This window comes from Pipistrellus kuhlii, unplaced genomic scaffold (genome assembly GCF_014108245.1).
Source record: "Pipistrellus kuhlii isolate mPipKuh1 unplaced genomic scaffold, mPipKuh1.p scaffold_m20_p_3, whole genome shotgun sequence".
Taxonomy (NCBI): Eukaryota; Metazoa; Chordata; class Mammalia; order Chiroptera; family Vespertilionidae; genus Pipistrellus; species Pipistrellus kuhlii.
The window spans coordinates 110,404,179-110,548,357 of record NW_023425529.1 but is presented as its reverse complement, the minus strand read 5'-3'; the positions used below and the strand labels follow the sequence as shown (position 1 = coordinate 110,548,357).

The following is a 144,179-nucleotide window of genomic DNA, read 5'->3' as shown; positions in this document are numbered from 1 at the left end:
GGACAGTGAGCACAGAGCACTGAGTTTCTCCAGGAAAATCAGGATTTACCACCAGAGGGAGGAGGAAAAGGAAACAAGAGATGTTCCTTAGAACCATGGCCGGCAAACTGCAGCTCGAGAGCCACATGCAGCTCTTTGGCCCCCTGAGTGTGGCTCTTCCACAAAAAAATACCACGGCCTGGGCGAGTCTATTTTGAAGAAGTGGCATTAGAAGAAGTTTAAGTTTAAAATTTTTGGCTCTCAAAAGAAATTTCAACCATTGTACTGTTGATATTTGGCTCTGTTGACTAATGAGTTTACCAACCACTGACTTAGAGCATCACATTGGCAGTCTAGCCTAGAACCCCATTGATAGCAAAAGAGGCTTCATGAAAATTTACCAAGAAAATAAGAAGCCCCCAAATCAGACCTCTCTCTTGTGTTCTGTGAAGCTGAGTCTTATAGAGAACATATAGACCTGCACGTTCCTCTGAAAGGGTAAGGACAGCTCGATGTAGGAGAACATGGCTTCTCAACCACAGCACTTCTGACATCAGGGCTGGGTAATTCTTTGTTGTGGGGTCTGTCCTGGGCGCTGTCGGATGTTAGCAGCATCCCTGGTCTCTACCCACCAGATGCCAGTACCACCCTCACACCCATTCCCAGCTGTGAAACCAAAATGTCTCCAGACTTTGCCAACGTCCCGACCCCCAATTAAAAAAAAAAACACCACATAAGAAGGCATGATAAAAGAAAAGAAGGGCTCTAAATACTAACCGGGAAAGACAAACCCAAGTCACCTGGTCCAGCTGGCTGCCCCTGCAGTCTGGGGCCTGCAAGATGGGGTCCTGGGCAGAAGGATTGGGTTCCTGGACTCTAGGAACCAGAGCCAGAGGCTGTGCAGTCCTGCTCCCGCACCCTGGGGGCTGGCCTCAGAGGCCACAGGATGTCCCCTCTAAGTCAAGCTTAATGGAACACAGGTCTGACCACTACTGAGGAGCTGCTGTGTGCAAGGCACTGCTGGGTGCTCCATGCATTTCCTCACCTAATCACGTCAGCACTCCGAGAGAGATGTTAGCTTCCTTTTACAAAGGAGAAAACTGGAGCCCTGAGGACTTAACTGCCTCCAAATCACATTAGAAAATGCGAAAGCTGAGATTCAAATTCAGAGTCCTCACCTGAATTTCCACATCTAGTGGCTTTCCGCATCCAAGCTCCCATGACTTACAATTCATATTCCAGTTTCTTTTTGCTTTGAGATCTTCCTTTATCTTTTCTCTTGTTCTGCTCCCTACTTTTTTGTTTTTGTTTTTTTGTTTTGAGAGTTTAGTCTCTTTACAGGGCTAAAATAACAATGGAACCAATTAATAACTATGGCGCCATCAGATGAGTAGCCACAGGTCACCGTTTCTCTTGGAGAATTGGTCATTCTAGAGATTTGTTTCATGTATTCATTTAGAATTGGGGCGGAGGGCACTCTGTCTGGATCTAAACTGATTATTTTAAGACCTCATAGTATGCTGAGGGGACATGTGGTATCAGTTTTAATTTTGGCCCTGCTGTGCAACTTTTAAGAAAATGATTTACCATCCCTCAGTCTTCACTTTTTCAACTATAAGATTTGGGAGGCTTACATTTATTAGACTATAATACAACAACTCTTCTAGCAATTTGATGGCAGCACTAAAGCTAAAATCAGTTCCATAACCATTTAGAACGTCTGAAATATTTTGAATAAATTCCAAACCGCGTGCCGCTTCACAGGGAGGTGGCTCCTCAGTGTGGAGTCCCAGCTCGAAGCTGACTTCAGCTGTGCTCATGAGGAGAGGAGGGTGGGCAGGGCTGTGTCACCTGAGTCTGGATAGAAAGGGGAATTAAAAATGCATGCCAGGCCGCAGGAGGACACCTAGTGAATTAGTCATGGGCCTCGGACGTCTACATTGCAGCAGAGGCAGGGAGGAAGGAGGCGGCCCGGCGTGAGGCCCAGCTCCCGGACAGCCTGTAAACAGAGAGCTCAGCTCCGAAGTCCACCTCCCTGGGTTGGGGTGTAGCCACAGTGCAGAGGAGCCTGCCTCCGAGTATTAGGGTAGCATGGTTCCCTTAGCAGACGTGGGGCAAGCACTGCTCACGCCACCACGGCACACACGGGCCAGCCCTCTGGCTTCTGTCCCCGCAGCAGGAACAGGGACCCTGCAGAGATGACAGAGTGTCCCGACCCCGTGCCAGAGGACAGTGACCGCTGAAGGCGGGAGGGAGGCTGTAGAATGGGCGCCCCCTCCCCTTCTCCCTCTCCCATCCCCACCTCAGCTGCTGTCACCCTCTTTTCTGTCCTGAATCCTCCAAAGGGGATCTCTAAGGGACCCCCGCAGCCTAAGAATTGGAAACCCACCTGCGATGAGGGGAGCCCACCTGAGGGTCACAGTAAAGATGATCGGAGAGCCGGAGAGGAAAAGCCCTGGGGGGTGGCCATGGAAAGGAGCCTCTTCCTCTCTCTGCCCACACCACGTGCCAGGTGCTGGGTGCCAGGTTCCAGGATGGTGAGGGAAGGCCCAGAGGATGCTGGGAAACCCCCCAGCTCCTCCCCTGGCTCCTCAAGTCCTGGGCAACTACAAACCTGAGTAAGAAAGGACAGGCTTCTGCACTGGTCCTACGGGAAGTCAGTCCCAGGCAGCAAAGAGGAAGGAGACCGTGCAGAGAATGACAGCGTGAAGGGAGGGAGGCGAGAAATGTCAGATGGCTCCGTGCTGGGCAAGGTGCCTGGGAAGCGCCGGCATCCAGGTGGGCGGCAGACATATCAAACCAGCAGCAGAGAGAGGGCTTGGAGCTCAGGGGTCGTCAGTTGGCAGGCAGCAGTTCACACTTGGAGGGTGGACGGGTTTGCAGAGCAAAAGATGATAGACACCGAGAAGATGAATAACAAAAAGCCTCATCTTCAAATGTCCTTTGTTGAGATGCTGTGTTTCCTCCGCCAGGTCACTTTTGGTTAGTAGGAAGTCACACATCAACATCACAAAAATTGGAAAGTCACAGTTAAAAGACCAGTCAGGCCCTGGCTCAGTGCGTAGAGCGTCAGTCTGCAGACTATAGGGTCGCAGGTTTGATTCTGGTCAAGGGACTATGCCTGGGTTGTGGGCTCGATCCCCTGGGGAGGGGGGGGTGGTTGCAGGAGGCGGCCGATCGACGGTTCTCTTTCATCATTGATGTTTCTCTCCCTTCCTCTCTGAAATTAATAAAAATTAAAAAATAAAAATAAAAAGCCAGCCGAAACTGGTTTGGCTCAGTGGTAGAGCGTCGGTCTGCAGACTGAAAGGTCCCAAGTTCGATTATCTGTAAAAAATCAATAAAATATATTAAAAATAAATAAGTAAATAAATAAATAAAATAAAAAGCCAGTCAACAGTCACTCAGCGCTTTCTGAGGTTTTATAGCAAGATGGACTGAAAAGCTTGCCTAACAGGACCAGCATCTGCTCAGTTTACCCTTGTAGCTTAAGTGCTGGAACATGGAAGAGATTCAATAACTATCTGATGAATGAATGAATGAATGAATGATAATTTAACCATAGATCTTTCTACTAAACAGTACGCCCCTTTTAAATTTTTCTATATTCAACCTGGCAGGCGTGGTTCAGTAGTTTAATGGTTCAGGAGGTCACGGTCACATGCCTGGTACAGGAGGCAGCCAACCAATGATTCTCTTTCATCATTGATGTTTCTATCTCTCCCTCTCCATTCCTCTCTGAAATAAAAACATTTTTAAAATAAAAAATAAAAATAATTTTCTATATTTAAAGTCTCTATATCAGTTGCTGACATATAACAGGAGCTGGATACATGTTTTTGAAAGAAGCAAAAGTTTCAGGCACCAACAACAGGCAATGTGAGTTTCCTGGCTGATCAGGGAATCATTTACTCTCATCCAATACCCCAATCCCACCCCACCACCTCTTCCCCACCTAAAACTTAGGTTAATTTCTGAGTTGTTCTCTGGAGAAGAAAGACTTTCACTCCTTTATTGTCTAAAAACATGTATGCAGCCGGGACTGGTTTGGCTCAGTGGATAGATCGTCGGCCTGCGGACTGAAAGGTCCCGGGTTCGATTCCGGTCAAGGGCATGTACCTTGGTTGCAGGCACATCTCCAGTAAGGGGTGTGCAAGAGGCAACTGATCAGTGATTCTCTCTCATCGATGTTTCTAACTATCTATCCCATCGCTTCTCGGCCTTTTGGCTAAGATCAAGTGTAGTATCTAACTATCTATCCCTCTCTCTTCCTCTCTGTGAAAAATCAATAAAATATATTTTTAAAAAAACAAAAAGGATCCAAGGCTAGCTCACTCGGCCTCTCTTTAAAAAAATAAATAAATAAATAAATAAATAAATAAATAAATAAATAAAATAAAAACATGTATTCAAATCACTTGCTTTTGCTAAAGATCCAGCCAGGCTCTCCCCCTCTATCCGCAGAAAAATAAACAGGACATGGTAAGGACAGGGCTTAAGGGAATGTCTACCTACTTCAGTTAATTTGAAGAGTTTATTTTATAAGAAACTGTGTATTTGTCGGATTATAAATGAGAACTGCCAGGCCTCCCAGTCTCTGTTTGGTGACACTAAACCTCCTTCCCGCCACTCCCCATAGCCCAGGTTCACAGGACAGCACCTTCCCACCAAATCTTCAGGACAGACATAATTACTACCATCAGGGTGAGTGACAGGAACACTGTCATTAAAATGTTGTGTAATTTCCCTCTTGTGTTTGCCTGTAGTAAATTAAGATCATTTCCCTCTGCTCCTGAAAGGATTCAGCTGTCCCCCTTCTTTCTCTCCCAGTCCCTCCATCCCAGTCCCCGCCCCCTTCACCCTTTACTTCTCCCTCCCATTCCCTTATCCATCACCCACTGACTCACCTCCCAGTGTTTTCTCTAGGATCTGACCAGAAGCCTCCCCATTTTCCTTTTAATGTAGGGTTTCGATGTCTCTCTGGCGAGGTCACGAACCTTTTCCTTAGGAGAGTGGGAGCCATCACATCACCACCCGCCACAGGCAGCTGCCCAACGCTCTCGTCTTGGACTTTGGTCTGAAGGCAGCATTGCCGCCATGTGCAGGCTTTGGTGGGGAGCCTGTCTGTCACATGGATGGCTGCGGTGGTTCTTACTGGGGTGCAGTGGGAACTGAACTCTAAGTGGCCGTGTTCAAAGCCAGTCCAGCAGTGGGAAGCTCGGAGTCACGTCAGCTTTCTGCTGCAAGCTGCTGCGGCCCTGAGAAGCAGGGAGACTGAAGCGGGAACCAGCAAGACCAACTGTTAATAAAAAATAAATAAATGCAATTATGAAATTACCATTTGTATTCATTTCCTGGGGCTGCAACTATTACAAATTGGATGGCTTAAGAAAACAGAAATTTATTCCCTTGCAGTTCTGTAGGCTTGAAGTTCAAAACTAAGGTGTCACTAGGCCATACTCCCTCCGAAGCATATAGAGCAGGACACTTCTTGCCTCTAGAAGTAATCCTTGGTGTGTTCGCTGGCTTGCAGATATGTCACTCCAACTCTGCCTCCCTCTTCGTATGGCCTTCTTCTCAGTGTATCTGGGTTTCCTCCTCTTTTTTCCCCTTTAATCTTCACTGGAGGACATGTCTTTTATTGATTTTAGAGAAAAGGGGAGAGAGAAACATTGATGTGAGATTGAACCTGAAACTTAGGTATGTGCCTTGACCAAGAATCAAACCCAAAACCTCCTGGTATAAGGGATAAATGCTCCAACAACTGAGCCTCCCAGCCAGGGCCCCTCCTCTTTTAAGGACATCACCCATTGGGTTTAGGATCCACTTTAATCCAATATGTTTTCATCTTAATTAATGCTATCTGCAAAGACAATTTCCAAATCTGAGATTCCAAGTGGACATAAATTTTGGGGGGATATTATTCACCCAGTACACTATTTAAAAGATATAGGAAAATAGGTTTTTAAAATATTTTCTCTGAATTTCTTCATATTTTCTTGTATATCTTTCAAATATTCTCCAGAGGAAGGGAGAGATTAATCACAAAGAATTTTCACAAAGCTAATTTAAATTTAGGGGTTTTGAGAAAAAATTCAAAACAATCCTCATTCAGGTTTTTGGGTTTTTTGTTGTTGTTGTTATTGTTAGCTTTTTGTTTTGTTTTGTTTTGTTTTGTTTTTTTCAGCTTAATGTACACATACCATTGGAAAAGAGTCCTTTCCTTCTCAGCCCCACCTCTCCCCCCTCCCGGAGTCAGGGGCCGTCGCAGGTGCCCACTTACCTGAGAAAAAGGGACAGCCGGTAAGAACAGCAGAAACATCAAGGGGCTGAAGTGTGGAAGAAAGATCAGATCCTTTAGGACTTTCAAAGCCTTATTTAAGGGTGAATTAAAATGTATTTGTATAAACTTTATATGAACTTTTCTTAAAATGGAACCAAATAGTATTCAGTAACTGAACAAAGATTGCCTTCCCATTACTTAAATTTCCAGTTTCCATGTTCAAATAATTTTAGTAAAAGAGGGCAAGTCAATTATTCAGGTCCAAAACCTCATTTCAAAAAACAAAACAAAAAATAAACCAATATTTTTTATTTATTTATTTTAAAAATCACTGGTCTCACCCAACCAGCATGGCTCAGTGGTTGAGTGTGGACCTTTGAATTAGGAGATCACAGTTCAATTCCTGGTCAGGGCACATGCCTAGGTTTTGGGCTTGATCCCCAGTAGGTAGCATGCAGGAGGAAGCTGATCAATGAATCTCTCTCATCATTGATGTTCCTATCTCTCTCCCCCTCTCCCTTTCTCTCTGAAATCAATAAAAATATTTTTTTAAAAAAAAGAAAGCTATCAAGTTGTTTTAAAAAATAAAAATAAATAAAAAGCACTGGTCTCGACCAGAAGTGATTTGCTCCCTTTCCCCACCCAGGACATTTTGTAATATTTGGAAACATTTTTGGTTGTCATGACTAGGAGGGGTGCTGTTGGTGTCTAGAGAACAGGAATGCAGCTGAGTATCCTGCAATGCTCAGGAAGCCCTTCACAACAGAGAATGATCCAGCCCAAAACAGCAATAGTGCCAAGACTGAGCTCTGGTCTAGCTTGTACAATAGAAAATCTTCCTAAAACATACTCAGATCAAGTTTCTCTCCTGTTCAAATGACTGCTCCTTATCTTTGAGAATTCAAGCCCCTTGGCCTTAAGTTCTTCTAGAACTTTCCCAAGGTTGCCTTTCCAGCCTTATCTCTCACTACTTCCAATATGAACCCTTTTTACCCACCACCCTGGACCTACACATAACATTGCTCAAGCTCTTCACAGCTCACCTTACTTTGAAAGCATTTCCCATTCTCACACTCAAACCCTACCTCTCCTTCAAGAACCAGCTCGAGCTCCAACCCCTTCTAGAAACTCTCTGGGACCAACCCCGTCCTCTCAGTCTCATCTAGCATCCCTCTCCCCTCACTGTGTACGCTCCAGCCTCACCTGTCTCCTTGCTGTCCCACTAACACATCACACTCTTTTCCACCCCTCTTCTCCTGGCTCCCGTGTGACTGGCTTGTCATCCTTTGGGTTTCAGCTTAAACACCATTGCTTCAAAAAGACCCTCATTGAACCTCCATTCACTCCCCAAATTCTCTGTCATCACTCTATTTGGTTCCTTCCTAGTATTAACCACTGTGTATAAACTGTCTATTCACAGGCTTGCTTATTTCTTTCCTGCATTTTTTTTTTTCCTTCTCATAGAATATATAACACTCTGAGGGCAGGAGACTTGTCTACTTTGTGCATCACCATGTCCCCAGCCCCTTCACAGTACCATGAGTTTGACTCAAAATAGATGTCCAGTAAATAAATGAATGAATACTTCAACTTATATGCAGGTGTTTGGTTATTGAATTCTTTTATTTTATTTTATTTTATTTATTTTTTACAGAGAGGAAGGGAGAGGGATAGAGAGCTAGAAACATCGACCAGCTGCCTCCTGAACACCCCCTACTGGGGATGTGCCCACAACCAATGTACAAGCCCTTGACCGGAATCGAACCTGGGACCTTTCAGTCTGCAGACCGACGCTCTAGCCACTGAGCCAAACCAGTTTCAGCTGGTTATTGAATTCTTAAGGTATATCTCCCTTATGCTCAAGAGCAGAGCAGCCCTGCCCCCTCTGTACAGCATGATGCATTTGGTAACTAATAATTATGCATTGGATAAAGAAGTGCCTGTGACGAATTTAGTATCAATATAGAGCTTACATTCTAGTCTCCATAGCAGACTTCCTTTACAGTTCGTTCTAAATGATTGGTGGTGAAAGCAGAAAGCAGCCTTCTCATGGATGAGGTAGATAACTGGGTAGGTGCTACATTCTGATGCACATTTCAAAATTGCTACACTTCAGTTTTACCCCAAATATGCCTTGTTTGTTATCACTGGGCTTTATCTCTTTCTAGGGGTACAGTACAAAGCCTACGCAGAGACCTGGCAGAGAGCCTCTCAATTCCCCGCTTGATTTTCCTCCCCGGGGCAGTTACGAAGGACCATCACTGTGTTTACAAAGCGTTTTACCATAAATTCCTCCAGTCACGGGTGGTGAGATGCTCACTATCTCCCTTTGCCTCTTCTTTCACTGTTGTAGAATTTTCAGCTGGGACATGGCCACCCAGTTCAGACCACATTTCTCAGACTGCTTTGCACTGAGGTAGGCCATGGGACTAACTAAGTTCTGGCCAATGAGATACGAATGGAAGTATGTGTGCAGCTTCCAGATGATAAGTGCCTTGAAAAAGAAGTGCCTTCCCTTGCTTTTTCTTTTCTGGCTTAAATAGGGATGAGGTAGTGCCCACCGTGTAGATGAGGGCAATGTCCAGAAAGGGGAGAACCTGGAAAAGGTCATTGGGTCAAAGACATTATAATTGCTGTGCAGCCCTCAATTGCTTAAACTCAGAAGTTTCCATGAGCAAGGAAACTTTCTACCTTGCTCAATTAACTTTTATTTGGGGTCTTGTTCTAAAAGATGACCTGCTAGCCTCCTTCTTTCCTGCCTTTCCCATTAAGAGAGTCAGCAGTACCATCACCATTTTGCCAAACTAAAGAGCCCACTTTGTTCACTAAAATCAGCAGACATGCCAGAGTTGAGCTATTATAATACCGCCTGGGACATGTTTTCCTCGCCCTCCTCTGCCACCCAAGCTTCTCCTTTGCTTTCTATCCTTGGCCTTCTCTTAGCTCCTTCCAACCCATGGGTACTGATCAGGTGGTACAACATGATCTGAATAAGGGATATTTTGAGAGACCCTGAGCAGGCTTATCTTCTGCCAGCAAGCTTTTGCATTCCCAGATGGAACTTGCCCCATTCTCTTTTCTCAGCTTTCCCTGAGGTTTCGTTTACTGCACCAAGACAGAAGCACAGTTCCTTCTGCCCGAGATGCCTCCAGAACTTGTGATCTGAGCCTGTTGCTGTGGATTGTTTTCAGGTTATCAGAGACCCCTCACAAAGTAATACTCTGTATTTCCTGATATCAGAGTGCTTTCATAAATGATCTTCATTTACCTCCCATCATCCACCATTTGTTGAAAATAGATGATTATAGTGTCCCTAAGTGTTCTAAATGGAAGCAGCCAAGAAAGGTGGGGCAAGTCAGTTTATTTATACAACAAGTGTATTTGGAGCACCTGCTCAGATGCCATCCTAGGCACTGAGGATACATCAGTGAGCAAGAGATGAGATCCCTGCTTCATGGAGCTCCCATCTCAGTTGGAGACACAGACAAGGCAAAAGAAAAGGAGAAAAAGGAGAAAAAGAGAGAACAGGAAGAAGAGAATTTAAACAATTTCATATTGTGGTGAAAATACTATGTAAAATACATTGGAGGCCCTAGACGTTTGGCTCAGTGGATAGAAAGTCAGTCTGTGGAACAAAAGGTCCCCGGTTCAATTCCAGTCAAGGACACGTACCTTGGTTGAGGGTTCTTCCTTGGCCCTTTCCTGGTCAGGGCTTGTGCAGGAGGCAACCAATTGATATGTTTCTCTCACATCAATGTTTCTCTTTGTCCTTCCCTCCCTCTTCCACTCTTCCTAAAATATCAATGGAAAAATATCCTCCGGTGAGGATTAATAAGGGAAAGAAAGAAAATACATCCGGGAATGGGTCAGGCAGGCCCCTCCTAGGAAATGCTGACTGAGCTGACAGCTGAATGACACCACCCCAGGCGTGGGGATGATGACCTAGGGAAGAGTTCCAGAAGAAGGAAGAGCAAATGCAATGCCCTGGGAAGGGAATGCCTGGGTGTGTTGAGGGGCAAAGGGAAGACCCATGGTAATCATGATTATAATAGTAATAAGTATTGACAATTGGTAGCATTACTAAATTTTGGTATTACATGTATACTCTTCCATCTTCTCTGAGCTATGAACCTTCTAGCATAAGCAGAAAGTAAAACTTCTTTTTATACTAAGGCTCATACTTAGTGAAACAATTGGTTCCAAAAGCAAGGGTTAGACCTAAAAAAGAAGATTCTTGCCTTTAAACACCTTTTTTATCTGCTTTTATGACCTTGCAGCCCAAATGGCCCCATCTGTGACCTGTGGTTGCAGTAAAGTGAGTGAGAAGGAGGGAGATAGGGTAACCTCATGCTCCTTCCAGCCCCTCAAAAGTTCACACAGGGAGTTGCAAATGTCTGAAGGTCAGGAAAAGAGGAAATGAAAGCCTATTTTTAACTGTTCTTCCCAAGAAGAGAGGAGCTGAAGAAAACTCTGAAAACCTGGGTCAGTCGTGCCCAGTCCCTCATCATCTCAATATCCTTTAGAGAGCATTCTGCCTGTGTTTATGCTTCTATGTGTGGTAACCATGATAATGATAGTAATAAGTATTGACAATTGGTAGCATTACTAAATTTTGGTATTAAATGTATACTCTTCCATCTTCTCTAAACTATGAACCTTCTAGCATAAGCAGAAAGTAAAACTTCTTGTTTATACTAAGGCTCATACTTAGTGAAACAATTCATTCGAAAAGCAGGGGTTATTATCCAAGAGATGCAAATCAAAACAACAATGCAGTATCATCTCACACATGTCAGAATGGCCAACATCAACAAATCAACAAACGACAAGTGTTGGCGAGGTTGCGGAGAAAAAGGAACCCTCATGCACTGCTGGTGGGAATGCAGACTGGTGCAGCCATTGTGGATAACAGTATGGAGTTTCCTCAAAAAACTGAAAAATGGAACTCCCATTCGACCCAGTAATCGCACTCCTAGGAATATATCCTAAGAAATTAGAAACACTAATCAGAAAGGAAATATGCACCCCTATGTTCATAGCAGCACAATTTATAATAGCTAGGATTTGGAAACAGCCTAGGTGCCCATCAGCAGATGATTGGATCCAAAAACCATGGTACATCTACACAATGGAATACTATGCTGCCATAAAAAAGAAGGAATTCTTATCATTTGCAGCAACCTGGATGGAATTGGAGAACATCATGCTGAGTGAAATAAGCCAGTCAATGAAAGAGAAACACCACATGACCTCACTCATTTATGGATAATAAAGAATATTATAAACTGATGAACAAAAAGATAGATACAGAGACAGTAAAGCAACAAACAGACTGTCAAATTACAGCAGGGAGGATAGGGAGATATAGAGAAGATAAGAGATCAACCAAAGGATTTGTATGCATGCATATAAGCAAAACCAATGGACGGAAAACTCGGGGGGCGTGAGGGGGGCATGTATGGGCGAAGGGGGGAGGCAATGGAAAGATATGTAGACATATAATACCTTAATAAAAAAAAGAAAGAAAGAAAGAAAGAAAGAAAGAAAAGCAGGTGTTAGACCTAAAAAAAAAAAAAAATAGATTCTTGCCTTTAAACACCCTTTTTATCTGCTTTTATGACATTGCAGCCCAAATGGCCCCATCTGTGACCCAAGTGACCCAAGATTAAGGTTCAGGCCTCTGGGATGACTGAAAGTGGCTCATGAGATTCATTTTCCATGTTTGGGGCCTCCGTTTTATCTTCAAAATAAACATAAATATCTTAGAGACTAAAATCAGGTAAGTAGGCTCTAGGATCTACCTCTTTTCTTCCTTTGTAAATCACCATAACTTCTGTCTCTGTCTGTGGCATACTTCCCATTCTCCATAATTTCACAGTAATTCCCACTGAGAGATGTAATTGTTTATGTTCAGCTAATAATTTATTGCCTGGACAGTCAATGGGGATACCATGTTGGACAGATGGCCATGGTCTCTGCCTTCAAGAAACTAAGTCTAGTGGGGAACATAGATACTAGTTTTGAGCAAGAAGACATTTCTGGTGTTCATGCAGGAGAAATCCGGGTCCCTTTGGAAATGGCCATCTCAATACTATAGTAAGTTAGGGAAAGAAGAATACTAGGGACCAGCTACATTTATAAGAAACATTAATCATGCTCTGTTAACCATGATGATTTTGTTCTTTTTTTTTTTTTTTTTTTTTTTTGATGATTTTGTTCTGATTCTGTTTTGATTAGAGAAAGCACATTCTAACCTGGGGCGGGGGTGGGGGGGTGGGGAATAGACGCCCTGGGTTGTGGGAACTTACATTGGAATGCAGCACAACCTCCTTCCGAGAACTGCCTATCATTATGGAAAGATTTACAACCTCGTGGCATCTAGTCCTGGAGGCACCTGCTCTCTACAACCCTCACCCTGTTACCTGTAATCTGGTCCCGAGGCATGAGCTCTCTTTGACTTCCCCCCCAGCCCACATGACTTGTAACCTGCAATGATTATCCCATGTCCACTTCCCCATAACTGTAATTCCTGCTTTCCCAGGTAATCTTGTCCTTCTACCCAATATAAGCAGCTGGCTTATGGTCGGGTGCAGAGCAGATTATTGTGGATGACCTGCTGCTCTCCCATAATGCTGGCATTATTGGAATAAACGTTTATATATGATTCAACCCTGTCTCTGCTGAATTGGCTCAAGTAATGACAGGCAGCCAGGACTCCTTGGTTATCCAGTTACAAATGTCCAGGTCTGATCTTGGAGAACTCAGCTCTTCTTGATGAACTCTTCATTCATCTCATGATGTATTAAAGAATATATAGGAGTGTCCTAACCAGTTTGGCTCAGTGGATAGAGCATCAGACTGAAAGGTCTCAGGTTCAATTCTGGTCAAGGGCATGTACCTTGGTTGAGGGCTCATCCCCAGTGCGGGGGAATGTAGGAGACAGCTGATTAATGTTTCTGACTCTATCCCTCTCCCTTCCTCTCTGTAAAACCAATAAAATGTATTTTTTTAAAAAAGAAAGAAAATATAGGAGCAACTAGTTTGTTTGTTTTTCTCTCACCATCTCCCTAAGCATGGCCTGCCCCATCTCTCTTTAAATACACTTCTAAGGAGCGTAACAGAAAGTCATGTGGGTGTGGAGAGAGCATTTAGCCGGGGATGGTCTGCGCTCAGATCCCAGCTTTGCCATTAAGAAGCCCCCACACACTCTGGGGATAATAACTGTTCCCCCTCCCCCAGGATTATTGGGAGCATTCATATAATCATTTACATGAAAATGCTTTGCAAACTAAAGAGCATTATTCTCATGTCAGCTGCTATTTCACAAGTCTTTGCATATTCTGGACTTCAGCTTTTCCTGACACTAATATACAGATTCCTGCTATTCTTTTGTCATACCCTTCATTAGTGACCCTCCTTCCATCTTTTATTTGTGCTCATTTAAAATCAGAGCTCTAGCAGTTTCCCTCACCACCGTGTGGCTTCCCCTCGCTGCCTCTCTCTTTTCTTCCTTGTGACTTGGTACAGACAGGACAGCATTTAAAGCTTTGTAAGCTTTCCAGGTCCTTTCAGAGTCATCCTCGATCCAAACCGCAGGAAACTCCCTAGTCCATTTTACCAACTGGAAAATCAGAAAACTAGTTTTAGTCCAGATCCAAATTATGTCACTCAGCCTCATGTCAAGTAAGGGTCAGTGTAGCCTTAGCTTTTCCATAAAATCTATCCCACTTGGTGATGGCCCTGAAGGAACTATATGGAAGCCCTGGGGGTCAGACTGTCCTCGAGGGTCTGATATGGTAACTCAGAGAACCCAGAGACTCCTCCTCACACCCCAAAGCTTTCTTAAGCTTCCCAGACTCTCCCCATTCCAACAGGCCTTATCAAACCAAGAATCGGGGTCTCCGTTCGCTGCTGTGCTGCCACAGAACACCTCAGTCTCACCAGCAGTTCATGGCTGGATGGGGCAAGCTGGGCACTGCTCACACCTGGGGTGGGAGACAGGCCATTTTTCCAGGACCTTCCAGAGGCAACTGCAATGTGAGCTTGTCCTCTTCATCCAGGCAGGCCACCACAGACCCTGGTGGCAATTGGCCAGCAGCGCTGTCACCCTGTCTGTCCGTAACAATGGCAGAGTCTTTGCAAGAGTGCCATAGTCCTCCATTCAGAAAGTTCCAGCAGTTGACGTCATAGGCTGGGACCAGGGAGACGTCCTAAGGAAGGTGAGCAAGGAGAGGCTGTGGATTAATCAGGACAATGTGTACCAACAGGGGAAAGTGAGCACACGGATAGGAAATTGACATCCTTTTTCCCACTTCAGTGAAAGAGGTCACTGAGTGATTGCAGCACAGGTGCTCCTTCCTCATTGGAAGCATCTTGCTGCCCATGACAAGGAACAGGGAAGCAGGAGGGATGTCACCATGGGAGCTGGAGGCAGCATGGAGATGCCAGTGTGCACACTGCTATGGAAGCAGCTCGTTCCACCGCATGGGCTCCTCAGCCAGGATCCTCATCAGGGCAGTGTGATCCCTGGAAACACACAAAGAAATACACACAAAGGAACCCCATTAAGTATGCAGACCTTAAACAAAGCACCAAAGCATGGCGGGGCTGGGGGTGCCCCCACCCCTCCTCCCCCCACCCCCATCCCTCAGCCTCTGACACCTCTTTCCCAGGTGGCAGGACCTTTCTCCAGAGTAACTCATGAGGAGTCCCAGGAGCATGTGCATGTATTTCAAACAAGGACGCCAGAGCCCTTTGGTCACTACACAGGACCGAGTCTTCTTTCTCTTTTCAGCCTTCTTAAATCAATCTACCCATCTTCCATAGTCATTAGCAGATGTCACCGAATCCCCCATGTCAGGTAGAGACAAATACTGTTTGCTTGAAGCACAGGTTCATTTATATGCTGGAATATGACACATCTTAGGAATGGCAAATCAAGAAACATCCTGAAAACAGAAGCCGGTTTGGCTCAGTGGATAGAGTGTCTGTCTATGGACTGAAAGGTCCCAGGTTCAATTCTGATCAAGGGCATGTACAGCTGTGCAGGAGGCAGCTGTCGATGATTCTCTCTCATCGATGTTTCTAGCTATCTTTTCCTCTGTGAAAAATCAATAAAATATATTTAAAAAAAAAAAAAAGAAAAGAAAAGAAACACTCTGAAAAATAAGCACTGGCAAAACAACAACAACAACAAAAATGTAACTTTATATTGTCTAAAACACTCAACCGGAAATATCATAATTTTCTCCTCTACAGCCAGAGCCATTAATGGACTTCATCTTTCTAATCCTTAGTATTTTTTTTTTTTTAATGTGTATCCCTTTAGATTCTGGCAATGAAAGCCTGAAGTTTCTGTTGTTATTTTGGTGATGATTACAGAACGGTTTAAGGGTTTCTTGGAATTGCTTAAGAAAGTGTGCCCTTTCCACCCAACCCCCTTTCTTTCTTTTTGTTTTGTTTTGTTTTGTTTTGTTTTGGGGAAATACTGACCCATAAGGATTTACTTAAATCGTCCTTGGTTATAGACCTCCAAAGACAAAGCCATATATATCCATGGTAACCACAGGCTGCCCAGCAGAAGGGAGAACACATCAGACACAGAGCATAATAGCTCTGTTTACTGATGACTCAGAGCTGAAAGCACTACTGTACATTCCAGCTCCCAGCTCAGGGCAGGCATCCAGGCTGTCCCCCTCCTCGGACCCAGCAATCTAACCACACAAAGGGGAGAAGCCCTTTCCCAGCACTTGGAAGCTCCTTCTCCCCGGGGGAGGGGTGTGCCACTATGTTCAAGGTTCTGGAAGGTCCTGCAGGAAAGGCAATCATAGGGCAGCATGAGAAGGAGACAAGGATAGGGCTCTGGTGGGCTCGGAGTCTACATAAAAGCACTCTGGACCAGAGCCCAAACCGAGGGATAGGTCCGGTCATGTGGGGTGGGGTGGGGGTGCCCTGCAGGAGCCCTTGTGGCTCTGCGGAGTTCCCTGTCTGGCTGTGAAACACCCAAGGTGATCCCACAGGAACAGCCTCATGCTGAGGCCACCTCCACTGGGAAAGGTACACACAGTAAGGGCAGGCCCTAGTAGAGCCCAGTTCACAGCCAAGAGTTTTGTACTTTACCCTTTGACCCCTGCTTGCACCAGGATGTCTCATTCCATCAGTCTTTCCCATGTAGACAGCCCTGGCTGATGTTGGTTGGTTGGAGCATCATCCTGGTCATGGGTTCAACTCCCAGTCAGAGCACATACATAGGTTGTGGGTTTGATTCCCTGCTTGGGGCATGTACAGGAGACAACTGATCATTGTTTCTCTCTCTCCCTCTTTCTCTAAAATCAATTCCTTAAAAAAATCTGCTGAGCACACAAACCTGAGGAAAGGATTGCGAACAGCGAGCTCCTCCCCACTTTCTGACAAAACAAGAACTCACATAGTTTTCCTCAAACTGCTGACTGTGAACCATCAAGAGCTCTCAGCTCATCCCTCCAGAAAGTGAGGCCATCAGAGAACACACCAGAATCTAAAGAGCTCTGGCCCAAAGTGCTTTTATTTAACCCCAAGCCCACCAGAGTCTCCATGGGAACATTTCAGTTGTCTGGATACGGAAGGGGCCAGGGAAGCAGCTTGGGCGGGGGCACAAACCCAGTCGATGTGAGAATGTGCCCGTGTTCCCCAGGGTCTCCCGGCAAATGAACAAGGCCATCAGACAGCGCTCACATTGCAGGAAGCTCCTGTCTTCCAGAGAAAGGGGGAGCAAGCCCGGCATGTCCTTTCTGCCAGCTTTGGGTTTTTGTTTCCTATGTCTGGCTTCTGCATACACGTTTATTTGAAAAATTTTAAGTTCCAGCAATTAAGCTAGTTTGAAAATCACAGCTCCAGACATAGGAAAAGAGGATGGAGAGCAGAAGGAGGGGAAGGTCGGAATCTGGAAGGGCCCAGTGGGCACCTTGCTTGACAGTTCATTCAGTCATTCTCACACTGACCTTAAAATGTAGGCATTGCATTTCTATCGTTTGTTTGTTTTTTAGATGAAGAACTGGGATTTGAAGAAACTTCGGAATTTCCCCAAAGATCACACGTTGGCGGAATCAATCCCAGGTTGTGTGTCGAAGTTGAAGCCATGCCCCAGGCTCTATAGATTCTCCTTCAGTTTTATTTCGCTATAAAGTTAGTAGATGTTTGCATATGGTTAAAGATGACAAAACAAATAAAGATTACACAGTCTAGAAAAGCTTTGCCAAGAACTTCAAAATATCCGGGGACCACCCATGTCTCAGTGGGCCCCGCGTTGAAACAGTCACTGTAATCAAACCTTCCACGTCAGATTGGGTCTAAATTCTACAAGCTTCGGCTGAGAAGTGGGGCTCTGTTTCTTGTCACTGGTGCCCAGAGTGCTCTTTGTTTTAGATGCCTCGGAGAGGTTTAGGCTGCTCCAGTTTTACCGTCACAGAGAGAAAATTGCTAGGAAAGGGAGCCAGCTCTCTATGCTCAGGGAATTTTCCACAGTGTCCTTGCCAGAAAAGGAGCATGAGCTCAGCTTATGAGGCGAACTGAAAAGAATTTGCAAAGGGCTCCATTCAGAGCTGTGCACCGGGCAACCACTTACTACATGGAACCAGCTTTTGTGCTCAAAAAAGGCTCGTGAAAGTAGCCAAGGTTCTCTGAGACAGCCCTGCTGGTGGTTTAAAATTTTTGCTCCCTGGAAATCTCACTGGAAGGGTGTGGGTTGAGCTGCAGCATCCAGGAACGTACCCAGTGAAGTAATATTGCCCCACATGCCAGGCCTTCTGCTTGGAGCCTGGTCACTGAGATCATTTTGCTTGCCAGTGGCTTGTGGCCCAAGCAAAGTTGGAGAATGTATCTGTGCACGAACCTAAAAAAGAATCTTACATTGGCTGCACTCTTGATCCCTCAGAACATCCCTAAGATTTGTTGAACTTGCTTGACCCAAGTCAGCACTGGGTGGAACAGGCGAGCAGTCAGTGGTGAGGAAAGGAACCAAGGGCCTTTCCTGGATACAGTGGAATCCAGGTGCAATGCCAGGAGCACCCGTTTACACCTAGTCTAAACGACAGAAACGCCCACACAGCAAACCAGCACTGTCCGTCCCTCAAACCTTCCCCCAACATATTCAAGGAAATCCAACTGTTGCTTCTTTTCTCTGGAGGCAGAAGAGAAGACGCCTAGGTTTTCTCTTCTAGTCTCTCTACATCCTCTCTACTCCCTACCCCCAATCCAATCCCCTGCATTCACCAGCATCCAACTTTATCTTTATGCCAGTGACAGTGGCGAGAGCCTCTCCCACCTCTGAGACAGCACTTAGGACCTTTCAGGGGTTGTCTGACGGTCAGCACAGGCCCACTTAGGAAAGCAAGAGGGCACAGTCAGGCTGAGGGACCCACACACACACACCAAGTGCACAAATGTCGTGCACCAGGCCTCTAGGTGTTTGGTTTTTTTTAATAATATAGGTGTATGTATATAGATACATTTAAATCAAGTCCTCAGAAGATTGTGCTTAAAAAGTTAAGCTCTCTCTTTCTAAATATGTAAGGTTTTCGTTTTGTTTTTATTACTATTGAATCTAACATGGAATGAATTTTGTTTTTCCTTTTATTATTTTGTTGTATCTGATACTGGCCTCTTTCCAGGTTGTGAAAATACTAGTTGTTTCTGCTAACCTTCAAATAAGAACTTCAAATTATTGTGATTCTCTATATAGAAATTCATTTTTGACAAATCTCCCCAGGGCCTTTTACACCAGCTAAAGGTAGTGGATCAAAATTCCACTTGAAATATTTTTTAAAAAACAAAAGCACTTTGACTTTCATTTGCAAAAGAGCAGTAAGACAAGGCAATGCTCTGACAGATAAAGTTACCAGATGAGTAAGACCTAACAGGATCTCCGCTGTGCACTTAAACAGTCTCTAACCACTAGACATAAAGCTCTCGGTGTTGGGGGTTTTGTTTTGTTTTTCCTATATAGCTAAAATGGCATTTCTTATGCAAGGCCCAAAGCATTCGGGTTTTGTTTTCAGATAAGAACACAGACTGCCCACATCACCCTGGGTGAGAGCAGGAAGGCTGAGACAATGGGCCTGAAGCCTGTCTCTTCATTGCTCTCTCCCGTCCGAGTTTAAATGGTGACAGCAGCAAATAAAGGCCCACGGAAGGTTGGACAGCTCTGAAATACACTTGTACTAGAGGTGGGGGTTGGGGGAGGAGGAGCTGAGAGCCCACTATAGGACATTTCATATACACTTTCTCAACATACTCAACACAGACTCCCGAGTTAGTTATATGAATTTATTTCAGGGAAATAAGTTGTTACATGAAAGCAATGACATACTCATTTCAAAAAATATAGAAAATTGCAGTAAGTATAAGGGAAAAAATAAAATCTTTGTCTTTCTACCACCCAGATATAGCCACTATTAACTTATTGGTGTATTTCCTTCCTGTTTTTATGTATGTGTTTCCTTCTATAATACAAAGTTAGACTCAAACCATATTTAAAATTTTGAATGCTGCTTTTTTTTTTTCTGTGTCATTAAATAACCTTCGTTGTATATACCATGTGGATGTACCATTTGTTCAATCATTCTCCTATTGCAGGATCTTTTTTCCATTTCAATTATTTTTTAATGATAGATGATGCTGTAAGAAAAAACATACTTGTTCACAAATCTATATTTTTGCCTTTCTCTCTTTCCTTGATGTAGATTTCTAAAAGTATAATTACCAGATAAAAGAAACACATGTGTAGCTCTTGATATGCAATATACACTAAACGGTTTCCCATGAAATTTATACCAACTCACATTTCCAGTGTGTCCCACAATCACACACGAAAGCATATGCAAGAAGCTGGGTGCTGCCCTAGCTGGTTTCGCTCAGTGGATAGAGCTTCAGTTGGTGGACTGAAGGGCCCCGGGTTTGATTCTGGTCAAATGTACATACCTGAGTTGTGTGTTGAGTGCTTGATGCCGATCAATAATTCTCTCTCACCATTTATGTTTCTATTTTTCCCTTTTTCTCTGAAATCAACAAAAACATATTAAAAAAACAAAACAAAACAAAAAAAAACTAAGTGCCCACATTAAAATGCCTGATTCTTAACATAATATAGCAAGGTCAGAAGAGACTGGAAGATTTGCAGGCCTTATTAACTAAGACTCGCTTTAAAAATAGCCTAACAAGCACCCCAGAGCCTCTGCTAGCCTATATAGTAACTTTGCACGAATCAGAAAAAGTCACACCTGCCTCATGACACTTTGCTGCCATCTGCCAGGAAATTACCATAATAAATATCAAATCTATCATCACCTATGATGTTGCTGCTTTGGAGATGTCTGTCACTGCAGGTCTAGAGGTTTACATACAAAGTTTGCTTCTGTCACTGCGAGCCAGGTACATGACAGAACCTCTTACCTTCCTATCGCACGCTCATCGCTCTCCTTTCTGTCCCTCACCCGCTGTTTGACATAGTCACGCAGTGTTCAGTGACAAAACCCCTCAGCCTCCCATTTGCCTGAAAGTGACAATCGCCCTCATCGGTATCTGCTTTCACAGGTGCTGCAGCCTGGATTTCCTGTGCTCTCAGGCTGCTCCATTTAGATGTCCCAGCAGCGCCTCCAGTTTGTCAGAGGAGACACATCTCATTCTCTCTGTCCCACTTCCCTGTCTCTCCGGGGACACTTGTCATCTTGGGGTTGTCAACAAATCTTCCCTTCTCCAAACACCCCACCGCTGAGCTGTTGCCAAATTCTGATTATTCCTACTTCGCTTCCCTTAGTGCATTGTGCTCTTCGCCTCCTCTGATTCCATTAACTCCAATCAGGACGTTAATGAGCACAGGTTATGGAAAATTACTCCAGCTTCGGATACTGTCAGGTCCACTGTTTCCACCTTACTCAGTGAACACCCCTGATGCTTACAAAATCTTCCGCCTTCCTCTACCTGATCTCACCACCACCACCACCACCAATTCCTGTGTTAGAGCTTCGAATAGAATACAGCACGGGATAGCCAGGCAAGATATAAACGGTTCGGATTGCTGCCTCTGGCAAATGGACTTGCTCAGTGTATACAAAAAGAGTCAGGGTAAAAAGTGATGCAGCCGGACTGCTTCAGGTGTTAGGTCAAAGTAACTAAAACCCACTATGGGGAGGTGGGGTCCCTGATAAAATGCTGAATTCCCCAGACTCACTGTCAAATGCTGCAAGATCTGGACTAAATCCTGACAGGCATACATCGCCTGCCGTTCTGTGACTTTTGAGCTTCCAGTCCCTCAAACTAACCTGCTGTTCTGATGAGCAGAAATCCCCAGCATCAAGACATACCCCAAGGGCCCACTGGTTCCATTTTAAGACCAGAGGTTGGTGATGTGAGCAGACAGCCGGAGAGTGTGGGCCTCAGAGAGAACCCGCTGCTCCCTACAGCCTCTCTTCACCCTCTTTCTGGAACTTCGCTCAGAAAGCCTGGCGGGAGGGGGCAGAGAAGCCAGAGCCAGTACAAGCCGCTGCCCTGAACACTTACCTATGTTTTGGCAGACAGCTGGTGGCATAACCAATCCTGTCTCCTCCAAGTCATCTGAGAAGAAAACTAGGAAAAATAGCCCATATTCAAGATTATGAGCTTCCTAAAGAGAGATCTGGTTTTTGCTCTTTGATCCTGGCCAGTAAGCTATGTCTCATACCTGATAGGACTATATTTAGGGTAGGGGCTGGCCACACCTGATAGTTTTAAAGTGTTAGCAGGCCCTGCCAGAAAGATGAACCATATAACTTAGGATGGAGTTTCTGAGACTGAGTTCAACCACATGGGCAATCAATCCATCATTCCATCAACCATGCCTACATAATGAAGACCCAATAAAACCTAAAATGAGCTTCTCAGTTTGGCAATATTTCATGCATATTGTCACATATCACTACTGGGAGGGTAATGCAATATGACTCCCTGGGGAGAAAGGGCAATAGAAGTTTGGTATTTGGAACCCACCCAGTCTCTGCCTTATGTAGCTCTTCCTCTGGCTGGTTTTAATTTGTATTCTTTCAGTGAGTTCTGTTGGTCCTCCTAGCACACAGCATCCAATCCGAGGGTGAATGGAATACACCCCCTCCAAAAAAAACCCAAAAAACTTGCAGTTGGTGCAGAAGTGAGAGCAGTCTAAATGTGGCTAACTCTGGGCAAATGGACTGAAAGTAAAGTATAATGAAGTCTAGGTTAGTCCACAAGGAAACTTTATTTTAGGACAAAGTTTCCAAACTATGAAAATGAAGTTATGGAAGGCATCTCAAGGGATCTGCTAAAATATTGTCATCTTCCTAGCAAAGTGTGGTTGGTGCTGGCCACATGCTGAGGCCCCAATCCAGAGGCTCCTCATGGGGGTGGAATTCTCTCCGTGCTTAAATCTCCGCGGCTTTCTATCACATTTAGAATGAAATTCAAACTTCTTAACTTACCTATGTCTGTGTGTGTGTGTGTGTGCTTCCCCAACTAAAATGTAAATCTAGATCAGTGCTGGCACATTGGAAGCACACTATTCATGCTTGTGTAATAAAAGAATAACTCAAATAAAAGAAATATAAAAATGCTTATTTTCTCAGTAAGACTTTATCTCTTATTTAATTTTTTCATCATTTCTTTATTGAGATATAATTCATATACCATAAAATTTAGTCTTTTACAATTCGGGGGGGTTTAGTATATTCACAAAGTTGTGCAACTATCACTGCGATTTCATTTCTTGGGCCCAATTTTAATCCCTGTTCCTCCTTCCCTTCCACCATGTGGTTCTACCAAGGGCTGTCAATCATAATATCTTGTGTCCTAGAAAAATTAATTGTACTAGACAAAAAGCTGTTCCTAAAGTGTTTTGTTTTTTGTAAAATATATTTTATTGATTTTTCACAGAGAGGGATAGAGAGTTAGAAACATCGATGAGAGAGAATCATCAATCAGCTGCCTCTTGCACACACCCTACTGGGGATGTGCCCGCAACCAAGGTACATGCCCTTGACTGGAATCGAACCAGGGACCTTTCAGTCCACAGGCCGATGCTCTATCCACTGAGCCAAACCGGTCCCAGCTGTTCCTAAAGTGTTAACTAAAATTTTTATTGGTAGTTCATCTCATGGTAAAATGCATAACATGTAATGAACCTAAAACAATCATATTTTAGTGCAAAATTTAAAAATTTTAAAGCTATCAAGATTACATTATAAAATTTCCAAAAGCCTCCTAATATTTAAATTTAAAAAAAAAAAAAGGGTGTTAGTAGAAGAATCTCATATAAGGAAAAATATCCTATAAGTAAATTACATTTAGAAAATTTTTACTTTAGAAAATTAACTTTCATTTGAAATGCTAACAGCAAGACACCCATGTAAAACATACATGATGTTAAAATAAGCCAAAGGAAAATCGTTTGTGCAAAAAAATGAAAAAATGTCGCAAGTCAAATTTATAGAAAAGATTCCTTTATTAACTTTTGGTCAAAAATATGTTTGTATATTTTCAGAAAACAACTCTGAGACCATGTGGATTCCTGCAACAGAGAGGAACTGACAGGACTACTCCAGCCATGAAGACAGAAGAGAAACAGTTCAGAGATGGAAGATGCTGACGACACCTTGCCATACTAGCAGTCAGCAGCTGTGTATCACTGCAGGTTGCCCAGGACCAAACCATTAGTCCACCATCCAGAACTGAAATATCATTGCTGACATGTACACATAAGGAACTGTTTAACACTGAAATTGGAACTCAAAAGAACTGTTGGCCCAGAAAGAAACTCACTACAGGCTGATTCATTTGCCTCTCAGCATAATCATTATTGCTTATTTCATTTTGGTTCTTATAGGTGTATTTCTCATCCATCTAGGGGAAATGATGAACAATAGAGACTGATGAACAAGATCAGACCCGGAGACAAGGAAGCATAGATCAGACTGTTGGACCTCAGAGGGAAGGTAGGGGAGGGTGAGGATAAGGGTGAGAGATCAAGCAAAGGACTTGTGTGCGTGCATATAAGCCTAACCAGTTGTCACAGACAACAGGGGGTTAGGGGCATGTGTAGGGAGGGGTTTGGGGTGTGTATGGGGGGATAAGGAAAAAATATGTGATACCTTAATCAATAAAGAAAAATTTTTAAAAAATAAAAAAATTGATATATCTTGCCCAGCTTAAAAAAAAAAAAAAATACCCTATGTGCTTCAATCATAAGAAAGCATAGGACATAGATGAGGTCAAATTCCTCCCCAGCACTTTCCAACAGAAACTAAGGAAAGAAGGGCCCTCCCTCACAGTTGGGGAAGCTGTGAGGAATGAACCTGGAACTGGTGGTACCCAGATCCCCTGCCACATGGAAACAGCTGGTCCATAATAGATGAGAATAAACCTGACATACAGACGGGGGCAACCCTGGTCCAGGTTGTCTCTGAAGCCAGCCATACCACTCCACTTCCCGAAACTTGGTTATCTAAGGCTTACCAAAGATTCTAAGCCAGCAGTTCTCTCTGGGCCCTGAACTAGTTCTCTGTAACGTGGGAGCTAAGGTGTTCCTTAGGACAGCACAGCCCTTGTCTGGCTCCTCCATTCCCTCAGCAAAGTGTGTTTTTAAGTAGTTACTGTGTGCAGGGCACTGCCCTGGAGTGTACAATCCAGTGGGACCATGGCAGTGTGGTAAACTCAATGACAGAGAGACGTCCGAGCAGAGCATCTCACCCACTGTCAGTGGGGCAGGAGAGACTTTCAAAAGAAATAACACTGAAGCTAAGACCTGAAGTTAGAGAGGAGTTTGTATCAGAAGAGAAGTGCACAGGATGCTAAGGAGAATCAGAAGAGGTTCCCATTGGCAGGAGAGGTAAGGGTGAACATGAAGGATGTAACATTTAAATTAAGCTTTAAATCATGAAGATAAGATGCAGATATTTAGAGAAAGGACGTAAGAGAACTTCAGTGGAGAACAAGGTGAGAAAAGGCCAACTACAGGACACAATGAGAAATTAATTGGACTCTGGGGTTTGTGGAAGAAAGAGGTAAGAATTCGGCTGCAAAGGTAGGTTTGAAGGGCATGGCAGGCCAAAGTCCCGTGGGTTTAGAGCAGGGGAGCAGCATGCTGGGTTCCAAGCTGTGCGAGGCAGCAGAATGTGACGTGGAAAAGATGGGTGACAGAGAAGCTAGCTTGATGCCTACTGCAACAGTCCAAGAAACAAAACAATCTGACCCAGCACAGTGACATCTAAGTTGAAGGAGACTTGACTTGGACTGGTGAACACACAATGCAATATACATTCAGTATATTATAGAATTGTATGCCTGAAACCATATTTTCCGGCGTGTAAGACGACCCCCTAATTAGGGGTCGTCTTACACGCCAGAAAATACGGTAATTTTATTAGCCAATGTCACCCCAAGAAACGCAAGAAAAAAAGACAAAGAAAAATATACATGGATGCTGAAACTGGTTTGGCTCAGTGGATAGAGTGTCGGCCTGCTGACTGGAAGGTCCTGGGTTCGATTCCGGCCAAGGGCATGTACCTTGGTTGCGGGCACATCCCCAATAGGGGGTATGCAAGAGGCAGGTGATCGATGATTCTCTCTCATTGATGTTTTTCTCTATTCTTCTCTCTTCCTCTCTGTAAAAAAAATCAATAAAATATATATATTTTTTTTAAAGAATATATGTGGGTGCCACATAAGAGGTAGAAACGACCAGATTTAACACTGTGATTAGAAAAAAGAGGAACTAAATATTATAATGATGGTGAGGGTGCTGGTGGTGGCAACCAGCATTCATTGGCCCCAAACTGGGCCAAATACTTTATTAGCATTTATCTCCTCTAATCTTTACCATCCTATGAGGTACATCCCATTATTATCCCCATTTCAGAGTTAAGGAAGCTGAGGAGCAGAGAGAAGTAATTTGTGCAAACAGAATCTTGATGAAACTTACAAAAATAAGGAATCCAGGCAAGAGAGACTTGGAAGGAGGATGAGGTCAGTTTTGCACAGACTGAGTGAAGCTGAGCCCTGAACTTCAGGTTTAACTGTGTTACTGCCAGAGGGTAAGAATCTTATCTACGTTTTCTTCTTCTCCGATTTCTTCGAGAGTACACAACAAAGTAGAAAATCCCAAGCTTTCTTAAATCAGGACCGATTATCTCGACTGCTCCCCACCTCCACCAAGCCTGTCACTGTGACAAAAGGAAATTAGATTCATCTGATAAGCTTTGTTTTTCACAGAGCAATGTGGGATGATTACCCAGTATCCTGTGGTCTTCTAGGTGTTTGCAAATTGATTTTTTTGATGATTTGTTCCAGTAATTTTCCAAGTATTCAGTGTTTTTCCAAGTTCTTGAGCTTTACAATAAGAGTGATTTAAAATTCATATTTGCCTTCCCTGTCCTGTATTGATGTGAAGTTTTAAGATTACAATTATTTAGGGCATTTTTTTGCATAAAATATATATCTCAGAGGGAACATACAAATATATATAACTATAAATACATATGTCTATGGGTGTAAGGTGATTTTAATGCAGAATCCCTCAGAGTTTATGACTGTAAGCAGAAAAGGAAACATATTGAGAACATATGGCTATTTCAAATATCCCAAATAAATTAAGCTCGTCACTTTCTAGAAATGTTTATATGGTGGAAAAAAAAAAAAATTGTTCTGTGAACACTAACCAAAAGCAAGATACAACAGAATTTTAAAAATGTGTCTTCTCTTTACCCAATCCTGAAGCTAGGATTTGTAGGGAGTGGTATCTGGCCAGGACATCACGAGGAGATCCCATTTTTTGGTGGATACTATCTAAAGTCCAATGCCAGGGGCTCAGAGGAATAAAATCCCAGACCCAATGCTTCATAAGGGGCTCTATTAAACAGTTGTTAAGGTCTGAAACCAGTTTGGCTCAGTGGATAGAGAGTCAGCCTGTGGACTGAAAGGTCCCAGGTTCAATTCTGGTCAAGGGCATGTTCCTTGGTTGTGGGCACATCCCCAATAGGGGGTGTGCAGGAGGCAGCTGATCAATGTTTCTCTCTCATCGATGTTTCTGGCACTCTGTCCCTCTCTCTTCCTCTCTGTAAAAAATCAATAAAATATATTTTAAAAATAAAATAAAATAAATGACTGTTAAGGGCTTTTACAGCTCAAATAGTCCCGGCATCTAAAAACTGATTATGAGAACATTAATGAAAACTATGGCAAACTGTTTTGAAAAAAGCAAGACTGTGAAAATACCACATATAACTCAGGCAATCATCTCCACATGAAGTTCAAGTTCTTATTAGATATGTGTCTTTAGAAGCATCTACTATACTCTGAGTCTCTTGTATATCATAGGTACCCAAAGAAAGCTTTTGTCAAATCCATGAAGCCAAAAATCCATTTTATGAAAATGAATGATTAATAGGATGAATAGATTTGACGACTTTCATTTGAATGAAACTCACCTGCCATATGAAAGCAAAAACAAGTTTTAAAACAATAACAAAAAATGCAGCTCTTGAGTAGCAGCTCTCTTCATCGGCTACCCTCTCTCCCCATTATCGCTGAGGATTGCATTATCGCTGCTTCCCTAAACACTAACTAAACCCTCAATTGTCCCTCCGTTTAACTCTCTGCTAAGAATGTGTCATCAGTTTCCTACAAGGCCACTGGTTAATACGGGCATGATAATATTAGCTAGTAACAAAACAAAGATTAAACTGGAAAAAAAAAAAAAAAAAAAGATCTGTAAAGCATTTAGCCTTGTTCATATAGTATGTGCTCACTAAATATTACCTAGTATTCTAATGGTTGGGGGTTTTTTTATTTCCCTATCAGTTTTGTCCTACTTGATTGGATAAATAGAAATTACCAAATGATGATCAATTTCTCCCCCAAGATCTTTATTGGGAATTTTAAATGAGCATATAGTTGGCCTAGTATTTGTCTCATGAAGGGTGGCATTTGTTTCTGTGTCCCTTAAAATCCCAAAGGACTTAAAAATATAGCCAATTTCAAACCAAGTTATATGACATCAAGTTTTTTCACAGTCACTTCTCGGTGTTAATGGCAGTCTGGGAAGAAACTGAGGAACCTTCAGAGAGTGCAACATCAGTGGGAATGAAGTGGGGCTTATGAACACCTTGAGGTTTTTCCTAATACCAACTGTTTGGAGAGGTAAGCAAGATAAACTATTACAGTGGAGGCTGCACTTATTTGAGTAACAGTTTGAAACTGCCTCGTCACATCAGTACTCAGATTTCTAATACTAATTAAGTGTATCTTGAATTCTTGCCACTTCTCAATATCTGTAATACCTAATTTTCTTTTTTCTCCACCCACTCCCTTCCCCAATCAACTGGCTTAGTAAGTGAACTCTCTGAATAGCAAAGACACAGCTTGTACACTGAACTACTCTGCATTTTACTATTTTTGTTTGTTTGTTTGTTTGCTTGCTTGTTTGTTTTTCTGGAAACCTTGTTGTCCTTCTTAAAGGAATAGCTTTGGGCAACTTAAAAAGCCCTACAATATCCTAAAATGCGTCTTCTTTCAAAGAAGAGTACTTTTTGATCATTTGCTCCAAATCCACAGTAAAAGAGAAAATTATGGTAGAAATAAAACAATTGGAACATATATTTTAGCACGGGACTGGTTGTTTCCCGTTTTTTCACCTCATATTTAATTCCTTATTTCAGAAACTATCTTCACACTGTTTAGAGTGATTACCTTTCCCTCTGCTTTACCGTCACGGCAGCTCCAGAGGTAGACAGAGGCCCTTTCAGCTCCCTGCGCCTCGGTCCCTTCCCGACCCCGCGCGGGGCTGCTCCGAAATGGGGTTAGTTACAGCGTTTTGTAAAAAAGACCGGACTTTGCATTAGTTAGCCTAAATTGGAGCTTTAGTAATGGTAATTTTTAAAAAAATGCATTTGGCGTTCCCACACCGGGAGTCGAACCCGGGCCGCCTGGGTGAAAACCAGGAATCCTAACCGCTAGACCATGTGGGAGACGACGAGGGCAGGGCCCCGCTGAGGCAAATTGAGTCTCTCGCAGCCGCTTCCGCCCGCCGCTGAGCAGGCCCCGGCGTGTCAGCCTCGCTTCTGCGCCTGCGGGACCGGCGCCGCCTTAACCCCTCCCGGCGCGCGCCGTTCCCCTGCGCTCCGTGCCCAGCGCCCTCCGAGCCCTCTGTACCCCATCCGGACGCCAAGCGTACACGGTGCGGACTCTAGTTTGGACGAGCCATTCATTATTCAGAATTCCTCACAGGAAATCCTTGGAAGTACGGGAGGACTGGTGGTGTTTGGGTTTCAGACTCATTCATCAGAAACGAGGGCCGTGGGCAGTCCTAAAACCACCGCCGCGGAGGCCCAAAGGCGGCTGGCGCTCCGGTCCCGGCCGCGCGGCCGCCCGAGCACCAGCTCCCACTCCCCGCAGCCCTCGCCGAGCGAACCCAGTGCGGCCCGCGCCCGGCGAGACCCCAGCGGCCCGCGCCCGGGGCCGGGGCCGAGCGAACCCCAGTGCAGCCCGGGGCCGGGGCCGAGCGAACCCCAGTGCGGCCCGCGCCAGGCGAGACCCCAGTGCGGCCCGCGCCCGAGGCCGGGGCCGAGCGAACCCCAGTGCGGCCCGCGCCCGGAGAGCCCCCGGGGCCGGGGTCCTGGCCCGACTGGGCCACAGGTTCCCGCGGCGTCCACACCGCCCGAGGCTGGGCAGGCCTCAGACCGTCCCCTCAGGGTTTATCTTTCCAGAAACCGGGCGAGGGCCGCCTGGAGCCGCAGCCTTCCGGGCTGTGTGGACTCCACGGCCGGGCGGGGTGTCTGCGGGGTAGCGCCCGGCGGAGACCCGGCGGTCGGTGGGCGGGAGGCCCTGCGGTCCCGAACCCGGGCCTGATGGGAAGCGGATCTCGGGGTCTGCGGGCGGCGCAGGCTGTGTGGTTGGAAAGGGCGTGCGGGGAGCCCGCGGGGCGGGGCGGGAGGAGAGCGGCCCGGCGCTCACCCGCGGCGGCACCTGGGCTCTTCCCCGGCGCATCCGGTTCCTGGTTCCCGGCCCCTCCCGCCGGTCGGAGGGTCAGGCTTCCGCTGTCTCCCAGACTGAGGGCCCCGGAGGCCTGTGTCAGCACGAGGAGAGGGGAGAAGAGACCGGAGAGGCTACTCTGTTTCTATTATTGCATTTGTGAACATGGATGAGGCTTCCTAACAGGGAGTGAACATGATCCACATCATTGAAACAATTAAGCTATGAAGGAAAACTAGATCCCCCTAGTTATACACCTACTGTGGGTATTAGACATGCAAATATATTTGTTCATTTAAAACAGTGTACCGGTGAGGTATACTACTAAGTCAGTATAACTTTTTTTAAAAAATTAAATTATTTATTACACTATGTCTCCTTCCCCCAACCCATCCCCACCCCCCCTCCCACCCCCACCCCCCACACACACCCCATTGACCTCTCCCTGCCGCTTCTGCCCCACAGGACATGCCCTGCCCCCCCAGTGTCTGTGTCCATTAGTTGAGCTTATCTGCATACATACACGTCCTTTGGTTGATCACTGACCCCCTACCCCAACTGCCATCCTCCTCTGCCTTCCCTCAGTGTAACTATCTCATCCGCATGTTTTGGTATCATACATAAATCAGCGAATGAGATACATGACGCCTTAATGAGCCAATTAATTAGGAGTCGTTTATTGCACAGGGCCCAGAAGAAGGCGTCTCTTCCAAATCTCGGAGCCCCAACATAGAGGAAGTGTCTCGTATTTGTACCTTTTGAGCTTCTTTGTCTGCAGGTTTCACCAAGACCTCTGTGTAGGTTATTGTTACAGTCAGTTTGTAACCTTGAGTACATAATGCGTTAGTACTTGGCGTAAATGGGAATTATTATCAGTATTAGTCTATTTTAGTCCATTATATCGGATGGCTAGCTTGCAAGGTCAGACAGTTAAGTTTATCTTTTTCTATTATTTAAACTAAAAAACAAAGTCATTTTACAGAATAACAGACTGTCTTACAGTGACAGTTTATAAGGACAGAGATTACAGAACAAGGGATTATCTAACAACAGCAGAGAATTTCAAACAGCAGGTTTTTATACAAGATGGAAGTTACCATGCTTCAGTTCTTCCTATGCTGTCTTAGCATCTTTGAACAGTTTCTTTGTTTTTTAATCATTGAGACAGCTGCCTTCCTTTGGGGGACATCTGTTTGGGAAAACTCTCCAAAACAAACCTCATCAACTATACATCTGTGGTTCTCAACTTGTGGGTTGAAATTTCACATGGACTTTTCTTTCAGTTTTTTTTTTTTTAATAAAAAATATATATATATTTTATTGATTTTTTACAGAGAGGAAGGGAGAGGGACAGAGAGTCAGAAACATCAATGAGAGAGAAACACCGATCAGCCAGCTGCCTCCAGCACACGCTCACACCGGGGATGTGCCCGCAACCAAGGTACATGCCCTTGACGGGAATCAAACCTGAGACCCTTTAGTCCTCGAACCGGTTAGGGCTGTTTCCACTCTTTGACTCAAATAATCCTGGGCAATATTTTTGTATTGGTTAAAGACTTCCTCGGATGTTCCCCTAACACAGTTCAGAATTAACTCAGTCACACCAGCCTTCTTGAGAGATCCGGTCACCTGAAATCGCTAGGAACTCTGCGCAGCCTCCACATTTCTGGTTCCTGGCCTCGCACAGCTGGGTGGCTCCATGAGCAGGAAGGTTCTTTTTCTTTCAGTTTTGATAATTTCCTTTTTAAAGCATCTTAATAATTTTAGAGATAAAAGTTGTCCATGTAATACATACATTGGATAGACAACATCATTAGGATATTGCCAAAATGCAACTTTACTTTTGTGTCTTATTATTCCCAAACTGAACTTTGTTCACTTTTTCCCTTGCCACTGGATGAAAACTTGAACAATAGTAGGAAGCCCTATGGTCACTTTAAATAATAAAGCACAGGCTGAAACCGGTTTGGCTCAATGGATAGAGCTTCAGACTGAAAGGTCCCAGGTTCGATTCCAGTCAAGGGCATGTACCTTGGTTGCCGGCACATCCCCAGTAGGGGGTGTGTAAGAGGCAGCTGCTAGATGTTTGTAACTCTCTATCCCTCTCCTTTCCTCTCTGTAAAAAAATCAATAAAAATATTTAAAATAATAATAATAAAGCACAGTCAAGAACAATATACTATTCAACAACTCAATCTTTATTCTAGTTCTTTTCTACCAGCCCAGCATGGGCAGGATTTCAGGCCAGGGGTAATGGTGAGGAGGATGGGGATCCTACTGGCTCACAATTGTGAGCTGCTCTTCCCAGCTCTGGGTTGAGTGGCATCACATTGGTAGCCTGAGGTGGCCCTGCCCGGAGTATTTGCACCACAGAAATAGGCAAATGCTCTTTTACCTCGGAGGCTTGGCGGGCTGGTTAGAAAATAGTGATGAACTGGTTAAATATTTATCAGCACAGCACAGCCAGGGTCTGCTTTCCCGGAAAGAAGGTGTGATCTGCTTGCTTCTCATTTCTTCACATTTTCTCCCTTTGAGGCTCCTAGAACCTCCAAGATTGGAGTGAGGAGAAAGGGGAACCGAAGATTCTGGTGGACTGGTACTGACAAAAGTCAGCTTCCTGTTTTCTGGGCCTGAACATATTTTAGGGCTGACTCTTTTTCCCAGTGGGTTCATCAGAGGCTTCCCGGCCTCAGCCCCTGGGACAGTGCCTTCCAGAAGGCCAGCAGCGTTCCCCCAGCTTGGGTCTCACACCAGTGGTACCAGGATCAACAATGGCTTTGTTTAACTGCAGATTCACTTCGTTTAATTGCAGATTCTGCAAATGAGAACTTCTGGGAACAGGGCCTGGAAGCCCGAATTTAAACAAGCACTTCCCTTCAAAAATTATTCTGATGCCACTAGAGTTTGAGAAACGGGGGACTAGTACATGACAGTAAGTTCCCTTCATCTCTGAAAGACCATGATCCCTGAGACACCATTTCTATCATTTATCATTTCTGGTCAAAAACCTGGGGCATGGGGAGTGGGTGGGTTGCTTCCGGTTGCCCGTTGTGTAAAATCTACCACCTTGGGCAAGCCTTCCAGGCTTCCCATAATCCAGTCCTCACATAACCTGCAAATATTATAACCCCTCTCAGAGACCACATTCCAAATCACCCCATTTTTTCTGTCCCTCTTGTCCCTCGTGCTTCCCTGTTCTAACCCCTTTGTTCCACCTCATTCTGAACTGTCTTCCCACTCTTCTTTCCATATCTGATCCCAACCCCAATGCCAGATCGGTCCCCCTGGTCACAGGTCACCCCCATTTCCTCTGAATCCCAAAGCACAGGCCTTTTAAAAATGTGATGGGGGTTATGCCTTGCCACCCTATTAAGTTATTTAATAAGAACTCCATGAATAAAAAATCAGATTCCATAATCCCCTTGGGAACCCAGTCCTGCCCTCAATCATTCTGCCAAGTAGTCCTTCTTTTTATCTAACATAAATACTTCCTGCTGTACTATGTGAAAGCAACCCCCTTTTAACCAGCAGCATGAACAAAATGTTCCTAGGAGGAGGGAAAAAACACACACAGATTGTTGAAGTTTAGCCAGACCAATAAGTGAGCTGCATTTCTTTAGTTACGTGCACACACACACACACACACAAAGAAGCCTCTTTGTTGACACAAGGAACAGCTATTCCTTTCCCATGCATCTAAGGCCGCCTCGCTGGGCAGCTCTCCCATTCCATCCACCATTTGATACTGGAGTTAAGCCCCCAACATATTGTACTTGCCTGGCATCTGCATTAGCCCAAGAGGTGGGTGTGATTCAGGACCTTGCCTGCCAGTCATCTAGGAGCCAGATGGTTTCCATTTCAGGGAGCTCAGGAATCACCCTTTATAAGGGCATCAAAAATAAGCACCCATTAAATTCCACTCTCCCCAGGATTGCTCTGGCAAGCAGAGACCCAGCCTGTGGCACAACGTTAACCTCATAGCTCTTTTGGGTAACAGCACCTGCCCCTGTTGGGGTAACTTAATCTTCATGGCCTAACATTAGGCTTCGTTTCTAAAACTGGATCTGAACTCAGGAGGCCACTGGGATGGCAGAGCTTCCTTGGGGTGTGTTTAGATTATATAACTCTGTCCTTCATCTCTCCCCCACGTCTAGCAACTCCTACTCAACCTGTGACTCAGGGCAAATACCCTTGAACTTCCAAAATGGGAGTAAGTTTTATGGGCCATACATCAATAATTGGGCTACATGAATTCCCCAGCTTCTCTCTGATGTAAACTTCTGATGGCAAAGTCCAGGTCTTATTTTGTTGTATCCAAGCATCTAGCACAGTGCCTGGCACACATAAGGATTTACTGAATAAATCAATCTCCTAAAATATCTTCATTTCTTTGGGGACCCTCCTATAAAAGTTACTTTTCCCCTTAAATCAGCAAATCACAAGAAGAAAACATTCCAGGTAAAAATATCTCCAAAGGGAGGTATCTTTCCTGACACATCAGCAGTTCTCAGTAAATACTGACTGGTTGCTAACTTGACTCATTCATTCATTCATTCATTCATTCAGCAATCAATCAATCAATCAATCCCAGAGGAATAGTCTTGGTTTCCACTTGGCACTTGAATAGCAAAGCAACTAACTGAGAGTCTCAGGGAGCCATAATTGATCTGAGCAACTTTCCTATATAATAAAAGCCTTATATGCTAAGTATCCGACCCTTAGACCAGTCACTATGATGTGCACTGACCATCAGGAGGCAGATGCTCTGACAGGTAAGTTAGCTTGCTGCTGGGGTCTGGCCAATTGGGACTGGGGGAGATGGGCCAGACACACACGGAGCCCTCCTGCGGTCCCTCTCAGGCCCCAATCATGAACCCTCGGGTCCCTCGATCTGGCCTGCACTCTCTCACAATCCGGGACCCCTTGGGGGATGTCGAAGAGCCTCATCCCCACAGGCCAGGCCAAGGGACCCCACTGGCCTCTAGTAATATATAACAGGAAACCACATTGCCTCCTGATATCCTTCCCCACCTCACAGACACTTCCTTTCCTCCTCTCTGGTCACCTAAGACAGGAAGAGCTTTGACAGATCATCCTCACAGTCATCCCTATCTGTTTGCTTCTGCAGGGCTCAGCCCTGGAGCAGAGACAAGCTTTTCTTGTTTTTCTGGAGTCCTGTGAGTCCCAAGATCCCAAGGCCTGGCCTCTAAACAATGTGCCCAGCATTGTAGTTTCCTGTTCCACGTGGCAGTTGCTGAAATATTTAAATTATGGCCCTCTGCAACCCTCAATTAGTTTGCTTTGCCATTTAAGTGCTAGGTGGGAATCAAGTTGGACCTTGTATGAGAGGTTAAAGCAATTTCATGTTTATTTCCAAACTTCCCACCAGCAGTTCTGAGTTCAGTGAACTTTCTAAACTTATTTTCTTTTTTCCCTGTGAGATAATGTCTTAGGTATCACCAATAGATTCACAGTCATTAAGGAATTATGTCAAATCCAGTGTTGATCAGTATATATATACTGATAGCACCCAGTATATATATATATGACAGTGCTTGTTATAAACATAATACCCATCACATATAAGATTCACCCTGTGCCAGACAATTCTGAACACTTTAATATATTATGAATTTATCCTCACAATTGCCTGATATAGATACTAATATGATTCCTATTTTACAGATCAGAAAACTGAAAAACAAGAAGGTTAAATAAACTGCTAAAGTATTACCACTTATTGATAGTAGAAGCAGGATTCAAACCCAGGCATTTTGTCTGCCTGGAATTCAAACTATTAATATCAAACTGGCTCTACTGTTATAGATATTGCATAAAATAGGGGACTGTTTTGACAATAAAAATGATAAGGTCTTTAGCAACAATGACAACATACATTCTGAGGCCAATGAAAATAAACAGTTCATGAACTAAGTCTTCATAGATGGTAACACAGAGAAGACACCCTTGGTCTCTTTTTCTTTATCTACCAATTTTCAAAAATATTTCTTTCTTCATAAGTATCCAAAAATACATAAATGTTTTCCCTCTCCAGTCTAGGGCTAGAAATCTCATAACCTTCTCCCTAACCTCTACTCAGAAAGCTCTTCATTATTGTTTACTGGTTGGTTGTTAGATTGATTGAGGCAATCAACAAACCAGGCAGGAAGATTCATGAGGCATAAGACATTCTGCCCTTCCAAATGTAGCCACAACCTCCTTGCCATCTGGATGACTAATGAGCAGCTCAAACTTAACATGTTTAAAACAGACTTCTTAAGAATCCACCACCCTTATTCCCCTGAACCAGATCCTTCTGGAGTCTTCCCCATTCATTACCATTAATAGCAGCTCAATTCTCCCAGTTGCTCCAGCCACAAATTCTGGAATCAACTGTGATTGTATTCTCTCTCATTCTATATCAAGCATGTTAAACTCTTGGCCTGTGTGGGCCACATGCAGCCCACAATGAATATTTTTGCAGCCCAGCCAATATAATGTTATGTAAGAAATGTCTTAATAAAAATTTCTTAACCTAATTTTTACAATATCCTATTATACATAATCTTACCTAATAAAAGAGTAATATGCAAATTAGTCATCACTCCGCTACACCCACAAGCCACCAGCCAATCAGAGCGAGTATGCAAATAAACCCAGCCAAGATGGCTATAGCCACAGAGAGCAGGAGGGAGGCTTGAGTTTCCCAGGCAACGGAAGCCAAGCTTTCCACCTGTCCTTGCCAGCCTAGGCCTCCACTCAAAGCTACAAAGTTTTAATTATAGAAGATAAACAAATCCAAACAGAAATGGCTGCCAGCCACAGAGCGAGCAGGAAGCTTGACTCTGCTCCAGGCTACAAAGTTTCAATTGTAGAAGGTAAATAAATTCTAGATACCAGGGCCTCTGCTTGGGTCTCCAGGGGGCGTGGTTGGCCTGCAAACCACCACAGGCACCTTGCTCAGGCCGCCCAACACCCCAAGGGAACCCCCACCCTGATCTGAACACCCTTCAGGGCAAACCAGCTGGCCTCCACCCGTGTACCAGGCCTCTATCCTATCTAATAAAAGAGTAATATGCAGACTGACCATCACTCCAACACACAATAGCTGCCCCCATGTGGTCAAATATCCTACCCCCATGTGGACACAAAATGGCCACCATAAGATGGCCAGCAGGGGAGGGTAGTTGGGAGGCACCAGGCCTGCAAGGAAAGGCAGTTGGAGGCAATCAACTCTGCAGGGGAGGGCAGTTAGGGGTGACCAGGCTGGCAGAGGAGGGAAGTTGAGGGCAAAAAGGCTGGCATGGGAGTGGTTAGGGGGTGATCAGGCTGTCATGGAAGTGGTTAGGGACAATCAGGAAGGCAGGCAGGCAAGTAGTTGGAAGCCAGCAGTCCTGGATTGTGAGAGTGATGTCCCACTGCCAGTTTTGTGGGATCAGGCCTAAATGGGCAGTCAGACATCCCTTGAGGGGTCCCAGATTGGAGAGGGTGCAGACTGGGCTGAGGGTGTCACCAACCCCTCCCCCATGTGCACAAATTTTGTGCACCAGGCCTCTAGTTATTAATAATGAACTACAACGTTCACAAATGACTGATTACTATAATCGTGTTGCATTCATTTCCCTTACACTCCTTACGCTCAAGAACACCATTTCTCTCCACTAATACCAGCAGTGAATATTTTAGCAGCCGATTGCTATGTCATTAGTCTTGGACTGACTTGTTCAGTGTGCACAACAGGAAATATTTTGCTTTCAGAGAACAAGAAAAAATAGGTTTATTTGCATTATGCTTATTAATTTGTGCCGTAATTTTTATTAAAATGTCCTATTATTTTATGTTAACAATTACTCATTTACTTCAGCCCTTTGTATTCAGCATGTCTCTATCTAAATAAACCTATGTTTCTATGAAAATTGAAGCTTTTGGTTTTTTTGCGGCCCACATAAACTTAAACCTTGTTTATTTGGCCTTTGTTAGACTTTAAGTTTGACATGCTTGTTCTACATCCAATAACTGAGGAAATTCTATTGACTCTATCATGAAAATATGTCCAAAATTTGATCACTTCTCCCTAATCCTCTTGCCCAGGTGATCATCACCTCTTATCTGGATTTCTGAAATCATCTCACTCCTGCTTCTGTCTATGTCTTACCTCCACCTATTCTCAGTGCTATAGATAGAGGGATTCTTTTGAAACAAATCAGATCTGCCCTAGCCAGTTTGCTCAGTGGATAGAGCATTGGCCTATGGACTGAAGGGTCCTGGGTTTGATTCCAGTCAAGGGCACAAGCATCATTGATAATTCTATATCTCTCTCCCTCTCCCTTTCTCTCTGAAATTAATAAAATTATATTTAAGAAAAAAAAATCAGATCCTGTCACTTTTCTCTTCAAAAACCTTCCTCAGAATAAAGGTCACATCCTGACTATGATCTACAAGGTCTTGCAGGACAACCACCCCCTCCAATTAATTATCTCAAACCATTAGACACTCTTAAATAATAATATCTTTATTTGGAGTTCACTCTCAAGATAATAAAACTTATATAAAGAGGACTAGGGTGTAATACTGGGTACAGGGTAAGTACTACTGATTATGATCCAGGAGGAGCTGAATATACACTTAGCAATATCCTCTTAAAATTAAGACACTGGGGGTGGAGTGTGGGCAAGTGCCGAGGGCTAAGGGAGGTCAGGGAAGGTCAATGGAGAGAGAGAGAAAAAAAAGAAAACATATGTATTACTATTTGTGATACCTTAAACAATCCTATATAATAAAGAGCTAATATGCTAATTAGACTGAACAGCAGAATGACCATCCAGACAACCTTCCGGACAAAGTCGGGGCTGTGGGGGCCCAGCCCCTTGCAAGAATTTTGTGCATTGGGCCTCCAGTAAAATAATAAAAATTTAAAAAGCTATTCAGACTTACATCAAAACAGTGCGCTCTCTCATTGCCTGTTCTATTGAAGTAGATGCTCTTTCCACTCTACCTAAAAGAAAACACATTTCCTAGTGACCCGAAAAAAAAACAGACACCCTTCGGCATTGCTGTTAATCTCTTTTTCTGATATGTCCCTGGGCAAAGTGCCGAGCACAGAACCAACAATGCTTGTTAAAGTGGAGACAGAAATTCAAGGGGGAAGCTATGCAGCAAAGGAATCAGAACTGGCAACAGCAATATCCCTGTGGAAATAAATGAAGACCAACCAGAGAGAAGCAAAAGCTGTTTGTTCAGAGCATTCGAGAGCAAGGGAGCCAGCCACTGTCACTTGTATTTTGGCAGGAGCGTTGGGAAAGCAGGCAGAGGAGGGGAGCGCTTTCTGCTGGAAAAGGGGAAATCAGGTGTGCCCTGAGTGGAGGCTGCTGGCATGGGGAGGCTGTAGGTGGGCTGGCTGGAAGCAGGAGGTCCTATATGGTTGGTTGAAGATGAATATTTGTTTTTCTCTGGTTGGTCCCAAGTTGGAAATTGGGACAAATCAAACCCTGGCCATTTGGGGGTGATTGTTATTGAAGTTATTGTTTATCTTCCTGCACTGTCACTAGAGATAGCTCTTTGACTTCCGACAAGCCTGATTTCCAGCAGGGTAGTTTATTGTAGATCATGGTTAGTTTTCCTGGGCAGCTCGCTGCGGGCTGTGGGTCTGAGTCCTACGTTTATGTATGGTCTGGCCATTGCCTGTCTGTGTACTCAGTCTCTCACTCCCAAGAGGTTAGCAGTCTCCCAGTTTCAGAGTTCCTCTTCAGACCAACGCACACAATCCAGCTTCTCTTTGCTCCTTCTTTCTGCGTGCCTGACCGCCCCTCACCAGAGGCCCAGCAGGGCAGACTCTTCCCTTTGTTCTTCCTGACACATCCCGCCTCCCTTGTCTGCTTGAGCAAGTGCTCTCCTTTGCGCTCAAAATCGCTTTGAAATGACCCCTGTGACAGGCCTCCCAGAAGCTCCAGGCCCCCTTCTCTTCTCTTCCTGCAGCGTTTTATGTCATTTACTTACTTACAGCACACATACTTATCGTTTGGCATTAACATAACGAGCAGTGACCATGTCCCTTTCAAGACTGTCCACAGCCTGCGATAGAGCCACACCCAGAGAGGTGTTCAGAATGTGGTTTTTATTTGTTTGTTTATTTGTTTTATGTGGCAGAATGTCAATATTAGTAACAAGCATTTATTTTACAGTTTAAAAAGTGCTTCCTATTTATAGTGTAGCAAAAGATTTTCATCTTTTTTAATGTTACATGCAATAAACTTTAATATTTCAAGAAAAACAATCTGCCGAAACCAGTTTGGCTCACTGGATAGAGTGTCGGCTTGGGGACTGAAAGGTCCCAGGTTTGATTCCGGTCAAGGGCATGTACCTTGGTTGTGGGCACATCCCCAGTAGGGGGTGTGCAAGAGGCAGCTGATAGATGACTCTCTCTCATCGATGTTTCTAACTCTCTAGCTCTCTCTCTTCCTCTCTGTATAAAATCAATAAAATATTTTTTTTAAAAAAGAAAAACAATCTTAAATATAATGTTATATGCAATAAACATTAATATCTCAAGAAAAATAATTTTAAATATGATGTTACATGCAATAAACACCAATTATTCAAGAAAAATGATCTTATACATATGATAATATTATATGCAATGAACATTAATATTTCAAAACTAAAAGGATTTTAGGTATAAAATTACCAAAACTGTATACAAAAGTTGTAGGAAATATTAAAAATTTGCAAATAACAGGATTACTTCTATTATATTCTAGAATATTTCCCCCCTCTGGCTCTATTTTTGTTCACCACAAATGAGTGAGATCATATTACCGTATTTTTCGGACCATAAGACGCACCGGACCATAAGACGCACCAGTTTTTAGAGAAGGGAAATGAAGAAAAAAAGATTCTGAAACAAATAGTGTCCTAAAATATTTTATGTGCATTAAAACCCAACATCACAGTCATAAACACATGTAATCAACCCTGTAAACAGCAGCATTTAGAACCATTTTAGAGCCGGGCAAGCACACAGAGACCACACAGAGCCGGGCAAGTAAAAACTTTTTTTTAAAAGTATATGTGTAGGCTATATTTGGACCATAAGACGCAGGGACTTTTTCCCCCCACTTCTGGGGGGGGAAAATTGCGTCTTATGGTCCGAAAAATACGGTATATTTATCTTTTTCTGACTGGCTTATTTCACTTAGTATGATGCTTTTAAAGTCCATTTTGTCAGATATGAGTATTGCTACTCCAGCTTTTTTTTCCTTTCATTTGCATGTGTATGTCTTTTGTTTTGAGGTGGGTCTCTTGTAGACAGCATAGAGTTGGGTCATGTTTTTGTATCCATTCAACTACCTTATGCCTTTTGATTGGAGCATTTAGTCCATTTACATTTAGGGTTATTATTGAGAGGTACTTATTTATACCATTTTAATTCTGTATGGCTAGGTTTCTCTCTCTGTTTCTTCTTCTCAGCAATTCCTTACAGCAATCCCTTTAGCATTTCTTATAATGCTGGCTTGGTGGTGATGAACTCCTTTAGCCTTTTTTTTTTTTTTTTTTTTTTTTTTTTTGTCTGGGAAGCTCTTTATTTGACCATCTATTTTGAATGATAGCCTTGATGGATATAGTAATCTTGGTCTCAGATCCTCGCTTTCCATTACCTTGAGTACTTCATGCCATTCCCTTCTGGCCTGTAGAGTTTCTGATGAGAAATCAGGTGTCAGCTCCTTTGTGACAGTTTTCTTTTCTCTTGCCACCTTTAAGATTCTCTCTTTGTCTTTAATTTTTGTCATTTTAATTATGATGTGTCTGGGTGTGGATCTGTTTGGGTTCTTCTTGTTTGGGGTTCTCTGTACCTCTGGAACTTGTGTGACTTTATTGATTTTTAAAAAGGAAGGGAGAGAGATAGAAACATCAGTGATGAGAGAATCATCTATTGGCTGCCTCCTGCACACTCCCTACTGGGGATGGAGCCTGAAACCCAGGCATGTGTCCCGACTAGAAACCATGAACTCCTGGTTCATAGGTCAATGCTCAACCACACTGGCTGGGATCTTTTTAAATTTAGAAACACAGTAAATGTATTTCAAAAATTGGTATGCCCACTGTTTGGAAAGTAAGTTTCCAAGCTTTGTTTGAGCAGCAATAAAATTATTATATATATACATATCTTATCCATATAATTAGTGTTTGCTTATGATAATTATTGAACTAAAAGCCACATGGCAATATTTAGAATAAAACAGGCCTTTCACGTTCACAATCAGAACCACAAAATAAACTGGGTACATATAATAAAGGCAGCGTCCCTCACCTAGATTCAGATTGATGTCTGAAAAATGTCAGACCTTATTATCCACCATGAAAGCCTAACGTGGCATGAGCTTTTGTCCAATTTCCAGTTCCAGGCTGTAAATAAGTTCCATTCAATTAAAATAATGGATTTCGGTGTGCTCTTCTTACCAAGGCCATGCTTTTACCTTCTCCTCCCCTCTCTGCCCCTTGTTCTCCCCCAGGCATGCATCTCCTAAACTCTAAGGGACTCTAACAGGGCAGCAGTGGGAAATGCCAGTCCATCCCGGGCAAAACCCTGAGCCTGTCCCCAAGGTCCCCTTTTCTCTAACTTCTTAGTGAGCCAACGCAACCCAGCCACGGCTTATTTCCCCAGCCCTTTCTTGTTTCACTCACTGTCCCTGTGTTAATAAACGCCCAATAAAATTTACTTGGACTCCTATTGTGAATGTTTTCCTGCATGAAGTCAAGAACCCACACACTATTGGTTGGCCCTAGGCAGACCCTAGGGTCCCTTTCCGGTAACAATTTGTCCAAACTATACTCTTACCTTCAAATTTTAAATTTCCCAGTTTTCTTTTCCTTCTTGACCTCTGGCTCCACTGCAAAAATTAGCTCCAAAATGTCCAGGTCTATGTGCTGTCCTTATCAGTACTACCCAAACACCAACTACCTAAAAGAAAAAAATGCTAACTTTCCTTCAAAGAACTACCAGTGGGTACACAGGCTTAAGACACCTGGAATCTCAGGGTGAATCCCAAACTCATTAGTGAGGACAATTCCACATGGAGGAGAAAGATGAGGCTGTGGCTAGGAGTCCTTCAACAATATCTGCAAAATAAAATATAATAATAAAATAAATAAAAATAAAATAAATGGATTTTGAAAAATGTTCACTATAAAACTTTCAAATAATTATATGTCAAAGTCAGTCACTGCTATTTTAAGACAGCAACAATACATGGACTATTGCTCTCTATTAAAATATTTGTCCAATTTTTCTGGGTCCAAATTCTGGCTTCCAAAGGAATGGTCAGAGGGCCATGATTTGTAAACACCAAATCTTAAAAGTATAAAACTTCTCTGTTAACCTTGTAAGCTCTGAGCTTTTGCTCTCTGTTCTTTCTCTCCTCTGAAATCCTCCCTTGGTACAGAAACCCATCACCTCCCTGGACCTCAGCCAAAGACCAGAAAGGACACAAATAAAAAATACTACTTCTCCTTAGCATCATGCTTCACAAATCAGCTCATATACAGTGAAGTCATGTGAACCAGAAATTACTGGTGAGATATAATCAAATATCTGTGGTGTTCTATCTCTTAAAAGATATCAGTCATTATCAGGGTGTGGAACAGACCCAGGAATTTTCACAAGCTCTATGAGAAGCCCATGAAAGTGTATGCAATGTAATAAAGCTGCCAATGGGTATATCTCCCTGGATCTGATGAACCTGTTTCTTCCTGCATCCATCCAGCATACTCCACAAAATAGGCCAGGTAATGGCGCACAACTCGTGACTCCAAGTTAGCTGCCATGGCTACTCCTTTCCCTGACCTACAGAAGGAAAGTAAAGTTCAAGTTAATGTCAGAGACTCTTCAGACTGCCCAACTGTTCCCCAGGTAATGAATTATTTCCTCCTCCCACTTTCTAAACTCGAGTCAAACAGGTTTTAAAAATCCTAACCTGGTTATCTCTATCTTCAGCATGTTCCCTTCGCCAGCTGGTCCCTGTTTGGCTCAGCCAATAGCGGGCACTAGAAGGAGACTGGGAGGCTGTTTGCTTTCTGTTCCCAAGAGTGTCCCTGTGGCCACACAACACCTCATGGGAGCAGCAGCAATTGCTTCCACCGCTTCCCGATATAGACTGACCACCACCTCCCCTGCCTGCTCAGAGACACCAGCGCTAACTGGCCAGCATCTCCCCACGAGAGGTCTGAATGCCAGCTCCACAGTCTCCCCATTAAGTTCCTGAGGAATCAGGATCAGCTGAGCAGGCCCTGCTCTAAGCTTCTAAGTTTCAAAACCCCAGCCTTAGGTGTGATTGCTGTTTCCTATCATTCTAACCTCTGTGACACTTCAGTACCCTCTTTGCCTTTTCTCTTCCCCAATTCCTAGCTAACAATCTTTTATATTAAGTTCCCTCTTAGAATATGTGTGTGTTTTCTGTCTCCAGATTGGATCTGACTGATAAAAGTCCAATTTGGGAATGCCTACCCTGCACTGCCCTTCCCACTCCCTAAGATGTGATCCTATTCACCGCCACCTCTTCAATCACTATGTGCCTGTACTGTGCTTGTGGCTGGAGCAAATAGAAAACATGAGATGATGAGGGTTTTTTTCACTGTAAATCCAAGAGCATACAGACGAGTGGAGAGAGACTAATTAAATTATCACACCAATAAATATAAAACTGCAGCTGGGACAATGCTGAGAGGGCAGGTGCATGGTGCTGACTGTGCATAAAAGGGGGACCTGATCTAGTTAGGGAGGTCAGGAAAGCATTTCCCAAGGAAATGATGATGGATGGTGAGCCAAGTTTAAGCTACCCGTAACAAGACATTAGGGGAAGAAGAGCTTTCCAGGCCTGAGAAGAGCAAGGCCTCTTGGCAGGAGGAAGCATGGCTGCAGCTCCATGGCTAGAGCATAGAAAGCTTAGGCAGCCTGGCCCAGTTCACAATAAACCAGGGTCAAAGAATGGGGTATTAGCCTAGCTCCACACACTGCTCAGCCATTTTCATATACTACCGCGCCACCCTCACCAGCAACTATGGTCTTCTTTCCACTCAAAGCGTTCCATAGGGACAGAGGTCCATCAGTTAATGCTCATTCCAAAGAAGAAAGCCACAAAGTCGAACATGACAAACAAGCACGGAAGCTGAAGACTTGCCATGGAACTCAGTTTGTTGTTTCTGTGTTGAGTGTGGCCCCCCGGGTCTGTGGAGTCCTGGGGATGGTCTCTATCAGTGGTGCTCAGTGTGGTCCCTGGGCCCCCAGCAGCAGCATCTCCGTGGGAATGAACTGCAAGTTCTCAGGCCCCACCCAAGACCCATGGGGAGAGGGTGGGAGGTGGGGCCTGGTAGTCTGTATTTTAACAAGGACTAGAGTTTCTACATACAAGGGTCTACACCAGTGGTTCCCAAAATGTCTGGTGGAACTTACTAAAAATATTCCTGTGCTACACTCAAAAATCTACAAAAATAAGACTCTCAGGATAGGAACCTATATTCAGATGATCAGCCTCATTTGGGAGCCTCTGGTCTACATCAGTGTAGTACAGTGTCCAACACAATGAGCAATCAATTTTCAAATGCCAATTTTTCTTGTCAGGTAATTAAGAGTAATAAGTATGACAGGCTCTACAAACCAGAATCAATACATAATTTGATTGATATCTTCTTTCTTCTCAGTTCTTCAATTTTAAAGCATTGTCTTTCACATGTCTTAATTTTTGTGTGAAAGTCTCCTTATCTCAGTCTCATATCATCATACCCACCAAAAACTCTATGAGATCTAATAAGTGCTTATCAGAATCAAACCTTGATATTTTAGTTGCACTCTATATACCTATTATTGAAAATGTCCCCAAGTTTCAAAATATCTAAAAGAAAATTGCAAAGCCTTGTTATAACAATAAACATCTAAATCAGAATTTTTCTTTTTCCTGCTTTTGCAAGGAAATGTATTTTCTATCCTAGTGATTCAGCATTGTTTTAAGTAGCCATACAAATAAATATGGGAAGAATTAAGACAAAATTATGTCTAAAAACAAAAAACAGGAAATACTTCCAGAGCTGAAAGAATAGTTGTTATCCTAGGTTCATCTTCAAACAACAGCATTTTCAAGAATTTTTCCATTTTAGATTTTTTTTTTTTTCATATTCTGGGATTTATGTAGCTCATCTGCAAATAATATTGATCGGCCTACTACAGGTAAAGCAAGATAAGAATATATGTCCCTCAAAGGCCACAGTCCCAGTGACTAGGGACAAAAAATGAGTGGTTGCTGTAACATTTTTTTTTTTTTTTAAGACCTCTATTATTGGTTATCTTAAGACAGCTGAGCAGCTCCGGCCAGCAATCTTCGATTATGTAAAATCAGAATTTCTGAAATGGCTTCTGCTACCATTCCAATAGGACAAGGAAGCAATTTTAATAGTTTCAAGAAAATGGAAAAGAGCCTAGGAAGGTACTTTTTAAATTTTTATATACTATAGAATTATTTGAATTTCTACAATAAGCACATTATTTTTGTCATTAAAAATAACTAAAAAACAAGGTCACTAAGAGACATAGCAACTAAATGCAATGTGGTATCCTGGACTGAATTATCATAAAGGACATTTGTGAATAAAACAAAACAAAACACTAGTGAAATCCAAATAAAGCCTATAGTTTAGATTTATAAATTAAGTAAAAACATAAAAATATTTAGAAAAACATGTAGACACAAAACTGCAAATATTTGGCTCAGGAAATGGTGGCATTATATGCTAGTAATGAGAGATAAAGATAGCCAGAAACTGGAATGTGGAAACCTTCACACAACCTTGGAAAAGTTCTGAAGTAAAGACATAATTTTTTTTTAAGAGTAAAATGAAACTTTTATTTATACAAACATACAAAGAACACAGAAATAGACAGAGGGCTCCTGAGAACAGTCTTCCAACTTCATGGAAGCCAAACCAAACAACGGCCTCATGTCGACCAGTGGCCCTCCGACATTGAAAGCTGGCCACCCACTAGAACGAGTCTACCATTGGCCATTCCAGACCCCCATAACACAGAAAATCACAACCAAGAGGGTACCCAACATCAACATTTCAACTTAAAACCAGACTTGGGAGAGGTCCACTTCTCTCTCGCCCTTACAAGAGCACAGAAATTTGCCCATGAGGCCTCTTCTCCCAGACCGATGCCACCACCATGCCGGCCCAGGCCCCCGAGCGAGGCTGCAGCCGCCATCGCCCTAGCTGTGCTGCTCAGGCGGCACCCCGAGGAGGAAGCGCGAGTCTCTCCAGCGGCTTCCTGGCTCCGCCTCCCCTTCTCCAGGCAGCCAGCAAAATTAACCCAGGTGCCTGCCCCGCAAGCGAGGCCGCACCTGCCCAGCTGTGCTCCGATGCGCAGACTGAGCCCTGCAGAAGCCCCCCCTCCAACCCAACAACGCCGGGGGGCCCCACGCCACCATGCTGGCCCCACTTTGCTGGCTCCATCCTGGGGCGCCACGCCGCCTGCCGACACCAAAATCAGACCTGGGAAAGTCTCCCATCACTTTCCTGCATGTGAGGCACTGGGTCACGCCGCTCACCTCGTCCTGGGAGAGGTTTCCATCCCTCTCCCGCATGTGAGGAGCCCCCTAGGAGAGGATTCCACGTCTCTCCTGCCTGAAGGGCCCTCCCGGGAGGTCAGAACATCTTCTGAATCCTAAGCCCGTGGTCTTAATGGTGCGTCTTTCAGATGTATTCGAGCACCAACGACACGAGGGGTTTCCATGTCCCTCCAGAGCACTCACACAAGGACACAGACACACACATACTTACCGCGGCCAGTCAGGCTTTCCGGATCAGCGCCCCTCATGGTCTTGGGGATCCCGGATGAGCCCCCATATGTTACGCCCAGACTTCGTGATCCCCAAGGACCACCAGGGAGCCGAGTCCTATGCAATAAACAAAAGAGCCTCTTCCATGCTATTATGGGCTCTGTCCCACTCAGGCCGACAGCATGGTGGAAGAGAGAGAAGACATAATTTTTACTGGGTGTGTAGACTTATTTAAGTTGTCACCTTAATTAAGGTATAAGATCAGTAGAAGACATTGGTTGCTCTCATTATGAGAACACTCAGAAAGTGTTCCAATCAGCCACAACTGGTGTGTCACAGTATGTGTGCAGTGCAGGGCACAATCTATGGCAACAGCTGCAAAGAACAGAATTTCAATTTGGGGTACTTCCTGAATATTGTCCTCTTCAGTACTCTATTCATTCACATTTACTGATTTTCTCCTCTCCTAACTGTAGGAAGAAATAATCATTTGTTCCCAATGCCACTCTCAAGAAGCTTCCACTTATGTCATGCTAACAGGAGGCTTCTCTGGAACCAGTCTGCCCTCTGAAGCTCCTACTTCCATCACAGTTTAAATGGCTCCTCCTCTCATCCAAGTGACCATTCAGTCCATTTTAGTCTAGACAAATAGCTACTGGACAAAGGACATGAATAGGCAACTTTCAAATGCTAATTCAGCATGTGGGCTGTGGAGGTTAAAAACCATCACAAGAAAAACTGCCTGGCCCTGCTCCCTCACCAGGGCTGTCTTCCTTCTACCCTGACTGAATTCTGATGGCTTAGCAGCAGCAGTGAGCTCTACAGCACTTGGCAACACCATTTTCACATTTCATTTAAAATACATTCTCCATTTCAGAATTTAAATGTCTATTTTTAATGGGAAAATGATGAAAATAATAGTAAATACAATAAATGAGTTGAGATTTTAAATATGTCCCAAATAGCCCGAGCTGGTTTGGCTCAGTGGATAGAGCATCAGCCTAAGAACCGAAGGGTCCCGGTTCAATTCCAGTCAAGGGCACATGTCTGGGTTGTGGGCTTGATCCCCAGTAGGGGCTATGCAGGAGGCAGCTGATCAATTATTCTCTCATCATTGGTTTCTATCTCTATCTCCCTCTCCCTTCCCTTTCTGAAATCAATCCTATATAATAACCTATATAATAAAAAGCTAATATGCAAATGGTCATCATGCCGTCATGTTGTCATGCCATAACTGCTCAGACACTCAACACTGGGGAGAAAGGAATGGGGACCCAGGAGAGGGACAGGCCTCCTGCTCCGCAGTCCTGGGCTCCTGCATCTGTGGCTGGCAAGAGGGAGGGAAGCCAGGGTCCCAGGTGCCTGTGACTAGCTGGAGGAAGGAATGATAGGTCCCAGGTGCAGAGTAAGGCAGAGGCAGTTAGGGGCGATCAAGACAGAAGGGGAGCAGCTAGGGGCGATCAAGTTAGTAGGGGAGCAGTTAGGGGCAATCAAGCAGGCAGACAGAGGTGGTTAGGGTGATCAGGCAGGCAGGCAGAGATTAGGGAAGATCAGGTAGGCAGGTAGGTGAGCAGTTAGGAGCCAGTGGTCCCAGATTGAGAGAGGCAGTTTTGGACATCCCCTGAGGGGTCCTGGATTGGGGAGGGACACCCCCCTCACCCTGGGCATGAATTTCATGCACCAGGACTCGTGTGTGTGTGTGTGTGTGTGTGTGTGTGTGTGTGTGTGTAGCCTGGTGCCATCACTGGGGTCCCTTGGCCTGGCCTGCAGGAATCTGGCAGAAACCAGCTCTTTGACATCCCCTAAGGGTCCTGGATTGCAAGAGGTTGCAGGCGAGTCTGAGGGACCCCACTAGTGCATGATTGAGACCAGGGCAGGACTGCGGGAGGGCTCCAAGGCGTGTCCAGTCCATCTCACCCAGTCCCAATTGGCCGGACCCCAGTAACAAGCTAATCTACTTGTTGGAGTGTCTGCCCTCTGGTGCTCAGTGCACTGGTGGTCAAACAGTCAGACACTTAACATATTAGGCTTTTATTATATAGGATTTAAAAAAAAATGTCCAAAATATAATAGTTTTCCAGTATGGCACCTTTTATATACACAAGGCACAAATGGAATATACAGAATATTAACTGTTATCTTAAAAAGTTACAGAAATTTGTCTGATTGGATAGTTGAAAGCTGTAGAGAATTAATTTTTAAAGATGTGGCGTTTTAAAAAGTCCTTTATCTTCTAGAGATTTGTACTGAAATATATAGGGATAAAATGACACTGGGTATTTACTTCAAAATAATCTCAGGTGGCCGCAACTGGTTTGGCTCAGTGGATAGAGTGTCAGCCTGCGGACTGAAAGTTCCCAGGTTTGATTCCGGTCAAGGGCATGTACCTTGGTTGCAGGCACATCCCCAGTAGGGGGTGTGCAAGAGGCAGCTGATCGATGCTTCTCTCTCATCGATGTTTCTAACTCTCTATCCCTCTCTCTTCCTCTCTGTAAAAAATCAATAAAATATATTTAAAAAAATAATAATCTCAGGTGTGTGGGGTAAGGTTAGAAGAAATGCATGAATTATATATGAAAACAAGACTGGCCACGGATGGATTAAGTATTGAAACAGTGTGATGGTTGGGAAAGGAGTATTATTACTCTCTATACTTTTGCATATGTTTGAAATTTTCTAAAATGCAATACTTTTTTTTTTTTTTTTTAACAGTCATAGAAAGGAGAAAAATAATTTAAACAAAGATGCCTACTTAAAAAACTAAGGAATATAACGAGTGAAGAGATTGTTGAGTCCAGATTAAAAGTGTATTACCTCTCTCCTTTGCTCCAAATTCCTTGAAATGGTATATTTTGAAAGAACGAATTGTAATAAGGAATACAAAATTAAACATGATATTAAGATACCAGTGGTTTTGACAGCCTCCTCTTAGTCCCTCAAAGTGTTTCTAAAAATGTGGTCCCTCAAATAACCAAGAAAATCACCTGATAACTGTTAGAAATACAAATTCTCAGGCCATATCCAACCTACTTAGAGGGTAGGGCCATGTGATTTGGGTTTTAACAAACCTTCCATGTGATTCTGATGAAGTTCCAGGACACTGTAAAGCTGGTGAGACTGCCATGAAACAAGAGAAGAAAACCTTAGCCCAAACCAGCCCCAGAGACAACAATCAGAAAGGAAAAGCAATTACAGGGATATTCTAAGCTTAGGGTCAACAACTGATAAAAGCTGGAGGCCTCGAGCTGCAACTGTCAAGTCCTAACCTTGCCCACCTCCAAAGCCAATGGTTGGTGAGAGTGGGAGATAGTTCCGCCCAGGGCAAAAAACCACCATCCTCAGAATAAAGTGCTTTGTATTTTGGCAAAGAGATGGAAGTGAGGATGGGACAAGAGCTTAGCTCTTCTGCTCACTCCCCATCTGTGTATTCCCATCTGTGTGAACAAGCCCCTTTTCTCAAAGTGAACATCTTTTGGAGAAAGGAATGCTTATACAAATGTGGGGGAAATCCACACCAACTTCCAATCAAGGGAATCTCTTTCAATCTAAGAGTGATCCTTTAAGAACAAATAGCAGCACAGATAATCAATAAAGTGAACAAACAGAAAGTTGACAATCAATGGGGGAAAAACACAAATAATTTAAGGAATAGAGAAGAATGTGAAAATTCTAATTGGTATCCTCAGAAATGTAAGGGTACAACTATGAAAAAAAGCAATTAGAATAAGAAGCAACTTGAATATTTAAAAACAAATTACTGCCCTTGCTGGTTTGGCTCAGTGGACAGTGTCAGCCCGTGAACTGAAAGGTCCCAGGTTTGATTTCAGTCAAGGGCACATGCCAGGGATTACAGGCTCAATCGTCAGTAGGGGGTGTGTAGGAGGCAACCAATCAATGATTCTCTCTCATCATTAATGTTTTTATTGCTCCCTCCCTACCTCTCTAAAATCCATAAAAAATATTTTTAAATAAAATAAAACATTAAAAAAACACAAATTACTAAACTTAAAAATTAAATGGAAAAGCTAAATAATGGTGTAATGGACACATTTGAGGTTAGTCATCTAGAAGATAACATTTGAGGAATTCTTTTGGGACAGAGAACAAAGACCAAGACAAAAAATAAAGGTGAACTGACAGAGGATCAAGTTAGGAGGTCCCATATTCACTTGATGAGTTTCAGAAAAACAAAGTAGATTAAATAGAAAGAAAACAATTAAGTAAATGATTTTCAAAATTAATCCAAGAATGGCACAATTCTTCATTCAAAAAACCATGGGGTAAAACAGTATGAATGATAAGTGTCCCACATATCTAGGCACATACTGGTGAAATTTTAGGACTCCAAGAAAACAAAAAGAGCCCTAAAAGTTTTTCAGAAGGAAAAAAAAGGTCTTTACCAATAAACAGAATCAGATTGTTATTCAACTTTTAATCAGCAATATTAGGTGCCAGCAATCATGTTACAGTCTCAAAATTCCGACTCCCCTCTCTACCCTACACCAATCCCCCAACCCCAACTTGGAAATTTTAAACACACTTAAATAATTCCTGGGTTAAACATACAGACAACTGAATGTGAAATTTACCCAAAAGAAATGAATAACAACAGTCACCTCACCTAAAGACTGTCAGACACAGCTAAGGCAGTGCTTCATTTATTAGAAAACAAGAATGAAAACAAACCTCTGCACAATACACCTTAAAGCAATGATTGCTAACATCTCTGAAGATACGGCGGTCCATGACAGTAGCCTAGGAGTCTGAATTCAATTATGTATTTAAGGCCCATGGAATTTGCATGCTAACTAGTGATAAACTGCAGATTAAGTCATATTTTGAATATCAGCTCAATTTATAATATTGGTTACTTCATCCTAATGAGGTGAATTGGGTTTGGAATAACATCTTGAATAATATAAAAGTTAAACTGAGTTCCTAAAGTCAGGCAAGGCTTTATTCATTTTTATATGTTTAATTTATGCACAGTGGTGGCATAGGTAAACATTCAACAGTATTATATTGACTGAATTAATGTACTGGACAGATATTTTCAAAATATGGGGCTCACTGGAGAAACAGAATAAAACAGAATAAAGAAATCTGGGGGTGGTTACGAGGTTGGAAACTGATGTACACATGAATTTTAACCTCAGGTCTATGATGTCACGGTGCCACACGACAGCAGTTCCATGATTCAGGTAGCATCCTAAGACTTAGAGGAGCAGCAAGAGGGCTAAGAGCTGTTATCAGCTTTCCTGCCTTCCGACTTAGATAATTACAATGCCAGATAAAATTAAATTTTCAACTATAAGAACAGACTAATTTTTAAAAACCCCTCCCCTTTTAGCTATCTGTCAGAAGGGTAGAGCTCTAACTCTAGCAAGCACAGGAACATAAAATCAAAGTCTCTGTATTACAGAGGACAAAAAGATCTCAGTAACTTTTATTTAAAACATTTAAAAAAGATTCAGTTACTATCTTCATAGGGTAAATTTTAACTAAACCTAAAACTGAGGTAACTATTTCACAAACTGTTTCGGCTATAAGAAATGATTTGAACCTCATCAAGTACTACACTTAACATACTTTTTCAAGAGGAAATTTAAAAAGGCCTGATTCTGAACCATACCAAAACAAGCACTTTAATTGAATCTAAATATACACAGAGGCCATATCAATATTCTATTTCAAACATTCAATATTTGAGCTACTTAAGTAGTGATAATAGGTGAATTTCAAAATGTTCTTTGAAATAAACTAAAAATGTAAATCTCAAGACTTTCTATTACATTTATTTAACCTGGTTTATTTTTAAAATATTTCCTCCTCCTACAGAATACTTCTCTCCTGCATTAAAAACAAAATAACTGTATCTCTCTCTCTCTAACCTATAGCTTTGCTCAACTGAATTAAACATTTTTAAAGCTTTATTCTTTACTACTACACCAATATCCTTAATTCTTAACTGATCCAACAGCAGATTTCCGTACATGACAGCAATACATACAATATATACAAATAAAGAGAATTCTGTTTAGTAACAATACAGAAGACACAGTATTAAAAATCAATTGTGTATTTATTTGTACAGATTCAAAGAAAATAATTGAAAATCCAACATAGTATCACATGAATCTTACAATTCAAAGACTAATCCAGTTTAAAAAGTTTTCTTCCACTAACTTGAGCATGGCACTATTTTAAATGCTTCAGTTATGAGTGCTGAAACATCAGACACCTACACATCTTCAGTTTTCATAGAATTACTATTAAGTCCAAAAAAGTCTTTTTTGATGATATACCGAACACACTGCAAAATCACATTTCTTTCATGCCGAATGTCTGGAGCTAAAAGCTAAAAAACAATAAATACAGAGATTAGTAAATAAAACATACCCAAGAAACATAATCTAAAATATTATATGTGACTTTCCCATTGAACAAAATAAAGATGTACATTATATTTGCCAAAAAAGAATGCAAAAACATTTCTTCTTAATTTATACCAAGACTATCTAGGTTTTTAAACAGCATAAATGTTAACATTTGGGTTCTTCTCTAGGAGTATCTGACGAGGGACCAATAAAAAAAAAAAAAGGTTTAAAAGACTGTAATTCTTTAATATAAAAATCATATTAAACAGGACCCTCCCCAATTCAAATCTATAAACAGTATGCAAATTGGTAAGTAGAGATATAAAGATAGTAATAATACTAGTAGTTAAAAATCCCAATATTCCTGGACTTTTATAACTTCCCATTTTTGTGCTTATTGCAATTAAAAGAAAGCTAAAAATCACTGGTATTTAGAATAACTACATAACCAAGGAATCATATGTAATTTGTCAAAAAGATAAAAGTGACCTCAACTTATTTTCTGATGTCATTAATGTAGTTTGAAAACATCACATAGGAATTTTCAGTGGAAAAATGATTTAATTTGCACCTATTAGGCAAACATTTTAAAAATACAATTTACTTTATATAGCACTGAAATTTACAAAACAGAGATCTCATTTCAGATCAACTTAATCAGAAGCAACTGTGTCTACATGTAATCCTCATAGAGTGTAGCCACAGAACACTTTAGCTATAGCACAAGTACTTATCTGACAAGGCAAACCAAACAGTTTTCACAGCATGTCAACAGTTTTACAACTAACTCCATTAAAAATTTAGGAATAATTCTATTTCTATCATACACACACACACACACACACACACACACACACACACACACACACATATATATATATATAAGGGGGGGGCGGTAAGACAAGGTCGGGGAGAGAAAGCCCTAGCTGGTTTGCTCAGTAGATAGAGCGTCAGCCTGTAGACTGAAGGTAGCGGTTCGATTCTGGTCAGGGGCACATATCTTGATTGCAGGCTCTATCCCTGACCTGGTTGAGGTGCATATGAGGCAACCAATTGGTATTTCTCTCTTACATATCTATGTCTCTCTCTCTCTGTCTCTCCCCCCTCCTTCCACTCTAAAAATCAATGGGAAAATATCCTCGAGTGAGGATTAAACAAAAAACGAGAGAGAGAGAGAGAGAGAGAGAGAGAGAGAAAGAGAGAGAGAGGGGGGGGGGGGAGAGAGGGGGAAATAACTCATGCACATGAACCACAGTGTAGCGATTGTGGAGGGTCTAGGCTGGGTGGAGATGGAAGACCCAGAGCAGGGATAAATGGTGATGGGGGAAAATAAAGATAAAATAAAGAGGTGGGGAAAAGAAAAATCATTTACCATTTCCAGGAGATATGGATGATGTGTTCTTGGTTCAAATAAAGCATGATGGTTGTGACAATCTTTTTTTCTCTTTGGATTTGTCTTTTTGAAATTTTTCTTTTGGCTCCTGGCTTCTGAGAAATTAACAGTCACTTTAACATCTTGATTTGGTCCCTTAGGAGAATCACTATGAAGAACCTGTTCTTCCGCCAGAACATCTGCTTCAGTCTTAATGGGAGTTTCTAAATGAGATAAAAAACACAAAGATAGAAAACAAAAACACAAGTTATCCTTCTAAAAGGTAACAACAACAAAACCCATAATAATTTCTCCCAGCCATAATATTGCCTAATTATTAATTTACTATGTATTATAATAATTTTTTAAAATTGGGAGTTATAACTGCCAAGACTTGAGGAGATTACCACAAAGAATTAAAGATCCTTATGAAAGAAATAATACAAGACTGAAACTTGGATCTATACAAAAGAAGAATAAAGAGTGCCAGGAACAGTCAATATGTGTGAATAAATATAAAACACATTATTTTCTTGTTTGAAAATTCTTTTAAATATAATGATAATATAAAGCAAAAATAATAACAATGTATGTGGGGCTTATAACATCTGTAGTGATAAAATCTATGATAATAATAACACAAAGGAAGGGAAGAGAAAAATGTAAATATCCTATATAATAAAAGGCTAATATGCAAATTGTTCCATTGACTGGGAGTTCAAACAGGGGGTGGGGCCACCCGGCCAACCGCCTGTGGCCCCTCCCTCCAGCCAGCCCAATCAGCCCCTATTGGGGCGGGCCAGCTGGATCCCACCCGTGCACGAATTCTAGTATTGCTATAAATTTCTTAAACTGTATGTGAAATGCTATAACATCATCTGAAAGTAAACTGATAAGTTGCATATTATAAACTCTACACCAACTCTTATTAAAGAAAACAAAGAGATATATCTAATAAACCAACACTGCACTAGCCTAAAAATATAGAATTAATCCAAAGGCAGGAAAAAAATAAAAACAGATGAGACAGCCCTAGCTGGTTTGGCTCAGTGGATAGAGCATCAGCCCATGGACTGAAGATCCTGGGTTTGATTCTGATCAAGGGCTCAGTGGTTGAGCATCAACCTATGAATCAGGAGGTCATATGCCTGGGTTATGGGCTAGATCCCTAGTGCGGGGTGTGTGTGTAAACGTGTGGGCGCGCAGAATAGAGCCAACCAATGACTCTCTCTCATCATTGATGTTTTTATCTCTCTGCCCCTCTCCCTTCCTCTCTGAAACCAATAAAAAAATATACTGGGGGGGAAGGAGAAAATACTACTCATTGACATTTTCTTTCCTATGTGCAGGATAAGGCACAACCTCCCCTTTTACTTCTATCTTTCTTGATGGGCTCTTTCCTTGTTTAAAACTCTTTCCAGGAAAGCATTACTTATGTTTAAGATCTACAATACATTTTTATGTCAATTCCTAAATTGAGACAGACCTCAGCTATAAAGATACACAGACAATAATGCGGTAAGGCCAGGGGTGGGACAGGAGTCAGGTGGAGGGAGCCAATGGGGGAAGAGAAGGGAGGAGGGCATCTGTAATACTCTCAACAATAAAGACTTAAGAAAACTATATATCATTGTATAAAATAAGTGCTTAGGGAGTGCGTATGGTATGCTGGGTGGGTCACAGAGTAACTTTATAAGCACTCCTCATGCTCCTCATTTTGATACTGACAGCATATCATTTTGTATAGCTCTTTAATCCTTTATGAGGGTATCTTTTAAAAAATATACAATTGTTAATATCTGTGAAAATCAGACTGCTCCTCTTCATCTAGAATCCACTTATATAAGCAGCTTTCTAAATGCTATTTCATGGCTCAGAGAAGGCCCACTTTATTTCCTTTATTTATTCCAAAGTCCCTATGTCTGAGTATCCTATTCTATAGCCCAGAATTAATACTGAAAGCTAGAAATTTTCTAGTGACCTGATAGCTTAATAAAGCTGAATTCAAACTACATAAAATAATTCTTATGGCTTGGAAATGTCTAGCAAGGGCTTTTCTGTAAGGCAGGGAATTTTGGACAATTAGTCAAAATGAATTTACACAAAATCATGCCCAAACCAGTTTGGCTCAATGGATAGAGCGTCGGCCTGCGGACTCCAGGGTCCCGGGTTCCGATTCCAGTCAAGGGCATGTACCTGAGTTGCGGGCACGTCCCCAGTAGGGGGTGTGCAAGAGGCAGCTGATCGATGTTACTCTCTCATCGATGTTTCTGGCTTTCTATCCCTCTCCCTTCCTCTCTGTAAAAAATCAATAAAATATATATTTTTTTAAAAATGAATTTACACAAAATCAAACACATCTATTAATAAACAGTAACCTATAAGAAAAGAATAGGCAAAACTACAAGTAAGCCCTAACCGGTATGGCTCAGTGGATAGAGCATCAGCCTGAGAACTGAAAGGTCCCGGGTTCCATTCCGGTCAAGGGCATGTACCTTGGTTGTGGGCACATCCTCAGTAGCGGGTGTGCAGGAGGCAGCTGATTGATTTTTCTCTCTCATCGATGTTTCTAACTCTCTATCCCTCTCCCTTCCTCTCTGTAAAAAAATCAATAAAATATATTTTAAAAATCATTAAAAAACAAACAAAACGCCTACAAGTAAGATTGTTAACAAACGTATAGCATAAACAGGTAATTTGTAACAACAAAAGCATAAAAAGGGACAGGGAAAAGGTCAGAATTTCCAGATGGAGATCAGATGCATTCAAAAGAAAAAGGACTATGGTATATATGGACATTTCTTTTTCATAAACCTAGTGGTAAACACACACACACACACACACACACACACACCCCAAACTGAGGCACATAACTTTAAAAAAAGAGGAAACAGAGGAAAGAAGTATGGGATACTTCAAACAACAACAGAAATACAAAGAAAAAGAACCAATGGAGGTATAGAAAACAGGAAAAAAGGGTTATCCTATATAATAAAGAGCTAATGTGCAAATGGTCATCATGCCCTCACATTGTCACACCCTCATGGCATCATGCCATAACTGCTCAGACACTCAACACTGGGCAGAGAGGAATGAGGACCAGCCAGGCACAAATGAGCTCTCGGAGGAATGGGGACCAGCCAGGCTGCAGCCCGGGAGAGGGACAAGCTGCATGCCCCACAGTCCGGGGACCAGCGGCTACACCTGTGCCTGCGCCCCAGCCCACCTGGCCCGCCCCACGGTCCCAGGCACCTGCGGCTGCGGTTAGCCTAGGCAAAGCCGGCCCGGGTTCTGGGTGCCTGTGGCCAGCCAGAGGAGGGAATCCTGAGTCCCAGGTGCAGGGCGAGGCAGAAGCAGTTAGGAGTGATCAGTACAGCAGGGGAGCAGTTAGTAGCGATTAGGCATGCAGGCAGGCAAAGTTGGTTAGGAGCGAACAGACAGGCAGGCAAAAGGGTTAGGGGTGACCAGGCAGAAAGACGAGCAGTTAGGAGCCAGCAGTCCTGGACTGCAAGAGATCCCCACCGAGGGGTCCAGCATTGGAGAGGGTGCAGGCCGGCCTGACGGACTCCCTCCATCCCTGTGGACTGGGCCTCTAGTTTCTAGGATAAGTTCCTAGAAATATATAACCTTCCTAGACTGAATCATGTAGAATTAGAAAATCTAAATAGACTGATCAACAATGAGGAAATTGAAACCACCATCAAAAACCTCCCAAAAAATATAGCCCAGGACCAGATGGCTTCACCAGTGAATTCTACCAAAAATACCTATCCTTCTCAAACTCTTACAAAAAATTTTAATGAGAGGCAACACTTCCTAACACATTTTATGAAGCTAAAATAACACCGGTACCAAAATCTGGCAAGAATAACATGAACCAAGAAAACTAAAGACCTATATTTCTGATGAATACAGATATAAAAATCCTATACAAAACATTAGCAAATCAAAAACAACAATAAATAAAAAAATAACACATCACAACCAACTGGGGTTCATTCCAAGAGCACAAGGAAAGTTCAAAATATGCAAATCAATCAATGTAATAAACTACATTAACAAAACAACAAATAAAAATCAGATGACTTTATCAATAAATGCAGAAAAAGCTTTTGATAAGACATAATATCCACTTATTATTAAAATACTCAATAGGAATAGAAGGAAAGTAACTCAATATAATAAAGGCCATAGCCATATATGACAAATCCTCAGCAAATCTTGGTTAAAAGCATTTTAAAATTAACAGGGCTGTTAATTTTCACAAGTGACATATGGACTGGATAGTTTATCCGTTAAATCCAGTCTTTTAAAACAAGGCCCCAAAAATCAAGGGTTTTACTGTATTTGCAAAGAATAGCTCCAACAAGAGGTTAATATCCAAAGTATATAAAGAACTCATACAAGTCAACAGCAAACAAACAATCCAATTAAAAAATAGGCAGACTACTTGAAACAGACACTTCTCCCAAGAAGACATACAAATATCCAACAGATATAAGAAAAAATGTTCAACTTTACTAACTATTAGGGAAATGCAAATCAAAACCACAATGAGATACCGCTTCACACTTGTTAGAATGGCTATTATCAAGAAGACAGTTCATAACAAGTATTGGAAAGGTTGTGGAGAAGAGGGAACCCTCATTCACTGCTGGTGGGAATGTAAACTAGTAGAACTACTATGGCTGTTCCTCAAAAAATTAAGAATTGAATTACCATATGACCCAGCAATTCCTCTTCTGGGTATCTACCCGAAAAACTTGAAAACATTTATTCACAAAGTTATATGCACCCCTATGTTCACTGTAGCATTGTTCACAGTGGCCAAGATATGGAGACGACAAAAGCGTCTTTCGATGAAGGACTGGATAAAGATGTGGTTCATGTACACTATGGAATATCAGTCATAAGAAAAGGTGAAATACTGCCATTTGTGTGACAATATAGATGGGCCTTGAGAATATTATCCTAAGCAAAATAAGTCATCAGAAAAAGCTAAGAACTATATGATTTCAAAACTGAAACTCATAGGCACAGATAACAGTATGGTGGTTACCAGAGGGCAGTGATGGAGGCCAAATATATGATGACCAAATATATAAGTGAAAGATCATTTAACTTTGAGGGGTGGGCATACACTGCAATATACAGATCATGTATCACAGAAATGTACGCTTGAACCTATACAATCTTATTAACCAATGTCACCCCAATCAAACAACAACAACAACAAAAGTAATGCATTACTGTGCAATAAGACAACAAATGCCACACAGAGGAAGGCTTTACTGGAAGGCATTATTGCTGGCTTCTTTACACGTTTAAGTCCCTAAACTTAGGCTTTGCATCTACTCAGCTCACACTAGCTTTGGAAGCTTATCTGTTCTAAGCTTAAGGTTCTTTGAAAATGAAGGGGTGGGACCTCAAAGATGCCTTCAGTTTCTTTTCTTCCTTCTAGTTAAAAGAGGTGGTAACCTCAAAATGAAGACATGAGTATAAAAGCATTAAATGTTTTATCTTGAGACAGAGAGAGAAGAAAGCATCCACACAGCTTGTTTTTACTGGATTCTGTAATCTGATAATAGCTTTCTTTGCTATCACATGTCATAAATACAACTGATAAGCAGAAAATGTAATATGTGTTTAAAGAATAACTCCATCTTCATATCAGTGCACTGGAAACAAGAGTAAAGAGATAAATACTACTTTCATTTTTTTTAAAAGGGGACACTATTTGATAAAGCCAAAGTAATTTATATTTCAAAAATTTCAAGTAATTTTTAACCAGTTACCACAGTAAGCCAGAGCCCATTTTAAAAGGGAAAAGAAAAAAAAATTCCTGTTACAGATAGATCTAACCATTATCTTTCATATTAAAACCCATTTTTTTCTTTTTTAACATCTTCCAACTATACAAACATTGATTATCTCTAGCCTAGTCAACATCAAAGTTCCACCATCCTCATCCACTTACATTCAAATCTTTCCTTCATCCTACATATTCACAGTTAGATTCTATATTCTGATCTTCAGTACATTCCTATTGTGATTACTCATCTTGTCCTGCGATACATACACATGAATTCCCTCACGGTTGGTAAAGCCTAAATAAAATTATTAGGTCTAGTAATAATTAATGTCGTTTTCTAATACTTTTTTAAAATCGAATTTATTTAAACAATACAACAAAATTTAATCAACAATATAGTTGCCGTTGTTTTCTACTACTTGTGCCCAATGCTCAGGAAGCATTTTAATCCCTCTGTTGTAAAATTCTTGTGATTTTGATGCAAAAAATTCGGTCAATGCATTTTTGAGGCATTCTTCATTATTAAATTTTTTTCCAAGAAGAAAGTTTTGCAAAGAATGAAACAAATGGTAATCGGAAGGGGCAATATCAGGAGAATATGAAGGTTGAGGGAGAACTTCCCATTCCAACTGGCACAGTTTTTCAGCAGTGATTCTTGCAGTATGCGGTCGTGCGTTATCGTGGTGAAGAATTACGCCCTTCCGATTAATCAGCGCGGGTTCTTTTTCTCTTAAAGCTTGGGCTAACCTTTCCAATTGGGCACTATACACTGCACTTGTAATGGTTTGGGTAGATGGTAAAAGTTCATAATGAAGAATTCCTTTAAAATTCCACCAAACACACAACATCACTTTTTTCGCATGCAAGTCAGGTTTTGGCGTGGGCTGCGGAGCCTCATTTTGGTCCAACCATTGAGGCCGCCTTTTCAAATTAACATACAGCACCCATTCTTCATCTCCGGTAACAATTTGCTCTAAAAACGGCAAACGGTTTTGACGAGAGAGGAGAGAACTGCAAATTGTGACTCTTTGATTATGATTGTTGTCGGTCAACTCATGAAGAACCCATTTTCCAAACTTTTGGACTTTGCCAAGTGCACGCAATTGATTGGAAATTGTTTTTTGTGAACAATTTAAAGTTGTCGCAAGCTCTTGTTGGGTAATTTGAGGATTTTGCACCAAAAGAGCTTGAAGAGCTTCTTGATCAAAATTGGACACACGACCTCGACCACTCTTGTCATCTAACGAAAAATTTCCCTCGCGAAATTTCTCAAACCAACGCTGGCATTTTCTGGCGCTAACTGCATCTTGACCAAGAGCACTACAGATGTTTTTTGCAGCCTCACTTGCTTTTCTTCCTAATTGGAACTTGTAAAGCATGCAGTGCCGAATATGCTCTTCATCCGCCATCTTCTTAGCCCTAGTTTTGCAACAAAAACCAAACTAAACACAAACTTTTTCAAGCAAAACTTGTTAATTGCACTTCACACGTTCTGTAGATACCACGTGTTTGAAGGTTATGTCAATACAAGTCAACGCCAAGCAAGATTTTAAACGAATGTTTAAAAACGACATTAATTATTACTAGACCAGATACTATGAAGAGTAAGATTTCCACAACAGCAGCACCCAGGCTTATTCATGAAGCATATGCTGAATTACTGATACTGTGTTTCCCCGAAAACAAGACATCCTCTGAAAATAAGACCTACTTACAGGTTTCCTTCTGAGTGAAATATAAGGCATCCCCCCGAAAATAAGGCCTATCTCCAAACTCTTGATATTGCAATAAGCAAGCCATTCAAAGACAATTTGCGCATGGAAATTAATGACTACATTAAAAATAGAATGGAGAGAAATCAGCGTGGAAACTTAGTGGAACCTAAACTGCAAGAAGTTGTGACTTGGGTGAAGAATTTATGGGAGAAAATCACTGACAGTTGCATTGCAAATGCACTACAAGCAGGCTACCTTGACAAGAAGTACTAATTTAAAGACAGTGCTATTGCTAAACATGAGAGATTTGGTCCACTGATTCTGAAAGAAATGGAGTCACAAGAAATTCACCAGGAAATTCAGGAATTGGATTGTTATGATGATGTTCCAGAAGATGACATGATTGTCATTGAATAAATGAGTAAATTATTGATACTGTAGGATTCACAGTTTGTCTGGTTTGTGTTGACAACTACCATACTACCGTACCGTATACAGGTAATAAAATTCCTTTATTTTCATTTAACAATCAATGTGTACTGTATTCTTCTTCATGGAAAAATAAGACATCCCCTGAAAATAAGACCTAACGCATCTTTGGAAGCAAAAATTAATATAAGACACTGTCTTATTTTCGGGGAAACAGGGTAAGAACATTGGGTTAAGAACTGCAAATGAGCCGAAACCAGTTTGGCTCAGTGGTAGAGCGTCGGTCTGCAGACTGAAAGGTCCCAGGTTCAATTCCGGTCAAGGGCATGTACCTTGTTTGCAGGCACATCCCTGGTAGGGGGTGTGCAAGAGGCAGCTGGTCGATGTTTCTCTCTCATCAATGTTTCTAACTCTCTATCCCTCTCTCTTCCTCTCTGTAAAAAATCAATAAAATATATTAAAAAAACACACACACACAAAAAAAAAACAAAAACTGCAAATGACACTGCAACAGATCAATGGCCTACTCACAGCTCTTTTTAAAAAAATATGTTTTTATTGATTCTAGAGAAAGGGAGAGAGAGAGAGAGAAACATTGATGAGAGAATCAGTGATTGGCTTCCTCCTGAATACTCCCCACTGGGGACTGAGACCACAACCTGGCCACATGTCATGACCTGGAATCAAACTAGCGACCTCTTGGTGCATGGGATGATATTCAATCAACTGAGCCACACTAGCCAAGGCAACTCACAGCTCTTTTAAGTGCTCTTAAAAAGAGATGCTAGAGATTAAACTGGCTCAACATCATCTCTAAGGGTAAGCAGGTCTTCTAGACATAACTGACTTCTCAGAAAGACTCTAGAAAAGATTCATTTCTTCCAACCTTTAAAACTAATGCAATTGCAATTACAGGGCTGCTTTGTTTTTTCTTTGTGTGTGTGTTTTTTTTAATATATTTTATTGATTTTGTACAGAGAGGAAGGGAGAGAGATAGAGAGTTAGAAACATCAATGAGAGAGAGTCATTGATCAGCTGCCTCTTGCACAACCCCTACTGGGGATATGCCCGCAACCAAGGTACATGCCCTTGACCGGAATGGAACCCGGGACCTTTCAGTCCCCAAGCCGACGCTCTATCCATTGAGCCAAACCGGTTTCGGCAGGGCTGCTTTGTTAAAAAGTGAGATAATTTATGTAAATCTGCTCTATGAAGAGCAATACCCTATATATATATTTAAGAAAGTTAATAGCATCATCTCTGTCATAAAGGACCTTTTTGTAACCACCAAAGGTGCAGGGAGTAGAGACAAGAAATTCAGTTTCTTTGTTATATCTTTTAGAATTTTCTTCAATACCATTAGTCAATATTCTCTCTTCTTCCCATTCTCTCACTTTATGTTTACCCTTTTCTCCCAGAATAGCAATACATTTCCCCATTTGTTTCCTCTGTCACATGTTAACTTTACTTCTGAATCAATAAAATAGGAATTTCAATATCAAATAGGAACATGCATGACATATATTTCCTTGGGTATGTACACATGACTGGACACTAGTGATGCATAGTATATATCAAAGACAAAAGCAACAAAATAAAACAAACCCATTGTAACAACTGAGGCCATGGCTTACCTTCTGGCTCACTCTCTGACCCAGAGAGACTGCCATAGTTGTTCATTAATGAGCACAGGGCTGGTGTCACTTCCTTGGGTATGATAGTACTTTGTGGTTTTTCCTCTTTTTCAGACTCTAAAATAGAGAAAGAACTAAGAGTAAAACAGTATACCAAAAATATCTACCACAATAAAAAGAAAACTGACAGCCCCCCACCCCCTCATGTGTTAGGAAAAAGAATTTTTTCCTAAATCTTCCCAAAGAACAAAACCCAAAGGACCTGAAAAATTTCTCCTTGGTTTAAATCTTCATGGTTAGAGAAGAAATTTGCCCCAAAAAGAAGACACAGGGGCAAATGGAAGCTATACACAACTGTTATTTCAGATTATGGAATTTGAGCCTTCTTTAAATTAATTACAGCCTTTGCTATTAATTTATTGTATTTACTTTATTTATGCTATTAATTTCATTAAGATAGTAGAAAGACCAGATGTATATTAAATTCCCTGGTTTAGGATCAGACTTTGAAAATTAGATTTAGGAATAAAATATAACAATATCTACCTGTTATTTTTAAGACTGGTTTTAAGGACAGAAATAATATTTATGCCATTCTATAGATAAAAGCTTAATCAAAGAATTTTGCTGAAATTAATCTGTCCAAAGTTTTTATTATCTGGAACTTGAACTTCTAAGAACTTAACTAAACAAGCCAAGCATGAGAATTGAAGTACTCAAGAGCCTGCCAAAGGTAAAGTGTTTGATCGGAGCCCAACAAGCCTAGCTGTAGCCCCAGGACACTACCTATTACATTTGTTTTTGGCAGCTCTAAAAATATATTAAATGTATTCAAAACAACCAATAAAAATAAAGCCTGACCGAAGAATGAAGACAATAAGTAACTTGTTTATGTAATGAACTAACTCAACCCAAAACCAATATGAGATGTTTCAAAACAGCATTTAATGTTCACTAAATCAATCTAGCCCAGTGGTCAGCAAACTCATTAGTCAACAGAGCCAAATATCAATAGAACAACGAATGAAATTTTGAGAGTCAATTTTTTTTTAAACTTAAACTTCTTCTAATGCCACTTCTTCATAATAGATTTGCCCAAGGAGTGGTATTCTGTGGAAGAGCTACATTCAAGGGGCCAAAGAGCCATATGTGGCTCATGAGCCGCAGTTTGCTGACCACAGGTCTAGGGGAAAGCAAAACATGTCAATAGAAAATGGGAGTATACTCTTCTGTGAATGTGGAACTACTACCTTCTAATGGTTGAAGTTAAATCCTCTCTCCTCCACTCACCCACATTGCCCCATTCCAAACCCTCCAAAAACTGCTTGTCAATTTTTTTTTAATATATTTTTTTATTGATTTCAGAGAGGACAGGAGAAACATTGATTAGCTGCCTCCTGCACACTCCATACTGGGGATTGAGCCTGCAACCCCCTGACAGGGAATTGAACTGTGATCTGGTTCACAGGTGAATGCTCAACCACTGAGCTCCACCGGCCAGGCATTTTTATGCTACCTTATCATCTTCTCTCCTGGATTAATAAAGGGAAAGGGAAATATGTATTGTTTTTTATCTATCTCTCTAGATATAATGAATATAGATATATATTTTCAATGGATTAAAAACAATCTACAATAATATTAGTATAGAGATTGTTCATCCCATTATTTGAATGATGATAGGCCAAACTATTATTTCCTTCTTTTTTTTAAAATATATATATTTTATTGATTTTACATAGAGAGGAATTGAGACGGACAGAGAGTTAGAAACGTCGATGAGAGGGAAACATCGACCAGCTGCCTCTTGCACATCCCCCACTGGGGATGTGCCCCCAACCAAGGTACATGCCCTTGACCAGAATCGAACCCGGGACCTTTCAGTCCGCAGGCCGACGCTCTACCACTGAGCCAAACCGGTCCGACTATTATTTCCTTCTAAGGCCCAAAAAGAGATATCAAAATGGGCAATACCTGTTCTTTAAAAGCATGAGCACATTTCACCTGTATGAGGTATCACTATCCCCTGAGATGGCCTCCTTTGAGAAGAGGACCTTATTTATATCTGTAGGAGATATTCTAACCCTCTAGTTAAGAACTGGGATTTGGAATCAAATGGCTAACCAGGCGATGAAACAAAATTCAAAGGAACTGAGTAATTTTCCCTTAGGCAACACAATTACTAGTATATAATAGTTGGGTCAAATTTAAGTCCTGGCCAACTGACTACAAATCCCAATTCTTAACTAGAGGGTTAGAATATCTCCAACAGATATAAGGTCCTCTTCTTAAAGGAAGCCATCTCAAGGAAGTAAAGGCAAAAATAAATGAATGGGACTATATCAAACTAAAAAGTTTCTTCATAGCAAAAGAAACTGACAACAAAACAGAAAGGCAGCCAACCAGATGGGAGATGATATTTGCAAATAATAGCTTTGACAAAGGTTTAATTTCCAAAATATATGGAGAACTCATAAACTCAACACCAAACAAACAAAAAAACAATCAAAAAGTAGGCAGAGGAGCCGAAACCAGTTTGGCTCAGTGGATAGAGCGTCAGCCTGTGGACTGAAGGGTCCCAGGTTTGATTCCGGTCAAGGGCATGTACCTGGGTTGCGGGCACATCTCCAGTGGGGGTGTGCAGGGGGCAGCTGGTCAATGTTTCTCTCTCATAGATGTTTTTAGCTCTCTATCCCTCTCCCTTCCTCTCTGTAAAAAATCAGTAATATATATATATATATATAAATAAGTTGGCAGAGGATCTGAAAACACACCTCTCCCAAGAAGATATACAAACAGCCAATAGATATATGAAAAAAAATGTTCACTCTCACTAAGCAATTAGGAAAATGCAAATCAAAACTACAATGAGATACCACCTCACATCTATTAGAGTGGCCATTATCAATAAGACAAGCAATAACAAGCATTGGAGAGGATGTAGAAAAAGGAAACCCTCATTCACTGCTGATGGTAATATAGACTGGTACAACCATTATGGAAAGTAGTCTGGCGATTCCTCAAAAAATTAAGAACAGAGCTTCCATATGGGCTAGCAATCCCTCTCCTGCATATATACCAAAAAAAACCTGGAAATTATATATTTGCAATGATATATGCATTCCTCTGTTCACTGCCAGCCTGGTTGCCCCTAACTGCCCTCTCCCCTAGGCCTGGTCCCCTCAACTGCCCTCCCCTGCAGGCCTGATTTCCCCCAACTGCTCTCCCCTGCAGGCCTGGTCACCTCCAACTGCCCTCCTCTGCTGGCCTGGTTACCCCTAACTGCCCACAACTGCCCTTGCAGGCCATCTTGTGGCAGCCATCTTTGACCATATGGGTGTGGCCATCTTGTGTCTTGGAGTGACAGTCAATTTGCATATTACTCTTTTATTAGATAGGATTTTCATTTTTCAGAAGGGAAAATGAAGTCTCAGAGATTGAATGAGATTTGTATGGGATAGCAGCATTGTGGCCCTTTAATTTTTCAATTTATAAGCAAGAGTAAACTTGCCCCATAAGGTATAGAGAGAATTCAATAAACACATAAATATATTCTATGCCCCGAGGAAGAATAGCATTACTCAAATACAATGAATTAATATTATTTACCCAATTATCAGAAGCATAAATAATACTAACTTCCATTGGGATTACTACTTTATGGTGGTAAAAATTCAAATAATTGAGCAAATTTGAATCTACAGCATCAACACACTTAGGACAATCTTAAGAAAGCTTCCAAGATTACATCATACTATGGAAACTATCCAACATACATTATCTTTCTTCCATTATCTTTCTTGCCTGACTCATAGGTACACCTCCCCAGTTCAGAAAAGATGTCCTAAAATGAGTTTTTTCTCTCTCAAGGAATTCCTATTTAAAAAAAGTAAAAACAAAAGCATCATTCTACCTTTTTACATATTTGCCATTAAACTCTCCACAAACAGCCCTAGCCAGTGGACTGAAGGGTCCCAGGTTCGATTTCGGTCAAGGGCACATGCTTGAGTTGCGGGCTCGATCCCTAGAAGGGGACATGCAGGAGGCAGTTGATCAATGATTCTCTTTCATCACTGATGTTTCCATCTCTCTCTATCCCTCTCCCTTCCTCTCTAAAATCAATAAAAATAAAATTTAAAAAATAAATAAACTCTCCACAAACAATGCTGTCAAGAATCAACTTCAGCATCATTGCCTCTACTTATAAACACACCTTTTCCCAGTTTAACTTACCAGAATCAGTATTTACCAAAACACTCAGAGGGTCTGCATTTGCCTGGGGTGGACCTTCAGGCTTTGAATTAACCAAGCAAATGCCTGATCTGTTGGCTGCACTCTGTCCAGCAGAATCGTTTTCCCATTTGTGATGTCTGCCAGAATTGATCTTTGCCATCTGTGAATGTCTGGACATTCCCTTCATCTTACTGGAGAGAAAAAAAATAAATAAATAAAATTATATATATGCTATTTTTAATATAAAAGACACTGACCTTTCAAAAAATATTTGAAAAAATCTACTGAATGCAAAAGAAATCTGTCAATCACTCACTTGTAGCCTAGTTCATTAAAGAGAACAGAATAAAATAAATTCAATGGTTTCCAAAGACAGAGAACTCTATGGAAGAACTTTAAAAGAACAACACACATTTTATCAATTCCAAGATGCACATTGCTTCCCATATTTTAATACCTCTGAAATTGGGCTATGTTGTATAATCAACAGCAGGTGAATTTAACTGGCAGCTTTCTTTCATTCCTATTGTACATAAAAAAGTGTTTCGAGGAGAATCCAAGATGGCTGCACAGGTAAACACCTAGCCGCAGCCGCACACAACAATTTCAATAAAATACAACTAAAATATAAAATGGACATTACCCAGAACTACAGGAAAGTCGACTGACTGGAAATTCTACAATGAGAAGCAAGGAGAAAACCAGAAGGAAGCTCGGAGGAGCTGTAAAAGCCTAAGGTACGGAGACACGTGGTGCGCGCGGAAGGACGGAGCCAGAGAGGAGGGAGGCTGAGTGCCTGGCTGGCATTCCCTAGCAGGAAGGAGATAAAAGCTCAGAGTGGGCTGGGCCCCAGTTCCAACTGCTCTGAACCCCAGTTCTAGGCCAGACCCGGGGAATCCAGGCTCAAACAGAGGGAGCTGGGCTGTAAGGCGGAACCCCGGGGGAGCGGCGAAAGGAGGTCCCGGAGGCGCACACATTGCGCGCAGAGAAGGGACGATTGGCTGTGCCACGGGATTGCCCTGGCGGGAAGGAGACAGGGGCTCCAGACTGCTCTGATCGCCACCTCCAATCCCACTTCCCACTTAACTGAACCCCAGTTCTGGGCCCACTGGGGGACAGACTAGACTGTTTGATAGCAGGCAAAAATCAAGAGCACCTTTCTCTCAGAGGCGCTTGCAACGAGTACTGAAGGACCCTGAGACTCAGGAGCCGCATAGGGCGGGGCTGACGGAAGCCAAAGCTGCAGGCTTCACCATGAAACCCCGCCCCATCAGGGAAGCTGCGAAAATGCCAAGACGAAATAGATCATAAATGAAAGAAATGGAGGACAAAAAGCAACTGGATATAGAGTTCAAATCTACACTTATAACGTTTTTCAATAATTTCCTAGAAAAGATCGATAAGACCTGTGAGGATATGAAAAGGGATCAACTAGAATTAATAAGGAATCAACAAGAAATGATAAGGGATCAACAATAAAGAATACATTGTCTGAAATAAAAAATATTATACAGAGTCCTAAAAACAGAATGGAAGATCGCAAGAATCGAGTCAAAGATTTGGAACACAAAGAGCCAGAAGACACTCTTCCACAGAAGCTAGAAGGCAAGAGAATCCAGAAAATTGAAGATAATGTAAGAAACCTCTGGGACAACTTCAAGCGAACCAACATCAGAATTATGGGGGTCCCAGAAGATGAGAGAGAGCAAGATATCGAAAACATACTGAAAGAAATAGTGACAGAAAACTTCCCCCACCTGGTGAAAGAACTAGACTTACAAATCCAGAATGTGCACAGAACTCCAAACAAAAGGAATTCAAAGAGGACCACACCAAGACAAATCATAATTAAAATTCCAAGAGCAAAAGACAAAGAGAGAATATTAAAAGCAGCAAGAGCAAAGCAGGTAGTTACCTATAAAGGAGCACCTATACAATTGTCAGCTGATTTCTCAACAGAAAGCATGCAGGCCAGACGGGAATGGCAAGAAATATTCAAGGTGATGAATAGTAAGAACTTACAGCCAAAGATAATCTATCCAGCAAAGCTATCACTCAGAATCGAAGGTCAGATAAAGAGCTTCACTCATTAAAAAAAAAAACTAAAGGAGTTCATCACCACCAAACCAGAATTATATGAATTACTCACTCAGAAGAGAAAGTAAATAAAGATAAAAATTATGAACAACAAATATGTAACTATCAACAAGTGAATCTAAAAACCAAGGGATTTAAAAAAAAAATCTGATGAACAATATTAACTGTTGAATATAATAGAGTCAGAGGTATGGAAGCGGAGTGAACTGACGATTCTTGGGGAAAAGGGGAGAGGGGGATGTGGGAAGAGACTGAACATAAACTGTGCACCTATGGATGAGGACAATGGGGGGTGGGGAAAGGGCAGAGGATGGGGTGGGAACCTGGTGGAGGAGAGCAATGGAGGGGGGGGGGACATTTGTAATAATATGAACAATAAAAATTTATTAGAAAAAAAAAGTGTTTCTTAGACTTACAAAATGTGTTAACTTTTGCCTAGTCGGCATGGCTTAGTGGTTGAGCTTTGACTCATGGTTCAATTTCTTGTCAGAGCACATGCCTTGGGTGTGGAGCACATAGGAGGCCACCAATTAATGATTCTCTCTCATCATTGATGTTTCTATCTCTTACTCCTTCTCCCTTCCTCTCTGAAATCATTTTTTGAAAAGTGTGCTAACTTCTGTCTACTCATTTTTAAGGAATCTTAAAGTTTCTGAAGCATTTACAAATATATTGCCTTAATTTTCATGACAGCTCTTTGAAATTGATTAGACAGGTACTATTTACTTTACAGGAGGATAAATTTATAGACTGTGCACAATTTCACAGCTACCTCAAGTTAAGTGCCCTGTCAACCACTACAATTACTCCTCTTAGGAGGAAAACAAATAATATGTGAGCATATTCTAATATAAACTATATGTAGATTTAAAAAAGGCCATTTTATTATTTTTTAAATTTTTAATTGATTTTTTTAGAGAGAAGAAGAGAAAGGGAGAGAAACATTGATGTGAGATCAAAGCACGGATTAGCTACCTCCTATAGTGATCAGCCTGAAACCTGGACATGTGTCCTAACTGAGAATCAAACTGGTAACCTTTTAGTGCATGGATGAAGCCCAACCAACTGAGCCACACCAGCCAGGGCAAAAAAGGGCCATAAAAAAAAAAAAAGGTTTATACCCTGGCTGGTGTGGCTCACTAGATGGAGCATCCACCTGGGCATCCAAAGGTCTCGGGTTTGATTCCTGGTCGGGGAAGTAGGGGAGACAACCAGTCAATCTCTCTCCTCACTCCTCCTCCCAATCAATGAGAAAAATATCCTCGGGTGAGGATTAACAAAAAAACAAACAGGTCTTTTCCCAGTAGACAATAATATAAGACTATATATCCTTTGGTGGGACTGAGTTTTCACAAAGATACATATGTTTATCCTAATTTGTCATCAGGCAAAATTCATTTCTCCATTAATAATAGAGATTGCAGTTCGAAGTATAAAAATTAGAAATCTGGGTTCAAATCCTAATTTTGCCATCTTCTCATTGTGTCTTGGACAATATTAATACCCCTGAGTCCGTTTACTCCCTCATCTGTATGTAGAATGGGAATCAGAGATGCAGAGACAATTACCATAAAGTGCTTCTAGAACAAGTTACTGGGCCCTTAATAAATGGCAGTTATTATTGAAAGAAATTAAAGCAGAATTAGTAGATAGGGTTAGGAGTAGAAGAAAGAATTATAGTGGACCTAGCTGAAACAAACAAAAAAATGTGTTTTGCAGAAAACAGTATGCAGAAAAACTGGGTGTTTTGAAACAAGGATGTTTTTCTTGCAAGTGCAAAACAAAATGTCGCAAAAAGTCCAGAAATCAATCCGAGAGAGGCACAGATAGACAAAGAGCAGGCCATTAGCAGACGTAAGGGAAAAGCAGAAAGCTTCAGGGGCAACCCATTTGAATCCCCTCTGAGTGGGGAGCCTGTGTTTGTTTGCAATAAACTCCTGCCTTGTTTGAACTCCTCTGGTCCTGGCTTCAGCTTCATTCTTTGATTCTGTGAAACACAACCCTGGGAAGAATTCCTGCTCACCTGTTCCAGTATTCATTTAATATCTCTGCAATGTATAAGTTCTTAATCCTTTTAGATTCACCATCATCTTTACGAAGTCTCATTCCAATAAATCATATATATGCTCCAAATTTTGCAGAGAACCATAGAACAATTTACATCCTAATTTTGCAGAGAACCATAGAACAATTTACTTTGCTAATACCTCAACAAAGAATGTTCACAGCAGCTTTATTCATAAAGCCCAAACTGAAGACAACCCAAATGTCCAACAGTGAGAAGAGATATATTCTCACAATTGAGTTTTACACAGCCATAAAAATAAACAATTTATAGCTACACACAATATAAATGAACCTCACAAAGTAATTTTGAAATTACACACAAAAGAATAATGGTAAAAAATGACACTGGCTTTTTTTTTTTTTCTTTTTACTATACTATTCTTTTTATTGTTATTTTAGAACACTTTCTCTACTTACAAAAAAAAGTTTACTATAAAACAGTATACTGAGTTACATTAGTAGAGTCTTATACATATCATGTTTACTGCATCTATTGACTGATCATTTTCTCTTGTGCTTGATTTAATATGTTTTATAAATTGCATTTTATAAACATTATAAATTCATAAAATATATAGTAGTGTACAGTAATGCCCTAGGCTTTCATTCACTCATCACTCACTCACTGGAAACACACAGAGCAACTTCCAGTCCAGCAAGCTCCACTCATAGAAAGTGCCCTATACAGGAATACCATTTTTAATCTTTTATACAGTATTTTTCTTATCCTTTACTATGTTTAGACATAAAATACTTACCACTGTGTTAACAACTAGTATTTAGTACAGGTTTGTAGCCGAGGAGCAATGAGATATAGCATATAGCCTAGGTGTGCAGTAGGCAATACTACCAACTTTGCATAAATACACTTTAAAATGTTCACACAATGACAAAATTGCCTAAATGCATAGGTATATAGTTGTTTGTGTACACAAATCTATCAAGTTGTACATATAAGATTCGTATATTTTGCTTATATTAAAAATACATTTCACTAAAAAAAAAGAAAAATATTCTGGAAAAAAAATGAAGATGAGGGATAGTGAAAATAGGGCGTCTCATACATTACTGGTAGAAGAGTAAATTAGAACAACTTTTATAATAGGTATTTGGCAGTTAGTCATCAATATTACAAATACACATATTCTTTGACAGCAAATCCTCTTCTAGGAATCCATCCTCAGAAACACCTACACATGTATAAAATGTATGTATAGAACAATAATGGCAACTTTTTATTAGTAAAAGATTAGTAAGAATTTAAATGTTTGCCGAAGCCAGTGGTAGAGCGTCGGTCTGTGGACTGAAGGGTCCCGGGTTCAATTCCGGTCAAGGGCATGTACATTGGTTGCGGGCACATCCCCGGTAGGCAGCTGGTCGATGTTTCTCTCTCATCGACGTTTCTAGCTCTCTATCTCTCTCCCTTCCTCTCTGTAAAAAATCAATAAAATATATTAAAAAAAAAAAAAGAATTTAAATGTTTGTCAATAGTTACCAAAAAAAGACCCTGTGGGATATCCTTACGCTTCCTACACATCCTTAAAGAATGAAGAGACCTGTTATATATTAATATGGCACAATCTACAAGTATATTTTTGGCTAAAAACCAAGATGTAGCATGGTGGGAAAAAAGAAAAAAGATTATCTATGTGATGTATACATATACATATGGGATATCTGTGAAAGGACAAAAATGGACTGATTTGGGGAAGGAAAACTGTTTAGCTGGGAGACAAAGACAGAAAGGCTTATTAATTATAAATCTTCTGGAAACCATACAAATATAGGGCAATTATTATTTTAAAAAATTTAAGCAAAAGAGTACAAAAGCAAATATTTCAGAATTGGGAGTGTAGAGATTTTAAGATTTTGGTATATTCTCCCTTTTTTATTTATAAGTGTAATTGTTTAAAATAAGTGAGAATGCACGCAATTTTAAGGAACTTACCCAAACTGTGTTGTTGTCAATACTGCACCTATCTTTTCCTTTTCAAGTTTTAACTTCTTCTTCCTTTCAATATTGGCCAGAGTTGGGTAGTTTCTACAAAATAAAGTTAAAAAAATTATAAAAGGCCTTTTAGAAAACAACTGTAAACACACAATCAAGCAATTGCTGTATTTATCAATCTTGGTTTAATGACTAACATGATAAACAATTTATATAAACCTTCATATGAAATTTATATAAACCTTTAAATCCTTCTAAAATCTTTTTAAGGGGAAAAAAGTCAATTATAACAATGCTTCTCAAGGTGTAGACCAACTGTGAGTCCACAATTTTTGTTACCAGTCTGTGTAGTAAGGAGCTTTACACTAGAATTTAAATCAAATATATCATACAATGTGCTCAAACTGGTCCAATTCAACTATACGGTGTGTACATACCTGTAGAAAAAAAAAAGCATGTAATTACTTACGCAAATACATAGTAGGTACATCCAAAGTTACCATGATGAGGAAGAGAACTGTTCTCAAAAAAGACAGTCCACCACGTAGCATAAGAAAAGCACACAAACAGCTTTAACAAAGGACAAAATATAGTAATTATCCCCAAAGAATATAAAGATTGGAGGGTGGAAGAAAAGATCATATCGAGCTAGAGAAATCCAGAAAGAAAGGAACATGAAAGAAATTGGTCTAACGCGGTGTTAATCGACAAATCAGAAAGAAAAGCTTTCGAGTGTTCCAAGCAGAGCAAACAATGCAGACAAACCAAGGCCTCAGAAAGTGTGAGAGACCCAGGGAATGGCAAGTGGTTCATTCTGTATGAACATAGCTACAGGCAATCAGACCAGATAGAGAGGCTGAGGCCAGATAGAGAGTCTTCAGTGGAAGACTAGAAAGTTTGTATTTAATTCAGCGGCAATGGGGAGCCCCTGCAAGTTATGAACAGGGAGATAAATGTACAAGGCAGTGATTAAGATTAAGCTCAACAGCAGTGTGCAAGATAAAATGCTCTGACAAAGCTTTCTTTGTTCCTTGGCACAGTTGTGTAGGAGAGTAAATCTTAGAAGTATAAAAAGCACAGGAGGAAAACTCAAACAGATCTTTACCACTCGGCCAAGCTGCTACTAGAGAATTTTAAGAAACATCAACAAATCTTATTCTGCCATTGTTTCTACCTCTTCCTTTCTTATTTACTTTTTGTTAAAATCTGCATCACTAACTTAAGTAACACAGACAATATGAAGCCTATTGCTTGGCCACATTGGAAGATAGGAATTGAAATGACATTAAATGGTCAAGTAATCAGAAAAAAAGGCAATGAATTTCAATGAGGACAGTGCAAAGCAATCTATTCGGCTAAGAAAAATAAACTCCATAAATAAAAGATGATGAATACACAAGCTATAAATAAACGTAAGAAGAAAAGATCAAGGTCAAGAGATAAAAATCTGACAGCAAGTCAGTACCATAGATTACACTTTTGGAAAGCAAACATAATCTAAGGTTATGTGAAATGGCCTCTGGCACATGTTCAAGTGTGAAATCTTCCTCTCACGATACTCCAAAGTGGTTAGAAACTCCCAATACTGTGTCCAGTTTCGTATTTCTAAACTGAAAAGGAGGGTTGAGGAAAAATAAAACTTGGAAGGGATTCAGAAGAGACTCAAAGATGATTGGCAGGATAAAAAATAAAACCTCTGAAAAAAGATGAAAAGAACTGGAATTATTTGCAGCTTTTAAAAGAGGAGGCGATGTGACAATAAACAATCTCACAGACAGGATGGTAGCTTTTCTCAATCTGAAGACAGAATATACAAAACCAAAACAATGAGAAAAAAGATGATGACTTTCACAGGCCCCAGCATCTAGGCATGCAACTCACAGCTACTCAACACCTTTCATATCTCTGAGATTCACTTATTCATACTACTTATGTTTCCTCAAGATTTTTCTTCTGTTTCCTGCAGACCCTTAACATGTTAGGCCATATGCTAAACAATAAGATTTGGTACTCGAGTATACCATATACATACAAGCAGCTGCTACTTAAGATATTCTCAATAACAAAGAATGTAAATGTTTGTTATAGCAAGTGGTTTAGGTGTGATGTGAAATGAATCCCTTATATGAGACATCAAGAAATTGTGGGAACTCCTTTGATGGAAGTCTTTTTAAAAAGCTCACTTTCTCTTTCTGGCATATTCAAGTATGGTTGGCACAGTTCTGCCCATTAATTGACTCAGGTGCTTAAGGGTTGTCACTGGAGGTGTAAAGAGAAGGTAAAGAGGTGGGATGAAATGAAACAAATTATCCCAAAACAGGGATACAGAAATATAAGTCAGAGTTACACACACACAGCAATCAAGAAGCACCTCCTGCAACGTAATATAATAAAGATAAGCGTGGAGCTTTGATGAAGGTCACAGGTCAGGTTCCTAAGTAGTACAACTGAATTAACCAATTCAAACTCTGTTGAAAAAAATCACAAAACTGTCTTATACTGCACAATCACATACAGATAAAACTCAGCCCAGTATCTCCTGTTCAAAAATGGATATTACATAAGTCTATAAACACTGGAATAAGTGATATTTTCACAGTTGGCTTCTCTATTTTAATCTGCTAAAATCTCTTTTTTTCCTGTACTTCCATCTTTCCCCAATACCCCAAAAGGAACTGGCCCTGAAACCATAAGCCCTTTTTCTCTCATCTTCCTATTTCATTTCATCCCACCTCTTGTCCTTCTCTTTACACCTCCAGTGAGAGCCTTAAGCACTAGAGTCAATAAATGGGCAGAATTGTGCCAACTATAACTTTAGCATATATCATTCTGGTTACATTATGCTCTCTTTTCCTTATCCCCAAATCACCACCCACTTAAAAGACTTCTCCCCTAATCCTGTTCTCTATAAAAACACAATTCCTCTTTACTCTCACTGACCCACAACTATATTTTTATTTCAAAATCTTTCTGAACTTCAAAAAAAATATAGCATTCTTTAGGAGCAGACCAGCCTCTGTTGGAATTCTGAAATAATTGGGGACACAATTTCAAAGGATTTCCTGACCTACAGCAACTTCTGAAATAAATGTCATAAAACTACGCCACCTAGTGGACTCCCATCTGCTATAAAACATGTCTCAATGTTTCTAAAACTGAGGCTTAGGAGATAAACCTCTACCACTCACTTTCTCTAATGCCAAGTCACACAGCATTTCTACTTCATAAGTCAGGAATTAAGAACTGCCCTGGCCGGCTTGGCTCAAAAGACAGAGTTTTGGCCTGTGGACAGAAGGGTCCCAGTTTCGATCCCCAGCTGAGGGCTTGCAGGAGGCAGCTGATCAATGATTCTCATTATTGATGTTTCTATCTATCTCTCCCTCTCCCTCCTCTCTGAAATCAATTAAAAAAAAACACAAACTGGTTTGTTTTTGGCTTTTTTTGCAGGTTAGTTGTGGAAAGTGGTCTTTCTTTCCTGCCTGTCAAAATATACAATGGCTTCCTCAGAAAGAATGTAGCTCTCACAAGAAAGATAAAATTCAAGACATAATGACTATTCTGCCATATCAATGTGAAATGTACTCTTTTTAGGAGTTCAAATAACATTTTTTTTTAAATTGAGGGTAATATAAAATTTAAAAGTAAATATAATTTCATAATAGGTTTTTAAAAAACTGCTAGTGCAGAGAAGATTAGTGTATTTTTGAGAAATCGATCAAATATGCCAAAAGAAATGCTTATCATATTTTTTATTTATAAAGTACACTTAAGTTACATTCTAGAAACCATATAACTAAACTCTCTCCCCTCTGCCCCCACACCTATCCTACACAAAAAGAATCACCAATAAGCATACTAAACACTTGCTCATTTGTCATTTATTCAGAATGGAGTTTTAAGTACCTCTTTGAGTTTTAAAATTCAACAATCCCACCAAGCACTTAGTCAAATGCTACTCTATCTTCTCCCCTTTCCTTAACAATTTTGTTTGAGGATATTCTAGCAACTTTGCTGTCACTAGAGGTGGCCAAGCAACCTACTTCAATGAGAGCCACATGGAAGTCTCCTGATAGGAGTTAAAAACAAAGCTACTGTTTTCTTAATGAATAGGGGCAAACTCGACTCTGGGTGCCTTTTGCCTTTTTCTTCTTTCTGCCTAGAATGTGGGCTTAATATTTGGATATGCGGAAATTCCTGGGGACATGAAAATGAAACCACCTACTAAGGAGTGACAAGAAAGAGCCTGTGCCTAATGGTGCTGCTGAGCAGCAGCAGAGGCTCAGGGCCTTTTCCACTTGGGGAAACAAACCTCTCTGTGCTAAGCCACAGTGGTGAGGTTGCTGTGCCATTTATTGGAGCAAAATCTTAACCGATACAAGCACCCTGCATCCTAGCCATCCTATGTAATGTCAATGCTTTCCATGCCCAACTAGGCATAACTTGATTTTAAACCTCACCTCCTAAAAGCTTTGGCAGTTTCTTATGAAATTAAACATGCTTATCATATGACCAACCAATACAACTCCTAGGTATTTACCTAAGTCAAATAAACACTCATGTTCTAAACAAAAACCTGAACATCAGTTTGTGAAAACTTTATTCATAATCATCAAATACTGGGAATGTCCCAAATGTTCCTCAACTGGGAAATGATGAACAAACTGTGGTATATTCATATACCGTATTTTTCGGACCATAAGACGCCATTTTTTCCCCCAGAAGTGGGGGGAAAAAGTCCCTGCGTCTTATGGTCCAAATATAGCCTACACATATACTTTAAAAAAGAAGTTTTTTTACTTGCCCGGCTCTGTGTGGTCTCTGTGTGCTTGCCAGGCTCTAAAATGGTTCTAAATGCTGCTGTTTACTTTACAGGGTTGGTTACATGTGTTTATGACTGTGATGTTGAGTTTTAATGCACATAAAATATTTTAGGACACTATTTGTTTCAGAATCTTTTTTTCTTCATTTCCCTTCTCTAAAAACTGGTGCGTCTTATGGTCCGGAGCGTCTTATGGTCCGAAAAATACGGTAGGTGACACCCATATGGGACAGAATAGCTATAGAAAGTAATTGCCTACTGCTACATGCAACAACAGAAATGAATCTCAAATGCACTGTGCTAAGTTAAAAAGACAAATTCAAAAGCTACAGACAGTATAGTATCTATATATAAAAAGCCAGTAACCATAACGGCCATAAAAACCAGTTGCTATGATGCCCACTGTGACTAGCCAACCAGCCTGATCAGGGGGTGGGGCTGGCTGGCCAACCTTGCAGCCCTTCCCCCCTGATCACACCCTCCACTCCAACAGGGGGCAGGACCAGTCCACCAACCTCCTGCCTGACCCCACCCCAGGTTGCCCCCCCCCCCATCCCATCAGGGGCAGGGCCAGCCAGCCAACCACCCATTGCCCCTCTCCCAGGCCGCTGGCCCCCAGTTGGTACACCTTACCCCATTTGGGCGTGGGGTGGCCGGCCCACCACCCACAGCCCCTCCCCATGGCCAGCCCCATCCCCAATTGACACCCCAACTCCAATCGGGGGCAGGCCCTGTCAGCCAATCGTCCGCAGCCCCTTCCCCAAGCCCCCAGCCAGCCCAGCCCTGATCCGACCCTAATTGGGGCAGGTGGGCCAGACTGCCAGCCAACCTCCTGCCATCTCCTCCTCCCGAAAGGCCCAGCCCCAATCCACCCCAATGGGGCCAAGACAGACAGACCCCACCCGTGCACGAATTTGTGCACAAATTCATGCACCGGGCCTCTAGTCATTTATAGTATAATGTTCTGCAAAAATACAAATAAGAACAGAAAACAGATCAGTGGTAGCCAGGGACTGAAGGTTGGGGGAGAAGTCAACCACAAAGGCGATGAGGGAATGTTTGGGGGTGACAGAATACTATTCTTCATCTTCACTGTGATGATTACACAGATATACACATTTGTCAGAACTATGCATTGAAGAGGTGAATTTCACTGCATGTATAACATACCTTAAAATTAATGGAGAGGAGTGAGCAGGCACTAGCCCTCTTACAAGAAGCCTTTCAAAACGAATTGATGGCCTGCCTTCCAGAGACTCCAAGTATCCCTTGACCAGTCATTACTATCCCTATATGATTAAACTTAAAAATGCTTCAGTTGTCTATGGTCTCATGGGCACATCATGTATATTTATCCTACATCTCATGAGTGAATATTCAAGGTAAGAGTCTACTCCTATCTACTTCCAGTGACCTTGGCCATATATAGTAAAATCTTTGCCTTTCCAAATACTGAATGTTTACCTCTAATTTTCAAGATAAACTATTGTCAAGAAAATATTCAAAGGTATCATAATGTAACATAAATGCAAGGTTTGCTGAAATTTTCCACTAACATTTGAAAGTCAAATTAGTCTTCTACCAGGGACTTTATATAAATAAAACAATGCTGTGGAGAGGGAACATGTGGAAACAGCTGATTCTCTGGTGAGTAGCCATTCTTTACACTAGTTCCAAGGCTTCTAACATTTCCTCGTATGGACACCATTCCAATACTGTTCTGTTGCCAGCTCCACACATTAATCTATCACAAGATTCCTAAAGGAATCAGATTCCTGCAGTATTCCTTGGACACTTCTGCCACCATTTAACTTCAATGATAACTTCTTGTCTACACATTTTTTTAACTGGGGAGGGTGAGCTTTGATCATGGTGTCCAAATAAGCTGTACGATACTTCCAAACAAAATGAATTTATGGGCTCTCTTCTGCCCAATTTCTTTAAAAATAATTAAAAGTATAGTTTAACACATGAATTTAACATGTTGCTCCATGGTTAGTGTAGGCCCCTCGCATCAAAGGATCATGGGTTCAATTCCCGGTCAAAGGCACATATCTGGATTGCAGGTTTGATCCCTGGCCCAATAAGGGCACGTGCAAGAGGCAAATAATAGATGTGTGTCTCTCACATCGATGTTTCTGTCTCTCTCTCCTTCCCTCACATTCTCTCTCTCTGCCATTCTCTAAAAAATCAATGGAAAAAATATTCTCAGGTGAAGATTAACAACAAAAAGTCTTGGCAAGATTTCTTCAACCACTTACTTATAAGTACCAAAATAGAAGTACGCATATCATAAAAATATTTCCAAGCTCCATTTATATATATCAACATTTATAAGATGCCTTATATCTATGGCACCATGGGGTATAAACAACTATGCAAAAGATAGTTCTTACATTTGTAAAGCCTATAAGTCATTTAAAAAATTTTTTATTTTCATCAATTTCAGAGAGGAAGGAAGAAGGGAGAGATAGAAACATCAATGATGAGAGGGAATCGTTTATTTGACGCCTCCTGCATGCCCCCCACTGGGGACCTAGCTTGCAATCCGGGCATGTGTCCTTGACCGGAATCAAACCCGGAACCCCTCACTCCGCAGGCCAAGACTCTATCCACTTAGCCAAACAGGCTAGGGCCTCGAAGTCATTTTTTAAAAAGATAAATATGCAAAGTTCATCAATAGGAGCACAATATAAAATGTCTAAGCTAAGAGGCAGAGCAGATACCAGATACCTTATTCAAAGAAGGGCAAGATATTTTTGTAGACAAATGAGGAAAACTAACCCCAAAGTGGCAGGATTTCAGCTGGGCTAAAGCAATGAGCAGAACTTGAAAGAGAGAGGAGGTACGATTTTCTAGAAGCAGCAGTTTGAGCAATGCCATTATTTTTAAGTACTCAGCCTTGCCACAGTAAAAGAGTTATTTCACTAGTTCTAAACTCTTTACTCACTTTCTTCTTTCTTCTCTCCATCTTTCAATCTCCTCTGGAGTATCTAACTTGATCTTCTTCATACCAGGAGCATGCATCTAGGGGAAAAAAGCCTGCTGAACATCAGGATGCTTATATATGCTTTAGACTAAATCTTAACATTATGGGGGATAATGGAAACTCTATACCTCAAAATTTAAAACCAAGTAAGTGGATTTTAACCAACCTTATTATGACTTTTCCTTTAAAGAAAAATGTCCTGTATATTTAGATTAGAGGCAAGGAGGGTGAGAGAGGGTGTCCCTCAGCCCGGCCTGTGCCCTCTCTCAGTCTGGGACCCCCTGGGGGATGTCTACCTGCTGGCTTAGGGGAGCAGGCCTAAGCCAGCAGGTGGACATCCCCCAAGTGATTCTTAGTGGAGGCCTCTCCTGCCTCCACTTCTGGATTCACTAGCCATGAGCCCAGATTCTGGCTGAGTGGTGCTCCCCTTGTGGGAGAGCACTAACCACCAGGAAGCAGCTCAAGCATTGAGCGTCTGCTGCCTGGTGGTCAGTGCACATCATAGCAACAGGTTGTTGTGCTGTTTGGTCAATTTGCATATTAGGGATTTATTATATAGAATAAGTGCTATTGATAAGAAAAAAAAGGAGTAACATAATTTTGGTTTCAAAGTAAATGCATCCACTTTTTAACTGACATTAAAGACCCAAATTAATGACCTAACAACCAAAATTGAGTGAAGTAGCTAAAGAAATAATGAATACACAAAATAATTTGAAGAAGCATGGTGTAGAAAAAACCACCACAGAATTTAAAGTTAAAAAACTCAAATGCAAGAATCAGTTTCTGAGGACCTGGCAAATCATTATTGTATCTCTTAAATGGGGCCAATATTTATCTACTTTACATAGTTGTTTGTGAGGATAAAATTGATTAATAGATATAAAATTGCCTTACAAAGTACTGCATAAATATTATTTTTATGCTATGTAAAATGAAGATAACAGATCAACGAAATGAAAAGAGCACATACTGAAAAAACATAAATAAAACCACAAGAACTTACATTTCTCCAGTGGAATTGGACAATCTTCTCATGTGCACTAAAAGAGCAATCTACTTCCGGACACTGTAGGAGTAAACAAAAAAGACTATTCAATGTTTTCTATGTTAAATATACCCATCACTATATATATATAGATGTCTTCTAGCCATATTACATAGTTATCCCATCTATATGGTGTTATCAATCATAGTTATGTCAATAGCAAAACAAAGATCACTTCAAAACAGTTATTTAAAAAGAAATTACAGCCCTAGCTAGTTTGGCTCAGTGGATAGAGTGTTGGCCTGCAGACTGAAAGGTCCCAGGTTCCATTCCAGTCAAGGGCACGTGCCCAGGTTGTGGGCTCGATCCCCAGAAGGGGGTGTGCAGGAGGCATCATTAATGCTTCTCTCTTTCTCTCTCCCTCTCCTTTCCTCTCTGAAATCAATAAAAATATATTTTAAGAAGAATGACATTTTCAAAGTACATAGTACAGTAATATATACTATTTACTTTATTCCTAAAAGTAGGGGCATTTTTATAACCTCAAAGAGGATCTTTTCCAAACTAAGAACTTCCTCTTTAATTTTGCTTCTCAAATATTCTGGTTAAAAAGATTAAGTATTCGATACTTAATAAGGCCCAGACCATCTTTAGAGTGTGATGGGCCATGGAAAATTAGAGTGTGATTAAATGGTCAAGGGCAGCCTTAGAAGGAAAAGAACTTACAAAGGTGCACAAGCAACTGGAGGGGAGAACCAGCTCTCTTACAAAGCAGAGGCTCCCACACATACTGACAGCTGCCAGACCTTCCCTCTTTGCTGCCATCTTACTGCTTCCTGAAGCAGTGGGCTCTCCACCCTCAAACTGCGAATCCCCAGGGTCACTGTCCCAATTTATCAGGTCATCAAACATTTCTATGAGCTATAAGCTTTTAAGAGAAAGAAGCACAGAATTCCTACCAAATAATACCCATTTTGTTAAATTATTTCAGGATAACCTGGCTAACATGGCTCAGCGGTTGAGTATCAAACTATGAACCAAGAGTTCACGGTTCAATTCCTGGTTGGGCCACATGACAGGATTGCAGGATCAATCCCTAGTGGGGGCATGCAGGAAGCAACCAATCGATGATTATCTCCCATCACTGATGTTTCTCTCTCTCTCTCTCTCTCTCTCTCTCTCTCTCTCTCTCTCTCACCCTTTCCCTTTCTCTGTAATCAATAAAAAACAAAAAACAAACAAAACCTACCGTCGTATGTTCAGACATGTGTTTGTCATACTTTTCTTGATTTTTGAAACCACGATCACAGGTATCACAAAAATAGTGGAAAACTGGTTCTTTTCTTTTCTGTGAACAAAAATGAGAGGCATTAGGCTTAGGCGAAAAATCTTTTATCTGTAATAAAAATGTAACTATCCTACTAGTAATACATACTCTGATTTTTCACATAATCTTTATACATGGGAGAAATTCCTTAAGACATTACTAATAAAGGTATAATGCTGTTTCTTTTATTTTAAGCAATTATATTAGGACAAGTAGACACAACAAAAAATTTAAATATGAGTAGAGCTAATGTAAGAGTGAATAGTCCTAGCCGGTTTGGCTCAGTGGATAGAGAACCAGCCTGTGGATAGAAGAGTTTGATTCCAGTTAAGGGCACAGGCCTGGGTTTCAGGCTCAATCCCCAGTAGGAGGTGTGCAGGAGACAGCCAATCAATGATTCTCTTTCATTGATGTTTCTATCTCTCTCCCCCTCTCTGAAATCAATTTAAAAAAAGGGAATAGCTTGCAAAGTGGTAACCTAATTAAGACTTACTTGAGCATATATCAAGATGATCTAGAAATAAGTATTTAGTGTAAAAACAGTATTTCATCTTTTAAAAAAAACACAATCATATAGGTTTAAAACTACAGTAGGGGAAAAACAATGATTTAGGTAAAGATTAGTTATTTTTTTATACCAATTTGCTATTTTATGCTTAAATATAAAACAAAAAAAAATTACAATGAAAAACGCTATAGAAAATATTTAATTTTGAGATGTTAATAAGTATAGTTTTTCACAATATTTTGTTAATATTAGCTACATATTTTCATGCCAAAATAATGAGTCTTACTCAACTTATTTTAAACTAATAACGTTATTTGTATACTTTAAAAGTTGAAAGGCCAGACTGTAAACATCAGAATAAAGCAAGCCTATTTTAAGACTTGGTTTCTGAACATAACTAAGCTATTCCTCTTTAAAAAAATTCAAACAATTTTTAATTCCATCACCCCTACCAATCTTCTAGTAATATACATATATAATTTATATATTATGTTTTACTTCATTGAGGTTTAATAACATTTACATTTATCTACAATCCTAATTCTCAATAATACTTACTCTTGACACTATAATGAAATGAATTCAATGTTTCCTTTATCTATAATTTTTTCATTCATTTCTCAAAAAGATTTCACTTGAAATTATTACTTAAGCTAAGATCCTTAAAGATTTTATTATAGCAAGGCTCCATTGTGTCAATAATAGATGCAAACACTAAAAGAGTTATGATAGAAGCACAGATATGAAAGAGTAACATAGGGACCAAGTGTCACATTCAAGAACATCTTAAAAAATACCTTTTTTTTATGTTTTCCACTGGGAGGGAAGTTGAAGTCAGTAAACTCTGCATCATATTGTTGTGGAAAATAAGAATGTTTAACTGAAAAACAAAAAGAGATCCATAAATGTTTGCAAGTAAACAATTATTTAAAGTTTTATTTGCTGTAGCATATGTCATAAATACTTGAGTTAAAAAGTGCTAATCTGCCCCTTCTAAGAATAGCAGTTTGAACAAATTACCAAAGATTAAAACTAATCTACCAAATAAACATTTTTTCAAATTAATACATGGTGGTAAGATTAAGTGTCCAAAAAACGCTTTAGGCATGTAAGCAATGGACAAGCTAATCTGACAAAATTCAGATTATTTCAGACATTATGTGTAATAATGTATTTCAAACATTAGAAAGGTAAACAGTACATTATACAACTCTTTCGACATCAATTTTACACCAGAAAACAACATTATGAAATACTTTTTCTCCTAAAATTATTTTCTTTGCTACTTCATAACTATAATTTTGCTACTGTTATGAATAGTAATGTAACTATCTGTGTTTTCCTAGGCTCTATAGCAGGGTTGCCTAAGACCATCGGAAAACACAGATAGTTACATTATGATTCATAACAGTGGCAAAATTATAGTTATGAAGTAGCAAAGAAAATAATTTTATGATTGGGAGGGTCACCACAACTTGAGGAACTGTATTAAAGGGTCTCGGCATTAGAAAGGTAGAAAACCACTGTCCTAAATCCTTTTCCTTCTCTATTGCCATAACCCAACTCTGAAGCCTGATCTTTCACCTAGATTGCTGAACCAGCCTCCCAGATGGTTTGCCAGTTTCTTCCAACAGACCCTGCACATTGTCACCAATTCTGCAAAAGTCTTCCGAGGGTCCTTCCTGAAATCCTGGTGTATTTTCTCATTCTTTCTCCATACCTTTCACGTACTCTGCTTCAGTCACACTAGAACGCTGTAATCTTCAGAACTCTCTTTGTACCGACACCTCTTTGCCTCTGCCTTCAAAATATCTCTTCCTACACATCTCCCAAGACATTTCTTCCAAAAGCTGCTCCCAATGTCTCAACACTCGGAAACCACCTTTTATATGCTTCTATCACCAGCACACTGTATGGTGATTTACATTTGTGAACCATCTCACCTTACTTAGGACTGCCTTAGGCACATTCGTATTCCTAGCATTTGGCACAGGATAAACAATTATTTAGATTCAATGTAATGTAAAAGGAATTTTATGCAAAGTTTGAGAATAGTGAACAACATCATGTCTTTAAATATGATCAATATGCTGATGACACCTAAATGTACAATCCCAGCCACAAATCCCCCCTGAAAGTACCAGATAGCTAACAGTCTACTCAGTATCTCTACTTGACCCACATATTTTAAACTCTCTCCTGGTCTTCTCTCCAAATCAGCTCTACCACATTCTACTTGTTTGGCGTAAAAAAACAACCACCTACTAATAAGTTATTCGTATCTCTTTACCTTCAGCAAATGGTTTGGGTCCTACCCTGCCTCCAAAGTAAATCTAGAATCCAACTATTTCTCATCACCTCCTGAGCCCCACCCTGGTCCAAGTCCGCAGTATCTCTCACCTGGAAAACTGCACTAACTCCCTAACTGACCTCGCTTTCATTCGATTCCTATTGGTAGTCACATTAATCCTTTCAAAACATAGATCAAATCATGTCACTCCGCTGCACTACCCATATCACAACAATAAAAACCAAAGCCCCATCAACTATAAAGCCCTTACAGACCTGCCCTATCCGCAATTTTCTACAATTCTACGCCAGGCTCGTTCCTCCTTAGACAATGATATGCACATCAGTTCCTGCCTCAAGTCCCTTGCAGTTGCAGTTCGTCCTACCTGTATCCCTATTCCTCCAGAAGCACCCACGGGTCTGATCCTTCACCTTCTTGATGTCTTTTCACAAATGTCACCTTCCTTATGACTGGCATTGAAAACTGCACTACCCATCTTTCCTTTCTTTATCTCCCTCCGCAGCACGCACGGCCTTCAAATACGCCTTCATTTTGTTTGTTCTCCTATACCAGATGTTTCCTACTACATTCCCAGCTCCTGATGCATAGCTGGAATTCAATAACTACCTTGAATGAAAGGGCAAGGAAAACATTCCTGCCGGACAAATAGTGAGACATGAATGATCAGACTCCCGAGAGTGCAGCGCAAAATCAGAGAGGGGTAAGGGAAGGAGGGGGGAGAGAGAGAGAGAATTGAAGATGGAAGGAGAGCAAAGGGAGGAGTGGCAGTTTACCCGGAGCGTTGTAGGCTGTCTGATGCGGAGGAAAACTGCTGGGAGACGGTCTCCAGTGCCAAGATGAAGCCTGGAAACTCCAGGAGGGCTGGCCATTGATTTGAGGCTGAGAATCAAGGCGGGACTGGGTGTCGAAGAGGGTCTGGGACCCGGGAAGAACCTGGGCGTCGAAGCGCGGGGGCGCCTCGGGGAGCGCCTGGATCCCCGTGGGCGGCTGCGCATCCGCGGCAGGCTCGGGCCCCGCGGCGGGGGGCGGCGGAGAGGAAGACGGCGGCGGCGGCGGTGGCAACATGGCCCAGAGCATCCATTTGTGCTGCAGCGGGACGGGGTCGCTCACGGGCCCCAACGTGGGGATCCGCTCGGGGGCTGGATACCACCCCGCGGGAGTCACGAACCCGCTAGCCGGCTCAGCCATGCCAACCTCAGGCAGGGAACCCAACGTGCGAAGTGGCGCAGACCTTTTACGTCACTTCCGTCATCGCGATGACGCGCTCAGCCAATCACACGCTGAAACGTCATCGGCCAGCGCCGGGAAAACTTCCTGCATTTGCCAAGGACTGCTGGCTGGTTAGCAGGAAGGCTACACGCTGTGTATTTAGACTTGCGGGCGTGATCTGTACCGGCCTCCGCGCATGGCGAGGGATCTAATCGGACCAGCGCTTCCGCCCGGCTTCAAGGCTCCCGGGGCAGCGGGGGACGAGGAGCGGGACCCCAGCCCTGGTAAGCTGCTGCCGGGCCCTCCCGGCCCTTTCCTGCCCGCCCTGGGGTCTGGGTGCCAGTGAGGCCTTCTGATATACAGTGTCTGGCTCTTGGAGAAGATGCTGTGCTCTCTAGTCTGACCATCCATCCTAGCTTCTAGCTCAGTCATTGCATCTCAAACCAGTTAGAGTTTCTGGCAGTTCACCAATCCTCTAATCTGGCTTCACTCTGCACTTAACATACCCGACAAATTCCTGCCTCATCCTTGAAAGCCCTACTTAAATGGCATCTCAGTGAAGCTTTCCAAAACTCTCCCAAGCATTGTCATGCCTTCTTTACTCATGGGTTTCCCCCCCCCTACTTAATTACATCATGTATTAACACATTGTTTTCGAATAACTGGTTGGCTTACCTGTCTCCACTATTGCACTGTAAACTTCTGGCCGTAACACAGTAGCACTTTGTATTTGCCAAGTAAATGCTTTTCAGACTCCTCCATGCATATCTATCTCCTTTAATGTTTGCTCTAATTCATAGCCTGGTTCTGACACTAAAGTTGGAAAAGAATAAAGCCAAAAGAGTAACTCCCATTTCTCAATCTAATTTTTGTTTTTGGACTATCTGGCGGCCATGTTTCCACCTAGAGTAGCAATATTCAATCTTTTTCATCTTATAATTGTTGGGTCTCTGGATATGCATATATTCATTCATCTTTAGTAGATTCTACCAGTATCCAATACCAATTTACATTCCCACCAGCATTATGAGAATCCTCATTCCATATTCTCACTAATACTTTTATCTGTTTTTTAAATCTGATGATTTGTAGCAATATCTCATTGTAGCTTTAATTTGTATTTTTCTGGTGACAAAGTTGATCACCTTTTCATGGTTTTGGGTTTTTGTTTTTGTTTTCTCATTAGGATAAGTGTCAAGTCTTTTGCTCATTTTTTCTTTGAGATGCCCTTTTTCTTACTGATTTGTAGAGTTCTTTATATAGTCTAGACTAGGGGTGTCGAACTCAATCAGAGAAGGGGCCAAAATCTAAAATCCAGCCTAAATCACGGGCTGAATGGTTTACTGAACAGTCATAAACTGTCATTGTGATGGAAATGCAGCGGAGTGCAGTGATGACAGCGCGGTGCGGGCCACATTGCAAGGCCTGGCGGGACGGATTTGGCCCGCGGGCCTTGTGTTTGACACATGTGGTCTAGACAAAAGTCATTTTCAGCATGAATCTTTTTTCAGAGATGTGTGCTACAAATATTTTCTCTAATTCTATGAGTTGTCTTTTGATCTCTCATTAGTATATTATGATGAACATAAGTTCTTAATTTTCATATATTTTGGTTTTTAATTTAATTTATATTTTACTGAATTTATTGGGGTGATACTGGTTAACTAAATATCACAGAATTCAGATGTACAATTCTACCATCCATCATCTGTACACTACATTGTGTGTTCAACATCCTAAGTCAAGTCTCTTTCCATCACCATTTATCCTCCCTATGCCCTCCTCCACCTCCCCCAGCAATCACTACTACATTGTTGTCTGTGCCCATGAATTTTCTCTCTCTCTCTTTTTCCCCCCCTCTTCTTTGGTCAATCCCTTCACCCAGCCCTGCAATTCCCATCCAATCCTCCATAGATGTCAGCCTGCTCTCTATGACTCTGTCTCTATTTTCCTTGTTAGTTCATTTTGTTCATTAGATTCTACATTGAGTGAAATTACATGGTACCTGTCTTTCTCTGTCTCATTTCACTTAGCACAATGTTCTCCAGGTCTATACATGCTGTTACAAAGGGTAAAATTTTCTTTTTGTCAGCCAACTAGTAATCCATTGTGTAAATGTATCACGGCTTTTTTATACTCTCATCTACTGATGGACACTTGCACTGTTTACAAATCTTGGCTACTGTAAATAACGCTGCAGTGAATTTAGGGGGTACATATATGGTATTCTTTCAAATTAGTGTTTTGGATTTCTTTGGTTAAATTTCCAGAAGTGGAATCACTGGGCCATATGATAGTTCCATTTTTAATTTTTGAGGTAACTTCATATTGCTTTCCACAGTGACTGCACCAGTCTGCATTCCTATCAACAGTGCACAACTTTTCTTCCCTCTCTTCCCATCGTTGCTAACATTTGTGGTGTATTGATTTATTGACGATAGCCATTTTGACAAGTGTGAGGTGATATCTCATTGTGGTTTTAATTTGTATTTATCTGATGATTAGTAACATTAAGCATCTTTTCATATGCCTTTTGGCAATCTGTATGTTTTCTTTGGAGAAGTGTCTGTTCAGGTCCTTTGTCCGGTTAGTTAATTAGACTGTTTGAGGGTTTTTTGGTGTTAAGTAAGTTCCTTATAAATTTTGGATATTAAGTCCTAATCAGATATATCAGTGAATATATTCTCTCCTTCAGTGGGTTGTCATTTCACGTTGTTGATTTTTTCCTTTGCTGTGCAAAACTTCTTAATTTGATGTAGTCCCATTTGTCTATTTTTCCTTTTGTTTTTTGCCCAAGGAGATCTATCAGAAGAAATATTGCTATAAGGAATGTCCGAGATTTTACTACCTATGTTTCTTCTAGGATTTTTATGGTTTTAAGTCTGTAGGCCATTTCGAATTTATTCTTGTGTATGGTGTCAAAAAATTGTCTAGTTTCATTTTTTTGCATTTATCCATCCAGTATTTCCAACACCCTTTATTGAATGGACTATCTTAACCCCATTGTATGTTTTTGCCTCTTTTGTTAAATATTAATTGATTATAAAGGCATGTGTTTATTTCTGGGCTCTCTATTCTGTCCCATTTATCTTTCTGTCTGTTTTTATGCCACTATCATGCTGTTTTGATTACAATGGCTTTGTAGAATAGTTTGATATCAGGGAGTATGATTCCTCCATCTTTGTTCTTTTCAGTATTGCTGGGGCTATTTGGGGTCTTTGTGTTTCCATATAAGGCTTTGGAATATTTTTTCTAGTTCTGTGAAATACACCATTGATATCTTGATAGGAATTCATTGAATTTATAGATTGCTTTGAGAAGTAAGGACACCTATCCATGAACACAGTATATGCTTCCACTTATTTGTATCTTCTCCCATTTCTTTCTTCAGTGTCTTATAATTTTCCCGAGCACAGATCTTCTACATCCTTGGTTAATTTATTCACAGGTATTTTATTCTTTTTGAAGCAATTGAAAATGGGATTGTTTTCTAATAATTCATTATTGGTGTTTGAAAATACAACTTATTTTTTAAATATTTATTTTGTATTCTACTTTACTGAATTCAGTTTTAGTAGGTTTTTGGTGGAATCTTTATGGTTCTTTATATACAATACAATATCATGTCACCTGCAAATAATGACAGTTTTACTTCTTCCTCTCTAATTTGGATGCCTTTTATTTTTCTTGTACAAAAAACAGGAGCAAATAAGATTAAAGTCCATAATAAAAGATAGCCAGCCAATGCTATGAATTCAGAAAAGAAAGTTTAGAATGTCAGCTGGGGCTTCATTGAAATAGTTGTGGCTAGTTATGACATACACGAGAAATCTCTAGTTGCAGGACCAGCTCTGCCCCCTAATTATAAAAGCAGTAGTTCAGAGTCATCAGACAGCGATGAGGACAGTAATTCTGAAGGAAACCAAGAATCTGAAGAAGATGACACTGGTCCACCTGCAAGGTCAGTCACTTTCTTAATCCAAGCTTCAAATCTGGTGTACATTGGCTGGAGCAGATAGCTAGTGAGGGGGATAGCACGTCTGCATTTATACAAATGGGAAGAAATCATTTCCTGTGGCAACTATAGCTTTTACAAAGAAATTTATGTTAGTAGTACATAGATGTGGAGATAGCTACAATTTCAATAAAATTTTTATAGAATTTGTCTTTAAGGTGTTGTCTTTAAGGCACTTTAATAAGTGCCTAAATATTCTAAATAAACCATAGGATTTATTCTTTTAAAATTACATATGCAGTGTATGAGACAGAAATAGCAGCATAAAACTTTTCTTTAAATAAGATTAAAAGCTAAAGTCATAAACTTTTTGCTCAGAAACATCTAGCAAACAGACTACTATTTGAAACTTTGTGATAGAATCTTTAACACCACGGAAAATATAGGAAATTAATATATTACTACTGTAAAAAAGAAAAGAAAAATAACCAATCTTTTAACCATTTTAGGCCAAAAATAAATTCCAGGAAAAGATTAGTAGGCGACTTAATGTGGTATTTGTGTGTGTGTGTGTGTGTTTAATTTGGCAAGATTATGTTTTTATTTCAGTATTTATACAGTTATTTGAAGTTAAAAACTAAAATTCTTGTGAAAAAAAAAATGTTTGACATATGCATAAAGTTACACTACTATGTTTCCAGGAAACAGAGGATAAATCAAGATGATGATGATGATGATGATGATGAAGGATTTTTTGGACCAGCCCTTCCTCCTGGATTTAAAAAGCAGGATGATTCTCCTCCAAGGTGATAATGCATAATATTTCAGGCCAGTCTTTTCTAAATATTTTAACTAGTGCCTGGTAGTTCATTAATGAGTTTTCTGCGATTGTTTTTTACTTACATGTTTTCTAATATTTGAAATTCATGTAATACAAATAATTATCTAAACTTTTAAATAAAAATAATTACAATCAAATTTCCTGTAATTATTTACATGATTATGACATTTTCATAGTTTATAGAACCTCCTCATCTTTTATTTGATACACAAATATTTTGTGATAGGCTGAGTGGAACATGATCCTTCTTTCTCCTTTTTGTAAACAGATAAGGTTGCACACACAGTAAGTGGTACACCTGGGGCCTAGAATCCTGGTATTTGACTCCTAACCCAGACTTTTTCATTTCACATGTATATATACATAAACACACACACACACACGTGTGTGTATCTTATATGGTGCCTGGCACAGAGTAAGCTCATAGTAAATGTTGATTCCTATTTTCTTGGAATTGCAAAATTTTGAAATGCTAAACATGAAATCGCACAACAAATTGTTTATAATTCATAATACTATTAACCAATGTAAGAGCAGGTTAAAAAGGAAAGTTGTTGGGCATATTTTATTCAGAGTTTATCATCACATTTGTCAGCTCTTTGTTTTCAGAAATAACAGGGATAGACAATATACTGTCTGTTTTTGTATGACCCCACGCTAGGAATGATCTTTAAAGGGCCATTAAAAAACAAACAAATATACAGCAGAGATTCAAATGTGGCCCTCAAGACCTAAAATTTCCTATCTGGCCTGTTATAGAAAATGTGCTGAGGATATAGTATATATATATTTTTTTAAATAAATCTTTATTGTTCAGATTATTACAAATGTGTTCCTCTCCCTCCCCTCCCAATTGCTCTCCTCAACCAGGTTCCCGCGCCACCCTCTGTCCTTTCCCCATTCCCCATTGTCCTCATCCATAGGTGCACAGTTTATGTTCAGTCTCTTCCCACATCCCCATTTCCTCTTTTCCCCAAGAATCGTCAGTTCACTCCCCTTCTATACCTCTGATTCTGTTATATTCACCAGTTAATATTGTTCATCAGGTTTTGTTTTTTTTTAAATCCCTTGGTTTTTAGATTCACTTGTTGATAGTTATGTATTTGTTGTATATATATATATATATATATATATATATATATATATATATTTAAATATATTTTATTGATTTTTCACAGATAGGAAGAGAGAGGGATAGAGTTAGAAACATCGATGAGAGAGAATCATCGATCAGCTGCCTCTTGCACACCCCCTATTGGGGATGTGCCTGCAACCAAGGTACATCCCCTCAACCTGAATCAAACCCGGGACCTTTCAGTCCACAGGCCGACACTTTATCCACTAAGCCAAACCAGTCCTGGCTGTTGTTCATAATTTTTATCTTTATCTTCTTCCTCTTCCTAAAGAACCCCTTTCAGCAATTCATATAATTCTGGTTTGGCGGTGATGAACTCTTTTAGCTTTTTTTTATTTGTGAAGCTCTTTATCTGGCCTTCGATTCTGAGTGATAGCTTTGCTGGGTAGAGTATTTTTGGCTGTAGGTTCTTGGTATTCATCACCTTGAATATTTCTTGTCATTCCCGTCTGGCCTGCATGGTTTCTGTTGAGAAATCAGCTGACAATCGTATGGGTGCTTCTTTATAGGTAACTACCTGCTTTGCTCTTGCTACTTTTAATATTCTCTCTTTGTCTTTTGCTCTTGGAATTTTAATTCTGATGTGTCTTTGTGTGGTCCTCCTTGGATTCCTTTTGTTTGGGATTCTGTGGGCTTCTTGGACTTGTAAGTCTATTTCTTTCCCCACGTGGGGGAAGTTTTCTGTCACTATTTCTTCCAGTATTCTTTCGGTATCTTGCTCTCTCTCATCTTCTGGGACCCCCCATAATTCTGATATTGGTTCGCTTGAAATTGTCCCAGAGGTTTCTTACACTATCTTCAACTTTCTGGATTCTCTTATCTTCTTGCTTCGGTGGAGGAGTTTCCTCTGGCTCTTTGTGTTCTAAATCTTTGTCTTGATTCTTGCGATCTTCCAGTCTGTTTTTAGGACTCTGTGTAATATTTTTTATTTCAGACAATGTTTTCTTCATTTCTAGTTGATCCCTTATTATTTCTAGTGCTCCCTTTTCATATCCTCATAGGTCTCATTTATTTTATCGGCCTTTTTTAGGATATTGTTGAACAACCTTATAACTGTAGTTTTGAACTCAATGTCCAATCTTTTCTTTTCCTCCATCTCCTTCCTATGTGTCCTTCCTCTTGTTTGCATTTTAGTTGTTTCCCTGATTTGATGGAATAGTTTTGTGTACTAGGTGTTCTGGTAGAGCCCAGTAGCACAGCCTTCCCGGTTACCTGTGGTGGACAGTCTTGGTGTAGCCCTTTGTGGGCTGTGTGTGCAGTCTTGTTGTTAAGCCTTGCTTATTGTTGGTATCACTGGGAAGCTTTGATCTCGAAGCCAATTGTCTGTGAGGATCAGCAGAGTCTCAGCTGGGAGGGCTTCTGTACTCCGCTTGGATGGGGTGGGGTCTCGGGGTGGCGCAGACAATCTTTGGTTTCCTGTCAGTCTAACCTTAGAAAAGTCCTGTTCGCGGTGAGTTTCGGAAGATTGGTTGCAGGCACGCACACCTCTTTGGTAAAGGTGCAGACAAGCTTTGGATTCCGGCCAGTCCCTCCTTAGAGAAAGCCAGCCTTTGGGAGAGCTTCTGTGCTCAGCTTGGATGGGGCGGAGTCTCGGGTTGGTGCAGACAAGCTTTGTTTTCCCTTCGGCTCCTCCCCAAGTCCCGCAGTAATGGCCTCTGGCTTCACACACCTCTGAGAGATCTCTGCCCGCTGCCTGACAGTCTGGCCTCTCCATGTCTATGGCCGTCTATCAGAGCAATAGGGTGATTCTGTTTTCCTCTCGAACCAGAAAGTCAGCCGAGCAGTAGCTGTCCGCCCTTTCTGTGTGCCCGGAGTAAGCCAGCGCCGTTTCGCTGGCACAGTTCTCCTCACCTTCACAGTTCCTGAGGTTCATCATGCCTTCTCTCTCCTTCTCAGATGGCAGAGCCTCCTCTCAGCTAGCCGTCCGGTGTTTCAGGGCAATGCCTCCCCTGTTTTCCAGTTCTAAATTCAAATTTGTTGTGGTAGGCTGCATTCGGGTGTCTACCCTATGCCGCCATCTTGGTTTCTCCTAATATTTCTTTTAGGAAAATAAATTATTAAATGTATAGCAGTATCTTTTTTGAGAATTATATTTTGACAATAATAAAATACATGTGTAAAATAAATAGGTGGTAGCATATAATGTAGGCAAACCTTTTATACAGCCATAACATGTCATGATTATATTCTTTTACTATATTTTAAGATTTCATGTACCAGTAATTTTATCTTTACAAATTCCCTAAGGCCAGAGAATTAAGCTTTAATTGCATTTGTAAATATGCTAATAATTGTACTCAGAAAAAAATCCATGAAGTACTTCTTATGATAACTAATTTGATCTTTCTAACAGTACCAAATTTCCCTGTTTTTTTATATACAAAATTGATTTGGCTCAAAAAGGTTTTATGAACCAAGAAGAGTGGTTATGAAATGGCTAGGATCAGAAACCGGACCTGATTTTCAGAACTGTTTTTCCTCTGCCAGGAGGCTGTCGGGAGGCTCTAACTGAGCTCCGTGCAATCTGGAAAATTCAGCTTAGGGCTTCATTCCCACCTTGCATGGTAATAATGGCTCAGTGACATCTCTGGAAAAAGACATTGGTATGAAAGAAAGGATAAAGAAACTTGAAAGTATGAACAAGAGTAGAAAATATCTTTTCTTTTTTCTCTATACAAAGTAAAGTTTTCTCTTTTTAAGACCCAGAATTTAGGCAGTTATCTCTACTGGACTGATAGCAGTTCTCTCAATATGGCAATAGGGCAGTTTAAAAGAAAATGAACTTTTCATTAAGTAGTTCAGGGTTCAGACTCCAGCTCTGCCACTTATTAGTGTGTGTTGCCCTTGAGCATTATTTTGCTCACCTAGAAAATGGAGTGACTTACATCTGGCAAGGTTATTTTATGGAAACAAAGTTACGCTGGTTGGCATGTGGTTAGCACAGTAACTTTTCCTTTTTTTCAAATACATTCTTTTCTATACACTTCCACATCATTTTCAGATTAATGAAGACAAGGCTTAGATTTTTTATACGTGTATCCTAAGTTACTAACATCTGCTGTGTGCATGTGCTGTACATGTCTTTCAAGTTCAATTTATAGTTTAGAAGTTTGGACTATAATTATAATACCCCTAACGTATTTTTCAGTGGACAGTGAATATTGAAACTGAAAACCAAGGCACCAAATAGAAAAAACATCTTCGTTGGCTTTAGTCCATAATAACAACTCTTTTTAATCACCATTTTTATTTAAAACTAGAGGCCTGGTGCACCAGTGGGGTCCCTCAGCCTGGCCCATGGGGATCATGCTGAAACTGGCTCTCCCACATCCCCTGAGGGGTCCTGGGTTGCAAGGGGCATGTCTCAAGTGATGCACCCTAGAGGAATCAGGCTCCCTCCTTTCTGGTTCCAGGTGCATCATCTGAGAACTGAGAACCGCTGCTGGCCAGTGACTGTAGCTTGGCAGTTCCTGCATTGAGCATGTACCCCCTTCTGGTCAATGCACATCATAGTTACCGGCTAATCAGCTGGTTGGCCAGTCGGCCAGTCACTTAGGCTATTATATATCTACTAGTGACCTGATACATGAAATTCATTCACGGGAGGGGGTGTCTCTCAGCCCAGCCTGCACCCTCTCCAATCGGGGACCCCTTGGGGGACATCCCACTCATAATCCAGCACCACTGGCTCCTAACTGCTCACCTGCCTGCCTGCTGATCACCTCTAACCACTCTACCTGCCAGCCTGCTCGCCCCCAACTACCACCTGCCCCCGCCAGCCTGATCACTCCAAACTGCCCTCCACTCCTGGCCTGATCACCCCTAACCACCTCTGCCTTGGTCCCACCACCATGGCTTTGTCCGGAAGATCTCCCAATCTAATTAGCATATTAGTTTTTTATTAGTATAGATATAGTTCTTTTTATTTATTTAGAAATATATTTTATTGATTTTTTACAGAGAGGAAGAGAGAGGGATAGAGAGTTAGAAACATCGATGAGAGAGAATCATCGATCAGCTTCCTCTTGCACACCTCATACTAGGGATGTGCCCACAACCAAGGTACATGCCCTTGAATAGAACCTGGGACCTTTCAGTCCGCAGGCTGACGCTCTATCCACTGAGCCAAACCGGTTTAGGCTAGAGATAGAGAACTATCTCTGCCATAAAGATTAAGAATTACAGGTTCAGTATCTAACCATTGACTAACAAATAGAAATAAAAATGCAGCTGAAACCAGTTTGGCTCAGTGGATAGAGCTTCAGTCTGCGGACTGAGGGGTCCTGGGTTCGATTCCGGTCAAGGGTATGTACCTTGGTTGTGGGCACATCCCCGGTGCAGGAGGCAGCTGGTCGATGTTTCTGGCTTTCTGTCCCTGTCCCTTCCTCTCTGTAAAAAAATCAATAAAATATATTTTTTTAAAAATAAAAATGCAAAAATTAGATTTTAAAAATATTAAGTGGAAAAATACTAAATTATAAATAAAAATAATATGTTAAGTAAAATTCTCATCCACATTTTTTATTTTCTGACTTTTTATCATTTTTGTGAATTTTATTCTGAAAACTGCTTTTTAAAGTTACAGGAAAATGATAAAGGTACATTTTATATTTCAGGCCCATAATAGGTCCTGCATTACCACCTGGTTTTATTAAATCTGCACAGAAAAGTGACAAAGGCAGAGATGATCCAGGGCACCAAGTACCATCATATTTCAACTCTAAGGTATGGAAAATTTTTGCTTAAAGGATAAGTTGTAACAAACTCAGGACTTTACATAATTTTTAAATAATAGTAATGACTACAGGTTTTTGACTCAAATGTGATGTAATTGAGGATTAATTGAGGATTATAGCATAGGTAGATAAATCAATTATAAGACCTAAGATTCTATTAGAAAAATAATATATAATGTTGGAAGGGTATTACCTTTTTATGATAATTCTTAAAAGGAAGCTTCAGAGTGCTAGAAGATAGAACATGATGAAAAATGTAAAGAATTAATGTGGTCTAACCCAGAGCAGAGAAAGCTCAGGAATTTTTAAACAATGATCTTTACCTTGGAATTAACTCTCTCTTACCTAGCTCAGTTATTTGTATATAGCACTGGCAGATAACTAATTTTATGAAACGATATTTCAAGTGATTTTGGAGTCAAGTGTGAAGGCTATTTTCTTGTTGAAAGCCATATCTTCAACAATAGATGAGATTTGTACAGTGTTTTATAACTTTAAGGCATGTTACTCATATGGATATTATTTTTATCTTCTCTACATTGTTATGAAATATGTATGATCATATCTTACAGATGCTAGAAACCAGAAAAATTGGCTAGTATAGACAAGATTGCACAGTTTGTACTTATTAAAGCCGCAGTGCTTATGCCTTTAAATCACCTGTTCACTCTGCTATTCTGTGTGGCTTCCTGTATGTCTATCTTTATTGAGTATTCAACAGTTACACTGAGGTTGTTACTTAAGGGAATACTATGCAGTGGTTAAGATCATGAACTTCATAATCATTTATGCATTCTTTCAACAATATTATAGAGCTTCTACAGTGTGTCAAGCATGTAGTCACAGAAATTAATCTGTCAACAAATTATTTTGTTCCTAACTACAAAGATATTCAGAATCCAGCCACTTCCAAATTTGAACCACCCTGGTCCAAATCAACACCATATTTCACCTCTTTTATTTGTTTTCATGTTTAGCCCTTATTCCTCAATTATCTCTTCTCAACACAGCAGCTAGAGTTGCCTGGATGAAACAAAGTCAGATCATGTCACACACTCAGGACTATAAATTATTCTTCCTCTGCAGAAAGCCAAAGTCCTTACAGGGCCCTTTACAATCTGGCCTCCGTTAGCTCCGTGATTTTCTCTCTATTTTGATCTGACCACACTGGGCTTCTTGCCATACCTTCTCAAAATAAACAAGTAGATGTCTACCCCTGAGCCTTTATACCTGCTAAGTCTCTCCAAATTGGTCTTCCCTAGATATCTGTGTCTTGCCTCAATTTTTTGCTGGACTGTCTCCTAAAAGAGGTTATTTCTGACCTCCCAATTTAAAATTGCTAACTCCTTTTCCCTTCTATCCCCTTCCCTCCTTTAATTTTCTCCATAGCATGTATAACTACCTAAGATGCCATTTACTTTACTGCTTTTTTTGTTTGTTTGTTTATTATTAACTTCTCCCTGTGAGAATGTGAGTCCATTGAGGACAGAGATTTTGTCTTATCTCCAGTAGACATTCAAAGTATTTGCTGAATGAATAAGTCAGACACAGTCCCTGCCCTCATTGCTTAGTGTAGTGGGAATATATACAGTAAACAAATACTGCCCAATATGAGTGATTCAAAAGGTGAGACAAAATATAGTGAGACCATGACAGGGAAATCTAATCTGAAGAAATGAGGAAGACTTTTCCGTGGGAATATGTCTAAACTGAAGATTGATGAGTAGGAAATAGCTTAGCAAAAAGGGCAGGAAAGATTGGTCCAGAGAGTACCGCTAACTTATTTGAAGGCAAAAAAAAAAAAAAAGTATGGAGAGGGAGAAAGGGTTTTAAAAAATTTAGTACTGGGGAAAACCAAGAAGGGGCCTGGTGGGGGTTAATGGAGAGAAAGGGGAACATATGTAATACTTTCAACAATAAAGAATTATTAAAAACAATTAGTATGGTTAGACTGGAGAGAATGAGGAAAGAGTTAAGGGAGAGAGGTAGGCCAGAGCTGTGAATTCTGGCTCAGCTTAGTTTTCTTTTCTTTCTTTTTTTTTTAAAACATATTTCATTGATTTTTCACAGAAAGGAAGGGAGAGAGATAGAGAGCTAGAAACGTCGATGAGAGAGAAACATCGACCAGCTGCCTCTTGCACACCCCCCATCAGGGATGTGCCCGCAACCAATGTACATGCCCTTGACCGGAATCGAACCTGGGACCTTTCAGTCCGAAGACCGATGCTCTACCACTGAGCCAAATCGGGTTCGGCTCAGCTTAGTTTTTTTATTGGTAGCATACAGGTTGTTATCTTCTAGAGTTGTTGTAAGGATAAATTAGAACAGTGGATAATTTGTAATAATAATAATAATAATATTACTGTTAATATTATTACCACTTCCACTGCTTATGCCATGGGAGTAACTTGGAAGAATTTACACTGAGTATAGGAATCCTTTCTAACAAGGTGGTTAAATATAGGAATAAGTTGTCAGAGATAGGACTTCTAGCAATATGGAAGACTGAGCTCTCACAGGTTCAGGCTAGGCTTTCCCAGCCACATCACGGAGTGCTGTGGGGAAATAAGATTGCAACAAAATTAATACACTGCTAAGCTTAAAGAAAGGGAAAGCTACAAATGCTATTGACATTGAGAGAATTCAAACAGCATTTAAACACGCTTACTCAGCAGAGGGCCACAATAGTTTTAGGGATTACACCATAGCATACCTGTTCAAGATTCTCTTGGTTCTGAATTCTTTGCATTGGAATTTCCCTCCTGTTTTCATATTTCCTCAAAGAGAGGCTTTTCTTAGACTCATTCATAACATATACCCCCAAATTAAGGCATACATAATAATAATAATGGTTAACATTTGTTGAGCCCTTGCCATAAACCAGATACTGCAAAGTACAATATAAACTCATATTTGCATAATTTACTTAATTTGCTTATCATGTAAACTTAAGTTAATCCGAAAAACAATCCTGGGGGATAGTGTGTCAGCTAGAATGCTTTTAGCTGCTAATAACAGAAAATTCAACTCAAAATGGAATTGTCTTAATTTATGTAGTTAGCAAATGGCTTTTTATAATTTCCAGATTAGTATATAATCTGTGTTCTCAAAATAAGGAAAATGAGTTTCATACATAATAAGAGGTCTAGGGGTAGGGTCATTCCAGGGTTTGTTAATTCAACAGCTTAATGAGATCATTATTTTTTTCCATACTCTCTATCATCTACAGTTAACTCCCATTAGGCTGACCCCTTATATATCAAGAAGCCTGCCAGAGTACTAAGATTCACCTGCAGATGGCAACATCCATTCAGAGAAGGGGAATGGCCCTGTCCTATATCCCTTTTTAATTTTATTTTGTTGTTAATCCTCATCCAAGGATATTTTTTCCACTGGTTTTTAGAGAGAATGTAAGGGAAGGAGAGAGATAGAGGTGGGGAGGAGGAAGGGTAGGAAAGAAGGGAGGGAGAGAGGGAGGGAGGGAGGGAGGGAGGGAGGGAGAGAGAGAGAGAGAGAGAGAGAGAGAGAGAGAGAAACATCGAGGTAGGAGAGACATATTGATTGGTTGCCTCCTGCACTGGGGATGGAGCCTTCAAACGACCTATGTGCCCTTGACCAGGAATTGTACCCAAGGCCCTTCAGTACTGGGGAGGGAAGCCTTCGAAGGCTTCCCGTAGACCATTTCTCACATTTCTTTAGTCAAATGGTCAAGAGAAACAAAACCAAAGTGTTTGGCCTAGAATTACCAGCATTTTCCCTCAGGAATTAGAGAAGATCCCAGTTTCCTGAGAAGAGCATGGCTTCAAAGAGGATGAACAAAACCACCGTTCTCTTAGCAACAGAGTAGTTATTAGTTGAAGCTGTTATAATCCCCATCAGAAGGACAAAATTGGGGCCTAGAAATGTCAAATTACAGGCCTAAGGTCATAGGCAAATTGAGCCCCTGAAACTTGGTCTGCCTAATTCTACAGCACAAAATATAAACCAGTAAGGTACATATTTTCTATTGTATTTCTGAATAAGATAACTCACCTTTTTTGTTTTTTAAAAATTAACCCATCCAAAATATCAAAATGACTTAAAACCTAGATTGGATATGGGTTTATGATTCTGGCTTCTCATTTTCAGTTTAATGTGTTGAACAATGTATTATTTGCTTTTTTGTTTTGTTGTTTCTATGTAATTACATCAATTAAATTTTAAGTAATTTGGGATCATATTCTATAACCTCTTGGTTTAAAGATAATGTCTTATTTCAAAAGGAAACGGATAGCAGTGAAGATGAGGACATTGTTGGACCAATGCCTGCAAAAGGACCACTTAACTATAGTGTAACAGCAGAGTTTGATAAAAGAGCCCAGAGAATGAAAGAAAAACTGACCAAAGGAGATGATGTAAGTTTGAAATATACTCTATTCTGAAAAACAGGCAAATTAAAAATCTAAATTTTAAAAATAGACATTAAAAATACATATACAGGGTTGGGCAAAAGTACAATAGATTTACAGTGGTGAGTATGCAAAACATGGTTCATTCTTTTTTTGTTACTTCTCACTCAAGAATATGTTTACTGATATTTAGAGAGAGAGAAAAAAATTGATGTGAGAGAAACATCGATCTGTTGCCTCCCCAATTGGGAATTGAACCCACCCCTTTCATTGCACAGGATAATGCTTCAACCAGTTAAGCCATCCAGCCAGGGCTAGTTTATTCTTCTGTTGTTGTTGTTGTTGTTGTTGTTATTGTTGTTATTGTTGTTTTTGTTGTTAATCCTCACCTGAGGATATTTTTTTCTATTGATTTCTGGAGAGTGGAAGAGAAGGAGGGAGAGAGAGATAGAGACACACACACAGAGAGAGAAACATAAATGTGAAAGAGACACATCAATTGGTTGCCTCCTATAAGCACCCCAACCAGGGCCAGGAATCAAACCTGCAACCCAGGTACATGCTCTTGACTGGGAATTGAACCGGCAACCTTCAGGTAATGGACCAATGCTCTAATCATTCAATACACCAGTCAGGGTTTGTATTATTATTTATTATATTATTTTCCATACAAAAAACTGTCCCTCTACTTTTGTCCCACCGTGTATATCTAACAAGTATGTATGTAAAGAAAATTTAGGAGCTGGGTAATCCAAAACTATAAAAGGAAAAGACTGGCAAATTTGCCTCCTGAAACAGTTGAGTATGGAAAAAGATAACAAAGTCAATAAATTAGATTTTAAAAATTTGTAAAATAATGATAAAAACATCAGTTCCTTTTGTTTTTCTTAAAGGATGCATCTAAACCAATTACAAGGGAGTCTTGGATGACTGAGCTTCCTCCGGAATTGAAAGACTTTGGTCTTGGGCCCAGAACTTTTAAGAGAAGAACCGATGTCAAATCTGGAGATCGATCAGTGTGGACAGATACTCCAGCTGACAGAGAAAGGAAAGCCAAGGTGAAAGTGGTTGTTCATGTATTTCTGTCCATGTTGACTATTTTAAAAAGTAGTAAGGCAGAATTATTTAACCATACTATTTCTTTTATATATATATTTATTGATTTTTTTACAGAGAGGAAGGAGAGGGATAGAGAGTTAGAAACATCGATGAGAGTGAAACATCAATCAGCTGCCTCCTGCACACCTCCTACTAGGGATGTGCCTGCAACCAAGGTACATGCCCTCGACCAGAATCAAACCTGGGACCCTTGAGTCCGCAGGCCAGCGCTCCATCCACTGAGCCAAATGGGTTATTTGAAAATTATGATTCGAAGGGGAAATACAGATTTCCCCTTGAAGGAAAGTTGGAAGGAAGGAAAGTGACACCATTTGCTTACCATTTCCCAATAAATTGTATCATTTAAATCTCTAGAAAACTCTGAGACATGGGTTTATTGACTTAATTTTATAGGAGAAACTAACCTTTATGAGGTCAGTGTTTCTGGAATTACAGTGCTGGTAAGTGATGAATATAATTCCATTCTAGACTTTTCTACCTCCAAGTTCTTAGAGTATGAAACTCCAAAATTGGTCCTACAGCATCAAACTATTTCCATTACAAGGTATCTTTGAAAATATCTTGGGGGGGTGGGGGAAAGCAAAGCCACAGACTAACCTAGATAAATGATGCATAAAGACTCTTGTTACTATCAAGATAGGCAAGAAGCACTTGCATTAATAGTGCTAAATACAACAAAATAAACAGAAAAAACCAAGCTCATGGGTCTAGAGAACAGATTGGTGGTTGCTTGAGGTAGGGGGCAGACAAATGAGTGAAGGGGTCAAAGGTACTGATTTCCAGTTATAAAACGAGTCAGTTCTTGAGAAGTAAGGTACAGCGTGGTGACTATAGATAATAATTCTCCGCTGCGTATTTGAAAGTAGTTGGGAGACTGGATCTTGAAAATTCTCATCACAAGGGGGAAAAAATTTGTAACTGTATAGTGAGGGATGTTAACTAGATTTATTGTGGAGATTATTTTGCAATATATACAAATATCGAATCATTACATTATATACCTGAAACTAATATAATGTTATGTCAATCATACCTAATAAAAAAGAAGCACTTTTATCAATACATTAAACAATTTACAAAATATATACCCAAAGAAGTATGCATAAAATACATCATTATCTTACATTTTTCTTTTCTTAAACCTTTTTTATGAAATACTCCATTATAAATTAGGAGTTGAACCAACATCCTCCTTAAATTTACTCCATCCAAAGTTTTTAATTCCCTTAAACTATTCCATTCAAATCTTAAATATTATACTAATTAGCACTTTATGATTATAGCTTTATCAGTTCTGACTTAAACAGTTGCACATTTAGTTCATTCCCCTCACTTTGTTTATCTTGTTCATTAGTACTTAGACTTATGAGGATTCCTATTTTCATTCTGTAACTATAAATTGTGTTATAGTGTAATTATAAATTGGTTGTGAAATAATGTTATTTTTAAAATGTGGATAATATGTTGAAATCTCAACATTTTCGCACCCTACCCTGAGTATGTGGCAGCACCATAAGTTCTTTGTTTGCCCTCAGATTAAAGGGTATCTGAGAGCTGTAGTAGAAAGGTCAGGTGCACCAACATAAATGGGGGCAGAAGAGGCAGCAAAAGATGTGGTGTAGACATTAGTGACACCTTTGAATGACGGGTCCTGGAAGGCCCATCTGATGTTTCTTACCTGGTCTCATAAAAATAATGTTGGTGTTTTTCTAATTTAGCCTTTATGATTGTTTCCAAAATACAATTAACTCCCTTGCTTACATGGACTTTTTACTTGTGCTTACATTTATTTATGCACTCTTCTGTCCTTTTGTTCCTCATTGTAGATTAATGGTTGTCTAGCCTACAGCCAGATATGCAGGGCGTGTTCAGAGGAAAATATCACAGGAAAATGGAGTCTAAAAACTAGGCAATACAACCTGAACATAAGTGATTGTAGGCCTAATGACTTGAGTTGTTTAGATCTGGTTATTCTTTTCAGGCTGAAGATGTATTGTTCTGTGTTTACAATGGACTACGAAAGGAATATAATACCCTTTAAACTTTATGTATTATAAAGTATAGCAGATAGTACCACAGAATTATATGTATTTGTGGAACAAACTATATATGATCACAGAGCTATTTGTTTTCTGATTTTTTTTTTAAAAAAAGAAGGATCTCTTTTATATATATATATATATATATATATATATATATATATATATATATATATATATATATGTTTTATTGACTTTTTACAGAGAGGAAGGGAGAAGGATAGAGAGTTAGAAACATCGATCAGCTGCCTCCTGCACACCCCCCACTGGGGATGTGCCTGCAACCAAGGTACATGCCCTTGACCAGAATCAAACCTGGGACCTTTCAGTCTGCAGGCCGACGCTCTATCCACTGAACCAAACCGGTTTCGGCTGATATTTTTGATTTTGTGTAAAGTTCATGACCAATTTTTTATTTTTGTAACAGATATTAGTCCTTTCTTTTTTTTTAACTTCCTTTTTATTAGGTCCTCTTTACTTCATCTTACTTTTTTCTATTTTATTCTGAAGCATACATCTCCCATATCACATTCACTTAACTGACATTACCTAAAAGAAGTAAAATTGCTCTTTAGGAAGAAGTGGAAGGGTGATGCATAAGTTAATTAAATAAGATCTGTTATATTATCACCTCCCAGTCTTGACTATATCTATGAACTCTTAAATGGGCACGTTTTTATATCCATCTATCATAACATCACGTTTTTCTGAATATTTATAATTAGAAATATATGTTTTCTTGGAAATGTTTTATGGAAAAGTAAGAATTGAACTATTTCTGTGTTTTTAACATACTTCATTAAATAAAATGTTGTTTTAGTCCATTAGTAAGATAAATATTGTATAAGAGTCTCATTGGTTTTCTTAAGCAAATAGCTATAGCATGAAAGTATGCTTTGAAAAGATGGTTTTTAATTGTTTTTTTTCCTAACTAAAATTTGTTGGAAATTTATCTAAGTACAAACTTTGTTTTTGTGTGTGTGCTATGATAAATGGTTGTTCTTTTTCTTAATTTTGAATTCCAGTTGTTCATTGCTGTATATTGACCTTGTGTTCTACAGCTTTGCTGTACTTGCTTATTAATTCCAGGAGTTTTTCGGTTGATTGCTTGGGGTTCTCTACCTAGATGATGGGTCATCTGTTCATCTGTGGATATAGTTTTATTTTTATTTTCCAGTCTGTACACCTCTTTTTTTTTTTTTCCTTTGTTTCCTCAAGAGTAATTTTCCAAGTTTTGAAAATATAATACAGGATTTCTTTTTAAGCCTTATTTTATCTTTTACATTTCATCATTGTCAGACTCATGTGTGAGTTCAGGAAACAGGTGATTCTTCCAGTTAGTTGATAGAGTTGTGGTATGTTTTGTTTGTTTGTTTGTTTGTTTTTTCTTATTTTTAGGAAAATCTTAGAATACTAACAGACCTCTTAGTATTCTAAGAGTATATTAACATTTCTAATGGAAAGAGGTTCAACAAGCCTGACTTAGTTTAGGCTCTAATTATTCAATCTGAGTAAAAATAGTAATATTTCTTTTTTACTTTCTCTTAATTATTATATATGGTTCAGTAATGTGTAATCTGTGTTCATTCCTCAGGAGACAAAAGAAGCGAAGAAGTCATTCAATAAGAAGGATGAAGAACATATATTGTCAGGAAGGGAAAAGAGATTGGCTGAGCAGGTGTCTTCATACAATGTAAGTCAGAAAAAATATATAACCTTTAACTTTTTTCTATATTTTAATGCTCCTCATTTTTTCTTTTGCTTGTTTCTTTTTCTTTTACATGTCTAAACTCTGTTGTATATATATTTATGTAAAATCTTTATAATAAAAGGCTAATGTGCAAATTGTCCCCTCCACCAGGAGTTCAACCAGCAGGCAGGCTGGCCAACCACCCATGTCTCCTGCCCCTGGCCAGCAAAAGATGTGGCTGAACCCCACCCACCCATGCACAAATGCATGCACTGAGCCTCTAATGTATACACACACACACACACACACACACACACACACACACACTCTGAGTGGCCAGATTATTATGTTCAGAGATCATAATAATCTGGCCACTCAGTGTAAGAAATTTAATTCCTAGAGATCAGTAGTATGTTATCTTAGGAAGTAAGAGCCCTACTAACTCCTAGAGAACCTCAATTCATATATTTTTTTTAATTATAAGCAGATTTGGAATGTTTTATGCAAAGATTTAAATATGGAAGAAAAATGTTTTTAAATTTGGTTCAATCTAAATTTGTAAACTGAATGGTCAGGATTCATTTGGCATATCATCATTTTGTTACATTCTCTTACTCGAGAGAAGAAAGAAAAATGGTGTTCGAGCTCAAAGAATAAATGTCATTCACTTAGCCCATTGGTCCTGAAAGGTGTTCAGGAAAATTACCTTCTGTTTCTAAGATATTAGTTAACAATAAGTCCCATAAACATTAAAAATATAATGAGAATGATTTATTGGACATATGTAGACAGTGAAGCACATGAAACTTTTTTAGAAACTGACCAATAACTCAACTGCCAGGGAACATTTATGAAAACTGATGAGCTCAAAAGTCATTGTCTCAACAAAATTGAAAGTCACAATCATTCAAGCCAACTTCTCTGACCACACAGAATTTAAGTTAAAATTCAAATAATTTTAAAGTCTTATACAACAAGAACTTAAAAAAAAATCAAAATTTAAACTTTGCATCAAAGAAGACATGATTCGTGGAATTTAGAAAATACCTAAATCTGAATGATACAAAAATACAAATATATGGGATGCAATATAAAGTGGTACTTTTGGCCAAGATTTTAGCCATATTGAGTTATGTTAGAAAAGAAGAATAGTTGAAAAAGCTGTGCCTTTTTCCAAATGGGCATTTTTATAAAACTAAGCATATACCTACCCTTTGATCCTGCAACTCCATCCTGGCCATTTATCTAAGACAGATGAAAACATGTCCACATGAAGACTTGAACATGCTTTAATTCATAGTAGCTTCAAGAAAAGACTTACACAGAATATTCACAGACATGTTAGTCATAATAGCTAAATTTGTGAGTAGCCCAGGTGCCCATCAAAGAGAAAGAAAAACCAAACTATATATAATGGAGTACTACAAAAAAAGAAACAAATTATAAATAAATGTGACAGTGTGGTTAAATCTCAAAGTCCTAGTGCTTGGTGAAAAATGACTTCCTACACAAGTTCGTATTCAATGACTCCATTTATGTGAAGCTCTACAATAAGCAAAATGAATCTATGATGGAAAAAAATCACAATAGTGGTTGTTGGAATGGAAATGTGTGACTGAGTATAAAGGAGCATATGGAGCTTTCTGGTGTGATGGAATTGTTTCAGATCTTGATAGGAATTTAAATTCTAAAACTTAGTAAATATAATGTAAGATTTGTGCATTTCATTGTATATAAACTTACCTTAAAAGAAAAGCTTGTAAACAAATATTGAACTCTAGCTAATGAAATGGGTGTTGAAGTACTTAGGGTACATGTAGTGATATGTACAATTGACTTTAAAATGCATCAGAAAATTAGGGTTTTAATTTCATACTGAAATTGTGCTTACTTTTGAGATGTGCTGTTCAAAATGGTAATAGTCTTAAAACTAAACCACCTTATAATTCTTAGTTTTGCACTATTTAAAATATTACCAGTAAACAGACAAAATAAAAAACAAACTAGAATCTTAGCGTGAATTTTTAAAAGCTACTATAACACTGTCCCCTTTAACATAAATTGCCCTGGCATTTATAAAGCTTTATAAAACGCACATTTTTGTTAAACAATTAAATTGGGTAAATCAGCAAATTAGTGTCTATATGAACTGGCTTTCAGTTTGATTTTTAGTGAATTGACTTTTTTAGGTGAAAATTATTATTATTCTAGCCGTAGTTTGATCAATGTGTGTCACAATGTGCAAATGATGCTAACCCAGACAGTACACCTGAAACAATTGATATGACAAATTTGAGACCTTGAATTGTTTGAATTGGTTATAATAGTCTAGTGGATGATGTATTCCCTATCTTCATTGATATTTAATTTACTAAAGCAGATGCTCCTTGACTTTCAATGGGGTTACATCACAATAAACCCATCGTAAGTTGAAAATATCATTAAGTCCAAAATGCATTTAATATACCTAACCTACCAAACTTTACAGTTTAGCCTAGCCTACCTTAAACATGCTCAGAACACTTACATTAGCTTATAATTAGACAAAAATGATCTAACTCAAAGCTTGTTTTATAATAAAGTGTTGAATATCGCACATAAAATTATGCTTATCACGTTAGCACAACTGTAAAGTTGAAAAATTATAAATTGAAACATCATATATCTGCATAGTGGATCAGTAAAACCTGCCATCTTTATTTCCCCATTTTTATTGGCCTTTTGTTACTTTTTGTATAGTTTGCTCATCCTGTTTCTCTGTAGGGGCTCTAGGTAAAGTAGGTCCTCAACAACTTCATTTTTCCCTCATCTCCTCCAAATTTTGTTTTCTGTTATCTCCAGCTGTTTAAAAATATCTCAGGCCTTACCCTTCCAACTCTTGATACCCTATCTCAACCCATCCTAGGCACTCATGTAGGCTTCACGGACTAGCACATCCATAAGGCTTTAACCAGGCTGCCACGTGAGAATAGAATTGCTCTTTCTTTCTCATGCTTGTACTTATGTGGACTCCAAATTTGATATATCACAAATGCTTTTCTCTTTTATTACTTAAATATTTGTTTCCTTTTTGTCTTGCTCTTTATGTGTATATGGCATGTAGTTAGTAGATGTCTTCATTTTGGTTTAATTGAATTGGCCTCTGATACATATTTTCTTCATAAATGCTGTCTTGGGTTTGGAAAAACCTGTTGGGGTTTGTAAATAGCCCTCTTAATGTTCACCCTTACTACTTAAATGTCTTGCTTCACTATCATATTCTGTCAATAATCTATACAAATAAGATTTTTATTTCTACTCTTCTGACTTTCCCCAGGAATCAAAAAGATCAGAATCTCTTATGGACATTCATCAAAAAAAACTAAAAAATAAGGCTGCTGAAGATAAAAATAAGCCCCAAGAAAGAATACCATTTGACCGTGATAAGGATCTCAAGGTGCATCGGTTTGATGAAGCTCAGAAAAAAGCCCTAATAAGAAAATCTAGAGAACTAAACACCAGATTTTCACATGGCAAAGGCAGTATGTTTTTATAAGTAAGTATATTTCAGTGAGGTATATTTTTATATCAATAAATTTGAACTTCTTAAAAATAAATTTAAAGAAAAAAATTTTTTTTTATATTCACCCAAGGATATTTTTCTATTGATTTTTAGAGAGAATGGAAAGGATGGGGGGAAACAGAAAGAGAGGATTATTGATGGGAGAGAGACACATCAATCAGTTGCCTCCCACGTGTACTCCAACCAGGGCTGGGGACTGAGCCTGCAACCAAGGTACATACCCTTGACCGGAATTGAACCTGGGACCCTTAAGTCTGCAGGCCTTCGATCTATCTACTGAGTCAAACTGGCCAGAGCTAAAAGTAAATTTTGTTGATAAATAATTATGTGTACAAATCTATTTCCTTTTATAGTAAAATAGATTGTAAATCTGCAAATCTTTTTTTTATAAGTAAACTGTTTTGTTTTTTAATTCAGCCTTTGGGGACTTATAAATATTCATGGAAAAGTAGCCTTGTTCTCATAATAACTAACAGGGCATTGCTACTTAAAATTCTGTAATAAACATTTACAGAATTGGAAATTCTGTAATGGAAATGAAAAATGGAAAGGAAGGTGTAAAGCATGAAGAAAGGAGGTTTATTAGTATTTTTTTAATACATGTCTTTATTGATTTCAAGGAGGGAAAGAGAGGGAGAGATAGAAACATCAATGATGAGAGAGAATCATTGATTGGTTGCCTCCTGCATGCCCCCTACTGGGGATTGAGCCTGCAACGTAGGCATGTGCCCTGACCAGGAATCAAACTGACTTCTGGTTCATAGGTCTATGCTCAACCACTGAGCCACATTGGCTGGGTGCTAGGAATCTTTTGATGTCAAATAAGATCACAATTAGAAAAATGTTCATTGCTTTTAAAGGACCTCAAAGTAAGCTTCAAAACCATTACATCATTCATGTATAGTCTAAACTGACAAGGGTTCATAAAGGTGATTAAAAATTACATAAAAACTAATGTTGCTTTTTAAAAATCTTTATGGTTTTTTTAATTGTATGAAACCTATATTTATATTAAAATGAGCTTTAAGGGAAAATAAAATTAGAAATATTTTCCAACTTACTGAATTTTCTTATTCTTCAGGGGGATTTCCCTGTACAATGAAGAAAAGTTGAAGAATACCTTTTTATTGTCTGTCCACCTTTATTCTTTCATTTTAGGTTTCTTAAGTTTAGAGATTACTTTAAAAACCATACAAACTCACCTTGTTCTGTGCATCCTTTAGAGTCTAGAGGAAACATAAAATTGGTGTTTCTTATGTAGAATATAATTTTATGTGTCTTTGGCTTCTGAGAAAGTGTGGGCTTCAATTAATTATTCTGGGGATTCCCCCGCCATGTCCTAATTTTTATGATGGCTCACTGCCTCTCCTCCCCTCCCCATTCCTTCCCTCCCCTTCCCTCTTCTCTCCTCTCCCTCTCCTCTCCCCTCCCTCTCCCTCTCCCCCCTCCTCCCTCCCCTCTTTTCTTCTTTTCCTCTTTTCTCTCTCTTTCTAAAATTAACAAAATTAAATTAAAAAGTCATACCATTAACCATGAGCAGTGTAAAGTGTAAAGCTCAGCTCTTTGATCTCAGCCAAAACTTTGTAAGTCTACAAACTGCTTTGAGATGATCTCACTTTATCCATTTATAAATAAGATTTTTATCTAATTTATTGGGGACAGATCTTTTATATCAATCACAAATAGCCTTTTTTTTTTAAATGAAACTCTGTAATTATAACCACCCTAATGAAGCATTATAAATTTGTAATGCTTTAAGTACTGCCTCTCTGTAAGTGTTAAATAGAAAATTCTAAATAATTCTGTAAGTTATATTTTCTTATAGATTAGTCCTAACTTCTGCTAGTTCTATGTTCTTTTTTGATAAAGCACAAGATTTTAATGGGAAAATCTTCTGATTCCTAGTTCATTTAGGCTTTATTGGAAAAAGTATGTAAAAGTATTAAAAAAAAAAAAAAAAGGCTACCCATTATTATTTTAATCATAGTAGTACAATGATATTTTCTGTGTAAACTGTAGCTTACTCAAGAGGGTTGCTATTGAAAAATGAATTATTCTCCTAAGCAAATTTATGAAAAGGCTTGTTGTCTAAACAGATTGAACAGAGCTACTTTTTGACTAAAGATGTCATTTTAGTGGGTAGTATTATCTAAATACAAAGCTTGTGCATTGCTTTAATTTAACTTTGTTATAATTTTTTTCTCAATGAGAGGAAGAAATGTTATTGCCTATCATCCTTCTATAAATTCCTAACATATTTTTGGGAAATCTGGCATTTTTAAAGTAAAAATGTCATCTTTGGATACTTATTTTTGCTTTGCTCTCATCCTGATGGGGATAGAGTATTACATTTTTACTGTTTATTTCTTCCCTCACCCTTGGAGTGTCCATGCCCTTTGCAAAAGGGGGAAAGCTTCTTTCTGTGACTTACCACCTCACCGCTGCCTCAGATCCAATGCCTCTGCATGCCACCCTGCGTCCAGTTTTAACAAAATGTCAGGCCAGAGGTCGTTTGCCTCATGGAGAGACTAAACCCAGTATAGCAACACTGACATTACAAGAGCAGAGTGACTGTTTGTACAGAATGGAAAGGTAGTCATTTCTTCTGATCTTCAGGCAGTAAATGGCATTATTAAATCGAGTCTCCTGCCCAGCTGGTAGAAAATTGAGACTGTTGACATTTTCTAATAAGAACTTTTTAATGTCCTATACTCCTTGGCCAAGTCTTATAGAACTGTGTGACCTCTTTTGAAACTTAAAAATGAAGAAGACAAAGAACAACACTAAGTTAAAAAGTGAAGCAGCTACTTGACATTCTTTACTGTTGAAGGTGACATTTAAGTTCATTGTACCTGAAATTATAAGATTTTGTCCATTTTTCTAAATTGTCATCTGAAATAAATGCAGAAGTTTCAAAGAGTAACCATCTTACTGATAAATAAATGGTGGCTTTTGCAATTGGGGGAATTGCTGGAGGGGGAAAAGATGAGAAATGATGGTTAAATCCATAATAAGACTGTTTTATCAGATAAATTCTTTTTATAGTGGGTAAAATATAATAAATTAAGCCCTGCTCTAAAAAAAAAAAAAAAAAAAAAAAAATGACCATGTCTTACTAAGCATTTTTAATCAGCTTAACAATAACCCACAACCTTTGGACCAACTTTTCTAAGCATTTTTAATCTTGTTTGGATGTAGGAGCCACTTGACATTTAATCACTAGAACATTTAATGATTCTTTGAATTAGTTTTTTTGAGAAGTGAGGTTAAAATTAACATGATATTGAGGCTTACATGCTCCAGAATAGATAAATGATTATTATATAAGTTATTTGTTTCTTATATAGGGTGGATATGTTAATGTTATTAGATATGTATGAACATGAGAGATAATTTTACAAAAGTCCTTATCAGTTCTCTTTTCACTTATTTTTTGATAATGTTAGTGAAAAAATTCTCTGTTGAGTTATATACCCAAGCGAAAGGATTAACATGGAGGGAAGTGGTTAGAGGTCATACCTAGGTACCATCAAAGCCTAGTCTTCTATTTCAGAATATTAATTTATTTCACTTTGACTTTTGATGCCACCATGTGATTTTAGTCTGCAGTTGCAAAAGGTCATGCTTTTCCTGTTATAGGAGAGGTATATTATTTTGCAGCTTAAAAAATTAATTGTGACTGGAGTGTGTACAAAATGAAAAAGCTATACACTGCTCCTTTCAGTTTTTTCAGTTTGAACTTTACAATTAAAAGACTTTTTAGAAAAGGAGAATTCCTGAGGTGTAATTTTTATGTATAAATAAAGTTTCATCTGTATCTGAGAAGTTGTGGTCTTTTATTAATATTTTGTTTATTATTAGCTTATCTCAAACAGGCAATACTGGTAAAGAGACTATTCTATAAAGATCATTCTGTTCAACCATATCACTGTGGGCTACTGTGAAAAGAAGTGTTTCATTCCAACTTACTTGCCAGGTTTTCCTTATCCCAATATAACTGCATAACTTTTTATTTAGAAATACAGAACGAGACAGACAAATGCTCTGAAAAGCACCATGGCCCGAGGGGCTGCACTGGGTTATAACCAAGGTTCCATTGTTGTATATGTCAGGGTTACCTAACCATTGGTGGGTTTTACTGGATTGGTTGATTATGAGCTTTTTTCTCTGTGTACTTCCTAAATTTTTTTTATGTGTTTTTCTATTATTGGAGATGGTGGGGTGGCATGGGGGGAGGATTCAGGCATTAGCTCTTTTTTTAAGTCCTAATTTTTTGTTATATAGTGTCAGAGTTAGAAACTAAACCATGAAAGGGACTGCTGAAGAAGTGAAAAAAGATTTTTTCAGGGTGGTTTTTCTGTATTTTAGTTGTATTTCCAGTCTGGTACTGGGAGAGTATCAGTGAGCTTCCACTGCCATTTTGGAATCCTGTATATAACTTTTGATCATTTTTATCTTTTGAGATAATAGCTGAAGGCAACACATTTTGCTGAACTCAGCTAAGAATACATAATACTATACCTCATTCACACTACACACTTAAGAAAGTAATTTATTAACCTAAGGTTGATAACATGATTAATTTGATATCGGCCAGCAAATCTACAAATTGTAGCCATTCTTCAGTTTTTACTTAAACTGGATATTTTGTGGTCTTTTAAATTGGTCTTTTCTGCCCACCCGACCCCAACAGCCTTGTATATTGGCTAATAAAATTGTCATTTGAAAACTGGGGTTTTTAGAGTTTAAAATGTTTGCCAGTCAAATCATTCATCAGTAAAGACAAGATTAGAAATCACCAGTCAATTTATATGATGTTAGTTGACTCATCATTCTGTGATGCTTCTAAGAAAATAACATGAAAAGATGGGTCCAGAGATTTCCTTTTACCAGCTAATCATAAAGAACTTTTTTTATCTTTTTAATATATTTTATTGATTTTTTACAGAGAGGAAGGGAGAGGGATAGAGAGTTAGGAACATCGATGAGAGAGAAACATCGATCAGCTGCCTCCTGCACACCTCCTACTGGGGATGTGCCCTTGACTGGAATCGAATCTGGGACCTTTGAGTCCGCAGGCCGACGCTCTATCCACTGAGCCAAACCGGTTTTGGCAAGAGCTTTTTAAAAAGTCACCTATTCCTTACAGTGAGTACATAGCAACAACCAGAAGAACTATTGGGTCGGCAACTAAGTAATTGCGGGTTCCACACATATATGGCTTCAGTTGAATTTTTAGGTTTGCAGACGTAGTACAAATGTAAAACACATTTTGTTATTTGATAGTTGGCTATTCAGCTGTTAATCAGTAAAAAAAGTTTTTTGATATGTTTTGTAGTTTTCGTTTGGCGTTCGTTGAAAAATGGAAAATCAAAAGGAACATTTTCGTCATATTTTGCTTTTTTATTTCCGCAAAGGGAAAAACGCATCGCAAGCTCATAAAAAGTTATGTGCTGTTTATGGTGACGAAGCCTTAAAAGAACGGCAGTGTCAAAATTGGTTTGCCAAATTTCGTTCTGGTGATTTTTCACTCAAAGATGAAAAACGCTCTGGTCGTCCAGTTGAAGTTGATGACGCCCTAATCAAAGCAATAATCAATTCGGACTGTCACAGTACAACACGTGAGATTGCAGAGAAGCTTCATGTATCACATACATGCATTGAAAATCACTTAAAACAACTTGGCTATGTTCAAAAACTCGATACATGGGTTTCTCACGAACTGAAAGAACCACAGTTAACGCAACGCATTAGCAGCTGCGATTTGCTAAAGAAACGTAATGAAAATGATCCATTTTTAAAACGACTGATAACTGGCGATGAAAAATGGGTTGTTTACAACAATATCAAGCGGAAAAGATCGTGGAGCAGGCCAGGTGAACCAACTCAAACAACATCAAAAGCTGATATTCATCAAAAGAAGGTTTTGTTATCAGTTTGGTGGGATTACAAAGGAATTGTCTACTTTGAACTCTTACCACCCAACCGAACGATCAATTCTGATGTCTACATTGAACAACTAACGAAATTAAACAATGCAGTTGAAGAAAAGCGGCCCGAATTGACAAATCGAAAAGGTGTTGTATTCCATCATGACAATGCAAGGCCACACACATCTTTGGTCACTTGGCAAAAATTAATGGAGCTTGTTTGGGATGTTTTGCCACATCCACCATATAGTCCTGACCTTGCACCATCTGATTACTTTTTGTTTCGATCTTTACAAAACTCCTTGAATGGTAAAAATTTCAATAATGATGATGATGTCAAATCGTACCTGATTCAGTTTTTTGCTAATAAAAACCAGAAGTTTTTTGAACGTGGGATTATGATGCTGCCTGAAAGATGGCAAAAGGTCATTGATCAAAACGGGCAATACATTACAGAATAAAGTTATTTAGTTCCATGAAAAAATTGTCTTTGATTTTCTTTTAAAAATCCGCAATTACTTAGCTGCCGACCCAATATATCTTTAGTTCAGCATTTACCAAACTGAGTAATACCTAGGTTTAAAGATGTGGTAAGGGAAGAGATATCTGGTGGGTGGCTGGTGGGGTGGTCAGGTCTTCAGCTGCAGCAGAGGTGGCACTTGCCTAGCATGTTGGAAACCCAGGATGTGGGTGGAGTGGTGACACCGGTGCTGCCTAAGGCAGCATTGTGGGTGGCAGCATTGCAGTGCTGGTGGACAGACCCCTGGTCATATAGCCTCCAGGCCTGCTTAAACTGGCTGTATTATTTTGTTTGCAAGTGACAGCTCTGACTAATATAAGGGAGTTATATTAGTTAAGAGCATAAACTCGAGACAGCAGCCTGGAATCAATTCTTGGTCCTGCCACTAGCTGTATATACTTGAGGAAATTTCTGAACCTATCTCAGCCACAATTTGTCTTAAAATGAGGGCAATAATACTTTACTACAGGGTGCTATGCTAATTGCATATTGAGGCAATTAGCACAAAATTCAGCAATAAATGACAGCTGTCATTATTGTAGACCCCTGAATAGTAGGCCCACTCAGACAAGTTTTATAGACAGACACACTCATTTCTTACGACCTCAGAAAGTTCCTGAACCAGTGAAACCTTTCCTAGGTATATATCTGAAGAAATCCCAAACACTAATTTGAAAAGATATACGCATTATGCCCTAATGGTTTGGCTCAGTGGATAAAGCCAACGTCTGCGAGCTGAAGGGTCCCAGGTTCAGGTTCAGTTTCAGTCAAAGGCATGTACCTCAGTTGAGGCATATCCTCAGTACGGGATTTGCAGGCGGCAGCTGATCAATGTTTCCTTCTCATCAATGTTTCTAGCTCTCTATCCCTCTCCCTTCTTCTCTGTAAAAAAACAATAATATATATATATATATATATATATATATATATATATATATATATATATATATTTTTTTTTTTTTAAAGATATATGAATCCTTATGTTCATTGCAACATTGTTTACAATAGCCAAGATATGGAAGCAACTCAACTGCTGATCAGTAAGTGAGTGGATAAAAACCTGTGGTATACATATTCAATGGAATATTACTTGGCCATAAAAAAGATTAAAATTTTACCATTTGTGACAGCATGGATGGGCCCAGAGGGTATTAAATAAGTCAGAGAAACACAAATACCGCATGATTTCACTTACATGTGGAATCTAAAGAACATGATAAAAAAACAGAAACAGGCTCATAGATGCCAAAAATGAACTGATGGTTATCAGGTGGGAAGGGGGTTGTATACAAATAAGATGAAGGAATTAAGAAAGACAAGTTGGTAGTTACAAAACAGTCATGGGAATGTAAAGTACGCCATGGGGAATGCAGTCAATACGGTAATGACTATCTGTGGTGCCAGGTTGGTACTTGATCAGGGGATCACTTTGTAAATTATATAATTGTCTAACCATAACTACTCTATGTCTGAAACTAATACAAAATAATGTTGAATATAATTAAAAATAAATGTATATGTTACATTTTTTTAAATCCTATACTTATCAGGACTCTTGGAAGCAAGTGGTAGAAACCTCTCTCAAACTGGCTGGCTTAAAAACAAAAAAAGATAATTTATTCACTCATGTAATAAATAGTACAGAAGGTAGCCCTGCCTTTAGATACAAGTGGCTCTGGATGCCCAAATTATGTCATTGGGATTCTGTCTGCCTCTCAGGGTCTGGAGGAGTGGCCTTCAAAAGGCATGTCCACCTGGGTCCTCAGAATGTGACCTTATTTGGAATACAGGTCTTTGCAGATGAAATTAAATCATAGCTCTCAAGATGAGATCATCCTTGATTTAGGAAGGACCTTACATCCAATGATTGTATCCTTAGAAGAGAAAGAAAAGGAAGATTTGAGACGCAGAAGCGCACCAGGAAGAAGGTCATGTGAAGATGGAGGCAGAGACTGGAGTTCGGTTGCCACAGCCAGGGAACTCCAGCTGCCAGCAGCTGGAAGAGGCGAGGAAGGATTATCCCCATGAGCCTTCAGAGGCAGTGCGGCCCTGCTGACGCCTTGATTTCAGACTTATCTTCAGACAGGTGAGAAATAAATTCTGTGATTAAGCTACCAAGTTTATTGTAGTTTTTTTCAGCAAATTCGCCTTCGTTTCTTCAAGCCCAAGATAGGGCCTGGCGTTTGCAACTTCTAGCTAATCATCGTTAGGAAGGGCGCAGGTGGGCCATTAGGTTTGTCAGCTCTGCAGGTTTCAAGTCTCTGTACCATATGATTCTAAAGGAAACTGGAGGTACTGTTACCAAAAAAAGTAATATATTCTGTTCAGAAAGAAATTTGAAAACAAACAAAAAAACTACAATCAGAAAAAAGTCCGACATGGAACAGTTAAAAATGGATTTTTTAAAGTGTTGTCAAGTAGAGGTAGTTCTTCAATGAATAGTTGCTTATAATTAGCAATCAAATGTTGCCATGGTCCTGCTGGCCTTCTATATTTAGATAATCTGTAAATATATCATTCTAAAGAGAATGAAAGGTGGGGGTGAGGAGGTTCCCTTTCATAAGAAACCATTGCTAAATGAGCTTTGTGTGCGCTGCCTTGCAAGCAATTGAGCTTCAGTGTGGACAGTAATGGCATTAATTTAGTCATTAATAAGACAAATTATACTTATTAGGGTATGAGCTTTGAGTTCTCAATTGTAATACAGAAAAGCATTCAGGAGTCATTTAGATCAACTCAGTATGTAGCTGTAGCCAAAAATAATTAATTAAATAAGTAAATAAGTAAATAAATAAGCAAGCAAACTAGCGAAGTATGAGAGAAAAAATACAAGAAAAAAATGTGCTACATTTGGACAGACCTATGGTGTGTCTACCTAGAAAATTGTTTCCTGTTTTAGTTTCTATACCTCAAGAAAAGACATAATAGAGAAGGAAGAGGTGTAGAGAAGAGCAACTAAATTGATTAGCTCTTCTCAACAAATATTTATCTAACTTCCACTAGCAAAGTCATAGTTGTGGTCCTCCACTCCACAGGCTGTGGACAGACAGGTCCAGGAATGAGCAGGAACAGTGCGGTGGGTGCAGCAGGCATAAGCCAAGGAGGCACAGGCCTGCTTAGATCACAGAGGAGCCATCTGGCCGGGCGGGAGGGAGAGAAGGCAGCACAGGGCGGTGGGCTTGTTGTATGTGTATGTTTGGGAGCGAGAGAGTCCAGTTTGAAAGGAAGTAGCAGTGGAGGGGAGAGCTGGGGTAACTGAGAGAAAATAATCTAGCGAAAAGGCTGGGGTTAAAGGATGTTGTCTAGGGGTTGGCCTTAAATAAATAGGAAGAAGAACACCACATCCTCCAAAAATAGAGAAAAGGGTATGGAGGTGGTTATGGGTATAGATAAATTGTTAGGTAAAGTTTATAAAGTTAAGGGAGAGTATACCTGACATACTTAATTTGCTAAAGTAGAAATTTTTTTTAACCTTTTGGGTGTTGAGAATCTAAGGAAAATTATAGATGTTTCACCTCTCAAAAATGCACATTTCCAAAATTTTTACACATAATTTCAGTTTCCCAACCTCCTGCATCCCAACCATGAACTACAGGTAGAGAGCCTGGGTTCCACTCAGATGAAACAGGCCATTTGCTGAGAGTAAGGGGTTGGAGGCTGGAAGGTTTGGAATGAACACTGAAGAGCAAGCAAGAGGGACCTGAACAGACACACAGAGGAGAGACGAGTTGCCGCGTTGAACCAAATTTTGGGTGTTGAGAGAAGTGGAATGCCCACGAGGGAACGCAATGACTAAGCTACATTCCAGATGGGTGGGGAAGAAGAGAGGCCAAGAGAAGAGGGACAAACTGGGAGGCAGGGCTGCATGAGCTGGGAGGGAAGCTACCTCACACTATGCAATGACAACCAAGGTCCTTGAGGCCCAGGTCAGGTAGCTCAGGTGGTTAGAGCTTTGTTTCCAACATGCCAAAGGTGTGGGTTTGTCCCTGGGCAGGACACATATAAGAATCAGTGAATGCATAAATAAGTAAAACAAAGAATCAATGTTTCTCTCCCTCTCTTTCTCTCAAATCAATCAATAAATTAAAAACAATTTAAAGTGCTTGAAAAATTGAAAAACCCTTCCTGGAGGTAGGCTCATTGGATCTGTTGTAGGTAGTCCTAACCTATCTTCCCTCTGTGGTCCCATTGGGCCTCCTCTGCACTTCTTCGCCACTTGCTCTTCTCTCTTCACATACAATCATGCTCAAGTCTCTCCCATGTGTAAAACAACAACAAACTTTCCTTCAAGAATAAGTTCAAGAGTGGAATTAAAGCTCCATATGTTATAGGAAGTTCTAAACAGACACAAATACAAAGAAGACATTTCAAATCAATGTATGGAGGGGGTGGGAAGGAGAATAAATCACTCAATCGATGATGTTGAGTCTCCTGGGTAGACATATGGGGGGAAATAGTTTGGATCTCTTTCTCACACTGTTCAGCAAAAAAATTCCAGATAAATTAAAAATTTAAATGTAAAAAAAAAGATGAAAACATAAAAATAGAAGAAAATGTGGGAGATTTTACTTTTATTATGTCAGAATTGTCAAGAATTGCTCAAGGATAACATAACATCCAAAATTTAAAGCAATTCTGCATAAAGAGCACAGTCAAAAGACAAATGAATATTTGCAACTGACATCATAGACAAAAGGCTACTCCCCTTAGAATTTGAATAGCTGATAGGAAAAATTCAACAAGAAAAAATCAGCAAGGCAATACATAAATAAGCAAAGTTTATAAATACACAATTCATAGAAACAAACTGGATCTTCAAATATATGATAAGGAACTCAACCATATTCATGAAAAAATTCAAATTTAAATTACGCTGTGAAGTAATTTTTCACCTAATAGATTAGCATATGAAAAAATGTTAACACATCCTGTGTTGGTAAGGGTGGTGGGAAACGCATTCTCTCATTCATTGCTAGTAGGAATGCAAATTGGTGTGTGTCTCTGGAGGGAAATGTGCCAATATCTATAAGTATAATATACAACAGAACTGTATTTCCACTGCTAGGAATTTATCCTACAAATACACTTGCACAAATATAAAATGACATGTTGTCTTTAATTGAGCATTATTTGTAATAAGAGATTGGGAATCATTTTAATATCCATCAATGGGGGACTAGTTAAGTAAATTGTTGCCTCCATTCTATAGAACACAACCTGCTGGTCAAAAAAATGAGTCATGAAGACGTGAACACAGAGCTCACGAACAGCAAGGATGCCTCCACTCTTCAGGAGCCACTGGAATCAGTGTCCGGATAAATATACAGAATATATATCTCTAAGATATAGTAAATGAAAATACTGAAGTGCAGAATAGTGTGTTACCAAAAACTATATAATAAATAAAGGCCCTAACCAATCTGGCTCAGTGATTGGAGTGTTAGCCCAAGAACTGAAGGGTCTTGAGTTCGATTCTACTCAGTAGCAAGTTCAATCTCCAGCCCTGCGTTGGCATGTGTGAGAGAGGCAACATATTATCTGTCTCACATCAATGTTTCTCTCTCTCTCTCTCTCTCTCTCTCTCTCTCTCTCTCTCTCTCTCTCTCTCTCTCTCTCTCTCTCTCTCTTTCCCTCCCACCTCCCTTTCACTCTCTAAAATCAATGGGGAAAAAAAATACTTGGTGATGGTCAAAAAACTATGGTACATCTACACAATGGAATACTATGCTGCCATAAAAAAGAAGGAATTCTCATCATTTGCAGCAACCTGGATAGAACTAGAGAACATCATGCTGAGTGAAATAAGCCAGTCAATGAAAGAGAAATACCACATGACCTCACTCATTTATGGATATTAAAGAACATTATAAACTGACGAACCAAAAGTCAGATATAAAGACAGTAAAGCAATAAGCAGACTGTAAAATTACAGCGGGGAGGGTAGGGAGATCTGGGGAGATAAGAGATCAACTGAAGGACTTGTATACATGCATATAAGTACAACCAATGGACACAAAACTCTGGGGAGGGAGGGTATGTATGGGAGGGGGAGGCAATGTTAAAATATGTACACAGATAATTTAATAAAAAAATACTTGGGTGAGGATTAACAACAGCAATAATAATAATAATCTATAATAATAAGAGCATAATATGCTGATTAGACTGGATGTCCTTCCAGACAAAGGTAGGGCTGCAAGGAAAGCCCGGGTCCCAGGTGCCATAAGCAAGCCAGTGCCTGCAGCCAGGGGAAGAAAGGCCTACTCTTGCACCAATTTCATGCTCTGGGCCTCTAGTAATAATAATAATAATAATGAAGGGAGGGAGAAATGAAAATGCTAGAGTATGATATGTATGTGTGTATGTGTGTCTGTATTGCTTAGAATATCTCTGTAAGGTTAATCAAGAAACCTATAAAAGTGATTGCTTCTGGGCCTCTAGGGAAAATATTTTTAACTTTATTTTTATTGTTGACAACTATTACAGGTGTCTCCATTCCCCCCACCTTTGCCCACCTCCACCCAGCCCCTGCCCCCTTCCCTCTGGCCAATGACACATGTTGTCTGTGTCTGGGGGTTATGCCTATATGTTCTTTGGCTAATCCCTTCACCTTCTTTTATCCAGTTCCCCTTCCCCTCCAGAGTAATAAAATGATAGAGACAAACTTAGTACCTTTGTCATTCTGTGATTTTTAAAAAATACATATGTTTTTTAAATCATATATCCTTAGTCGATGAGCCCTGTACTCTTATAAACATTTAATGTTAAAATAAAATCAAAACTTGCTTCAGTTTGTCATTCCTAACCAGCCCATTAAAAGTGCTGTTACTGAGGTTTTCAGTGATCTTTGTGAAGCTCACTTTATAGTCTTTTGTAACTTTTCCCCAACATTTTTGGCAGATTAGTTCCTTCTTGGAACTCTTTCACTCCCATGACCCACTCCCCAGCTTTGTCTCCCATGGGTTATGCTTGGTCTAAGTCTCTTCATAGTATTAATCAATACTCTCATTGACAAGGGGCAGAAACTCAGTTCAAACTAGGGGCCTTCGCTGGAGAGACCCTGGGTCATTTCAGAGGCTGGGAGGAAGACGTGAGCACAGGGCTCAGGAAGCACACCTCCGGGTTCCAGGATACACTGGGATCCGTGTCCGGAGCCCTCAGGAAGTTTCCCTTCTAAGTCAGCTCCCCTCCAAGTTTGTATGTCATCTGTCTCCGTCCCTGCAGACTGATAATCTCCACGTGGCAGAGGACATGGCCATGAACAACTTTGAACTTGACATCTTACAACTTCAGGCTCACCAAGACAATGCTCTACTTGCCATTTTGGCATGAAATCTCCCAGAGAGGACCACCTGGCCCCCCTTCAGCTCTGCCCTGTGCCCTGGCCACTGCTGCCCCGGTCCATGCTGGTGCTCCGTGCTCTGTGCTGTGGCTCTGGCTCATGTCCTGCTTCATCTTCTCCTGGGACTCACAGGCCTCAGAGGAAGCAGAGCCTGCTCCAGAACCCAGAAGTAGTTTCTCTACTGCAAGCTTCCCAATTCCGCCCTCCGGGGTTGGGGGTGGGGGGTGCAGGGGCGAGTTTGAGCTGTACCCCCAGTTAACCGCTGTGCATCAGGAACACCTCCAGAAACTGACCTCACAGGTGCTCCAAAGTGGAATGTTGAAGACCCATAGGGCCTCACATGCAGAGACGGATGCATTCTCCTGGGTTCACCAATAGACATATTGCCTGGCCAGACAGATGGGCTTCCTGTGCTCAGGGTGGGAAGGAGACAAAGGAAGAGAAGGCTGCCTTTCTGGGAGCAGGTTGCATGCACTTCTTTGGAGCAGAGTGAGCTCTGATGTCTGGATCCTGGTTATTGGGAGCTCGGACCTGGGCCTTCTAAGGGTCTATGCTGTGAGTGAAAGGTGACTTAGCTATTCATCCCCTCCCTGAGGGCAAGACAAGCTAAGTATCGATACATACGCTCTGTCCCCAGGCCAGGGTATATGAGTTACAGCCGTGTATTGAAATTTTAAAACGTTTTATCTTCCAGAAAATGAATTCCTTGGGGTGGCTTTTACAGCTTCCACAGCCAATGGGTCCCTCCCACTGTCCTTCTCCTGTTAACTCTTTGTACTAGTAGGAACTGTTCCTTGTTTGTCCTCTCCTTATACCCTTGTGAATTCTGTGAAGGCAATATCTCAACTTTTTTTGTGTATCATTAGTTCCCATTATTATACATAGATACTCAGTAAAATTTGTGGGAGGAAGGGGGAGAGGGGTGGGTCGGTGGGTAGATATAATAATACATGAGGAAAGTCTGGTTTTGGTTCCTAAATATTAGTAGAAAACACCTTTTCCTAGAGCTGTAAGTGTTAGCCACCACAAGGAGGCACCAGAATTCCATCCGGGTTCCCTCTGCCAAGAAAAGCCAGCTCCACAGCAGTGTCTTGACCTGGGCTGATGCCTCAGGACAGATGCTAGGCTGAACCAAAATGAGCGAGGAGAGATGATTTGTAAAGAAGACTGTGTGGGAAATTAATGCCGAGGCCACGGCGCTGCTATCGCAGAGATGAATGGTCACTTTAAACTGCCTCTAACACAGAAGTCCCCCTTCCACCTCTGGACAACTCCCCCCCCCCCCCCCCCCCCCCCAGCTACATCTAAACAATAGCCTGTTGTTTCCTCACCCCAGTTTTCCTTCTCCACTCATTAAACAAAATGCTCAGACTCACAACATAGGGATTTCATTCCACTGCCACATTTCCTCACTGAATTCTCTCTTCCTCATTCAATAATAGATAGGACTGTCATGAACATCACTACTTCCCTCTTTTTCTCCTCAAATCACTACTTCCCTCTTTTTCTCCTCAAGAGATCACTGAAACTTTCATCCCAGACCTTTGAACCCTAGATACCTGTGTAGACTGGGGAGAAAGAAAAACACTCTTTGAAATTTCAAATATGTGTGTGTGTGTGTGTGTGTGTGTGTGTGCGCGCGTGCGCGCGTCTGACTGACTCCTGAGAGAGACTGGGAGATGTAACCATGGAAACTAGAGCATGTCGGTAACTATGGAGACTCACATATAATCTAGCTATGCCATTTCCATTTAGAAGCTGGTAGGGCTATGGCTGTCAGAACAGTTTATATGACTGAGTGATTTTAATTGTGTAGGTGAGTGTCCTACAGACGTGCAGGTAATTTCTGGGTATTGCCTATACTTTTAAATATTAGAGAGAATTCCTTTTAATAAGACTTCCTCTGTTCATCTAATTTCTTAAGAATCCCCCAAATCTTTCTCCCTCACTCTCTTACCACACCTCCAGAGCCATCAGTGAGTCAGTCACTCAACAAACACATGCTAATCACTTTGGTGTGCGGGCACTCTGCTGGACCCACAGATACGTGTTCCAGACAATATACATTACCTGTCCCATCAGCTTTAATGCTGAGGCAAGCCCCTGAGGAAAGGGTTGGTTCATCAAAAGGCTTCTTTGCCAGAATCCATCGGAGTCTGGCCTTGTGTTTCCAGTGTTTGAGATGTGAACTAGCCTTTTTTCATTTTGAAGGAAAGTTTTTCTAGCCGATGTCCTAGAAGTGCTTCACAAAGTCAGGTCAGTGCGTTTAGCCCATTTCTTTTGGTCTTCCCCTGAGCGTGCTAACCACCACCATCACCTCTGCAACTGTGCGAGCAGCTCTGTGCGTGTGTGTGCACCAGTGTGGTCAAAGGGCAGAGGGCTGAGGCCCAGTCACTTGCCCATGAGTGACCCCAGGTAACTGACTGGACCTCTCTAAACTTCAACTTTCCTCGTCTGTAAAAGGGAAATAAAAACCTACCTCCTTAGGTTATTCAGTGATAACTTCACATGGCTATGCAGATTTACTGCATTGCAAATTTTTATCTTCCAGTTTGATCTCTATCTGTCAGTATCAGTCAGCAACATTTCATGTTCTTAGTCCTTTCTCCTATTATATTTTATTCAACAGCTGGTTCAAATCTTTACAACCTCCAACCACCAACCATGTGCCTGAAACCCTCCGGCTTAGCAGATAATGGTGGTGGAAAAGATGGTAATGGCAATACTGTTATGCAGTAACACCAGGCGCTGTTCCACACTTTTCACACGTTTAAATCATTTAATTCTTACAACACACCATTGAGGATTACTATCAAATCCCTCACATAGATGAAATGGAGGCACGTGATGTTTAGGTAAGTTTCCCAAGGTTATAAGCTAGTGAGTGGTGGAAAGAGAATGTGAACCCCAGCAGAGCCTCGGGAAACTGCCCTCTCCACCACCCAATCAACATTAAAAAAACCTGTCTCCTGGCTCACTGTGAACATAGAGTCCACAGGCACATACTGCTTCACATGTCTCCTGCTTCAACCCTTCACTCACCTCCGCCATCCAACATCTCCATCAGCACCTGTCCCAAAGGCCTTCCTCCACATTTCAGAGGGAAAGGCCAGCCTTCCCCCACCCCCCATCTCCCACCCCTTCCCACTTCCAGTTCTTTGCTCCTTTAATTATCCCCTTTCTTCCTTATCCTCAGTCTTTCCTCTCCTTTGCCTCCTTTCTGTCAGTATGTAATAAATACAAATCTGTCCTATTTTTTTTTTAAGTGTGACTTTATCATCCTCTCTTTCCTTTCCACTGCCACACCTCTAAAAAGTTCTCTGCCTTTGTCTGTAGGCATCCTGGCACACCACTCCACCGCAGTGCTCGGAGGTGTTCAAATAAATGGTCTGACTCTGCTCCTCTCTGCAGCATTTACCGCTATTGATCACTTCTTCCCCTTTAAACTTTCGCCTTGTGATGACCTTCTGTTCTTCCACTCTCTGGCTTTTCTTCCTCCATCTCCTGGTTTCTCCCATGCTGCCTTTTCTTACATTCAGGTGTCCCTAAGACCCTTCACCCATGTCTCCTCTCTCTGGGGACTGTCAGTGCCTGTCTGTATTAGCCAGAAATTTCTTCTGAGCTTCAGGGCAGTAGGTAAAAATGACTTGACCGCATCAGAGAGAAACAAATATCTTATTATTTCACTTTATGTGGAATCTAAAGAATAAATGAACAAATAAAACAGAAACAGACTCATAGATACAAAGAACAGACCGTTGCCAGAGGTGGAGGAAGGAAGGAGCGTTGAGGGGCTGGGTAAGAAGGTGAAGGTAAAAGAAGGACAAATTGGTGCTGTAGTATAGTCATGGGGATGTAAAGTAGAGCACAGGGAATCTAATCAATAATATAATTACTATGTATGGTACCAAGTGGGTACTGGAATTATCAGGGGTGATTGTCTAAGCACTATGCTGTACACCTGAAACTAACACAAAACAATATTGAATGTAAACTGTAATTAAAAAATTTTAACGACTTTTAACTATCTTGACCTTTGATGGTTCATGGCTCCTCATCTTCAACTTGTCACCACCATTCACCCAGGAGCCCAAGTCACCAAACCAGAGGTCGTCCTCCATTCCTACCTGCTCTCCTTCATATGTTCATCTTAAATATCTCTTCTCTGTTCCTCATCCCAACCCTTACATCTCTACCTTAGTCTATACTCTCATCTTTCTTTCCTAAAAATATTATACTAAAATCACCTCCTAACCAGTCTCCCTCTACCCTAAGTCTCAACCTGTGACAACAGTAAAGATACCAGCAAGGTCTTTCCAATATGCATATCAACCCATCGCTTAAAATTCCCCAAAGATCCTCAGTCCCACATGATGAAAACTAATTCCTTCACGTAACAAGAAAGGCTCTTGAGGACCTGACTGCTGCCTCAACTCTCCAGCCTCAGCTGATGCCTCGCCACCTCCCTATCCGCCATCTTTCTGGCTTTGGGGCTACAATACCGGCCTGGAGGTAGTGGCCCCGAGCATTGCGCTCACACTTCCTTACTTGGCACATTCCATCCTTCCCTTCTGGGGCTGCTTCCCCAGCTTGTCCACCAAGCAAACTCACCAGTGTTCTCTACTTCCTCTTTGCCATCACCACCCATCCCCTTCCCCATCCCCTCCTGGCCTGGCCTCCTTTGTGCTTTCTGCATACTCTCATCCAACAATTATCTTATTGTTCTATAATTTTTGGGTCCATCTCCCTTGCTAGACTTACTAGTTCCTTAAAAGCAAACAGTATTTTTTGCCTGGTATTTTTGCCCAGGAAAATATCTTCATAATAGAAGACATTTATTAAATGCTAGATGCCTGGTACATGAAATTTGTGCAAAGAAGGGGGGTTCCTTCAGCCCAGCTTGCACCCTCTCCAATCCAGGATCCCTCAGGGGATATCCAGCTGCTGGACATCCCTCTCAAAATCCGGGACTGCTGGCTCCTAACTGCTTGCCTGCCTGCCTTATTGTCCCTAATTGCCTCTGCTTGCCAGCCTGATCACTCCCTAACTGGCTCCCTGCTGGCCTGGCCGCCCCCTAACCACCCCCCTGCCAGCCTGGCCACCTCCTAACTGCTCCCCTGCCAGCCTGATCCCCTCCAACTGCCTCTGCCTCGGCCCAGAAGGATGTCCGGAAGATGTCTGCTCTAATTAGCATATTATCCTTTTATTAGTATAGATTAAATACTAATACTGTTATCAAGAGGATGGCAGAGAAATTCCCTTAGCAGCTAACACTTTCCTTCATCATTGCTATCAACATCAGAAAGCACACAATATGTGGACACAAAAGGAGACTAGACTTTGGGTGGTGATCACACAATGGAGTATACAGATGTTTATATTATAAAGTTGTAGACCTGAAATTTACATAATGTTATTGACCAGGGCTACCTCAATAAATTTAATAAGAACAAAAAGAAAGCACACACGAAGTACTGTTGATTACTGAACAAAGAGAGTTTTCCATGCAGCAGCAAAGAGCCAGAGGAATGTATTAGTATAGAAACCTACGAGGCAGGAAAATTCCTGGCAAGTAGAATGGGGAAGCTCAGACAGATGGCTGAACAAACTGGATGAGCAATTTACAGCCAGATACAGGGCAGGAAGCCCCAAAGCCTAGCAGCCCCCAAACCCTTTCCTATCGCTGGTCATGTAGTTTAGATGGTCCCCTGACCTTTCCTCCTCAGAGAAAACATCTAGGCCTCAGTTGTATTTCAGCTCCAGACCCAGAAAAGCAGAGAAACCAGGCTGGTGACGTCGGGACCAAATGCAACGATTAATAATCCTTTGAAAGGACACACCTGGCAAGCTGATGAATATTCTATTGAGATCGTACCCTGCAGCCTCTCTTAATAATAACAGCCTTGGGGAACAGATAAACCCCCTCAACCAGCACAGGGCTCTCTCTGGAGATGCCCTCACCTTAACTAAGGTGAGAACTTTCTGTCTCTTAAACTCTCACTGTCCCAGCTGTAATAAATGCACTCTTAAAATCACCTGAACCTGTGCTGTCTAATCTCTTCTACACGAAGTCAAGGACTCACATGTTATTAGCTGGCCTAAAGCAAACTCGGCCGTCCAGTCCAGTGACACCAATGTGTATGACAAATTCATTGGCATGCAGACATCACCCATTTCACACACCAGATGAGAGGTCACAGATCTCTTCAAACTTTGACATTCTGTGAATGAAGGCATTAAACCAAGACATCTAATCAAATCAACCACCCTTTGAGTGGCTATTATGTGCAAGCTATTTCATTAAAAGCTGTAATGAATAGATAGGAATGAACACTTACCAGTAGTTAGATCAAAGATGAATATAATGAAAGGCCATTTAGACATGAGATTGGGGTAGTTAAATAAGGGAGACAAAGGGTTGCACTCATTCAGTTTGCTCAGCACACCTGTTAGGGCCCAGCTGTTTGCCAGGCGCTGGGTCAGCAGCTGGGGTGGAGCAGAGAAACCATGTGCTCTCTGCCCTCAGTATTCATAGCCCAGCAAGGCAGCCAGACAACACAATCATCAGCCCTGAAGCTAGGGGGGAAGTGTTCTAATTCTGCCTAAAGAGGGAACTCAGCATGGAACACAGGTCTCTCTCAATTTCCCAGCTGTGGCATTCCGTCTGGCTCTTGAGGGGCTGAGTTTTGTTTTGTTTTGTTTTCATCAGAGAAGGGAGAGCTCCACACCGAGGGAACAGAATGAACAGAAGCACACAGGGTTCAAAGCCGAGGCATCTTGGAAAGCCAGGGACACATTCTGAAATATCGAGCTATGTGCTCGGAACTCCACTGAGTTCTCCAGACTTTGAGTGTATGTGGTGTTGGGGGAGCGATGAGCAGCCCTGTGCTGCTGGACCACACGATGTTGGGTGAGACTGGGAAAATACAGCAGGGTCAGACACACACTGGCTCAGGAGCAGCCTCTAAGAAGCTCTCCATTCTCCCCAACTTACCTACCTTCCATCTCCTTTCCAGCACATCCCTGCCCACTCTGTTCTATCTCTCACTTCTCTTGTTCTTCTCTCCACAGATCTTAACACCAGGCTTAATTTCATCTATCACGCACAGTTTTTAGGTGCAAGAAACAGAACTGACTCTGATGGAGTTAAGAAGCAAAGGAACTCATCAAAAGGGCATAGGATAGTGTGCAGGGTCTCTGAGAGGGCCAGAACCAGGCCCCAACTCCATGCAGCCAGGAACAATGCACACGGAAAGGCCTTAGAAACAGCGCTGTTGCTATGGACACTGAACACCACAGCTTCTTCCACTGAAAACACCACCAGACATTGGACACTGCCAAGGTCGCTGCTGTCACCCATCACCAAAATAGGCTCTGCCCTGCACCTGTTCTTCTAAATGCCAGCTTTCTGGTCAAAGTCAGGGTAAATGCATCTGACTGGCACGTACCCTCATTTATATTCAAGGAAGGTTGGGAAAGCAAGTATCTGGTGCTTCCTGATTCTGCAGTGACTGCAGGGCAGGCTCTGCTCAAATAGAGAAAAGGGCTTCAGCATTTGGATGGTTAGCCTGCTCTAGATTCCCCTCACACCTTGTTTTCCTGTATAGAGTAGTGCTTGCCTAGTTGTGCTAGACCTTAAGGGTAGGATTGCCAGGTTTAGCAAATAAAAATACAGCATGCCCAGATAAATTTGAATTTCAGATAAACAGTGAACAATTTTTTTTTTTTTAGTGTATCGCCTATACATTTGGAACATACTTATACTAAAAATTACTGTTTATCTGAAAATCAAATTTAACCGAGCATCCTGTGTTTTATCTAATAACCCTCCTTAGAAGTATCTTTCCTCTATTTCACTACACTTTTCAACATTATGTAACCAGGTCCTGCTTTTTGGGTATGTTACAGACGCTACTGTGCAAAGGCCTAGCTGCCTAAGTCTGGATTTGAATGCCACAAGTTGGAAATTACCCACTCTTTCTCTTTGCTTTCTTCCGTATCAGATTTTCATCTCCTCCACATGAGCTATATGCCTAGAGCCAACTGAAGTGAAGGTTATGTCTTTGGGAAGGCAAAGGAGAGAAGCACATTAAATTTTAAAAACTGATTACCCAGTTGCAATAAGAAAAAATAGAGTAAGTAGTGCAGAAATATTTCATGAATTTTTTATACTCCAACACTCGGACCTCAAGTTTACTATGATTCACACTTCACAGGGCTTTACCAAGAGATGAAACTGTGAAGCAATGAAACTGATGTTTATGTGAGGCACAAGAAAATGGGTCTCTGTGAGTCAACAGTTACCGCTGCTCTCACCTCACATGTGGCAGGGTGAATCCATTATCCAACTGCCAATTTGTTCTTTTAATGTAAAAAGGCAAACGATCTTCAAAGCTACTGCGTTTCAATGTGTGATAGACCAAGATTATGGAACTATTTCCAAATGTTATTTAAAATCACAAATGATACAAATAAATCATTCAACTTTGCCAAATTCTTCTTAGGCCACACACACAAAGATTTTACTCATTTAGCCAGGTCTTACATGAAGAATAATTAGACCTTCCCAAACCAATGTCAGGTTTCTCTGGGCCGCCAGAAAAACCACAGTGGGTACTTCCAAGGAGAGAAAATAAATGGTATCTTTCAGAGCTGGTGCAAACGTTAGAACATTTTTCACTAACCATAAGGACCATGTCCTTGGAAGAGAAATAACTTATGTATTTGCTTAAACTTTTTTCAGTTCCACAAACATGCCTTGTCCCTCCTATTTGTGGGCCTGTGTGTGCGATTCCCTCCTGCTGGAACATTCTTCCTCGTTTCATCTGCTTAACCCCCTTAGGTCTCTGCTCAAAATCATTTCCTCAGGACGAGATCAACTCCTTGACCCCCAAGACTAGATCAGGGCTTCTTTTGATGCTTTCAGAGTTCACTTTTTTAGCACAGTTTCTAAGGCTATAGTTAAATTCCAGAATGAATAAAAAATGGTACCTTCCAAAAGTTTTTTCCATACTTCTTCCTTCTCACTCAATGTTTATATATATGCTTTTACCCTTGGGAGATTTTACCCTGCTATACCCTTTCTCTTATAAGGTCCTGCTCTATTATTATAAACTATTGGCCCAGTGCATGAAATTTGTGCACATTAAATGGGGATTAGAGGAAATGTTTTAATATTGCTATTTGCCCTTTATAATAGTGATGAAAGAAAATTAGTAAAATGTATATGAAAACGTTCCTCCTGTCAGAGTCTGGGGCACACTGTGGGACCCAGGGTAAAGTCCCTGCCCACCTGCAGTGCCTCAAAAATCGCACAAGACCCAGCCCCAGCCAGCCCCATCCTCGTAAAGCCCTGCTGGGTATGTGTGTGTGTGTGGGGGGGGGGGGGGGCACACCCTCAGGTTCCCTAGCACAACCTCAGGTACCTCAGCCCAGCGCTGGGGTAAGGGGTGTGACCTGAAGTTCCCCTTCAAGCCCCACCAGGCAGGGGACATGGCCTGAGGTCCCCATCAAGCCCCACTGGGCAGGAAATGCTGCCTCAAGTCCCCCGGTGCCAGGACAGGAGACGTGGCCTGAGGTTCCCTGTGAAGCCCCGCTGGGCAGGGGTCGCAGCCTCAGGTCCCCTGCTCTGGCCCAACGCCACACAGCTCAGGTCCCTGCTGATTGCTCATTAAGGCTTGTTATGGGAACTCAGACTCCACTGTGGGTGCAGCCACCTTGTGTTATGGAAACTCCGCCTCCGCATGGGCGCTGCCATCTTTGTGATGACATGATGGTCAATTTGCATATTCCCTCTTTATTAGATATTGTAGAATAAGTAATTTGGCTGCCCACATTCCAGGCCGCAGGTCCTTCCCCAATCAGTAGGAGACAGGAAAGCCAACCATGATCAAGAGTCTTAATCTTAGAGGTCAATGTTGTGTAAGGCTGTCTCAGCCCTCTGCCATTAAATGAATGTTTCAGAGATGATGGAATCACTAAAACGCTATACCCCCTCCCCTCTTCCCCAGCCCCTTGACTGGAAGAAGGAAGTAGTTAATTTTTCTGCAACATTTTAAAACATTTTTTGCCCAGCCAGTGTTGCTCAGTGGGTGAGCAACAAACTATGAATCAGAAAGTCACGGTCCAATTCCCAGTTAAGGTGTATGCCCTAGTTGAGGGCTCGAACCCCAGTAGAGGACATGCAGGAGGCAGCTGATCAATGATTTTCTCTCATCACTGATGTTTCTACATCTCTCCTTTTCCCTTCCTCTCTCTAACATCAATAAAAACATATATTTTAAAAAAATATTTTTATACTACAAAATTTATATAATTTTACATAAATGCATGTTATATGTGCTTTTATTATTTTAGTGAAATATATTTGCTTTTGTCTTTTCTACTTGGTTTCTTCCTCCCTTTTTTTTTTCCCCTCCACCACCAGCCATTCCCACAACACACACACAAGCCAGATCACCCAACCAAGCATTCATTCTCCCATATTTTTCTCTATGCTCACAAAATCATGTATAGAAATGTGGAGGGTTTCCTGTCATTGTTTTGCTTTACAAAAGTTAGATCAGATTTCATTTTTTTTTTTTTGCATCTTTCTCTTCTCATTCAACAGTACCTCAAAGAAATCTCACCAAGTCAATTGGTTTAGATTTAATTCAGTCTTTTTAATGGCTCAATAATAATTCATGGTGCTGGTATGCCAGCATTATTCAGCCAGGAGCTTTGTCTCCAGCTTTTTGTCACAATAAATAATGCTGCAACAGCATCCATGTACATGCGTTTTTATGAACAGTGGTTTTATCTCTGTGGGACAGATTCCCAGGTGTGAGCTTGCTGAGTCAGAGGCACATTAATATTTAATCTTAATAAATATTATATTCCATTGCCATTGCTTGCTATTCCCTGGAGCCATCCTTTTCTCCCTTTGCTCCCTACTATTCTCTTTCCCCACTTCCCTGCTATTCCCCCCCTCTCTTTTACTCTTTATAATTAAACTCTTTATATGTTTATCTTAGGTCTAGTTTTATAGGCTAAATTGTAAGTTGTTTGTGCTAATCTATGAAAATATAGTATTTTAAAATTCAAAATTCCATTTTTATAAAAAGCTCAACAGAAGATGATTAAGAATACATTTCGAACCTCAGAGAGAAGGCGGGGGAGGGTAGGTAGGTGGGGAGAGATCAACCAAAGAACTTGTATACATATATGCATAACCCATAGACACAGACAATAGGGTGGTGAAGGCCTGGGGCAGGTTGAGGAGGGAGAAGGAGGGACAGAAGAGATCAATGGGGGGTGAGGGGAAGTGAGATGTTATGTAATACTTTCAACAATAAATATTAAGGAGGAGGAGAAGGAGGAAAAGGAGGGGGAGGAGGCTATAGGTAAGCCTGAGCATGTGGCTTACTCAGTTGGTTGAGCGTCTTCCCATGTAACAAGAGGCTGCTGGTTCAATTCTGGTCAGGACTCATGTGCACTGGGAGTGTACAGGAGGTAGCCAGTAGATGTTCTGCTTTTGCACCGATGTTTCCCTTTACCCTTTTCCCTTCTTTTCTCTCTAAAAATCAATTTAAAAAAAGACCCTCAGGTGAGGATTAACAAAAAGTAAATATATGACTACAAGTATGTAACATGATACATTTTTCTTCTCTTTCTAGATTTAATCAAGGTCTATATTCACAAACACCCAAGCACTATGGCAACTGAATATCAGCAGCAGCAAATTATGCATCCCCTGCCAATGTTTCCTAAGTAATTCGTTATATGGGGCACTGATTTCCTGAGTAAACTCTGCCCCCTCAGATTTTGATTTAAGGACTATTTATTCGGTTGACAAATGTTTATGGAGTTATTGGTACGTGCTTGGCACTGCACTAGATGGTGATGGGCATATAGCAGTAAATAAGATCAATAAATATGGTGAACAAGGTCCCACTCTTCTCAAAGCTTATCTTCTAGCTGAAGAGAAACATATTAAACAGCTAATCACATATCTGAATAATATTCCCATTGTGATAATATACACATAACAAAACTTGTTTAAGCTACTGTACTGTGTCTCTTATTAAAGCAGCCTATACCAGTAGATGCAGAGTTAAACACTTTTTTCCTTGAAAACAAAATTTGAAATTTTAATTCTCACTGTGAACTTGTTTGATAAAAAATTATAGGACATTGCCAAAACTGGTTTGGCTCAATGGATAGAGCGTCGGCGTGGGGACTGAAAGGTCCCGGGTTCGATTCCGGTTAAGGGTATGTACCTTGGTTGTGGGCATATCCCCAGTAGGGGTTGTGCAAGAGGCTGCTGATCGATGACTCTCTCTCATCGATGTTTCTAACTCTCTATCTCTCTCCCTTCCTCTCTGTACAAAATCAATAAAATATATTTTTTTTAAAAAAGTATAGGACATCACTACACGAGTTCAAAAAATGGAATAAAAATTAAAAGTGGTAGTTACATAATCAGCAAATTATCAGGTAAAGCATTTTAACTACTTCACCTTTCTTCTTAGCACGAGTAAGAATAAATTGGTTCCAAAGTCGTACTAGTAAAAAGTTGGCATTTTTACTGCTAGCTTTAAATCACAGTGTCATGCTACTCCATGAGGCATCTCTAAGTAAATAGCAGTGTTTATAAGTACAAAATTGTTGGTAGGTGGTATCTATACAATAAAGATGAGATAATTTTTTATAAAATTAGATTTAAAAAAAGGCAGAATGTCTGATAATTACCAGTCTCTCAAAGGCTAGAATGAGAAAAATGTAGAAAATGAAGTACTCACTGATTAATAATATTTTGTTTTGAGAAAGCCAGAAATGATTCTAAGACATAAGCTATAATATACTGATAAAAAATTAAAAAAAGGTGTAATTAATATGCTGTCTCTCTTTTTAAGGTAAAACACGCTTTTCACCTCAGGACAGTTCTCATTTTTACATTCTTCATTTTCTTTGTCCAGAACAGGACCCCTTTTTGAGCCCGTGTTTAAATAGAGTTCGTAATCTAAAGTCATTTTTTTCTCCACAGGATGTTTTAAGCTGCAAAATGGCAAATGACTAAGTCAGTTATAAAGTATTTTTAGCATAATAAATGCCAATGTACAATAACTGTCGATAGACTTCTATGCAGAAGCCTAAAAGTTGCTACAGCAGCGGTCAGAACTAACATGATTCTTCCATATGCTCGGGCTTCGTTTATTAAATACTGTCATAAATGCAGAAGAGAAACCTTACAGGGTCCTCCCAAAGCTGCATCATTTCCCAAATGAGTTTCCTGCGGTTGAGCAGCCTGTTCACTCCTGCAGTCCTTTCGTTTTTGCAATATTTTCTGGGCGTTCTTGTTTTTTCTTTTGCGCCTTTCCCCTGGCCTCAATCACCGTGGCCAGTTCCCAGGCGATTGGATTGAAGTGTTACCAATCCAGCACTTGCTAGAAGCAGTGGAGTAAGGGCCGGAATAATTGTTGTAAGGAAGCCACGTGGGGCCTCTGCAGCCGTTCCAGCATCCTCAGCCCAGGCCTTTGTGTCCAATATCTGGCGGCGGTGATGAAAAAGGGACTTGGGCTGCAGCTGTGACCTCTAACTTTGTCCAGTTCCTGAGCCAATAACAGTTCCAGATGGATGGCCTCTGATTGTTGTCTTCTCTAGCTCTCCTGCACACTTGGAGAGAAGGTGTCAATTCTATGTGCTGCCGGGAGCCTCCCACACTTTCAGGGATAAGTGTCACATCTTCGCTTCCGTTGGGGGTTCGCGAGGCTGGGGCTCCGGACAGCGCCGTCCAGATGCTGCAGCTGCGAGCACTCCACCGCCTCCGCATTTCCCCGTCTTTCTGGGGTTTCGCGTCTCGTTCTTCCCTTGTCCCCCCACCTGGTTCCTGGGCCCCCATTCACCCACCCTCTAGGTCTAGGTTAGTGTGGGTCTGGGGAACAGGAGGAGGCCCAGCCACACCTCTCGCCCCAGCTGCCAGGCTCAGGACCAACTCCCCCCAACAGCCCACAGACTCCCACACCGCGCCCAGGACCTTGGCCTGGGACCCCCAACTCCCAACTCACCCCCGAGGTAAACATTTTAAGTGAGGATTAGGTACAGCCACAATGTTGTGACCATCACCATCATCAGTCTCCACAAGTCCTCTCACCTCACAAACTGAAACGCTATACCCTCCCCTCTTCCCCAGCCCTGGTGACCACCATTCTGCCTCCTGTCTGTGGGCTGGACTCCCCTGTGCAATGTGTCTTCTTGTAGCAGACTTTTTCCTCTTATCATAATGTCCTCAAGGTTCCTCCATGTTGCAGCACGTGACAGGGTTTCCTTCCTTTCTCCTCCTACTTCTTCTCCTTCTTCTTCTTCTTCTTCTTCTTCTTCTTCTTCTTCTTCTTCTTCTTCTTCTTCTTCTTCTTCTTCTTCTTCTTCTTCTTCTTCTTCTTCTTTTTAAGATCTCACACATTTATTACTGAACCATCCTACTTCCGGGGGGGGGGGGGGGAAGGGGGGGAGGGAGAATCAACAGAGCAAAATCACAAGTCCATTAATTCTCCAATTAAAATGCTCCAGTGTCCAGACTGTAGCATCTTTTCAATCATTTAAAGGTGTAGGCAACCTGGATGCAGCATAAATATGTGAGTCATCTCTCATGAGTGATTTCTCATAGGCCCAGTTTGGTTCTTCTCCAATGTCTCCTCTTCGAGTTGTACCTGATTTTATTACCAGTTTTCATCCGAATCCATTGGGGAATGGGCTGATTCTGCTTTTGTTTCTTGGCCAGGAACCTCTTGATCCTGAAAGTCTTGTGGGAAGACATGGTGAAGGAGAGGCGAGCGCACACACCTCGATGGTGGAGAAAGAGGTCCTTCCTTCTTAAGAAGAAACAATATCTTACTGTATGTATATAGACTATATTTTTATTTATCATTTATCAGTGCATATCTGGGTTGCTTTCACTTTTTGGATAATATTTCAAAATATTTTTCCTTTGCTTTTTTAAAAACAGGTTTAGAGTTCCATACTAGACTTACAGAGCTGGTAAAAACTGGCAAATTATTTCTCCTACATAACTTCCACTACACATTCACAAACAGTAAATGCATGTTGTTGTTGTTTTTAAACATCTTTTTAAAATAGATTTTTACTGATTTCAGAGAGGAAGAGAGAGGGACAGAGAGATAGAAGCATCAATGATTGTGGGAGGAGGGAGGGGGGCAAAAAAATTAATAAAATATGTAAAAATAAATAAATTAATTAATTAAAAAAAAAAAAGAAGCATCAATGATGACAGAGAATCATTGATGGGCTGCCTCCTGCACGCCCCCTACTGGGGATCGAGCCTATAACCTGGGCACATGCCCTTGACAGGAATGTAACCCAGGACCCTTCAGTCCGCAGGCCCAAGCTCCACCCATTGAATCAAACCAGCCAGGGTGGTAAATGTTATGTTTAATTCCCCCCCCCCGCCCCCCCCCTTTTTAAAAAAAAATGTTAACAAGAGTTTCTCTCCCTAGCTATGTCCTTTCTTCTTCTTGCTTTCTCCCTACTGAAATGGTGACGCTATGTTCTTTGCCCCAGAGGAGGTATGGCAGTGAAAAGCTTTTTTGGGGTTTCTCAGGCCGTTCTAGTCCCATAGCCTAAGTGCTTAAGGAATTAGAACCAGATAGGACTCCAGGTATCTGGACAGACAGCTCCATGGACAGATATCACTAAAGACAAAGTGGTCACTCCCAGCACCTTCCTTTCCTCCTCTTCCTTCTAACTATAGAAGCTTAATGCTACAGAACTACAGAACCCTTTGGGATCCCCAAGTGACCGAAAATATATTTCTACCACTGTGGTTGAATGAAGTATAAATTAAGTTATATTTCTTTTTAAAATATTTATATTGATTTCCTAGAGGAATGGAGAGGGATAGAGAGATAGAAACATCAATAATGAGAAAGAATCATTGATGGGCTGCCTCCTGCATGTCCCACACTGGGGACAGAGTCTACAACTCAGGCATGTGCCCTGACCGGGAATGGAACCATGATCTCCTGGTTCCTGGGTCAATGCTCAACCACTGAACAATGCCAGCTGGGCTATGTTATATTTCTTGATCACCTGAGTTGTAGACTGAGATCTCTACTCCTATAAACAATGAATACTTTAATTACAATGTATTCTGTACTGTGATTGGAGGACTGGTTTCTGTGATAACCTATGACACAGATCTGACACGGTTGGGGGGGAAAGGAATGGCATGTAATCAGATTAGACTTCCTCAAATTTGAGTTGAGATATTAAGAATGAGCATGAAGCATGTTGACAAAGGATCTCAGTCAAGGAGTCATGTCTTACCTCCAGTACTTCTAGCCCCCAACCTTCCCATGTCCTCTCCCCTAAAAAATATTCCTACCATTGCTTTGTTACCAGGAAAATTGTTCAGCACATGTCCATGTGATAAATAATTCTTATTAGTATTCTTTTATTTCCATCACCATTTATCCCCCATTCCCCCTTCCATCTCCACCACCTCCTTTATTAGTATTAAGATGCCTATAGCTCCATGTGGATGTCATCATTTTCTAGTAGCTTTACATTTCAAATTCTCTAGATGTTTTAAGATGCTATTTTGATCTTTGCAGCATATCTACGAAACATCCGAGCATTCTTCATACAATGCAAGCATATCAGCTCATATCTTTTTTCTTTGTAGTATTCATATTCAATCCTAGCAAGTACCCTTCATCATACAGCCATCATGCTGAGAAGCAAATAAGGGAAAAATAGTTTTCCCCACATCATTAATTACTCCATTTTTAAGCAGACACAAACACTCTTTGGCTTTGGAACAGCTAGTAGGCTGCCAGCTGGGACTCCTGGGGGCTTTAAGAGCCTTAATCACCAGAATGAGCTTTGTTCTTAAGGAAAATAAGATTAAATTAAAGGCACATTCAGGTATTTCCCTCCCCACCCTGATTAGAATAGGCACAATTGGTGATTTATTTTTCATGCACTCACCACTGATTTTACTATAA

At 40.5% G+C, this 144,179-nt stretch overlaps 3 protein-coding genes, 1 non-coding gene and 1 pseudogene across 12 annotated transcripts; 2 read left to right on the top strand and 3 right to left on the bottom strand.

Moving 5' to 3' along the window:
- The first annotated feature begins 4,187 nt into the window (after window positions 1-4,187).
- On the top strand, window positions 4,188-4,294 carry LOC118730926 (annotated as a pseudogene).
- A 24,896-nt stretch (window positions 4,295-29,190) lies between these two features.
- Window positions 29,191-29,262, bottom strand: TRNAE-UUC. The gene has a single exon. It is a non-coding gene; the product is annotated as a tRNA-Glu (tRNA).
- A 24,888-nt stretch (window positions 29,263-54,150) lies between these two features.
- Window positions 54,151-89,950, bottom strand: NUFIP1 (nuclear FMR1 interacting protein 1). 3 transcript variants are annotated; one of them, XM_036456196.2, is made up of 10 exons: window positions 89,487-89,947; window positions 87,200-87,282; window positions 85,817-85,915; window positions 84,586-84,648; window positions 83,541-83,617; window positions 75,772-75,864; window positions 69,660-69,850; window positions 65,427-65,543; window positions 55,837-56,060; window positions 54,151-54,445 (listed from the first exon to the last, which is right to left on the bottom strand). In XM_036456196.2, exons 1-10 carry the CDS (start codon window positions 89,899-89,901, stop codon window positions 54,329-54,331), a joined length of 1,479 nt encoding a protein of 492 aa, XP_036312089.1. In that variant the 5' UTR covers window positions 89,902-89,947; the 3' UTR covers window positions 54,151-54,328. The 3 variants fall into 3 exon arrangements, 2 of the variants coding, with proteins under 2 accessions (XP_036312089.1, XP_036312090.1); XM_036456197.2 differs by lacking the exon at window positions 54,151-54,445 and adding an exon at window positions 65,198-65,262 and having other exon boundaries at window positions 55,841-56,060; window positions 89,487-89,950; XR_004991097.2 differs by lacking the exon at window positions 54,151-54,445 and adding an exon at window positions 65,128-65,262 and having other exon boundaries at window positions 55,931-56,060; window positions 89,487-89,950.
- Window positions 89,951-90,006: 56 nt separating this feature from the next.
- GPALPP1 (GPALPP motifs containing 1) lies at window positions 90,007-121,951 on the top strand. Of its 7 annotated transcripts, none has more exons than XM_045588668.1 (9): window positions 90,007-90,206; window positions 93,760-93,883; window positions 94,579-94,683; window positions 100,470-100,554; window positions 104,852-104,983; window positions 105,871-106,035; window positions 109,730-109,828; window positions 113,142-113,360; window positions 114,469-115,079. In XM_045588668.1, exons 1-8 carry the CDS (start codon window positions 90,119-90,121, stop codon window positions 113,358-113,360), a joined length of 1,017 nt encoding a protein of 338 aa, XP_045444624.1. In that variant the 5' UTR covers window positions 90,007-90,118; the 3' UTR covers window positions 114,469-115,079. The 7 variants fall into 7 exon arrangements, with proteins under 7 accessions (XP_045444624.1, XP_036312092.1, XP_036312093.1 ...); XM_036456199.2 differs by lacking the exon at window positions 114,469-115,079 and adding an exon at window positions 121,717-121,951 and having other exon boundaries at window positions 90,009-90,206; window positions 100,470-100,578; XM_036456200.2 differs by lacking the exon at window positions 114,469-115,079 and adding an exon at window positions 121,684-121,951 and having other exon boundaries at window positions 90,009-90,206; window positions 100,470-100,578.
- A 19,798-nt stretch (window positions 121,952-141,749) lies between these two features.
- LOC118728998 (60S ribosomal protein L39-like) lies at window positions 141,750-142,021 on the bottom strand. Its single transcript, XM_036456215.2, has one exon. It carries the CDS (start codon window positions 141,971-141,973, stop codon window positions 141,818-141,820), a length of 156 nt encoding a protein of 51 aa, XP_036312108.1. The 5' UTR covers window positions 141,974-142,021; the 3' UTR covers window positions 141,750-141,817.
- Between the last annotated feature and the right edge of the window lie 2,158 nt (window positions 142,022-144,179).

Coding starts and splice junctions, on each gene's coding strand:
- GPALPP1 (XM_036456199.2), top strand. CDS start 90,119: ATGGCGAGGGATCTAATCGGACCAGCGCTTCCGCCCGGCTTCAAGGCT. Junction 93,884..94,578: donor GACACTGGTCCACCTGCAAG/GTCAGTCACTTT, acceptor CTATGTTTCCAG/GAAACAGAGGATAAATCAAG. Junction 100,579..104,851: donor CATCATATTTCAACTCTAAG/GTATGGAAAATT, acceptor TTATTTCAAAAG/GAAACGGATAGCAGTGAAGA.
- LOC118728998 (XM_036456215.2), bottom strand. CDS start 141,973: ATGTCTTCCCACAAGACTTTCAGGATCAAGAGGTTCCTGGCCAAGAAA.
- NUFIP1 (XM_036456196.2), bottom strand. CDS start 89,901: ATGGCTGAGCCGGCTAGCGGGTTCGTGACTCCCGCGGGGTGGTATCCA. Junction 87,283..89,486: donor GACAGCCTACAACGCTCCGG/GTAAACTGCCAC, acceptor TTTGTTTTTCAG/TTAAACATTCTTATTTTCCA. Junction 85,916..87,199: donor GTGGAAAACATAAAAAAAAG/GTATTTTTTAAG, acceptor TTTTGTTCACAG/AAAAGAAAAGAACCAGTTTT.